General features: G+C 36.6%; 1 long non-coding RNA gene and 1 other non-coding gene across 3 annotated transcripts; one reads left to right on the top strand and one right to left on the bottom strand.

Annotated features, from left to right (window-relative positions):
• Nucleotides 1–5736: 5736 nt before the first annotated feature.
• On the bottom strand, nt 5737–110578 carry LOC141278953 (uncharacterized). Of its 2 annotated transcripts, none has more exons than XR_012332449.1 (3): nt 110370–110578; nt 107195–107269; nt 5737–5849 (listed from the first exon to the last, which is right to left on the bottom strand). It is a non-coding gene; the product is annotated as an uncharacterized lncRNA (long non-coding RNA). The 2 variants fall into 2 exon arrangements; XR_012332460.1 differs by lacking the exon at nt 5737–5849 and adding an exon at nt 61756–61794.
• TRNAW-CCA (transfer RNA tryptophan (anticodon CCA)) lies at nt 85092–85164 on the top strand. The gene has a single exon. It is a non-coding gene; the product is annotated as a tRNA-Trp (tRNA).
• Nucleotides 110579–144179: the final 33601 nt, after the last annotated feature.

Genomic DNA, 144179 nt, shown 5'->3' on the forward strand with positions numbered 1-144179 from the left:
CGCTCCGTGGCATGTGGGATCTTCCCGGACTGGGGCACGAACCCGTGTCCCCTGCATTGGCAGGCAGACTCTCAACCATTGTGCCACCAGGGAAGCCCAGGACTTTATTTGATATATTCATAATCAATATGTAGGAGTAACAGAGTCAAAAACTTAAAGCCAGTAATATTGAATGATACACTAATACAATTGATACAATAATAAATACAATTGATTTTTAATGACTAGTTGAAAATATGATAAGTAAGATAAACAGAATATTATCCTTCTGTGTTCTAGTAAGACTTCTAATTTTAGGATGAGAGCCAATAGGTTTTATAATAAAAAGAAATTATGTCATAAGCAGAATAAAAAGCATCAAGGTAAATTTATTAATATGTACCTTTATTACATGACACATGGTAAGCTAAGAAAATTCAACATAAATCCTTTACAAAATTGGCCTTAAATTAAAAGACACATGAAAAGGAGCCCATCTAAGTAAAAATCAATGTGATAAATTGAGTTGCTCCTTCCAGTCTGTTATATATAAAAGTCAAGTATCTCCCTCAGTTGAAATATCTCAACATAACACCAGCTGAAAAAAGGTCTACATGGGGAAAAATAGAATCCATTGAGGAAAAAAAAACCCACATTTTTTAAAATTTTGGTTATACTACATTTACAGTTATTACAAAATATTGGCTATATTCCCCGGGATATACAATACAACTTTGAGCCTAATTAAACCCAATAGTTTGTACCTCCCACTCCCCCATCCCTCTATTGCCCCTCCCCCACCTTCCCCCACTGGTAACCACTACTAGTTCGTTCTCTATATCTGGGAGTCTATTTCTTTTTTGTTATATTCACTAATTTGTGGTAGTTTTTAGATTCCACATGTTACATCGTACCATATTTGTCTTTCTCTTTCTGACTTATTTCACTTAGCATAATCTTCTTTAGCCATTTATCTGTTGATGGACACTTAATGTTGCTTCTGTATCTTGACAATTGTAAATAATGCTGCTATGAACATTGGGGTGCCTGTATTTTTTCTAGTTAGTGATTTGGGTTTTTCGGGATATATATCCAGGAGTGGAATTGCTGGGTCTTACAGTAGTTCTATTTTTAGTGTTTTGAGAAACCTCCAAATTATTTTCCACTGTAGCTGCACCAATTTACATTCCCACTAACAATGTAGGAGTGTCCCCTTTCCTCCATATCCTCACCAACATTTGTTATTTGTGATCTTTTTCATAATAGCCACTCTGACAGGTGTGAGGTGATATCTTATCTTGGTTTCAATTTGCATTTCCCTGATGATTAGCAATGTTGAGCATCTTTTCATGTGCCTGTTGGCCATCCACATTTCCTCTTTGGAAAAATGTCTCTTCAGTTCTTCTGTCCATTTTTTAATCACATTGCTTGTTTTCTTGATGTCGACTTCTATGAATTGTTTATATATGTTGGATATTAATCCCTTACCAGTCATATAATTTGCAAATATTTTCTCCCATTCAGTAGTTTGTCTTTAAATTTTGTCCAATGGTTTGCTTTGATGTGCAAAAGCTTTTAAGTTTAATTAGGTCCCATTTGTTTATTTTTGCTTTTCTTTCCTTTAGGAGATGGATCCAAAAAAAATTGCTGTGATTTATGTTGAAGCGTGTTCTGCCTATGTTTTACTCTACGAGTTTTATGGTTTCTGGTCTTACATTTAGGTTTTTAATCCATTTTGAGTTTATTTTTGTATATGATGTTAGAGAATGTTCTAATTTCATTGTTTTACATGTAGCTGTTCAGTTTTCCCAGCACCATTTATTGAAGAGACTATATTCTTTTCTCCTTTGTCATAGATTAATTGACCATAGGTGTGTGGGTTTATTTCTGGGCTCTTTATCCTGTTCCATTGATCTATGTGTGTGTTTTTGTGCCAACACCATACTGTTTTGATTACTGTAGCTTTGCAGTATAGTCTGAAGTCAGGAAGCATGATATCTCCAGCTCTATTCTTCTTTCTCAAGATTGTTTTTGCTATTTGGGGTCCTTTGTATTTCCATATAAATTTTAAAATAATTTGTACTAGTTCTGTGAAAAATGCCATTTTAAAATTGAGTACAACAAACAATAAATGTTGGTTGATATAGATGAAGATAAAGACATATAGGTAGGTATAGAGGTACAGAAAAAGATATATGCTTAGTTAACAAATATTGAGTTTAACTGAACAATTTAATAATAATTTCTTTTTTTAAAAAAGGCAATGGGGTCATGATTAGCAAAGTGTACACTCAGTTCACCAATTGACAAGTCACTTTTAAAATTTTTCTTCCTTGTTTTCTATCTTTAATTCCTAACAATTAATATCTCCAAAATGCAGACAATTCTGAAATTTAAACCTGTCCATTTTACTGCTTATCAGCACTTCTTGCACTGGATGAGTAGGAGGAGATGCATAAGCTCATGATTAAAGGGATATTCTCCATTAGCTCCATGCTGAATCATTATGAGTATGTCTTATGCCTCCCTTTCACTAACATGAAAGTGAACAATTATTAGAACTTTCTAATAAATATATCTCTGCATTAAGTGTATAAATATCCATTAAAAACAGGTATTTCACGTTTATTCTTGTTTCGAAAGAAGTATCATTATCCCTGACTTCATTGTTCTCTTAAATTTCAGGAATTCCACCCAACTCTAAGCATGTTTTAAAACAATGTAAACAGGCATGCACTATATGTATCAGCCAGCCTAATTCAATAGAAATGATTTAAAACAACAGAGGAGCATGACCTAGATAAAGTTTTGCACCACCTGTTTTATTTTGCATTTATGTAACACTGTAAATCCAAGATTAAATAACTTGAAACTGTCTTACTCCCACAGAATCTAATTCACTGTTTTTCTCTAGACACTGCCTATATTTTCCAGATATATTTTTCCAAAGCAAATAAAATAAATTAATAAAATGAAAGTTGTTTTAATTCTTAAAGTATGCTGCAGATATCATCCCTTCTTGCTTTCTCTATGACCTAAATCAGTTAAATTCCATTCAGGCCTTGAAGCAGTAATTTTTCCACATCACGGTTTCTTTCTTGCTTGCCTATAATTAAGGCATACCTTCCCTAAACTTAAGGATACCCCCCCCCTTATCCATACCTTTTCCTTACTTTTGCACTAATTCCTGAAATTGTAGACTCTACTTGACACATTTATTTCTTTGTTATCAATGCAGTTCATTTTAATGTTCAACTTCATCTATGGAATTAACTTTTATAAATATTCTGCAATAAAGTAGGACTTACTTAACATTTAGCACATGAGTATCCTGAGCCTTGAGATGGTTGTGAACTATCTAGAGCCACACTGGCAACAAAATGCATGACAAAGTCAAGCGAGACTATAGCTCCTAACTTCTGTGCACATCGTTCAAGCATTTTTTTTGAAGTCTCAGATTAGTGAATACTCTCAAAAGTTTATAATATTTCTGCTGAACCATAAATCATAAGATATTATAAACACAAAAAATTGATGACAAAATTTAAAGACAATTTTTTACTTGCTTATTTCACCGGCAAACTTTTAAACTGAGTAATCCATACCAGCTACCTCCGTTTCTCACCGTCCCTGTCCCTTCATGCTCTGTCATTTGACTCTCAATAGTCTACTCTAACCCCAGTGATGAAGGCCGCATTGAGCTGCTATTTGAACACGTTTAGGCTTTTTGAAAATTTCTCATCCTTTGGCTTCCGTGAGAAGAGACTGCTACACTACACTAACTTTCCTTCTGTATCATCAATCACCTCTTCTCTTATTCCATTTGTCTATCACACTCCTCAAATATGAATATGTTTCAAGGCGGTCTTCAGCACTCTGTGCCTTAGTCTACATTTCTTTTTCAGATTACAACAAATCTTGTAGCTTCATTTTTATTTGTATTCATGTGACCTGCTAAACATGCAAACATACACATATCCATAGACTTAAGTCTACATGCACATTCTTGGATGTTCATATATGCATACACATATATTCTCATATATACATGGATATGTCATTTATGTTATTTGTGTGTATGTGAGGATACATGTGAAAATAAAAGGATACAGACAGGTGAATATATAGATATAAACCTCATGTCTCCCCTGAGCCCAATTATCTAACAATCTACTATATATATATATATATATATATATATATCTACCTCAATGCCCTATCATGCCAAATACTATATATTTAAAATGAAATGTTAGAATTGTCCTCTCGTGGAACTGCCTTAGCTCTGTTGTCTTTTAGTTGTACATATGAGCCTATCTTTTTTTTTTCATAATACAACTGATGACTTTATAAATCACTCCTTTTTTTTACCCTTTGTTTTTCTTAGTCTAAGTTTTTATAAACTTACGCCAACTGTATTCTAACAATATTTGTCTATAATCTTCTTTGTGGACATTTTAATTTATTCCCATTTCTAATGAAATATGATTCTAAAAATAACTTAATTGTAAAAATAAAACAAATATTAACTAGGCAAATGGAATTTATAGGCTTTTTTTTTTGGGGGGGGGCTACTCAAACCTCAAACTTCTGTAAAGTCTTCACCTCTTTCATTGAAGCTGAAGTAGTAAGACAATTTTTGTTTGTTTATTTTTTCCCACTGAATTCTGTAGTTCCCTTACCTGCCACATTGCCTGAGTTGTGGACCTAAAATGTAGGCCTAAGAAATCCTACAAGCATTTCTGCAAAATCTAAAATATATATGTGGCTATAACTTTGGATATTATGAAATTATCTGCTCAGACATAATGGATCTATTGAAAAAATAAATAAAACATTTGCATGGAAACTCTTCTCTAAAGACCTAACATTTTTTTTTTTCTCCTTCATTTCTCTAACTTACAAAGAGTCATTCACTCATCCTGCCTCAAAGATGATTTACATTAATTTCTGGGTCATAATTACAGTATCTGTGACTAATACATTTACCTCATTAATTTGGGAATGGATTATCTACAAATATATCACAAATGTTTTTCCCATTTTGACTGATATTCAAAATCATGTAAAAGTTAAAACAAACATACTGCTCATCCTCAAAGCTCTAATTTCTTACATTAGATAAAATTAAACTCTGCAGGGTTGACTTAAACTATCAATATTCTGTAGATTGTGCAGTACAAAAGTAAAATAATAGTAATAATAACATGATAGCTAAAGAAATATGGTAAATATGATTAATTACTCTGTCTCACATTTCATTTAGACTGCCACACAGTTAAGACTGTTGTAATGACTGATACTAACCACATTGAAAAAAGTAATAAAACACAGATAACTCCTTTAAAGATGGCATTAAGTTATATCTAGTTAAGAAAAGTAAAATCAGAATTGGATGGAAAAATTCTATCAGTATGAACTGCCTGGCTTGAGCAAGTTCAGGGAAGGTAAATCTCTACTCTCTTCTTTTAATTTTTGTAATTGTGTTTCCTCCAGATTAAGCTGATTTTATTTATTTATTTTTTACTTGTATCATCCATTTTATTCATTAGGTTTTATTTGAAAAATAGAATTCTTTTAAAAAAAAAGTGTAAATAACTGCAAGTCTATGCCAATCCATCAAGAATCTATTCCACTTATATTTTGGAGGCATTTATATCCCCTTTTCCATAGACTGAAGAACATTTTTCATTGTGTGATAATCCCTACAGGAGATACCCACCTTTCATTATCATAATTATTGTATGTTCTTTTCCCCTGCAAATCTCTTTTTCTCCCATCTTTTCTTTCCTTTCTTCACATATATCAGAATGAAGAGTGTACAATATACAATAAGGATTATCACTGTCAGAGGCAGCATCGGGAAGATTCTGGAAGAAATTTAAAAATTCAATTTCTTCCTTTACATAGGTTAAAAAATTGAGCCAAATTCATTTTTGAAGATGAATCATGTTTGCCTGGGATCATCACCCAGCCTCAACTCCATAAACAAAGAAACTATTTTAGCAATTATTGAATGGAATATCAAGAATTATCCATCAAGAATGATCTGTATAATAATTTTACAAATGTTGACTGAATTTGGCAAATGATATATAAACCTTTATCTAAAACAGCAACCTACTTAGTCCAAGATTTATTAATATAATGTTTTAAAGAAGACATAGTTCTTATCCAATTGAAATTCAGTTAAGATGAATATATAAAGCTTATTTTATATGTACAATAAATATTTCACATCTTCCAGCAGCTCTCTATATAATTTTTCAGTACATGCAGCATTATTACAATATGGGTTAGCATTAAATGAGAAAAAGTAATTATAATTGAATGTAGATTACAAGAAATGAAGGGTAAAAGGCAATGATGTTCAGTGTATAAACAGATACTAACAGGAGATGCTTATTTAATTTTATCTAGGCAATATTGCTTGAAATTAAAACTTTAATGAATGTAATTACTAGTGCAGAAGCAAAAGAATATTAAATCCAGGTATAATTTTTCATTAAAGGTTTTAAATCACTTCCTTTTTTTATTCTGTGGTATAGTCAAGAAAAATATCAACTCATACATTATTGTTATTAAAATAATTATTACCTCTTTTTATGTAGTTAAGAACTTAATCTATATGCAGAAAATATTACAGAATAATTAAAGGAGGAAGTTATAAATGTTTAAATGTGCTAAATATCAGATGTACTGAAGAAATTTAATAATAATTCATTGCTTACTTACTATTCTATTATAAATGGAAAAAGAAGTTGCTTATAAAATATTAAGATCCCATTTTCAACTACTACAAAGCCATGAATTTCCATATTTAAAATAAAGTCTATTTATAAAATCATATGTCAGCAGTTATTCAGCATCAAAAGCAGAAGATATTTCAAGTTATTTGAAGTTGTTATTCTTGACCCATTTTAGAAATAATACAGAGGGCTCAAAAAAAGATTGCTTTCAAATAAAAGAATATAATCTGACACATGTGAGAACAAATATTTTCATATGACATGAGAGTAGTGCAACAAAACATAAATTAAATATTCACTGGTGTTCAAAGGCACATAATCATAGAGTATATCATAATTTCTTGTAGAACTGAAACTAATTATAGGATGGAAAGTCTTCCACTGGACGTTTAAATATGGATTCATAATTTGTATCTATTATACAATTAGTTTCTATTTCTATGTTAATGTCTATAGGAAGCAGCATTATTGCCTCAAGACCTTGTGAAATTTATCTACAAACTATTCTCATGTAGGTTTATTTTAAAAAATACTTTATGTCCCAACCTACTGATATTCAGTCTTTGGGAATTTTTAATAATGTAGATTCCCAGGCCTTATCTATAAAGGCAAAATATCTGGGAAACAATATGACGAAACTGCTCGATTCCCTTTTACAGGCATCAGAATGTCCTTAAAGTCCATGTGCCATGAAGCAAACTGAAAATCAGGAAGAATCCAATTAAAACTGTAGTCATTTGTTTAGGTATATATCATCAATTTTTCTACAACATGTAATCAATTAATCACAAATACATTATTTTGTAATATTGAAAACAATGCTATACATTCTATTATAGTGAATATTTTAAGTATTAATTGTAATAATATTAAGTATTATCTAATAATATTGATACTAATGTTGCTATTAAGATATATACATTTTCTTTTCAAGCTAGGCTTAAATAACATCTTTAAAGATTATAACAATAGGAGGCAGTACTTCATGATATTAAATCTTTATCTTCTATAAATAGCAACAGCAAACCTTCATCTAGCAGTTGTGTGTGTTCAGCATTGTTCCAAAAGCCATGTAAATATTAACTCTTATAACCCTTAAAACCTTATCAGTGTTGTTATTTTACAAATAAGGAAACAGGAACATAAAAATAAGTATTTTGCCAACATCATGTAACTAGTATGAGACAGAGCAGGGATTCACACTCAAGTAGTCTGACTCCAGAACCATACTCTGTGGTTATTATGCATCGTACTTTATACATGGTATTATTTCCCTGGTGATTTAGAGCACTTGACTTTAGATTGAGTGTGTTAGTGTATATAGAAATATCTAGCACCTGGCAGGCATTGTCAGTTTTGTTTTGTTTTTCATTTCTGTCCTGCGGTAGGATGCAAGTTTCCATTTTCATCTACAGCACTCTTCCATCATGAACCATGCATGGTTCCTTTTACATAGGTGGCTTCAATCCAAGACCTATCTCTGAATAAGTGTAACAGTAAAGGTCATTTATTTCTTGCTGGTAACTTGGCTCCAAGTCAGTTTCCTTTTATATGAAGAAGAATCACAAGCAAAGATTTATTGGAAACCATCTTTATTGCTAATTAATCAAACCTAGATAAGATTTCTCTCTCTACTTTTGAAATAGTAGATTTAAATTGAAAGGAAAGCCAGACCTATTTTTGCATTTTTAAAAATTAAAAATACTAACAGTACACCACATCAGTCGAAAATTTGATCACAACCTCAGGATTAAAACCAATGTATCATTTTCAAAAGAACAAGATTTCTGGCTCTTTGTGATATTTTAAAATTCACACAAGAGATGGAAAATGAGTGACAAAATGGGTAACAGTAGGTATTAGGGGATTATACACCAAGGTTACTTATTCTAGAAGATGTAGAAGTGCACCAGAGATTGATACTTTGGCAGGATGAAATATGGTATTTCATGGAGAATTTCCCCCAGTACTTCATAAGCAAATCTTCAATAATGCTGACAATTTTCATTTTCAATAACTACTGACAATTTATTTGCACAAAGGCAATTGTCCTTATTAAATATATAGAAAATTTGAGATAGGCTGTAAAGATTTACAAATGGCTTTCCTAATATTTAAAACACCAATGATTTACCAATTTATTTATTTTCCTTCCCTGTACTGGCCACCAGCTTTTCAGGGGGAATCAATTACCATTTCCATATATCTTCTCAATTGACTTTGACCTTCCATGCTTGGAGATCCTCTCCAACGCAAATGATCTTTCTGGATCCTTCAGCATCTTAGTCCCTGGATAGCCACAACTTTTATTTTTAAATCTTCCTTTCAGCAGTTCTACAGCACTAAAGTTAATGGCTTGCTAAACCCTGGAATACCATTAAAAGCAGGAGTCTGCACATTTGTCTCTTAACTTTGTGTCTGTTCTACTTTCCATTCTTCTTTAAACATTTGCTCCTCTGTAAAGGCTCAGTGGGGACCTGTTCCCTACAGACTCAACCAAGTGTTCACTTTCACTGGGCTTTCTAGCAGCAGATTTAATACATTTATTTGGACAAAATCAAGCCTTTGTGATATGTGGTAAGCTCTCAATTTACCTAACAGCAAAACAAAAAACAAACCAAAAAGACAAAACAGACCCTTGTATTACCAATCTTAAAGACATAACATCTGTCAAATATTTCTTAATAAATTATCTTTAAAGCATCAACATTTTATAACTCCATAAACAAGGAAGAAACTCCAATATATCTCCTAAATATAAAAAATAAGTAAAAATAAAAATGCTCTCTATAGTTTTTGTACCTCTGCCCTTTGTTTTGTAATATAAATTATAAGAAAACAACAAATGTTCTGTATTAAAATATTTAAAAGTAATAAGCTTACCTAAATTTCTGATAATATCATGCATCTAATCTAAAAGTCATTCAAACTCAAGAAAGAAGGGTATTTCCTACATCAGGTAAATAATAAGCTAATATTAAGTTAAGGCTTTTTTCATGAACTGTCAGCACAACTCATAACCAACCAATGATGGATGTAGTATTATATAGAAATTTTTCAAGCCTTTAGCTACTGGTATTTGAAGGAGTTTGTATAAACAAGCCATATCCAAACACACACACAAGACTGAATTGGTACTCCTTATATTGTAGGAAGAAATATTGAATGCACACACATATTCGAATCCAATACAAGAAATGAGTACACAACCACAGAATCTCAATTTCAATTAAAATTAGCAGATGAGAGAAGGTAATACACTGTAGTTTGTCATTAGCACAAAGAGGATCTGATTAGTATCAATGAAACTTATGGCAACACAGTCCTACCAGGCCTTACAACAGGTTTCATTTGGACCCAACATTAAGTTAATAAGAGTTTTTAAAGCAAACATCATCTTATTTTCCTGGATATCTCATCTTCTCTTGAATGCTGGATGCATAATTAATGAAACCAATTCAAGTACAGGATATGCAATACTAAGAATAAATTGTAGGAAAATATTCATCTCATTAGTCTTGATATAAAATCACTTAACATAGGAAAAGGGGAAAACAAAGCTGTTCTATGTGCTCTGTGAATGATCTAATCACTTTTAAAAATGGCAGGAGAGGGGTGGATGTGGATCCAAGGGGAAGAGAGAACATACAGTAAATCTCAAATGTCATTCATCAAAGGATTTAATTCTAGAGTCATTGCTTTATTAAAGTTTGTCTACTCTCTCCATACTTCTAAATAAAAAACAAACATGAGTTAATACCTGGGCCTGAGATTCCATCACAGCAACTCTCACTGAAAATGTCACCTTACAGTTAGGAATTTGATACAATTGTACTAATTACATCTGATTTAGATTCCTTGCTGAAATTTTATTTTAACAATATGTCCTTTTAGCCATGTTTCACCATCTAATAATTAAAATATACTCCCTAATGATGGTAGATATACTTTTTTAATTCATAAAAAGTAAAACTGAAAATTAAAACTAACTCCCAGTGTTTATAAAGAACAGGGAAGTTTTAACTGCATTATCACCAAATATTGCATGAGAGAGGAATACGTCGATGACACAGTTGTAACTCATGAGAAGTAGTATGTAGTAGAAGTAGAATGTAAGTAATGGTTAGTCATTCTGACCTAGCAAGATGTTTCTGTTTGTCATAATGGAAAATCCCTCTTGGTGAAGATGGAATGTGTGTCTTTAATAGTATTCAAATTCTCTTTTCGTAGTCACCCACAGGCAAACATTTCCAAACAACCAAGCAGTTGGTATTGTGTAAAAAAAATTCCATACACTTCTCAGTGTGTTAAATCTGTTTAGCTATCGTACCACACTTTAACTTGTACCAAAATGCATGATCCTCAACATAAAATCTATGTGAATCAAAAAACGGTAGCAAGTCAAATCAGACATGTCTTTCCAAAAATATATTTAAATGCTGCAGTTACTTAGAGAGGAAGCCTCGGCTTTAAAACAAACGAAAATACAGTTGTTGTTGTTGTTTTTTTACCTAGGAACAACTGATTCCTTTTTTAGAGTTCATGAAACACTGCCAAAGGAAGCAAGGGCAATGGTAAGCAGAGGATGACTTGGGCTCTCCTTTTGTTATAGTCTATATGGCATTTTGAGTAATACTTCATTTAGGGGACAAAAAAGGTGTCCATCGCTTGAACAAACATTAGAAATTTTCTGTATTACACCACAACTGCTATCATTGCCTTTGCAAAGACTTGAGGGAAGACAGAATAAGCAAAGACTAGCCAACTAGAACAAGAATTGAACCAAAAAAAATGGGGATACATATAGAGTTCAGGAGCATACAATGACTCAGAATTTCCTGAATAAATGGGAAATTTCACTCACCATTTCCTCGTTGTGTAATGTCACTCTCAATTCTACCATAATTCATCTTGTCTCATTAGAATATGAGATATTAACATTTACGATTATGTCTACCTGTTGGGAGGTAGTTTATTTCCCTGTCAATGAGAGGGCATTGGTGCTCCTCATCTTTTAAATATATCCTTAGCCATATCTGTTAAAAATGAATCAAGTATAGACCATTCAGGACACAATGTCACAATTGTGATCTGTTAATATTTTCTAGCCATCATTGTGATAATAGCCTACTTAATTCTCCAACATTAAAATATTTATTTTCAATTTGGAAAATCTTTCTTCTTCCAAAATAAAATAACTACATGTCTAAAATCTGTCATGAGCTAGTAGGAAAAAAGTGCCTCTGTACTCAGTGTTCTACTGAATCACATATTTGTACTCTAAGGACCATCAACATTATTTTAATTATCCCCACTAAAAAATATTTTAAAGTACCCATACTCTTTAGAATACAGCTGTGTATATATTCTAAAATATCCCATTAGCTTGTGGTAAATATGACTCCTTAAACCATAAAGTCATATTTCACCTGAAGAATTGCTTTGGAAACTGAAAAATGATACCACGAAATGATACCATGTGCCTCCAATATGTGCACTGGATTTCTGTAGCAAATGCTTTGTGGGAATGAAAAATATTTTCACCCTAAATTATTCTGAACTTCATATTATGACACACAGAACTGAATAAGCAAGTGTTAAACAGAGCAAACTAAACACCTAACCAATTGAGTTTATTCCTGATCACAGGGACTTCTAAGGATTACAGGCATCAGTGCTGCCAGGATGGAGGTCGCCCAAAATGGGTAATAGTGTTCAGCCTATCTAAATTCCCCATGTGGGTTCATTTAACTATGGTAGACTTCCTTTCATGTTCTAAACTACTATGTTGTGATTATAGACAGCTGCTGAATTTACCGATGGGAAAATTAAAAACTGAGTAAATAACCTATATCAGTGTATCAAATATTATGGAATCATTTCAAAGAAAAGAAAAGGCTCTTAGTGCACACCGATATTTAAAATAATTCGTTATATCTCAAAGGAAATTTTTAGATATACTTTTCAGATGTCAGCAATCACGGAAAACAGATAGAGCAATACTTTAAAAAAATTATTTTTTCATTCACAGCATGTCTTCTCTTACATGTTATACAGATTCTTATGATTAAGGATAAAATAAACTTCTAAAAATATAATTAAGAAAATATTAAAATAAGCAAAATTAGAAAAAAAAGTGTAATTTAACAACCAGCAGATAAGACAGAATATATAAAGTAATGAAAAATTCTGCATAATTATTGTGTTTATAAATAAAAAAACTGAATTAATTTTAATAATTTACATTTAATCGGGGCTTCCCTGGTGGCACAGTGGTTGAGAGTTCTCCTGCCGATCAGGGGACACGGGTTCGTGCCCCGGTCCAGGAAGATCCCACATGCCGCGGAGCGGCTGGGCCCGTGAGGCATGGCCGCTGAGCCTGCGCGTCCGGAGCCTGTGCTCCACAACAGTGAGAGGCCCGCGTACCGCAAAAAAAAAAAAAAAAAAAAATTAATCAATAATCCAATATAATAGCTTAAAAAGTGAAAAATGCAGAAGACTGAGTTTAGGAAAGTAATAAGATAACTAAGGAATATTCTCTCTCTACACAGTGTCCAACCCTTTACCCTCAACACACACACACACACACACACACACACACACACACACACACATTAGCATCTATTCAAAAATGACCAGCACTAGACATATTTAGTAGTATATTAGGTCAGACTTGGAAAATAATTATAGCAATTCCATCATTACATAAAAATTTCCAAAATTTTAGAAAGTAATTAGAAGTTACATATGAATTTTTTAAAACCAAAACTAATCAAGCTGATATAAATATAAAAAACATACTTCTAACTAAATCTTCATCAACATAAAACAATACCCTAACCTACTGAGTATAACAAAGCATTAAAAAATAAAAGCCATGGCCATACTTTTTATCAAAAAATAGAGAGGAAATAACTTTATTTCTCTACACCTTCCACATATTTTCTCTTTGTTTTAATCTAGGTCTTTCATGTTAAAAGCTCTTCTCAGATGTCTAGGGACCCATTTATGTCTTCCCATATTTAAGGCAGCAGTTAAAAACTATAAGGAAACGCCATGGTGCAGAACCAGGATGTTTTGATTTGTTGGCTTTACTATAGAGTAATCCTGCTGGGTCACTTGGGTGAGGAGAACACTAAACAATAGTACATTTATATTGTTTCTTTGGAGCTAGTTAGGTTTCCCAGAAGAAAAGCCTATCAATTTCCTACCTGGAAACCACTACCACTATGGAAGCCTAGAAGAATAAGTGACTCACTCTACAGTACAGAGAATTTACTTAATTTTTCTTTAGTGTATGGTACAAACGACTTCATAGTTCAGTAGTTCAAATTCAGTTGAGGTCAGCTTCTCCAGAAGATAAACCTCTAGACTTCTCCTAGCATTTGTCTTTATGTGAGTGTGTGTGTGTGTGTGTGTGTGTGCGTGTGTGTGTGTGTGTGCGTGTGTGTGTGTGTGTCTATGAGAAGGATAATCTCAGTTTCTGGCAACTTACTAAACAAAGCTTCAACTGATATTACTGTTTGCATACCCACATCCAGCCTCATTTTCAGAGGGACCTCATGCCATCACACCTGAGTATTTGATAGATTTTTTTAGAGCAAACATGTTAGGCTTCTTGTATTGCTAGCTTTATTTCAGCTTTCTCTAGTCATCTTAGTCAGTCACAATGTATGAAAATATATTGAAAATCTGAGGGAACTGGTCAAATTCTATGCATTCTAAACTTTTTAAATTGTTTATTAGATAACTGCAAATAAATGAGTAACCTTCCCATAAACAATAATACACTTATTAGGGTGCTCCCAAGGAAAATGGAAGTGTAGGGAGAACTTAAGTTCCATTCCTCCACTGAAACAGTGATTGATCTGGCAAAAACTGTCAGAATCAACTTTTTCAGAATATTGGAATCTAATTAAAATCTTACAAAAAAACAAGGGCGTGCTTAATAAATAAATAAGCTCCTCAACTTTTGTAAGAGAATGTTGTGGAATTTTGCTTACCTGCCTACCACCCACCCCTCATTACCTAGATCAGAGGTGACCATAGGGATGTAAGACCATGTTTCTTATGAAACTTCCTGGTATCATTGAGGTGCAAGAACAAGAGTACAGATCTTGTTCTCAAAGAATTATTATTATACATCAAGTCCTGTCTTGTAGCCCCCTATGGAATCTTCTCAAGGATTTGTTTTTGTTTCCCCTCCTTTGGAATTCTTTCAGGGCTAGAATGACCACTCTGTGGCAATTATTGAAAGAATTTAAAGGTATATACTACCTGCTACCATCTGGGGTAAGATAAAACAGATGGGGCAAGCAGCAGACAGACCAAAAAGCCTAGGAAGTAAGAGGCTGGGGTAGGAGGAGATACCTTTGAAATAAAGCTGTTAAAGAACTCCTGTATGGGGATTCCAGAAGTCTGTTGCACATGCCCAAAGCTAGATGAGTTCTCAGAAAAGAACTGAGAAGAGGATAAGCTTCCACCTCTGGCTATCTTTAAACTGTAAGTGAAGGCTAAGGCAGAAATTCAAATAGTCTGACTAAGCAATGAAGGAGAAATAATATTTGAAATAATAATGTCTGAAAAGCTTCCAAAATTGATGAAAGACGTGATCTACACATTCAAGAAGGTTACCTAACTCCAAATAAAATCAATGTCAAAATATTCACAGCAAGACACAATCAAACTGTTGAAAGATAAAGAGAGGAACTTGAAAGCAGCAAGAGAAAAAATGACTTGCCATTTACAAGGAAGCCACAATAAGATTAACAGCCAATTTCTCATCAGAAACTGTGGAAGTAAGAAGGCAGCGGAATAACATATTTAAAGTGCTGGGAAAAAATGTCAACCAAAAATTTCATATCCTGCAAAAGTAACCTTCAAAGGTTACTTTGAAGACATTACCAGAAAAAAATAAAAGCAGAGGGAAATACTGGCACTTGACCTGGCCTCAAAGAAATGCCAAACAGATCAGTAAACCCAAGCCATATGAAGAAATAAAGGACACCAGTGAAAGAAACTACATAGGTAAATGTAAAAAAGTTGTATTACTGTATATTTGGTTTGTAATCATTTTTGTTCTCTATAATATTTAAAAGACAAATGAATGCATAATAATTATAAATCTATGTTAATGAGTACACAGCATATGAAAGATATAATTTCTGACAATAACACAAAGAGGGAGAGATGAAGTAGTATAGGAGCAAAGATTTTGTATACCATCAAACTTAAGTAGGTATTCAAACTATTTTTTAATAAATTTATCCCCATGGTAATCATTAAGAAAAAAATCTTTAAAAATATACAGAAAAAGAAATGAGAAGGAAATTAAAATCATGCCCTACAAAAAAGTTAAACACAAAAGAAGGCAGTATTGAAGGAAAAGAAAGAAAGAATACAAATTGTATAAGACATATAGAAAAAAGGCAAAATGGCAGAAGTACTTCCTTACCAGTAATTACTTCATATGTAAATTTTTAAGCTCTCCAATCAAAGGGCAGAGTTGGCAGATTAGAATTTAATAAAAATGACCCAACCATATGCTGTCTACAAGATACTCAATTTAGATCCAAAGATACAAATAGGATGAAAGTGAAAGGATGTAAAATCTGATACTATGTAAATAGTAACCAAAAGAGAGCTTGGGTAGTTATAATAACATCAGATGCAATAGACTTTAAGTCAAAAATTGTTACAAGAGACAAAGAAAGACATCATATATTCAAGAAAGCATCACTCCATCCAGAAGATATAACAAATATAATCAGAGCCTCAAAACAGAGGCCCAAAATATATGAAACAAAAATGGACAGAAATGAAGAGAAATAGTTCTACAATAATGGAGTATTCAATGTCCCACTTTCAATAATGGATAGAATAACCATACAGAAGTTCAGTAAGGAAAAAGAGGAACTGAACAACATTGTAAACCAACTAGACATAACAGAAAAATATAGAACATTCCACCCAAAAACGTCAAAATAGACACTCTCTTCAATGCATATGAAACATTTCCCCAGGACAGATCACAAATATTAGGCCACAAAACAAATCTAAGTAAAATTTAACAAACTAAAAATCATACAATCTCTCTTCTCCAAATACAGTGGAATGAAGTCAATAACAGAAATCAATTACAAGTGGGAAACTGGAAAAATTGCATATATGTGGAAATTAAACAACAAATGGTTCAAAGAAAAAAATCACAAGGAAAATGAGAAAATACTTTTGAGATAAATTAAAAGCACAGCATAACAAAACTTATGGGATGAGGCAAAAGCAGTGCTCAAAGGTAAATGTATAGCTGTAAATGCCCATTGAAAAGGAAGGAAGTTCTCAAGTCAATAATACAGGCTGTCACCTTAAGAAACCAGGAAAAGAAGAGAAAACTGAGCTCAAAGCTAGCAGAAGGAAGAATATAATAAAGATTAATGCATAAACAAAATTAAGAATAGAAAATAACAGAGGGAACCTATAAAACCAAAAGTTGATTCTTAGAAAAGTTTTTTTTTTTAATTGGCAAACCTACAGCTAGATTAACTAAGAAGAATAAGAGAAAATGAAAATTACTAAAATCAAAAGTGACAGTAGAGCCATTACTATTAAACTTATAGAAATAAAGGTGATTATAGGATAATACTATAAACAACTGTATACCAACAAAACAGCTAATCTTGATTAAATGGACAAATTCCTAGAAAGACATAAACTTCCAAAATTGAGTCAAAAAGAAATATAAAATCTGAACAGGTCTGTAACACATAAGGAGATTGAAATATTAGTTAAAAACCCTCCCAATAAAGAAAGGTACAGTACCAGATGGCTTTGCTGCTGAATTCTACCAAACATTAAAAGCAGAATTAGCACCAATCTTTCTCAAGCTTTTCCAAAAAATAGAAGAGGAGGGAACATGTCCTAATTCATTCCACGAGATCAGCATTACCCTGCTACCAAAGCCAGAAAAAGACATTAAAGGGGAAAAGAAGTTACAGGCCAATAAGACTTATGAATATAAATGCAAAAAATTCTCAACAAAATACTAGCAACCTGAATTCAACAGTATATAAAAAGGAGTATACACCATGACCAAGTGATATTTATCTCAGGAATGTAAGTATATTTTAACATAAGAAAAATTAACATAATACACCACATTAAGAGAACTAGGGGAAAAACACATGATTATCTCAATTTATGGAGAGAAAGCATTTGACATATTTGAACATTTCATGATTAAAAAAATTCAGCAAAACAGGAGTAGAGGAGAATTTCTTCAACATGATGAAGGATATTTATAAGAAAATCCCCAAATACCATCATACTCAATGGTGAAAGACTGACTTTTTTCACCCTAAGATCAGAAACAAGACAAGAATGCCCACTTTTGGCCCTGCTATTCAACATTTTACTGGAAGTTGTAGACAGGCAATTAGGCAAGTAAAATAAATAAAAGGCATTCAAATTGGAAAGGAATAAGTAAAACCATCTCTAATCACAGATAGCATGATTCTATACATAGAAAATTCTAAAGTTTACACACACACAACTATTAAAGTTAATGAACAAATTCAACATTGTTGCAGAGTACAATATCAACACACAAAAATCAGCAATCAATTGTATTTCGTTACATTAACAATGAATACTCTGGAAAGAAAACTAAGAAAATAATTTGATTTTTAATAGCAACAAAAAAAAATTATTTAGGAATAAATTTAACCAAAGAGGTACAGGACCTGTATAGCAAAAACTAAAGTCCTGCTGATGGAATTAAAGAAGATCTAAATAAGAAATATATCCCATGTACATGGATTGGAACATTATATTATTTTTAAGAAGGAAATAATACCCAAAGAAATCTGCAAATACAATGCAATCCTTACCAAATCTTGACAGCCTTTCTTGCAGAAATATAAAAGCTGATCCTAGAATTCATATGAAATTGCAAGGGACTCCACATAGAGAAAATAATCTTGAAAAAGAAAAACAAAGTTGGAGGACTCACACATCCTGATTTCAACACTTAGTACAAAGCTACAGTAACAGAAGCATTGTGGTACAGACATAAGAATAGACATACAGATAAACGGAATAAAAGTGAGAATCCAGAAGTAAAACCACACACCTACGGTCATTAATCTTCAACAAAGGAGGCAAGAATATACAATGGAGAAAAGACAGTCTCTTCAGCAAGTGGTGCTGGGAAACCCAAACAGCCGCATGTAACTCAATGAAGTTATAACTCTCCCCAAAATAAACTCAAAATGGCTTAAAGACTTAAATATAAGACATGACATCATAAAACTCCTAGAAGAGATCATAGGCAAAACATCCTCTGACATAAATTGTACCAATGTTTTCCTAGGTCAGCCTCCCAAGGCAATAGAAATACAAGCAAGAATAATCAAATGGGACCGAATCAAACTTATAATCTTTTGTACAGTGAAGGAAACCATAAACAAAATGAAAAGACAACCTGTGCACTGGGAGAAAATATTTCCAAACGATGCCACCACCAAGTGCTTGATTTCCCAAACATACAAACAGCTTATACAACTGAACAACAAAAAAGAAAGCGACCCAATTGAAAAATGGGCAGAAGACCTAAATAGACGTTGCTCCAAAGAAGACATACAGATGGCCAACAGGCACATGAAAAGATGCTCAACATCACTAATTATTAGTGAAATGCAAATGAAAACTACAATGAGGTACCATTTCACACCGGTCAAAATGGCCATCACTAAGAAGTCTACAAATAAGAAATGCTGCAGAGGGTGTGGAGAAAAGGGAACCCTCTTGTACTGTTGTTGGAAATGTAAATTGGTGCAGCCACTATGGAGAACTGTATGGAGGTTCCTTAAAAAACTAATAATTAGTGATGTTGAACATCTTTTCACATGCCTGTTGGCCATCTGTATGTCTTCTTTGAAGAAATGTCTATTTAGATTTTCCGCCCATTTTTTGATTGGGTTGTTTGTTTTTTTGATATTAAGCTGCATGAGCTGTTTGTATATTTTGGAGATTAATCCCTTGTTGGTTGTTTCATTTAAAAATAGAATTACCATATGATCCAGCAATCCCACTACTGGGCATATATCCAGACAAAACTAATTCAAAAAGATACATGCAACCCTATGTTCATAGCAGCAGTATTCACAATAGCCAAGACATGGAAATAACTTAAATGTCCATCAACAAATGAATGGATAAAGAAAATGTGGTACATATATACAATGCAATACTACTCAGCCATAAAATGAACAAAATAATGCCATTTTCAGCAACATGGATGGATCTAGAGATTATCATACTAAGTCAGAAGGAGAAAGATAAACACCATATGATATCACTTACATGTGGAATCTAAAATATGGCGCAAATGAACCTATCTACGAAACAGAAACAGACCCACAGACATAGAGAACAGACTTGTGGTTTCCAACGGCGGGGAGGGTGGTGGTGGGGTAGGAAAGGAGTGGGAGTTTGGGATTAGTAGATGCAAACTATAATATATAGGATGGATAAACAACAAGGTCCTACTGTATAGCATAGGGAACTATATTCAATATCCTGTGATAAACCAAAATGGAAAAGAATATGAAAAGTATATATATAATATATAAATATACAGATATGTATAACTGAATCACTTTGCTGTACAGGAGAAATTAACAACATTGTAAATCAACTATACTTCAATAAAATAAATTTAAAAATAAAAAACACTGATGATGGAAAAAAGTAATATTGTCCACAGACTATACTCACACACGTGCTTCACACATTTATACATATATATGTGAAAGCTTTTTGAAAACAGGAAATGGAAGAATATTTAGTAAAATTAACATCAATAATTGCAATTCACCTCATGAGATAACACAAAGACTGGATCATCAAATGACACTCAGATGTATCAGTGATTAGGTGATACCTACACTTACTAAGCAATTTTAATAATACCAGTAATTTCAAGGCTCAGGCAAAACAGTGGCCTGGGACTGCTGATTAGCCCATCTCAAGTCAACATTGAAATCTCTACGTAATAAATACAGTCCTATCAATTACACAAGAGGGAGTTGTTTCAGACTTGAAATACCTCCATTTTACACTTAGAGCTACAAAGCTTACATGACTTTTTCTAAGGAGCACTGCTCCACAAGTTAATACATTTCTGTATTTCTGTTTCTTGATCATAAGAAATACTAGATTAACCAGGTATATTTTGCTAAATGAATTTCACAGATAAGGATTCTCCCAATAGTAAATACTATTAACATATCTGACAAGAATTCTGTCAGTGTGTTTACAAGGGCATTTGACCAAGACATCTTTTTTTCTTTACCAGGGACATCATTTTAGCAAGGAAAGAGAACAGAAGGTAAGCCTGCTGTTAACCATTTCTGTCGGGCTTTACTATAAACAGCAAAAGAATTTGTTCAAATACTTCGTTCAAAGAATTCAATGTTCAAATAAAGAATAAAATAACAATTTTATCTTTAAGCAATAACAACAAATAAAATATTGACATAAAACATATAGAATTTAAAACTCTGCGGATTATAATTTAAATCACAATAAAGATATTCTAGAAATAAATTTTTTCACATGTGATACAGAGTCCACATGTGTTTTATAAAAAGAATTCATTCAAGTTTACAAGAAAAATGACAGGTCACAATAATAAACTTGGAAACATATAAACAGTGAACACAAGAGAAAATAAAAAGAGTGAGTAAATAATTGGGAAAATGTTTATCTTCGATAATATGAAGAAAAGTTAAATGATGACTTTTACATTCTAGGCTAGCAAAACATTGTTTTCAATAATGATACAAATCTTAAGGCTAAAAAGAAGTTTATTTTCTAAATTTATAGTTTATTTTCTAAATTGGTTCGATTTTGAAGAAAAATATGAGTATATGTATAATTTAGATATAAAATCATTACATTAGTAAAAGAATTAAGTTTATGATTCACAGAATTCAAAGATCATTGCATAACAATATCTTTGTGGAATTATATTTGAACAAAAATTTGGGGGGCTTCCCTGGTGGCGCAGTGGTTGAGGGTCCGCCTGCCGATGCAGGGGACACGGGTTTGTGCCCCGGTCTGGGAAGATCCCACATGCCGCGGAGCGTTTGGGCCCATGCGCCATGGCCGCTGAGCCTGCGCGTCCGCAACGGGAGAGGCCACAACAGTGAGAGGCCCGCGTAAAGAAAAAAAAAAAAAAAAAAAAAAAAAAAATTGGTAAAAACAGGTGAATAATAGTGGAAAAATTATTAATATTTTATTTAAAATTAATTCAATTATAGTAAATAGAACAATCATAAAATGTTTATAAAATGTATTTTACATATAAAATTACTAAATATCTATGCTATAAAGTTAAAATACACAAAACAGACTCCATTTTATTATGGTCATTTTCAGTGCAAATATGTAAAGAATGTAAGCAGTCCAAAGATGGAAAGATTCGCAAGTAAAAACAATTTTTTTAATATTATAAAAAATTTGAATGTTTTTGTTGCCTTTTTCTAAATGGTATCTGCAATTGTTATATGTCCAGTTGAAAATTTAGGAGAAAGAAACTAATCCAAAGAAGTTAATGGTTACATATAAAGGTATTTAACCTGGATTAATTCATTCATTCAACAAATAGTTATTGAATATCTTCTAAGTGCCAGGTGCTTGAAATATATAGGTGAATAGGTAAAACTGTTAGTATCTTATTCCTTTTTATCTAACAAAAAATAGTGTATTTTTCCCATTCATACACTTCTTTAAAATATTAAATGTCCCCTCATGTCTTTAAGACATTAAATTTTGTCTAAAATAGCACAGAAACTAGATAATCTTTCAATTTTTTACATTTTCAAAAAATGTAAAAAAAAGGTCATAAACAAGGGAAAGCAACTGAGAAAAATCAAACCAATTTTGAGAAAAATTTGGTCATGATACATATGTATATTTACAAACAGAAAAAGCTGGCAACTTCAGATTTGACATAGTCAAAATAGATTTTAAAATATCCATAGTATAATCTATAGCTTGGTTCCAAATATACTTCTCGCTACATATTCTCTTTGAATTCGAATTCAATTAATTATTTTCATTGCTTAAATACCTATGCTTTCTCTCTCACCTGGGAACCTGGCACCTGCTGTAGCCTTGGCTAGGACACTGCCTACCCTTAGATCACATTCTTGGTTTAATCAGCTTATATTCAATCTTCAAGACATTTCTTCATTAGGCTTCCCTCAGTGTTGGTTTGCAAACTCAGGAGCTTTCTGTGTGAAATCTGAAATTGGTCCCCATACAGAAGAAGAAGGAGAGACCAAAGAAAGAGGCAGACCATTCCAGATTTGTACACAGCAGTTTTCATAAGCAAGGGAACCTACCAGGTTTGTCTTGGGCAGCTGCATGATGAGTAGATCTCTGCACCGACCCTCCAGAACCTTAAGAGTATTAGGAGGTCTGAAGGGTTCAGTCACATCTTCTGTCCAGATGGCCTCAAGGACACATTGCTCTCTGGAGTCTGTGTCCTTGAAAAGGTCACAGCTGTGGGAACCCTGGGCAGAATATACATTCTAAGAATGGGGTAAGGATGCGGTGCCTCTGACTGCCTGCATCCAGTTTGTGGGTCAACTTGCATCACATCTGGATGACTTCCTCTAATACTCAGGGAGAATTTACCTGACTTCATAAAGATGTTGATTTTCCTTATTATGTTTTCCATTGTATTTTATTTCTCTATCTGACAGTTTTTGGTTATTCTCTTTACACCAAATTGTTAGGTCCTTGGAGTCAGGAACCATTAATATCACTGTGCTCCTCCACAAGTGTGCCTGGCTTACCATACATGCCATCCAATGAGTGCATAAGACACAACCACGATTCCCAAGAAGCTCATCATCTTTAGTCGATGGTCACATGGATAATGGCATAACAATACATTACAATAAGTGTAGTCAATGGAGAAAGTTTTATAAGGATAACAAAAAAAACTCTAGAGAAAATTATATTCTAATTTAAAATATTTAATCTGGGGGCTTCAAAGATGATTTTCCGTAGTCAAGATCAATAACGTTTCAAGGAGAGAGGTTTTTGGTGCAAAAACTGTACAACAGGATGTTGTTTGAGAACCTATAGATATTTACACATGGTACAGATACTTACATACAGCTGAAGCATCAAATGGAAAGGAAGGTGGATAAGGGATGAATTCAAAGAAACAGATAGAACTTACTGTGCCTGATGTAGAATGAGAAACAGGCAAAATACTATGAAACCTCACAAGGAAAAGGAAAAAGATTCCGTAAGGAAAACTTAGAAGGGATGCTCACAAAGATGGGATAAAATAAGAATATCTTAAATATAGTTCACAACAGGCATTTCAAAATAAACAGACCCAAAGCAGAATTCGGAATAACCCACAACCCACTTCCACCTATTCCTCCCAAGTCTATCCCATCGGAGAAAATGGCAGTACGTTCATTTGCTGTGAGCAAAAACCTGGGAGTCATCACTGGGGACTCTTCTTCAGCCCCTACATCAAATCCGTGACAAGTCTCATTGACTCTGCTTCTACATCAAACTATAAATCTGTCTGCTCTCTTCGTGTCCAGTGTTACTCCCCTATTCAAACCACTTCCCTCTATCACCTAGTCCACTGCAATAGCTCCCCATGTGATCTCCTTACTTCCATTTCCATTTCTGGCTTCCTAAAATATCTCCACACAATAAAAAGAATGATCTTTTTTTTTTAACAACTTTATTGGAGTATAATTGCTTTACAATGGTGTGTTAGTTTCTGCTTTATAACAGAGTGAATCAGTTATACATATACATATGTTCCCATATCTCTTCCTTCTTGCATCTCCCCCCCTCCCACCCTCCCTATCCCACCCCTCTAGGTGGTCACAACCAACCGAGCTGACCTCCCTGTGCCATGCGGCTGCTTCCCACTAGCTATCTATTTTACGTTTGGTAGCGTATATATGTCCATGCCACTCTCTCACTTTGTCACAGCTTACCCTTCCCCCTCCCCATATCCTCAAGTCCATTCTCTAGTAGGTCTCTGTCTTTATTCCCATCTTATCCCAGGTTCTTTTTTTTTTTTTCCTTAGATTCCATATATATGTGTTAGCATACGGTATTTGTTTTTCTTTCTGACTTACTTCACTCTGTATGACAGACTCTAGGTCCATCCACCTCACTACAAATAACTCAATTTCGTTTCAAAATGAAGTCACATTACGCCATTCCTCTACTAAAAAACTCTAACTGCTCCCTATTTCATATAGAATAAAATCCATCTTTTTGTAAAAACTCATGAGGTCCTTCATTACATAGTCCTATCAATTTCTGAAACAAGGATAAACCAGGAAAGGAGACACACGATAGAGGATATACTGGGGTTATAGAAGAAATGGAAATAGAAGGTGTTGGCAAAAGTGTGCTAAATCCTCATCTTCCACAGAAATGACAGTAGATGATATTTAACCTCATTAAGCAAAAAAGGAGCAGTAAAATTACATTATTTAGAAATGCTGAGGTGTTTACTAAAAAAAAAATATTTGAAAGTTTCAGTAAGAGGTCACTCTTTTATTATAAATTATTTATTTAATGAATGCAAGGTGATTGAAATTTAATTTTCAAGTGGTAGATAATTCCTTGGATATGAAAATAGATCAGCGTATAGAGCAGACTGCCTGCCAACTTATTTTGCAATGCTAGTATGCAAACCTCTTATCACAAACTAATAAAGGAAAAAATCTCAATTGTATTTATAAAAACAAATGATAAATTACAAATACATGATTAACAAAAAAGCCCAGCAGCATTTTAAAAGAATAATGCAGCACGACAAGTTAGGACTTATCCCATGAATAAAAAGATGATTCAATCATTAGAATACCTGTCAACAAAATTCCTTTTACTAAAATACTTAAGGATCAATTTTATGAAGAACCATTAGAAAGAACTTGATAAATTTTGCAGCCATACCAGAGCTATCTCTAAGCATGGTAGAGTAGAAAGTTTCCAAGTTCAATAAGTACTGAGGTAGAAACCAAAAGTAAAGGTCTACTTTTAATAAAGATTACTAAAATCAGTTTCAATAAAACCAGAAAGAAGACAGGGCTGACCCTTATTGCTTCTGACACTGAATAGTGATGAGAAGTTTCTAACTAATGCAATGAGAGAAGGCACTGAAACTGAATTACAAAATCCTATACAAAAGGTGGAAAGTGACATTATCATTTTGATAAATTATGAGATTATATCATTAGAAACCTAAAAGGCTCTACTAAAAATATCAGAACAATAAGAATTCAACTATAAATCATTTTTTGCTACCATTAACCAAAGAGATATGGAATTAACAAAAATCAGCAAAATTATAAAATATGTCAAAGTAAATAAAAAAGAATGCCAAAAGACCCTCTTGCAGAATCACTACTTAATTATATTAAATGACAAAACAGGACAACAATAAATGGAGAAATGGGTCATCTTCCATTATGTAAAAACCTAACATTATTAAAAATAAGTTCCTCCCTAATTAATACATGAATTAAATTGATTGCTGCCTCAGTGTTTTAAGATGTTTTAGTATTCTTGTACGTGGCGACAGGAATTGACAAACTGATTTCTCTAATTATGAGTCTAAATTATGGGACTCTCATTTCCCTGGCTGGTGACTGGTTTAATAATGGGCTTATGAGCATTTTTGGTCTGTTAGACATGTTAGGAAGTATGTAGGGTTAAGACTCCTGGGAAAGTATCCACTGTTCCTAAGGTATAGATAGAGGAAAACAGTCCCAGCCCCACTTTCCTAGGGATGCTGCTGTATCCAAATAGGAAATCTGGACCTGGAATTGGTGTTACCAAGTCAACAGAGGATGGGAACACACAGATGACACTCGAACTATTTCTGATGAGAAACAATGACTTTCCTTATCATTTAAGCCAGTTTGAGTCAAGATTATTTGCTGCTTAAAGGAGTCCAAATGATATAACTGAGTTGCACATTTGAAAAAGCAGTACGAACAAGTCTAAACAGTGGGCCTGAAACATGCTAAGAGGTTATTAGGCAGGAAGTTCTGTACTAGACAAGGTAAATGATAAAAGAGGCAGAAAATGTTGACGTATACCTTTGAAAGTAGCTGCGAACAATGTAATATAAGTGAGGTCAATATAAGTGTAAGAAGGATACCCAGTGTAAGAAGGATATTTTTGTGTCACCATATAATTTTATTTTTTTCTAATATCCCACACTTCCTGTTTTTTTAGATAAAGTCACTCATATGCACATTTGAATGTCATGAAATACCAACAGCCCACAAAAAAGAAATAAGCTATACTGAAACATGGAAAATAAATACAGGATCTCCAGATGGGGCTTGTTCTTCCCATCTCCGCTGATAACCCCTCCTGAGAATGCTTTAATGGAATACGTGTTTCAGATGCGGAAGGAGCTGAACTGGCAGGGGATTTACAACGTGAACCAGTGAATGTGAATATATGGAAATTATATGAACCTTCATGAAAGTTCACACATGGGATCTGGACTGAGAATTTGCAAGGGCTGTCCTGAAAATGTTTATCAGTGTAGCATGTAAAGCTATTTTCTGAAGAAACCATGAGTCAGAATGGTTTCTGTTTTCATAAGATTAACATGAAATTACTGGGATGCTGTTTCTACTGCAGAATGGTAATATGCAGAAATCAGTTTGTAGAAAATTATTTTTCCAAAACAATTAAGCCACTGTTGCCTTCAGTCACTGGCACTGATGAATCTTTGCGAATGCATGACTCTGTTTCAGTGGAAATGCAACCCTAGTCATAAATTATCTGCCTGACAATGATAGATTCTAGAGAATTAATTATTAGTTGATTCTATCTTTAAATGAAAATTGATTAGGCATCTTTGGGAAAAGATACTATATGCTTAGCCAAAATCAATTGGACTTATAATAAAAGTGCCCCTTCAGGTTTAAATAGCATTATAAATTGGTATGTATTCAAAAATATTAAGAATAAAAGGTATACAAATAGCAGTGGTCAAAGAACTGGAAAAGGGCTCTTGTATTATTACCTTTCATCTCTGTCTATTTTTATAATAAATGATAACAAGTTTTTTATTGAAGTTTAGTTTTAATTCTAAAAGAGAAAGAATATCTTAATATGACACATGTGCATTTTTATATAGGTGTATTTGCCAGATTTTATAATGACTTTGAAGTTTTATTGCTTTGCTTGTATAATGATTGGAACAAAATTAAATTTCAGCTGTGAGTCCAATTTCATTGTCTTTACTCAAGTATAGATTACCATGACTGCATGATTAGGTCCAATACATTAAATGAGTATTAAAGAATAGCTTTAAAACAAACAAAAAATGTGGAAATCTAAAGCTGAAGCTAATGCAACATGGGAACAGAAAAGTACACATCATAAGTGTAGAAAATCCTTTCACTGCTCTGCTCCAATGAAGCCTAAAATGCCAAGAACTGAATGACTTAAATATAAAGTTCTACTGACATTCCAAACTGCTCTAGTTTGTTCACTAAATAATAATTTATTTAAGGAAGTGTGCTAATAAGAATAGTTGTTAAAACTTTTTTTTTCTTTTTTTTTTTTTAGTGTGCTCGGGGCACATTATCACCTATTCTGCCTTTTATTAATTTTATTTATTTATTTTTGCTGTGTTGGGTCTTCGCTTCTGTGCGAGGGCTTTCTCTAGTTGTGGCAAGCGGGGGCCACTCTTCATCGCGGTGTGCGGGCCTCTCACTATCGTGGCCTCTCTTGTTGCGGAGCACAGGCTCCAAACACGCAGGCTCAGTAGTTGTGGCTCACGGGCCTAGCTGCTCTGTGGCATGTGGGATCCTCCCAGACCAGGGCTCGAACCTGTGTCCCCTGCATTAGCAGGCAGATTCTCAACCACTGCGCCACCAGGGAAGCCCCTGTTAAAACTTTTACAGTTATTCCACCCTGCTGATCCCCACAGAATTAATAACAGTCTATGCCAGAAAGCTTTTTAATGCACATTTTTTTGTAGTAGCATTTTCATTATTAGCTAGTTTGGAAAGGTTATCTCTCTTAACTCTTATGAAAAATGAAGTCTGGCTTTGGTGTCACGTGCCCTGTCCAGTCACCACGTTTGTGATTCTGTGAGCTTTATTTAACATGTTAAATATTTGGAATCTCATACATTAGTCCATGGATCAATTTTGAAGTGTCATTGAAAATTACTAAAGTTTCTAATGAATGAGAAGACTGTGTTTGCAAGAGGAATTAACTTTATTTTCAATAAAAACTTAATCAAATATTGCATGCACCTCAAATTATGAAGAATGAGAAACATCAGAGTAATATTTGATTGTAGGGTAGCTATTATTTGTTCATAATTTTGGGCATCCCACAAAGTCAACACAAAAACAGTCCTTGTCATTTCACTTCAACCCAATTCAAACTCTTTGTTCCTTTAGTGCTAGCAAATAAACACTGTACTTCACATTACACCCTTTTACTACTTTAGTTAATGATGCTATGTCAGTGCTGGATAAATTATTTCAAGAAGTCAAACCAAACAAGAACATTCGGTCATTTTCACTCTATCTGTGTAGAAGCAACACCTAGCAGTAAGTAGGAGAAAAAATGTAGACATATGACGCAGGTTCAATGAATGAAGTGAACTAAAACACCCATGTGCACTAGGGTGTTTTCAGATCATGTTAGGGCAATCTATCTGAGACATAGTACAATTTAGTAAGGAAAGCCACTGTAAGTATATTGTGTATCCCAGTAAGACTTGAATGAGAGTGTGTGAACACACCATCACAAATGGAGTTCTTTCATTAGGAAAGAAAACTCAAAGTCCTTGCATTAATATGAAGGTCAATAACAGCATTTTTTTACTCATAACAATTTTAGCTAAAATTATGATCCATCTGCCACTGAGCTAAGCACTGGACGTGTATTGCCTCATTTAATGCTCACAGCATTTTTCTGAACCTGTTCCATTACCATCTTACATACAAAGAAAATGAGATTGAGAGAAATTAAATAATTGCTGAAGGTTGTGCAGCTATGAGAATACAGAGAAGAAATGTAAAATTGAAATGAAATGTCATTAAAAAATAATGTCAAAAATATGATGCTATTAAATTTCAGTAAAGCATAAAGAGATCAGCTGAATCCAATCAAGCCTTACAAATTTAAATAGTAACCAGGAAACACTGAAAAACTTATTTCGACTGAAGAAAATGGATTAGGGTTCACAGCAGTTATTAAGAAAATAAGAATCATCATATATATCACTAGCTATGTAAAATCTTCCTGAAATCATAGGATCTTCATATCCCATGTCCTCACATAAAATCTGTGCCTGAAACACAATCATATACCAACCCAGACCTTTGACCCCATCCTCCATCCTAGATGATAAAACTAGTCCTACTAGCTGAGTTAGTAACTAAGACTAAAAATTAAATCAGTTCAATTTTAATCAAAATAATCAAAGATCAAGAAAAAACGATTGCTAAAAAAAGGGACTGCTGTACTGTTATATAAAGATTATTAGATTTGTAAACAATATAATAACAATGATTGAGAAACCACTAAAAAACAAAAAGGGTAAAGTGGTATAGCTAAAAGCCATAAATAAGTAAATATGGAACTCCTCAAATATTTAAATAAGTCAAAATAAGAAGGGAAGGAGGGACAGGGAAATGCAGGCAACAAGTACAATAGAGAAAAGAGTAAAATTACAGTTGACAATTGAAACATAGCAATAATTAAATTATCAATGGTATAAATACTCCAATTGAAAGCAAAGACTGTCAAAATAGATAAGTAGCCCAATCATATGCTATTTACAGAAGACACGATATTAAATATAAATAAAAAAGATAGGATGAAAGTAAATTATGGGGAAATGTATATATTATATATATATACACATATATATGTGTGTGTGTGTATATATATATATATATATATAGAACATGCCAGCAGTGAGTATAAGAAGACTGGAGTATGGATTTTTCTACTTCTGACCAAGATGGAGTAAAAGGCACAGGTTTTACCCTCCCACCTTAAAATACAATAACACCAAACAAAATGGATGAAAAATAGACTTCAAACCTTAAACAGCAGCACATTACACTGATTCTTGGGAGAAGTGAGCAAATGAGGTGACTACAATTGCCCCAGATAATGCCTAAAGTGAGTTTCCAGAGTCATAGAAAGGGGAAGCTCAGATGTTGCCCACCAATCTCCCTCAGTTCTGGGGAAAGTGTCACAGCCTTCAGGGCAGAGTGCTAGAGAAGAGAAAACTACACTAAGAGACAACTCTGATGATCTTCAGTGGGTCCCCCTCCAGTCCTCAGCTGAGTCCTGATTAGCACACATGTGTGAGAAAACTGACTCACAAGGGAAGAAACCCTAAAGGAAAAAGCAGAGCAACCACCAGATCTCATTAAGTACTAGGAATACGTATTATTCCCACCAACCATAGTGAAGAATCGTTGTAATAAATAGGGCACTGGTTAGAGAACTCAGATGGGCCCTGCCTCAGGAGCGGGGCAAAATTAGCCCTAGACAAAAGGTTGATCTGATCTGGTCTAACAAAACTTAAAACAAGCTTCAAAAGAATAAACTATTTACAAGTAACTGCATCCCAGGAAAAGCTCAAAACAACTTAAAAATATTTTAGCACCCACCATGGTAAAATTTGCATTGTCTGGCATACAATAAAACATGAACACGAATTCAAAGAAACAGAAAGCTATGAGCCAAAATAAACAGGAAAAACAATCAATTAAAACTGACCTCAAAACAATACAGATGACAAGACTGGTAAAATACCTATTTATAGGTATTTTATTAACTTAAATTAAATATTAAAATACCTATTTTTTTTTTTTTTTGCGGTACGCAGGCCTCTCACTGTTGTGGCCTCTCCCGTTGCGGAGCACAGGCTCCGGACGCGCAGGCTCAGCGGCCATGGCTCACGGGCCCAGCCGCTTCGCGGCATGTGGGATCCTCCCGGACCGGGGCACGAACCCGTGTCCCCTGCATCAGCAGGCGGACTCTCAACCGCTGCGCCACCAGGGAAGCCCTAAAATACCTATTTTAACTATATTCCATATGTTCAAGTAGGTAGCAGGAACTATAAACATGTAAATGAGAGATACATACAGAAGATGTAAAAAAAAAGTTGCAAATCAGAATCCAAGGGATGGAAAAGGGCATCTACAAACAAGCTATAATTAACTATAATTAACATCATACTTTATGGTGAAAGACCAAATGTTCTCCTTAGAAATGAAAACTCCCTGGAAGCAATATTTTTGTCCTTGGGCATACTTGTATGTCTGATACCATCCCTTGGCCAACATAGGAAAGAGATGGACTGTCTGGTGACTTAATGTACTCTTTAAATTTTGAAACTCCCTGGAGGTATTCAGGGCTGTTTGTCTACACTTTTTAGAGATGAATGGATTGATGGCTTATACCTAGTATAACTGATATAATTGGTCACACAGTCTAGCTTAACTATTTGACCAGTGAAGCATTAAAGAATGTGCTGGAAACCTTTTCCGAGCTTCTCTAACACCAATTTTCTCCCACATATCTTGATTTATAATCCAGTGATGAAATGCATTCTGTTAAACTGAGAATGAACCCTAAGAAGTTTTGCCTGGATATGCCAACAATCACATTAAATGTAAGTAGAACAAACATTCCAATGAAAAGGTGGAGATTGCCATCTACATGCCACCTATATGAAACACATATTAAATGAAAATAAATACGTTAAAAGTGAAAGGAGAGAAAAAAAGCATACCATGCTAACAACAGTAAAATAAAAGCTGTAGTTGCTGTATTAATAAAAGACATTGTAGATTTCAGAACAAAGATGTTTAACAGGAGGTAAAAAGGAGCATTTCAGAATGATAAATTATGTCACCAAGAAGAAATAATAATTCTAATTTTTCCCACTAATAACAGAATTCAAAATACATGAAGAAAAATGTGATAGAGCTACAAGGAGAATTAAATAAATCCACCATTCCGGTTACAAATTTCAATAATCAAAAGAACAAGTAGACAGACTACAAACACAGATGTGGAAGACTTGAATCACATGAATCTAAATGACATATGGAGAACACAACACCAAACATCAGCAGAGTAGACATGCTTTTCAGGCGTCAGGGAACATCTGCCAAGGTAGTCCATGTTTGGGGCCCTAAAAACGTTTCCAAAAATTTGCACAGATTCAAGTCATAAAAAGAATGTTCTCTCACTACAGTGAAATTTAATTAGAAGTAAATAATATAATGCCATCTGGAAGATCCCCAGATATTTGAAAATTAAATCACATACTACAAAATATTGCTTATATCAAAAAAATCACAAGGGAAATTATAAAGCATTTTCACTGAATGAAAATGAAAACAGAACATAGCAAAATTTGTTAGTTGCCCATAAAGGAGTATTTAGAGAACATTTTAAAGCTTCAAATGCCTATATTAGAAAAGGACACAGAATGCCATTTGCAGCAACATGGATGGACCTAGAGATTCTCATACTGAGTGAAGTCAGACAGGGAAAGACAAATATCATATGATATCGCTTATATGTAGAATCTAAAAAAAAGGCTACAAATGAACTTATCTACAAACCAAAATAGAGTTACAGATGTAGAAAATAAACTTATGGTTACCATGGGTTAAAAGAGAGGGAGGGATACATTGGAAGATTGGGATTGACACACTACTACATATAAAATAGATAACTAATAAGGACCTACTGTATAGCACAGGGAACTCTACTCAATACTCTATAATGGCCTATATGGGAAAGGAATTTAAAAACTAGTGGATATGTGTGTCTGTATAATAGATTCACTTTGCTTTGCACCTGAAACTAACGTAACATTGCAAATCAATTATACCCCAATAAAAATTTTATAAAAAGTAAAGCACACAAAACTCAAATCAATAATCTTAGCTTTCACCTTAAAAAGCTTGGGAAAAAATAGAACTTATTTCCAAAGTAAGCAAAAGAAATGAAATGAGATTAAAGCAGAAATCAAGGACATAGAAACAGACAACAGAAAAAAAAAGAAAAATCAATGAACCAAATCAATGAATCAAAAAAGCTACTAGTTCTTTGATAAAAATCAATGAACCAAATCAATGAATTAAAAAAGCTAGTTCTTTGAGAAAAAGCAATAAAATTGAGACTCACCCAGTCAGACTGATCAGGAAAAAAGAAACAACTATTAATACCAGGAATGACAGAAGTGACACCACTACAGCTTGCAATTCCACAGATACTATAAAGACTATAAGGGAAAAGTATCAACAAGTTCTGCCAAAATCTTCAACCAGTTACATTAAACAGACAAATTCCTTGAGAAACACAAACACCAAAGAACTTCCAGGAAGAAAAAGGTAACATGAATACACACATGTCTGTGATTAAAAGCTTCCCACAAATAAAACTCAAGACCTATATAGATTTACTGGTGAATTCAATCAAACTTATAAAGAATTAATAATACAAATTCTATAAAGACTCTTGTAAAAACTGAAGAGTAAATATTCCCCAACTCATTCTATGAGGACATCATAACCATGATGCCAAACCCACCCAAAGGCATTATAAGAAAATAGTCCAAAGCTAAAGCCCAATGCTTAACAGAATGTAGCAAATAAAGTATAAAAATATATGAAAAAAAGCTAATATCATGATCAAGTAGTATTTATTTCAAGAATGAAAGTTTGCTTTAACAAAAAAATCAATTGACAAATACATCAGATTCAGAAAAAGTATTTGATAATCAAATATTCATTCTCAATAAAAAGTCTCAGCAAACTAGGAAATAGCAGGGAATGCATTCAATGCAAGTAAATGACATCTTCCATAAACCTTCAGTTTACATTACACTTAATGGTGAAAGACTGAATGCTTTGCCCCTATGATCAGAAACAAGACTCCTCTCACCACTTCTTTTCACCATGAAACTGGAGGTGCTAGCCAGTGCCAAAAGGCAAGGAAAATAAGTAAGAGCCATCCACACAGGAAAGAAGTAAAGCTGTTATTACTTGCAGATGAAATGATCATACAGGCAGAACTAATGAAATATTCAAAAAGTTAATAAAACTAATGTTTGTTTAGTTATCAGGATTACAGGATACAAGATCAACATATTAAAAATCAACTTCAATTTTATATACTAACAGCAAGCAACTGAAATTTATATTTGAACAGTATAATTTGCATAACATCAAAAATATGAAATCCATTGGAGTAAATCTGAAAAAAAGGTGTGTGAGACACACACACTGACAACCAGAAAACATTGCTGAGAGGGATTAAAGAAGGCCTACCTAAAGATAGAGATACATCTCTTTTTCACGGGTTGGAAGGCTCGATATTGATAAGATGTCAATTTTTCCCTTATTGATTTCTTGATTCAGTGTAATCCCAATCCAAATTTCAGGAGACTTTTGTTGTAGAAACTGACAAACTGATACTAAAATTCATAAAGAAATGCAAAGGACCTAGAATAGTCAAATAGCCAAGAATAAGCCAAAAAAAAATTTTTTTAAAGAGCAAAGACAATGTTGTGTTTCCATACAGATTAGTCAAATAGATCAAGAGACTAACACAAATGGATAACTGATTTTTGACAATGTTGCAAATATAATTCAGAGAATAAAGGATAGTCTTTTCAACAAATGGTGCTAGAACAACTGGATTTCCCTAGTCAAAAGAAAAAAAAAAGGGATTCTGAGCCATATCTCATACCAAATACAAAAATTATTTGAAAACAAGTGTTATACCTAAATATAAACCTAAAATTCTAGAAGAAAAAAAATGGAAGAAATACTTGTTTACTTAGATTAGGAAAAATGTTTTAGATATGACACCAAAACACAATCTATGAAGGAATAAATTTATAAATTAGACTCCATCAAAACTGAAAACGTTTGCTTTTCAACATATATTGTTAAGAATATGAAAAGCAAAGCAAAGGCAGTGATAAAATATTTGAAAGTTACATATTTGGTAAAGGGCTAGAATATATAAAGAACTGTTGAAACTCAAAAATAAGAAAACAAGCAAGCCAATGGAGAAGAAACTGGACAAAAGATTTGAACAGACACTTCATGAAAGAAGATATACAGAAGACACATAACAACATAGAAAAGATCGTCAATATCAGTAGACATCAGAGAAATGCAAATTAAAACCACAATGAGCTACCACTCTACATCTATTAGGACGTTTAAGATGAAGAACATAGACAATTTCAAGTATTGGTGAGGTTATGGAGGAACTGGAACTCTCATACACTGCTGGAAGGAATGTAAGATTGTATAACCGTTTTGGAAAAGAGTCTGGCAATTTGCTTAAAAGTTAAACCACACAGCTACTATATGATCTCTCCATTCCACTCTCAGGTAATTACCTTAGAGAACTGTAATACCTCTAAACTGGAAACAACCCAGTGTCCACCAAGCAATAATTGGAAAAACAAATTTCAGTATATCAATATAATGGAATACTACTTAGCCACAGAAAGGAATAAACTGTTCATACACACAACAACATGGATGAATCTTAAAATACATATTTTGAGAGAAGATAGACACCGAAAAAAAGGTCATAACATATAGTCCCACTTATTTAAAATTCTAGAGAAAGTAATTAATCTAGTGTGACAGAAAGGAGATTGTGGTTAACTAGGGGTAGAGAAAGTATGGGATGAGAGGGATTACAAAATAGTTTAAGGAAGCTTTGAGGTGATGTATATATTCACCATTTTGAGGGTGGTAATCGTTTCACGGGTGTATGCAAATGTTCAAACGCATCAAATTGTATATTTAAAAATGTACAGTCTATTTATTGCTGCATATTTCAGTAAGAGAAAGAGACTCAATACAGGGATATGATTCTTCTGGCAAGAGGAATTTGATTTAATTTTCTTCTTATTTATTTGTTAAAAAAAGAATGAAATCCAAAATTTGAATATAATGAGGAAATCATTTAAACTGAATAAATAAAAATAATATATTATTATAAACTACAGGTACACATATTTTATATTCTCTTTTTTATAAAATGTATTTTAGTACTATGAATATTAATTCATTTTCTTTTTTTTTTTTTTTTTTCTTTTTTTTGCGGTACGCAGGTCTCTCACTGCTGTGGCCTCTCCCATTGCGGAGCACAGGCTCCGGACGCGCAGGCTCAGCGGCCATGGCTCACGGGCCCAAACGCTCCGCGGCATGTGGGATCTTCCCGGACCAGGACACGAACCTGTGTCCCCTGCATCGGCAGGTGGACTCTCAACCACTGCGCCACCAGGGAAGCCCTAATTCATTTTCTTTAAATGTATGTTGCATCTATTTTCCCATAATATGCTTTCTTTCAATTTTATGATTTCATTTTAAAAATTTTATTATACTATTCACAAGGAAGAAATAAACATTTTTTAAAACTATAAAAATACCAAAAAAAAAGGAATAACATACCATAATTTGGAATAAAGAAAGCCTTTTACATCTTATACAAACATTTCAACATTTTAAAAGAAAAATTTAACTAAATAACTAAAAGCTCAGAAGTAGAACTCTTAGCAATTTATTCTTATGTAGTATGAAATAGGAATCTAAAATCTTTTTCTAGAATTCTAATTGTCATGAAATGACATACATGATTGGCTGTACTTCCATACTCTTCATCTTGGTCTATCAGGTTTGTATATATCTACAACTGTTACCAAAATGGTTCTATTTTTATACATATAAAATTTCATATTAATGAAATTAGTTCCCAATCATTGTTTTCTTTTTCAAATATTCCTTGGCAATTTATTCACCCAGATAAATTTTGTTGTATAATTTTTAAGCTTAAAACGAGCACTGTCTCAAATTTTATTAACTTTATATTAATTAATAAATTAACTGATTAAGAAGGATTGACACATTTAACATGTTTTGTTTCCTAGCCTAGAGCATCAATCATTGAGGTTGTCCCTTATGCATTTAATGAAGTAAAGTCAGTTTCTTCACTTTGCTGTCACTTCACATATAACTATAAATAGTACTAACAAAGGTGTGTGCATATTATATTTAGTAAACTTGAAAAGAATGGTTTTGGCAATTTACCAATATTAAATCCACTGCCGATAACAATAAAAGAAGGATAAGTTATCTTTGGAAAATATATTCTTCTAATGAGAAACCTGATCCTCAAAAGTTCTAAAATGTTATTTTTAAAATGATAGTACTATTGGAATTACCTGTACTGAATTCTCCATAGGAAATTACTTCATAGATTGAATTTTGTCTGCATAATATGCCTACATAATGGTGACACATCTCTTTGTCACCATTCAAATACTGGCATGACTGTGAAGAAAGTGAAAATTAGTCCGTTTACTTTATTGCTGCAATTTATATATCTTTGTATGTCCCGAAGCGTTTGGCACAGTAAGGTAATCATATCATAAAACTGAAGGCTATTTCTCTAAACACACCCCCAAAAAAATTTTGTGATTTTTTTTTTGTTTGTTTCAAAATACGTAGCCCTGTTTCATGTATATTGATAAGGCAAACACAGTCTCCACTCTATATACCCCCTCCTGGGAAAAAAAATTACTAACTATAGCTGAAACAGTTTCATACCAAAATGTGTAACTCTGAAAAGCCTCACTGCAATAAATGTCCTCTAAACACTGAGAAAATAACTGAATGACTGAATGTGTGTGGTGTGAGACACACAGTGTGTGTCAGTTTCTATTTATTTATTTATTATTTATTTATTTTGGCTGCGTTGGGTCTTTGTTCCTGCGTGTGGCTTTCTCTAGTTGCGGTGAGCTGGGGCTACTCTTCGTTGTGGTGCCCGGGCTTCTCACTGCGGTGGCTTCTCTTGTTGTGGAGCATGGGCTCTAGGCGCATGGGCTCAGTAGTTGTGGCGCACGAGCTTAGTTGCTCCGCAGCATGTGGGATCTTCCTGGACCAGGGCTCAAACCCATGTCCCCTGCATTGGCAGGCAGATTCTTAACCACTGTGCCACCAGGGAAGCCCAATTCTCCAGTGTCTGAGTACTAAGTTATGAAGTTTTTATCCTGTTCTCATTTTCCCCAGTGATTCCAATAATGTGTTTTCATCTCCAGCAGAAAGGAGGCTAAATTTTTTTCCTTCCAACCAATATCTCTAGTCATTTTGTATAGTGTCATTTTGCTGTCATTCAATACACAAAAGCAGATGCCCCTTTGCTCCCATTTCCCAGCTTCCATTGTCCCTGCTGCACATTTTTCAATGATTCTTTGAATGGGCTGAAGACAATTTCATTCTATCAGCCCTTCCTTTTTATGAACATTCAGGGGCTACAATAAGACAGGGGCTGGTATAAGGCGGCAGAAAGCAAGGCATTATATTCTGAGATGTGAAGTCAACAGTAAGTCAAGAAAGAGATTGGCAGAGCTTAGGGAAACATTTACTCTAGTGCTTCCAAGAAACGTGGGTTGACAACTGATATGTATTACCTAGAAAAACGTTCTTCTTATAGAAAAAAATATAAAAACAAGAACTGTAAACAGAATCATTAAAGGTTGGGGCCATTTTCCATCCAATTACGTTTCTCCTTTTTCCATAGTAATAGGGTTTTAACTGAACATATAGTTACCTAGCTAAAGATTTCATTAACCAACTTCTGTTTCAGCTAGTGGTCATGAGGTAATAAAGTTCTCAATGAAGATGTGTGAGTGGAAACAATGCTTATAACTTCTGAGTAACTAGCTTAAAAGAAAATTACCTGGCCTTTACTTTCTCTCTTTCCCTTTCTCTCAGACTGAAACATGATATAGTACTGGTCCAGCTTTGACTTGACAAATAAGAAAAACATTCTTTGAGAAGAAAGGATGGAAGGAACTTGGGTTCCTGATGGTCTTGTCAGGTTGAGCCCCTGTCTGTCTGAATAACCTCCAGACTCTTACGTGAGAACTAAGTTTTATCTTATATCTTTATCTTACTTAAGCAACTGTATTTTGGGGTCTCTGTTTTAATACACGAGTCTTAATTCTAACTAAAATAGGGGTTTACGTATAAACCTGACGTTCAGCTAAATTTCTGAAGAAATATTGTGTTAACACTCAAATAGACAGTGAGGAATTTATAAGTGACTAAAGGAAAATCAAAAGAGGGAGCATGAAGAAAAATTTCTGCAATCCTATATATATATATATATATATATATATATATATATATATATATATATATAATATATATATAATATATATATGAAAATAATAATTTTTAAAGATTTAATACCAAAAACTATAGGAAAAATTTAAATCATTTGTACCTGTTATCAGAAATATATAAAATATATAAAATAAAAATTTGGCCTGTAAGAAACAAAATAAAATATGAAATGGAAAATAACAGACTATATATAAACTGAGATGAAAAGAAAGCTGACTGAAATAAGCTGTGATTGTAAAGAAATTAAAATTTTAAATTAGTAAATTCAATCTGCCTATTGGAAGATTTAAAGAGTTAGAATCTCACCACAGAAAATACAATTAGTTATGAAGAGTAAAATGAACAATGAGACTAAAATGATGGGACAATAGGCATTTTATCAGAAAAAAATTTAAAAAGTGAATAAAAATAATCATAAATATTTAAGATAAAACTATGAATTGAAAGAAAAACATATGATATTTTTTGTTACATGTTTAAAGAATACATTTCTACAAAGATCCAGGGAGAGAAAAAAAATGGGCTATTTATAAGGAAATGGAAACTAGGCTTTAAGCATCTAATACTGCATCTAAAAAATATTTTAAAACACCAGCTGAGTGATGCTTAACAGACAGAGAAGAGTATGGCAAAAAATATACTCAATGAAGTTATCGTTTTTCTGTGAAGTTACTGCAATGATATTCACTGATACGTAAAGACTCCATGAAAATATGCTATGCACAGACTCCATGAAAATTACATGAAGACATACTCCATCAATCTGCAAATGAATCAAATAATAGATTTTAAAAGAATGGAGTAATCATTTATACCACGTAAGTATTAAAATTTTTTAGTTAGGAAAGAAATAAAAAGAATGAGATAAGGGTGTCTACTTTTAGAGCCAAATACTAGCTAATAATTGGGAGACAGGAGGAACTTGAGAAGATGACTGAACCCGAAAGTTCTAAAAATGAGACATCCAAACACATGCTGAAACTTTTGTTTTAGTCCTGTAAGACTCATTCTGGAGTTCTGACCTTCAGAACAGAACGGTTAAGAGAATGAATTTATGTTATTTCAACCACTAAGTTTGTGGTAATTTGTTGATTTTGCCAACATGGGGTTTTTTGTTGATTCTTTCAGTGAAAGGTCAGGAAAGGTGCTGCAGACAAAGCCAGATGGAGAGGGGTTGTAATAGAATTTGAGGGCGTGGAGATAAATACAAAAACTCTTTCATAAAAAGTGGGGAATAGATAAAAAAAAGGTATATGGTTATGAAAATGAATTTTAAAATGGTGACAGAGGAACCTGAGAAAATAACTGAACCCCAAAGTTCTAAAAATGGGACATCCAAAGGCATATTTCCTCACAAAAGAAAGCTGTCATCATTGTACACGCCTTATAGAAGGAAGTGTATGTATTCTAATGTTAGGAATGTTTTATGTACATGGGTGGGACCTGGGGACACGACATTGTGCACAGAGGCTCCAGACAGACTGAGTAGTTGGGTAGCTCATGTGGCTCTGCACACATAAGTGATGAATAACAAACCAAAATCATGCAAACAAAAATGTAGTGTTTTCTACGTTTTTGCAAAACTTGCTGGGAGCTGCCAACAAGCTAAAAAGGATATTCTGTTAACTCTGAAGTTAAAATATGAGTTATCTCTAAGTAGATATTAGGAACATGTTTTTAATAAATGCAAAAATAAAAAAGGATTTCTAAATTTATCTAATAATCTACATAATTTTTAAAATAACTAAATTTATTCATTTATTTATTTTTGGCTGCGTTGGGTCTTCGTTGCTGCACGCGGGCTTTCTCTAGTTGTGTTGAGCGGGGGCTACTTTTCATTGCAGTGTGCAGGCTTCTCATTGTGGTGGCTTCACGGGCTCTAGGCGCACAGGCTTCATTAGTTGTGGCACGCTGGCTCAGTAGTTATGGCTTGCGGGCTCTAAAGTGCAGGCTCAGTAGTGGTGTACAGGCTTAGTTGCCCTGCAGTGTGTGGGATCTTCCTGTACCAGGACTCGAACCCGTGTTCCCTGCATTGGCAGGCATTTTCCTAACCACTGCGCCACCAGGGAAGTCCCATAATCTACATAAATTAACAAGTTTTACAAAATGGAAATTTAGAGATAATTAAGTTTCCAATTTTGCGTAAAGGACAAAGTTGTTGATTTATTCTTGGATGTCGTATAATTAGTTTAAGGTCCACATTGGGCAAAGAATGTCAGATTGGTCTTGAAGTCTTCCACCTTCAGTCATCATATTTAAAATTCAGACTCCTCCTCCTCTTGAAGCACCCTTTTCCCTTGCTCACACTCTCTTGGGGTTTCTTTATTTTCTAGGTCTACTGTTTCTTTCCCATCCTCTTGAGCAGGGGCTCAAAAACTATGCTCCGTGAGCTAAATCTGGACTGGTTGTTTTTTTTTTTTTGGTATATAAATTGTTATTTTTAAAAATGAACAGCCCTGCTTATGTGTTAACATGTTGTCTACGGCTGCATTCACGCTACAGTGGCAGGGTTGAGTAGTTACAACAGAGATCATACGGCCTTCAAAATTTTAAAATACTTACCATCTGGCCCTATACAGAAAAAGTATACCAGTCCTTCTCTTGGGTACTGTCATTATTCAGTCTTGTCCCAAGCCTTCCTCTCTTCTTATTCTACATAGTGTTTCTGATACCAAAATCTACTCATACAACTTCATTGTGTTCACAACTCTCAGGCCCACAGCTACAGGCCAGACCTCGCCCCTGACCTTCAGACTTCCGTGTCCATCACTGTTGGGGTGTATCTACTTGGATGTTTTCCTCATTCTCAATGTATCCAAACATAAACTCACCATCCTATTAGGATTTTACCAAATCCTAATATTCTTATTTCTCAGCAAATGTAACCACTATTCACCTGATTTTTATAAATAAGTAACAGAACTGCTAACTCCTTCTTCTCTCCCAGATTAAACACTCACTCTAGTGTGCCACCCGTACCATCTCAAATCCTTCTCATCTTCCTCCATACACCACTCTCGCCCAAGATACCATCATCTCTTCTCCGAATTATGGAAACATTCTTTAGTTGTCATGTCTGCAGAACGTCTTCACACTAAACCAACATTATCTTTAGACATAAACGTCACAGCAATACATATGTTCTACTCTAATCTCTGATATCTAGTAAGTGATGGGTATTTTTGAGTGAATAAATAAATGAACGAATAAATAATACCCACAAGATATTAAGGAATAGAAGAAACACTCAGTGAATAGATCTGAATCCATTATCAGGATGGAGGGTGGTATGAATTCAAAATTCTCATTTTAGATTATAAAAAAATATTAATAAGAATAGTATAGCAGAGATTCTAAGCCAATCACCAAACATGCCTATCTGGATACACAAGTTGACTATGTTTCCCATATTTGTTTTTGATTTTTATTTTGCACTTATATTTGGATATATGAAAGGTTTCTCTTCAATATAATGTAAGAGGAAGTGGTAATTCACTTCTAGGACTCACCCTGAAACACTTTCCATTTGTGATCCTCTATGCACTTTCTGTTTTGTATTCAATGAAAGAAAGGATGGCAAATTTGATTTACTTGTGTTTGAGATGGCAGAGGCAGAAAAAAAGAAGAGAGAGAGAGAGAGAGAGAGAGAGAGAGAAAGGAAGGAAGGACGGAAAGAAGGAAGGAAGGAAGGAAGGAAGGAAGGAAGGAAGGAAGGAAGGAAGGAAGGAAGAAAGAAAGAAGAAAGGAAAAGAAAGAGAAAGGATGGAAGGAAGGAAGGAAGGGAGGAAGGAGGAAGAGAAAAGAAAAGACCCTGAGATTCTGATCACCACTTAAAGGAAAAGTACCTTCTTATCAAGAACACTGTTATGATTCCCCAAATGTGTCATGTACTAATCTCGTGAACTTGTGAATGTTAATTTATGTGGCAAAAGAGGCTTTGCAGATAAATTAATGATGCTGACTGTTACATTAGCCTGGATTACCCAGGTGGGCCCGAGGTAATCACAATGATTCGCATAAGAGGGACACAAGAAGAACAGAGTTAGAATTGAAGAAAGGGGGCAAGGGGTTAATGGAAGCAGGAGGAGGAAAGAGAATGTGATGTGGGACCAGGATCAGGAAATGAGACAGACCCTATAAGATGGAAAAGGCAAGGAATGGATTCTCCCCAGAACCTCCAGAAGGAGTCAGAACTGCTGAAACTTTAGTTTATTCCTGTAAGACTAATTCTGGACTTCTGACCTTCAGAACTGTAAGAGAATGAATTTCTGTCATTTCAGCCACTAAGTTTGTGGTAATTTGTTGATGTTGGCAACAAGGTGTTTTTGTTGATTCCATCAGTGAAAAAGGTGTTTTTGTTGATTCCATCAGTGAAAAATCAGAAAGGGGTTTGGAGACAAAGCCAGATGGAGAGAGGATGTAACAGAATTGTGGAGATAAATACAAAACCTCTTTCATAAAACGTGGGGTATAGATGAAGAAAGGGGATATGGTTAAGAAAATGAATTTTAAATTGGTGGATACTGGACAGTGTATGGACTCTGAGAATAACCACTCATTTGCGAGGGAGAAACAGACAACACGGGGAGAATGCAGATAATTGCAGGAGAAAAGTCCTGCGAAGGAGAAAGGGATTTGGTGAGAATCAAGTGAGGATATACTGACCTTTGATGAGGGGTCTCTTCTTTAAGATTATAGGAGAAGATGGGCACAGGTGCTTACACATATAAAGACTTGGTGATGGCAAGGTGAGAGCCTTTACACATGAGGGTCTACTTTCCCCAGGAAGGAAAGGGCAACCGCTGAAGTTACAGAAACATATAGAATAAGAAGTTTGGCAGGTTATGAAAGGATATGATTTGGCAGGAAAGTGATTTTATAAAGTTTATAGTTCTTAGAGTTTACAGTCTTGTTTTAAAATTGATGATTATGCATGTATAGTGACATCAACACTGGTGAGCATGTATGTTTTCTCCAACAATATTCAGCTACAGGAGTGCAAGCATAGAGAAGGTGGAGGTTTGCAGGAAGAAAGTGGAAAGACATTGGAGAATATTCGCAAAGGAGTAATAAGTAGTAGGAATCGTCACAAATCATGGACTCTAAACTAGAAGAGTAGACACGAGGAGGTGGATATAGAGTGCAAATGGTATCAATGAATTCAAGATGTCCTCAGGATCGCTCAAACAAATGAACCTCATTGTCAAGTATCGCCAAAGAGGGCCTGGGCTGGAGTTAAAGATGCAAACAGAAAACTACAGGCAAAATACGCTGGCCGATAGGATGTACTTGAAGCTTACGTACACCCAGTGGGAACTTTGAAATCATGTGGGGTGTAGCACTCTGTGAGAAGATTCTGCACTTCCAATCTTAGAACCTAGAAAGAGCAAGTAAGAGCAAGAGCCACAGAAATACGGCGTAATACTATTACTTGACTTCACTTTGAATTTCTCCAAATATTGTAAAGCCTTATACATGAACCCACATGCCCGTTTGGGGATGGTTACAAATGTAATAAATGGCCATCTGACCTCTCACACTAGCACTCAAGAACCTAGTAAACATGCCATGTTACCATGTCAGTTCTTAACCTTTTAATTTGAGAAAACTTACTTGTTAACATACCCAGAGAAGATCCACTAACCAAGTTCACACCATGTAAATATAAAATCAGAATGAAAATATAAAATTGAAAGAACTAGAAAAGTATTAGAATACTGATGATAAAAACATGCCCTCCCTAAAGGAACACCAACCCTGGACAACTAATTTTTTAAAAATAAATAAATAAATAAGCTTTTATGATCATACAATTAGGACAAGTGTAAACAGTTAAAAGAAATATTTAAGAGCACCTTATTTTTTTTTTATTTTGAAATGGATACAATAGGTGTTTAACAGCACTCATTTCATTTATATCATAATAGGGATGCTCTTGCCCCCAAAATTTTAAAGTCGAATTATTCACTGATTTCAACTCCCTGATCCTAACTAACTACCTGATCTTCAGGCAAGTAGAGTATTAAAAAGGGTATTTGCTCCTGAGTTATGTTTTGTGCATCATTTAGCGACAAAAGTTTATACTTATTACACTTGTGAGAAAGTAAATGCACATCATGGAGCCCTGTAATAACTGTAAGTTCTTCCTATGACTCTCCTGAAAAAACTGGCCAAGAGGTAGCTACAGAACAGGAATGAAGGAGGACAAGGAGGGGAGAAGGGTGTTCATATTTAAAATACAATGAGTGATGAAGGTGTCCTACCTCAGAAAATATAGGTGATATGGATGAAAATGGGAAAAAAAAAGCTATAGTTCTGGGCCATTGAGAAATATTATGTTTCCATGAAATTAAGGGAGCTTTGTTTATTGTTATTCTCTTCCCTTAATTCTAAGCTTTACCAACTTTTTACTCAATGTTACCACCAGAAATAATCAAATAAAAAATGGTTTACGACGTGAAAACCATTTATCTAATACTGAAAACCTAAAGTAAGGAATACAGGGAAGGAAATAGTCAAGGAAAAACACAAGAATGGTTAGAAAGGGTAGATAGGTCACTGAGCACATCTTATATCATGGTAAAGACAAAGTGAGTACAGACAGATATTATAATTTTATATTATAATATATTTATATATTTATATTATTTTATATTATAATATAAAATTTTATAATATAAAATTATATACTATATATATAATTTTATGAATTTATAAAAATATATACTATATAGATATAATAAATTCCTCCTTCCCCTCCACTTGCATTAAAAAATTATGTCTATGTATTACTTATCATAGGTTTCCATTTAACTCAATATTTAGGAGAGTATTGAAGTTGTTTAAATATATTCATAAACCTAAACGAAATAAACGGAACTCTGTGGCCATACATCACTATGGTGATACACCTGATTAGGGTAAAGATTTCAAGTTCTTTGAGATACACCCTCTGCTATCCTCACAGGGTTTATTCCCTGTCTTCTCCTAACTATCCTTGAGCTGTTGGCTGCACACCTCAACCTAACCCTCTCAGTCACCAAGACAGTGGTAATAGCTCCAAGGTACTCGTTTTATATGACAATCCAAGTCAGCCATCACCCTCACTGGTCCAAGTTCAGGTCTGCCTCAGGTATCTCCCTGAACTGTGCCTTAAAAATCCACCTAAGATTAGTTAAATGTACAGACTTCTGAAAAATCACATTTAGGTAGAAGATAGATGGTATGGATTATTTAATAGGACTCTTGAAGAATTTTAAAAGTGAGTCAAGGCTGAACAGTGTATTTCAATTTTAGCCATGTATCCAAAGCTTAAGGGAGAAATGGATTACAAGAAAAAGAAATCTTAAAGAATGATGTATGGATAAATACAAAAACAAAGAAAATGCATTGTATAAGGAAAAAATATGCATTATGTATAAAATTCAGCTCTAGAAGGAAGTAGTATGGAAAAATAAGTCAAATAAAACAATTGGACTCTAGCTTTATTCAATGTTAACTATTAAAGGTTGGAATTAAAAAAACAGTAGCAATGTGGTAAATGAAGGTCTCTTACAAATGGAAGTTTTATACTATAATTTGAAAAAGAGCCTAAGGTTATCTTTAAAGCTGTGATCAGAAACAGAAGTTCTGACAGATCAAAGTAACATCTTCTATTTCATGTCTCTCTGCAGAACAATTAAGGATTCTGTTATTAACCATCAGCTAGGTTGGGGTTTTATTTTCAATGAGCTAAAAAGAACAGGATACACCATCTCAGGACTGTATTTGAGTCACCATATGCAGGAATGTTTGTTTACATTAGAATGATATTTTTTTGCCATAGAGTCTTAGTAAAGGACACTTTCACACAAACTGATGAATTATATGCTATGGTCAGACAAGGTAATGGAGTCAACCAGAAAATCTCTCATTAGATAAGGTTATGAAAATTGTGACATTATAATAGTTGTGAATAAGATGGGTACCAACTAAAATGTCCAAAAAGCTAAAACTAAGAGTTCCTCTTTCACAGCAGTGCATTATACAAGAATTTTTCCTCTCCTTAATTTTCAATAAAATTGGATAAAATGAAGGGTCAAGCGTTTAAGCTTTAAAAACTAGTCTCATTCTGTCATAATTGGAAAACGCACTGGGCAGGAGAAGATTGTTCATAAAATTTTGGAAATGAAAGCTATTTTTTTCAGTGACAACGTTTACAACATTTTCTGTGGAAATCTCTTCTTGCTGTCATTAAAATATTTTTAATCATACATAATATGTCTCAGGGGATAGGAGAAAGACAAAACTAATGGGAAAAGAAATCCATCATTTGCATTTTATTAGAGTATTCAGAGAAACATTTAAATATCCAGAAAAGAAAAAAAAATGCTTTTAACAAAAACATATAGCCATATTTGGTCAAATACAAAAATATTTTTTGAATCTTATATTCTCTTGTCATCAGCACTTTGAAATCAGGGGTAGCTGTTAAGTTTCATTCTAGTCCATGGGTCATGATGGGTCTTCTAAACTTTGAATGGGGGGGGCGTTCTATAAAGAAACAAGACACCTTCATCTTCAAAATTATTTCTTTGAAGATGTTTCTCTGTTCCATATCTGAAGGTAAATGCCTGGAATAAAAATTGACTCTCAAATTGTAGTCTAATTGGTAACTGGTTGTTGAGGAAAAATACAGAACTGTTTCATTTATGCTTAAATTCAATTGATTTTTTATGCACAATGTTTTTGTATGATCACTGTTTATTCAGAAAACTTAGAGTTGTAAAATGTGAGATCTGGAAGGTATCATACAGAATATGCAAAACGAAGTCATCGTTAGGAAGATTAAATGTAGCACTGACTGGAAGGAGACCTCACCCTGATTCCTACTCTCCTAAACAGACAGTGAGCAGCCCTGAAGCACTGGGAACCACAGGTCTTTTCTTTGGGCAATGATGATTCATCAGAGAAGAAGCAGGTAATCTCCCTGAGAAAGGGGAGACAACTTTATAGCTGGTCACCTTCCCTCTGAGAAGCAAAAACAGGAAAGGCTGAGGATCCCAGAGTCCAGCTTGTAGATTCCCACTTATTTCTCCTATTTTCACTGCCTGTGTCACCCCTGCCTTATACTAGCCTTACTATGTCCAGGGCCCATAAGATGAGAACACCTCTGCTCCAATTTCTCCAAAGAATGAAGCTCCTCTCACTTCCTTCCTGAGAAGCTGGAGGGGGTAGTCGCTTGGCGTCATGAAGGGAGGGTGCTGCGGATCTAAGTTTTCTGTTTACAGACTTCGAGCAGTCACCTCTGCTCAGGGCTGTTCCTGCCCTGCGCCTTCTGCACTACCTGGTACTGCCAACCACATAATTTTTTTAGGAATTCTGCAGGAACATTTCCCAGCACCTGCAGGGTCCATAACCCTTAATATGGAAAACACTTATGATTTTACTTCACCACCCCTCTATCCTTTAGAAAAACGTGGCTAAGATTTAAACTCCTTTGCTGTCTTTCCTGTTGTTTTTATCCCTGTTGGTTAATACCATTTTTGTTCCCTTATCATTCTCACTGTATGAGGTTTTCATAAGGTACAAAATATACTCATATGATAAATTACCAAATTTAATATTATTTCTCTTAAATTGATGTGTATATTTTAAAGTCTAGGCATGTAATTATATGCGAGCTAGGATAAAAGCTCCATGAAGATTTTGTCTGTTCTGATCTCCACTGTTTCTTCATCATCTAGAACAGGGCTTGATCGATAATTACTTTTGCATGAACGCACACACACATTTATCACACTGGAGTCTTTTTATGTGAAATATTTTCATAATGCAATTCTAAATCATGTTCTATTCATTGATATTTCATTGCTATTTCAGGTTGCCACTGAAACGTACCTCTGCATTATTCCACTGCATGGGATGTCTGTAAATGCAGACTCACATTATTGCTAAGAGCAAATCTACGTTCTATAGAAGGAATTAGGAATAACTGAGAAAATCTGTGTGTGTGTATGTGTGTGTGTGCAGCCTCTGATTTAAATGAACAACAGCTTCTCCTTAGGTTTATCGTTAGCAGTTAAGCTGAAGTATCTTTGAGCCATATATAAAATCATTCCCAGAGATAGAAAACTTGAGCAACACTTGTGTTTTGACATAAAAATGTAGGCCTAACCTTGAGTTATATAGTGTACCTTCACTCTGTGACAGATAACCACCTCAGGTAATTTAGAAAGGACCTTCCTACACTTTGATTGCACGGAACCCAGTCTATTACATAAAATACACCCAACGTAAAGTTCAACAGGGAAAAATTGGAAAGTATGTCTCTTTCCACATTTGAGGAACTCAACAACTTTCATTTTTGGTTAAAAAATCCTCAAATCATTGCATTTATTTTCAAATTTTTAATTTACTAGAGCTATACAGTATAGTCCAAACTGAAGACCAATTCTCTTTTATTTTTTTTGTATTTTCTTCCTGACTTTCCTTGTCTTTTATTTTTATTATGTCTTCTTTCCTTACCCCCCTGGCTGTTTTAATATTTCTCATTTTTCTTTTCCTTCTGTGCTTTTTCTATGTCCTCTTGCATTATCTTTCAATGATGAAAGTTTTTTGAAAAACCAGATTAAATGCGCAAGCCTGAGATTCAGGCTCCAAAATATTATATCCCTCTTGTCTTTTGTATATAATGCCTAATTTGCTGAAGGTTTATTACTATGAATTGAAAAGGGTACTATTCAAGTAAAGTTGGGGTGGGCTTCCCTGGTGGCGCAGTGGTTGGGAGTCTGCCTGCCGATGTAGGGGATGCAGGTTCGTGCCCCGGTCCGGGAGGATCCCGCGTGCCGCGGAGTGGCTGGGCCTGTGGGCCATGGCCGCTGAGCCTGCGCATCCGGAGCCTGTGCTCCGCAGCGGGAGAGACCGCAGCAGTAGTGGGCCCGCATACCGCAAAAAAATATAAAATAAAAAATAAAGCTGGGGTAATCTGAGACTAAACAACATGAGAAAATGGCGAGAGGGAAAGTGGGGAGACAAAGACAGAGAGAGAGAAGGAGAGAGGCATTTAGGAAGTTAGAATTGTGTTGAGGAAGAACTGAGGGAAAACTATAATAAAATATATGGGATTAATTATAATGCCATTCATATTGTACCTTATGGCCATCTGTTATGGGAAAAAACAATGGAAAATTTCACTTTCTCTCTCAATCTCTCTTTCTCTCTCTGAGTGAGTGTGTGTGTGTGTGTGTGTGTGTGGCATAAAGGTAAAGACTGTACACTATTTAGGCATAAATATTTAATTTGAATTTTTATTCAGCTCTTGATTACATGAGCAAAGTACTAACTTCTCTAAGTCTCAACCCTCCTTTCCACAATGAGGACACTAATACTTGCTTCTCAGGTTTTTTTCATAGTATTTAAATAATATATATCTAGGTATTTATTCGGCATAGATCCTGGTGAACACTCAGTTGTGGCAAAAACTGTCAGCAAAATCCATGTTCTCAATTCTCTCAGATCACAGCAAGATCACAATTGCTAGCTGCCTCTGAAGATAAAAGAGCCATGTAGTGGAACTACTGTGAATAGATGTGAGCAAAAGTGATGTACACTATTCTGGCCAATAAATACCTTACAAGTATCATTCTTCCTGCTCTTCCTCCTTCAGCTGGTGATAAAGCTTCACCTTGGAAGCCTGTGTCAATTCTTTCTCTACCCCTCTGAAATGTATGTAAATCTTCTCCCAGCCTCCTTCCAACTTTATGCCTCAGAACATATCTTTCTCAAGGACCTAAGAACCATCTCTTTGAAATATGACGATGGAAAGAGATAACACGCCCATCTCTCAGTCCCTGTGGGAGGGTGGAAGTGTTACTTCCATGGGAGGCCAAGGAGCAAACACAGATGGCCTAATCTCAGAGAAAAACATTCGTAAACTCAGGAATAACTCAAAGTGCTCAGCACATCCCACTGATCAACCTCCCCTCTCCACAAAATCCTCCAATACTTTTTTACTAGCTCACTTCAGTGCTTAAAAACTCTCCAGCCATTTGCCTCAGCAAAGTTGAGTTCAGTCTCTCTCCTTTATGGCAATAGTCTTGAATAAAGTCTTCCTTATGGGTGAACTTTGGTGCAATTTCTACTTTGCCAACCGCAACCATCCACTTTTCATTATTATGTGATAAACAGCATCGATTGGAGTTATTAGAAATATGATTTTTTAAATTTATAAATGTTTAATATTATTTTATCTTGTTTTTAAAATGATGGGAGCCTATGTGTAACTCAGAAACTGGCAACTTGGATTGGGTGATGTAATGAGAAAAGCCTGAAAGCTGCCGCGTGGGTTGAGAGGCAACCGTTGAGAGGCTGAGGCTTTTATAAGAAAATAGATTCCAAGGCTGGAAGGCTGGATAGCCCTGATAAGCTGTGTCAAAACATTAGGTAAAACTCTGGTAACTCTGAATACAGACCAATTGCTTTGGGAGGTAGCAAGAGCTACAATATTATGTGTTTAGTTTGTTTCTTACTCCTTATATTCGGGTATTACAATAAAGATATGAGCTCAGGAAAGAGCTTCTAGTTTGAAAGCAGAAATACAAGTGAATAAAGTCCAAGATTTTGGGATCCTTAAGGGTCAAAAAGTAAATTGCTTCTGTAACTCAAGAATAGGAAATAAAACTGAAACAGCATTTGGTTGAGAAAAATTCCTGTGATTTTATGGTTTATCAGAGGAATGCACTCCTCAGGCAGAGCCTATGATTCAAATGGCCTCAACCACAATTTAGCTGAGAAAAAGAAATAAAATGAGAAGAAGAAAAGGAAGGAAAGTAGGAAAGGAGGGAGGGATGGAAGGAAGAGGGAAAAAATCCAAGTGTACCTAAGCTACTGTACCTTATTGGAGTTTGGGTACCAGACATTCTATACCAACATTGGGTGAATCATATGGGCATGCAGATAGGAGCATCAGAAAAGGTTTTCACGTTCTTAAATGCAGTATGGTCTAGGGAAGGGTCCTGGGCTTTTGATCTCAATTCATGGCCTTGCTATGCTTTGTATCCTTCAGTAATTCACTTTATTGTCTTTGACTCAATTTCACATTTATAATGAACGTTGGAATTGATCCCTTATGCTCCTTTTACCTGATTTTTGTACTTTCAAATACACTCTGATGATAATCACAAGGAATATAACTAAACTCTTAGATAGGAACCCAAATCTTAGGGTCAATTATTTTAATTCAGTTCACTTGAAAATTAAAGGCCCTCTGCTCCCTGGCAGGGCACTTGGGCCAACTGAGAAAGCACACCAACCTACACACCACCTCCAGCTCCTTGAAGAGCTAAGGGGATAAGAATTGCACAGATATGCAGGCATCTAAATAAGCATATTCTACATTATTAAAAAACCTTTAGACTATTTTTAGAGCAGAATGGTAGAGTAAAATATTTTTTCTTTGTTGAAGAAGCCAGTCAGAATAGTATTTCTTTGTTCATTATAGCTTGATACTTGTATACAGACCTCTGCAATTGATTGGAGCAGTGCAGAATTTTAAAGAGCATCAATCTAGTTCTACTATAGTCGAGTGGCCTAGATATTATTAAGGATATACATACTAATGATGATGAACCAGCTGTCCATGGAAAAGCTGATTTAACAGCATATTCAGTTTTATCATTCTGACAGCTCACATGGGAAAACACACTGTATGCATTCCCTTTCCTTGTGCTACAGTCAAATTAGAATTCCACTTAAAGATAAGGAGCCAATATCATAGCATTTTACTTTCTCATCTTTATGACCTACTTATTTTTAATACTTGCTGTTAAGAGGTGGGCATTCTTCACTGTCAGATGGCAGTGGTTTTATTTCTGTCTATATTTTCTGTTTTAGTGATTTTTTGAAATAAAGATTTCTTCCATCCCAACACACTTTCTTTAACGTATCTGAGACCATCTTGATTTTTTTTTTCCATGTAAACATTCTTTCGTGAGGAGGACCTCTTGTGGCATTTTCTTATTTCTTACTTAGTATGACTTCATTATATTTAAGCCCTAATTTAATAGTGTGTCATTCATTTCTAATTAGTGGTAGATAACTAACTTCTAATTTGAAACAAATAATAGTAATATATGCCTCTGTGTGTCGTATTTTAAATGACAATAATCAAGAATAACATTTTGATCAAAAGAACTAATCATTAATCCAACTTTCTCATGTCCTCTTTGGCAACTGAACTAAAAGGGGACAGAAATTAGCAGACTGCATCAGCGCACAGAGATCGGGGAAAAAGAGAAGTAAACGAAGTTAAGATTTCATGCATCAATTTTCTTTGGAAAATACTATAGCATTAGCACTAGTGTTGCTTATAACAAGGGCCAGATACAGTGAATGTTACGCTGAGCTAGTAATTTCTGAATCATTTGCACTGTTGACTCTTTTTTGTCTACAGGGTACAATGGTCTCAAGTTACCCAGGAGCCTGTATTCCTTTCTCCCGTTCTACAAAGCAGCCATGAATCCACACTCTTAACGTCATACGGTACAGATACTGGGTTTACTGGGACAAAACTCCCAGGCAGAGAAGGAGTGGAATACATGTGGTCCCCTAAGTTCTCATTTTACAGCCCAGGCTGGGCATACAAACATCATAGCCAACAATCCTGTACCGGGAGGTCCCTACCCTATAATGGGCTATGTATTTATAGGAACAGATATGGGGGTAGGAAGTGGCAGGGAGTGGGGAAACATTGATAATCCAAGGTAACAATAGAAAATGGCCTTGTTCAAAGGTGGAGTCACGGAACCAATACCTGTTCCAGTAGCTGGAATTAGCCTAGGGTTTTTGTTGAGCTAATTCATCTGCTGAGCCAGCTCTTGGCTCACCTAGCACAGTGGTGAGGAAACCAGCCTCCAAAGCCATCCACATTGTTCTTCCCAAACCCCCATGAAAAATTTCCTATCTTGTCACCTATTTCTCAGGGTCCTGATGTCCGCTAAAGAAGTCACAAGTCAAGGTTGCCATTGTATTAAAAGGCTGTGAGGTTGTTACCTGACACAGGTAAATGTAATAATCATAATTATAGCACTCATAATGATAATAAAATAAGGTTTATTATATCTTTCCTCTGTGCCAGGCTCTATGCTAAGCACTTTATAGGCTTTAAGTCATTCAATGTAATCCTTACAAGAATTCCATGAGATAAATATTATTATTAGCCATAAAATACCTGGATATTAAAAGGTTACATTAGAAAATTGTACCTTCATCAAAAGAATTGAATTTAAAAAACAGAATTTAAACACCATCACATTCTGGATGGGAAAGACATATGAGAGAGATCTATACCTTTTAGTTTTACTCAAATCATAACCAATTTTGATTGGTTTTTACTCCTATGAAAAGGCACAGATCAGCTTGCTTTCCAGAAATATCCTAAAATATCTAGAAATAAAGGTGTGAAGAACAAATTTCTGTGCACTGGAGATTAAACGGAGACAGCAGCCCTCATAAATTAACCGCAGACAATTTAAGCAGATACCCTCTGTAGGGAAAGCACAAAACAATATAAATTAAGCATTCTCTTCAATTTCTAGAAGCTCTATCTTCTGAAAATATATACTTCATGCATCTATCAGGTCACTCTGGGAAATGGGGAGGAAGGGCCATTTTTATACTAATCCGTCAAAGAATATTTACATTGCAGCCAACTGCTGTTCCTTAAATGTGCACAATTGCTGCAAAAGCCTAAATGTCTTATGAGTTATTAAAGCAACCAGACTGAGTTGGAACATTGGCATTTTTTAAAGTAGACTGTAAAAAATTATCATTCAATTCCCTTTACCCTTTTCTGCCTACCATTAGTTCCTCATTTAACAACCTGAGGTCTCTCTAATAGGCCTTTGATTCCTGTATTCTTTTGCCACTTTTGCAGTAACTGCTTTGGAATCTTGAAGCTGAGAGCAGTCACCCCCATTTGCCCTTCTCTTATCCAGCAACAGATCACTACTTAATCCCCATCTATTTTTAAAGGAGTTCTCAAAGATGTTTTAGGCGGAAGAAAAGAATACTAAACACTCTAATTGCCCTAAAAGTGCTGTTTCTATTGTCAGTTTCACCTTAGAAGTAGAGGAGAGACCTTAAAGGCTTGGGTTGAGATAGATACCGCCTCGTGAACGGCTGTTCAGCAAATGCCCTGGTTTTCCTAAGTACACAAAACAGTAAGGTCGTGCACAGCAGATAGCATGAGTTAAGAACTGAAACCCTGGTACTTTATGCTCCTCTCTAAACCCCCAATTCAAAGAAACACATAAAATCTGTGATACAGACCTATGCAGGCTGCAAAGCATCTTTTTGTTTTGTTTTGTTCTGTTGGCACTAGGAGGTGTTCTTTTCGCTGCCTAGTTTCATTTATTCTCTGTGCTTCAGGGAACAGGACTCCTCCCAGATGCTTTGGAAAACGATGCCCTAGTTTAATAGATGTCACAAACACAGAGGAACTTTCATGATGTTGTGACTAAATTTTTCTTAATTGCATACCATTATTCCTAATTATGTTTACGGGTATGGTGCTAAGTAATTATGCTCCTTTCTTCCTGTTAACACCCTTCAGATATTAGCAGCAGTTATGTCCCTCATTAATTTTAACTGAGAAGGCTATGTATATTTAATTTTGTATTATTTTCCAGATTTGTGTCCAATGTTCTTCTTCTTCCAAGATGTCTTGCTCCCCTACACACAGAGTGCTTCTGTATCTCTGAGAGAAGATAGTTTTCTCACCTTCTGATCCCTTTCGCCCCCAATCTGAAGAGCAACTGACATTTAATTTGTCACTTTTTTACACGCTCTCTAGCAAAATCCTACCTTCGTCTTCACAATCTTGCTAGAATCCATCCTCGCCTCCCCTCCCCTGCAACTAGACCGTCTGAACAACCTGCCTTAGTCTGTCTGGGATGCTGTAACAAAACACCATAGACTGGGCGGCTTATGAACAACAGAAATTCCTTTCTCACGGTTCTGGAGGCTGGAAGTCCAAGACCGAAGGCCTCGAGCAGATTGGTGTCCAGTGAGAAGCTGCTTTTTGATTCACAGATGGCTCTTCTCACTGTGCCCACCTAGCAGATGAACGCGGGAGCTATCAGGGGTCTCTTGTATAAGGGCACTAATCCCATTCATGACCCAATCGCCTCCCAAAGACCCCACCCACCTCCTCATACCATCATACTGGCGATGAGGCTCCAACCTATGAACTGGGGGTGGGGGGTGACACAAAGTGAGCCTATAGCACATCCTTTTCAGAAAACTGCCCTCCTAAACTCTTGACCTCTCTCTACCTGCGTATCATGATGCTCCAGGTCCTCTCAGCTCTCCTACCTTTAGTTCCAACTCAAAGTGCAGATGCAGCCACCTCTTAGGGCGTGGCTTCCGACCACCTCGAGGCAAGTGTAGTCTAAGAGTGCTGGTCTCATGCCCAAGCTTCTCGCCTCTCACCTCCAGCTCAAGGCTTCTTTGTTGGTGCCCAAGCGAAGAGGCTACAGGAACCCTGCTCTTTGTACATGATGCAGAGGTGGAGGGTACATGAATCGGTGCTTCACAGGGTAACACCTAGCCCTGAGGGGCCAGAGCCTGCAAATAACTCCTCTCCCTTCCTTGCTCCAAGCAAGTCCCCAGCCTCTTGGGCTGAAAAGCAAGTTGTCTCACTCAGGGCAGTCCCTCTCAGTAACACACCTTTGCCTGGCTCCCCTGTCACTCACCCTGGCTTCCCTGATCGAACCCCTTAGGAAATATCAGCATAGAAGCCTTTGCTTCAGGCTCCACTTTCAGGTGAGCCCAGGCTAAGGCAAGTAATCTGCCATCCTTCACAAAATTACTCCAGTAAAAAAGAATCAGTTATTCAATTGCCCCCCTCCCTGTATTTTATATCTTTCTTTAGTCAATTCATTCAAAAATATTGAAAAATATGGAATGTCAAAGGGAAACATCAATTGAAAATGGCAAAGAGAACACTAAGAAGAAAAAGGAGACAGGGAGGGAGATGAAATTCATGGCGCAACTTTGTACTAGGTACAGTTCATTTGTTATCTTGTTTAGTTCTCACAGCAATTCTATGAAATAGATATGGATATTGGTCTTTTGGCCACATGCTTAGAAAGTTTAAATATTGAGTGTGTGGCAGACTCACTCCCTTCTCTTTGTGAAGATAGGTTTTTAATACAAAAGACTTACAATTTGTGTTAGTTATCTTTGCTGCATAAGAAAAACATCCCAAAACTTAGTGGGTTAAAACACACATTTATAATCTCACAGCTTTTATGGGTCAGGATCTTAGCATAGCACAGCTGTGCTGTTGCAGAATCACTCAGTAAAGATATCAACTAGGCTGCAGTCATCTTAAGGCTCCATCAGTGAAGGATTTGCTTCTACATCCTGGTCATTGGCACAATTCGATTCAGTTCGCAATGTGCTGTTGAATTGAGGGCCTCAGTTCCTCACTGACCGCTGGCCAGTAGCTGCGATTAGGTCCTTGCTATGTCAGCCCCTCCAACACATCAGCTTGTTTACCAATGTATGCGAGCTGAGGAGGCAATAGGAGAGCATGCTTGCAAGATGGAAGTGACCGTCTTCTGCAGTTTAAACATGGAAGTGACATCCAGCAGTGCCACTGCATTCTACTGGCTAGAAGCAAGTTATTCAAGAGGAGGGATTACACAAGGTCATGAATACCTAGGAAGGCAGGAGACATTGGAGCCATCTCCAGTACATCTCCAGAAAGGTAGAAGCTTTCCTACCATGCAATTCAATTTGGTAAACAAGACATAAGCTAAAATCTGAGATTGTTCTAAGGTGCAGATTATAGGCTGTAATGCCGCACATGCCTAGTAAGTTATAGCCAATTTTTCTGGGTCCGTAACTTCTTCTCTTCCCACCAAACCATGTCACTTTTCTAGAGGCAGAGCATTCCCATTGCTGACAGCTGTTAGAAAAGCTACACAGGAAGGATTAGGTCCTTGACTCCAGCTTGGAAAGTTTGGATTTGATTCAATTTAGGCATTTGGCAATCTCTGTGTATTCTTTGGCTTAAAATTGGTGTATTCTCAAGAAACCTATATGGTAGATTGCTTGTAAAAATGGCTGTAAGTCTCCACATCCTTGTTGAAACTATACTCTTTGCAATGTGACTTTGCTGCTCTACCTGTCCAGAGGTGGAGCCTTGAATATGGGCTGGTTTTTGTCTGTTATAGCCAATAAAATGCAAAGGAAGTGACAGCATGCTTGTTCTGAACTAAACCTCAAGCAGCAGATTTCCACACTTCTACTGTCTTTCTTGAAACCCTGACACCTCGATGAGAATAAACCCAAGAAAACCTACTGAAAAGTGGGAGGCCACATTGAGCAGAGCCAAGTCAGCCAAGCTCCCCAGGCGAACGAAGTATGTTATATGTGATCAAGCCCGGCAAAGATCGACAAGGCGACCTAGCCGACCCTCATCTCAGAGACCTCAGGCCAGTCCAGGTCGCTAGAACAATCTGACCGACTGGTAGAGTCGTAAGAAACAGTAGGTAGTTTTTATTTGAAGCCACTCAACTTGGAGTGATTTATTCTGTAGCAGTATTTAAATGACAGTCAGTAGTTAGTTATAGAGAAGGTCAATTAGGGAAGGAAAAACTGAAGTCAAACCATTATTAGAAAACTAACACTGTGAGGTAATAAGGCCCTGAGTCACAGTAGTAGCAGTCAGGAGGCCATTCCAACGTTCCAAAGTTCAAGAGGCCAGGTTTAATAATATCCCTTGAAATTCTGATCAGATGTCACTGTTTGGCATCTGGTGCCCCTCCCCATACCAGATGTTTGGGGGGACCAGAGCCTTATAACCTAACAGAAAATTTTCCTGAAGACAATTCAGAGAGATTATCCGATGCTTAGTCTCACTTTACATTTTTAAAGAGATAATTATAAATACTGAAAACAATAGAATTTTAGAAAAGACATAGAAGCAATTTCAAAGTAAAACCACAAAATTAGACACATTTCTCTCATAATCTGTAGGGAGCCTCCATGATTCAAAGGAAGGACACCCTCACTAGGTATGGGACTGGTTTTCTGTGTTTTCATACTGTAAGACTCGCAAATGAAAAAAGAGATACATGTATAATATGTATAACTGAACCACTTTGCTGTATACCTGAAACTAACACAGCATTGGTAATTAAGGATACTCCAATATAAAATAAAAATTTTAAAGAAAGAAAGATGATACTGCCCAACACGCATCTGAAAACCAAAGTGGTCCTAAGACTAGTGCCAAATGTGGAAGCATCATTTAATCCAACAGGTTTTTGTTAAACAGATGATATTCCTCAGTGAATATAACAAGTTTCATTGGCTAGCTCATCTGATCTTGGCTCTAAAGGTTAGTTCTTCCTTATATTTAACCAAAATCCATCTCCTCATGGCTTCCATTCATTGGTTATGGCTCTGCCCCCCAGAATTGGAGCACAATGAATATTCTCTGTGCCAATTTTTCAAATATTTGAAGGCAGCTGGTGCAGGCCTGCAAAGTATTCTCCTTTTAAAGATTAATAACCCACAGCCTCACGTCCTTCCTTATCTCCCATTTGACCCGTTTTCAATCCCCAAAATATACCCGTGGATTCCCCATAAATAAATTCAAATTAAAACTAAGCCAAATAATAAATTCAAATCAACACAAAAGTAAATCAAAAAAGTTTTTAACGTCGTACGTATAACTCAAGGCGATCGTCCAGTTCCTATGGAACTTTAGCCAACTAAAACTCCACATCATTTTAATATGTAGCTTCATCATACCCTCCATTCTCTCATTCTCCCACCTATGTCTGTTCAACTTGTATGATATATAAATATCAGATTTGTATTATGTATTATATACGTATATATATTATTTGTACTGGGGAACTAGATTAGAGGCAGGGCTGGCTTTATACAAATGTACTATGTCTGTGCCTCTGTCTGTGCAATTATACACACACATACACACAAACACACACACACACACACACACACACACACACACACAAGCACACGTATAATCAGGCCCCAAGTGCCAGTTGGCCCACGTTATCAATCTCTCCTTGCTTCTGAGTAATCACAAACTTTCAGGATGCTGAAGTCACTGAATAAATGTTAACAAGTACAAAGACTAAGAAGGAGACTTTATAGAAGGTCTCCAGCATCCTCCAGCCAGGCTGACACCGATTCATGGGTAAGCACTTGCGGGACATTTTAACACCTATTATGAAACCACCTGAGGGGGCTGTCATTCTCCCCATTTATCTCAAACTCGTACTTGACCATGTTACGTTAGAGTTGATATATACCAAGTGTACAACACTTCTGTGACCGATCATCTCTTGTTCAATATGAAAAAGCATTATAATGACAGGTCTTGGTTTTATTCTTTATCTGTAATATAAAAGATAAAACTCCATAAGCTGTTACAGCCATTGCATAACTTTGAATATTAAACAATTTTATTAATAATTGATACCTTAAATTTCTGTTAGATGCTTTACACATATATTTTTAAATGAATTTTTATTAAATTACTAGTCGTATGACTACATAATGATCGTCTTACCTCTCGTTACCCCGTTACATGATTCCATCTACACTGAGAAACTCTGCTGTTGTTAGTATTCCAACCCTGTGTTCACTGGTGTCACTATTTTCAGAATCACACTATCTGTAGATGGGATAGATTTGAGCAGAGAGAGTTCTCTGAGGGACCAGATTAATCACCCACAATCCTGAAGTAAAATAAAAAGCAGAAATGCAAAATGATGGGATGACTTTGTACAAGTTTTAACGTAATGGAAATCAACTCAGATCAGTAGATAGTCACTAAATGCGTACATCTCAAAGCTGTGAGCCAGGAACTGTGGAGAATATAAAATATATAAGTGCTGTTTTGTGAGGAAAGAGAATACATAATCAAGTGAAGAGAGAAAAGAAAGACCAAAATATTTAAATAACAGCACCAGACAATTATAAAAGAGATGTCACAAGGCAGAACATGATTCATTGCCCGATGAATTATTCAGACAATAAATTTTACAAGAGTTTGGGAGAAGGAGGGACCCCTTCAGGCTGGGGAGGGCAGGTCTGGGAAGACAGATGGAAGCTGGGACGGAGGTTAGTGAAATGGGTAGGCTTCAGACAGGGAGAGGGCAAAGGAGAGAGCGCTCTGGGAATGTGGCACAGCCTCTGCAGAAGTATCTGCTGGAATGAATGGAGTGTTAGTCAAACTTTTTTGGAAAGGTTTTTAGAAACTGTCAGAAAGAAAGAGGAACAGTCAGTAAGTTCTTGGAGGAGAGAGTGGCATATTTTTGGAAAGAAGATTGAGAAAGCTATCTGGAGAGAGGTGATGATTTGTGAAATGGCTTGGAATGGGAGCAGGCAGAAAACATGAGCCGTGGTTAAGTAGGTAGTCTTGTCAGCAGTAGAGTTTTCAGTAGCAGAAAATGAGAGCATAGAAAAGAAAACAGAGGCCAAGGATACCTCTGGAATGGCACTGGAAAATGGCAAAGGATTCTTCTATGTTCCACCCTTTGTTCTTTTTTTTTTTTAATAGATCTTTATTGGAGTATAATTGCTTCAGAATACTGTGTTAGCTTCCGTTGTACAACAAAGTGCATCAGCCCTAGGCATACATATAGCCCCATATCCCCTCCCTCTTGAGCCTCCCAAACCTAGTGGCAGGGCAGGAATAAAGACACAAGACATAGAGAATGGACTTGAGGACACGGTGGGGCGGGGGGAGGGGGAAGCTGGGGCAAAGTCAAAGTAGCATCCTCTGTCTTTTAAAAATCAATGCAGAAATAAAGATGGAACAGGGGTTTCATAATTCCTTCCTCATCTGGTTATTTAGGTTATAGTTATAGACACATAAGACTGCAGAGACGAACACTTGTGTGTCTAATATTATGGATTCACCACATAGGAAACCAGTTAGTAAAAAGTCTGTGAACCCAGGCCAGCAAGATTTCCCCTACCCCGATCATGCAGGAAGCAGACATGGGTATGACAGAAGGATTTAAAATCAGTCACTGAAAGTGGCAGGGCCAGAATAGGATGCCAAACCTACAGCAAAGCCAAGAAGGACACTAAAGCTGGGGAAACTATTGAACAACAAAAGCGCACAGGTGTTCCAAAGAAAAACCTGGCCGAGGTGCTGTGGTCAACAGCTGCCTTTTATGTTGCCACAGTGGAGGACAGGGTTGCCAACATGGTGATCTGACTCTCTGACATTTGAATTCAGGTGATGCTATACTGCACAGGGTACGTCCACAGCTCACCTCAGCAACCTATGTGACCTCTAACTCTAGCCACATAGCTTCACTCATGTTGCCTGGGCCATCCTGCCATGCTTACCCCAGCGCTTACTCTGAGGCCATGTTGCTTCTTCCTTTTTCTGATTTTTCCATGTGCTGTGAATCCTTTCAGATCTAATCCAGACTTTCTTCTAACTGCTTTACCCTACAGTGAATTCCACTTTCTTAGCACAACTTGTGTCCATACCACAAATGCAGCATATATCCTAGGGCACCTTATATTCTCATTAACCATTTGGTTATATGTGTGTGTGTGTATATATATATATACACACACACACATTTATATGTAACATGCATATATATATATATATATATATATATATATATATAAAACCTGTTATTTAGGTTTTAAACCTCCTATAAGTATTATATTTTAACTCTTTGCATATATGTATAGCATCTAACAAAATGTCTTTTCTCATACATATACACACAGTAGTCTACATGTAATAATGCATTATATACATATATATATATATATGCACAGGCACACACACACACACACAAAAACATATCACTTTTCATATGTAGTCACTGCAAAAATCTCTGTGAAAATGTCTTGTGCAGGAGAATCTGTTTTAAAGCTAATGTGTATATTTAAGAAGATTTTTTCCTTCCCCTCATTTCAGCAGTTCAATCACGAACAATTATTTATATAGTGAGGCAGGTCATCCACAATTAAGTGTCCATGGCAGCCCTTCCTTTTACCAAATGTCTTCTAAAATGGCACTCTTGTTGGTCTTTGCTAAGATACTCCACAAACACATTTTAGCTGCTAGTTTCCAGCTAGGAAAATAGGCAGGCTTTCAATCAGGATTCTTAAAAGAATGTCTCCCACTGATGTGTAAATTACTGGAGAAGACAATAACAATTAAATTCCCCAGAGTGTACAGAAGTTACTAGTAGAAGAATGACTTCAAATTCCTGGTAAAATAATTTGTTTGAAAAACTCCATAGACCAAAAGCATAGATGACATGGATGGTCCATTTCTAATAATGAGGTCTGTATTACATATTTTTCACAATATGTGCATATACACATTTTCCCAGGATGCTTCTTTTTCTAAATCAACAGAAAACAAGCATGAAAATTAAAACAAATGAAGGGCCTCGTGTTAAAGTTGATATGACAAAAAAGAGGCATAGCAATGTTCTGACGTAGAGTAGGCTTGAGATTTCTGTCATCTTTGATATAAAATAGATGAAATACTTTCAACCACAATGCCAGAAAAACTATCACTTATTTAAAAGAATATGTTTCTTCATCCATAAAACACTAAAGGAAGCTGATTATTTAAATGGTAGAACTAATGTAACTATTATGTAAATGTTACATCTAAGCATCTAAATTATAACCAAACTAGTAAAATTAGATTTTTTTTTTATATTTGTGGAAAATTGAAGCAGTATAGTACCTGGAGAAATCCTAAGTGTGATGATAACAAAAATAAATGTCTATTGTTGAAAACTTATTTTATGATAAAACTTATTTTATGGTAACGGACAATATAGTTTTCAAAATATGTAACAACTGCATTTTTAGGTACAAAAGACAATTTTTAATTAAAAATTAGGCTACTTTTCACTATATAGAGTATGTTAAAACAAAAGATGATTACTGTAATTGTTCAAAATATAATTACATAGAGAGGTATTAAATCAAAGAGATTTAAATTGACAATCATAGATTCTGACAGACAAATGACTATCCCACAGTAGTTCTTCATTTTCCTATTTGTAAAGTTATGATAAAATGTTCGCTTTTCCTTCCTGTTGGGAGTTTTGTAAGAATCAGATGAAATAATTTAGAAAGAGCATTTTTATACATGCAATGTATTTATTTTTATAATTAATAATTTGACTACATTTCAGTCAGTTTGTTGACATATGATAAAGCAAAAGTCTTCCCACCCCTGTTCCTCTCTATCTTTTTCTCTTTTCCCTGGAAATAATATTTTTTTCTTTCAGTGATCAATATCCTTGGCCCTGGGGGTATGATGGTAAGTGATACAGAGGCTCTATTTTAAAGACCTCCCAAACTGTTAGGAAATACAGAGACAGCAAGCGAGTCAACAAAGTGTATGCCCTCCTTTGCATAGTGGGGCTCTGTCACTCGGAGGGAGCTGCATAGTAGGAAACTGCATGTCCCCACCCCTCGTACCTTCAGACTTGGCCCAGTGCAGGGACTAGCTAGTGGTCAAATTTAAGGATGCTTGCAAGTGCTGACCCTACACTGCTGAAATCCAGGCATCAAGCACTGCCTTAAATTTTGTGCCTTAGGTGGCTTGCTTGCCTCACATGTGGTCAGTTCCCACAAACAGAAAGTGAGCAGAAGTCTCCTGTGTTTCTTCCTGACTGGGGTATGTAAGACGTTGGTGCGTCTTCACCACTGTCTATATAGTAAGCGTATGCTTAACTCCTAAGAAATTGCCAAGCGGTTTTCCACAGTGGCTGGACCACTTTACATCCCCCCCAGCAGTGTAATAAAGTGCCAGGATCTCCACATCTTCATCAACACTTGCTATGGTCATTGTAATTTAGCCACGCTGATGGGCGTGCAGTGGTATCGAATGTGACTTTAATTTGCATTTCCCTAAGGACTAATGATGTTGACACTCCTTTCACATGATTTTCAAAGCCATCGATTTGGCCGTCATTAGTGACTTGTTTGTTATCAGTAGTTTGAAAATTATCTTTGCTACTTCTAGGAAGCCTTTTTTGTGTTTTAATTTTTTTTTAATTCTTCATTTTTAGGTTTGATTCCCATATCCCTTCCAGGAGGACTGCTTTGCTAAGGGCTTTCTCTATCTTGAATACTCTGCTCTTTTTTTTTTTTTTTTTGTCTCTCTAATTACTGGGCTCCTTGTGATTTTATTTTGTCTGATCATTAGGTTTTAAGTCTGGCTTCTGGAGGCCTCTAGGCAGTAGCATCCAGGTGAGAAGGGTGCAGTGGGGGCTCCATCCTTGGGGCCTGCAGATATAGCAGCAGGCAAAATGCCACTCTCCTGGCAAAGCACCAAAAGGAAGACACTTTTGTCCACAAGTCACTTTGAACTTTCCTAAACCTTATGGCAGAGAGACTCTGCATCCATTTAGTGCCACCTCACATTCTAAAGCAAGAGAGAGCAGACACACTGTCCCATTTAGACCACCTGTGAGTCCATCTTTTCTTTCATCACTAATATTGTACACTTTTCATCACTCTCTTGTTCTCTAAGTCACGATTTCAAGGATTTTTTAGGTTAAAAATTAACCAGTTCTGGGCTTCCCTGGTGGCGCAGTGGTTGGGGCCCTGCGCCACCAGGGAAGCCCAGAACTGGCAGATAACTCTCCAGAATGACTCCGCCTGCTGATGCGGGAGGCGCGGGTTTGTGCCCCGGTCCGGGAAGATCCCACATGTCACAGAGTGGCTGGGCCCGTGGGCCATGGCCGCTGGGCCTGCGCGCCCAGAGCCTGTGCTCAGCGGCGGGAGAGGCCGTGGCAGTGAGAGGCCAGCGTACCGCAAAAACAAACAAACAAACAAAAACTCCTAGTGAAATGAAGTTCAATCTAAAAAAAAATGCACTAGCCAGTCAGTTCATCAAGCAAGAGTATAAAAAAAAAAAACAACTTCAGGTGTGCAAAATGTCAAAAACAAAAAATTAACCAGTTCTTTGTTTTATTTAGCTAATTTTCAATTTTTTTCCTTTTTTTTTCCCCCCTGTGTTTTTGTTTCAATTTTCATTAGGCAGGAGTACTTCTTTGAGTATTTTTCACCAAATAGATCCTTGGTAAAGATTCTAGCCTGTGCATTTCTAAAGTGTCTTACATTTGCTTCTCTCAAAAATTCAAAAAGAGTCATGTACCAAAATGTTCATTGCAGCTCTATTTACAATAGCCTGGAGATGGAAACAACCTAAGTGTCCATCATCGGATGAATGGATAAAGAAGATGTGGCACATATATACAATGGAATATTACTCAGCCATAAAAAGAAACGAAATTGAGCTATTTGTCATGAGGTGGATAGACCTAGAGTCTGTCATACAGAGTGAAGTAAGTCAGAAAGAGAGAGACAAATACCGTATGCTAACACATATATATGGAATTTAAGGAAACAAAAACTGTCATTAAGAACCTAGGGGTAAGACGGGAATAAAGACTGTGTCCTACTAGACCTACTAGAGAATGGACTTCAGGATATGGGGAGGGGGAAGGGTAAGGTGTGACAAAGCGAGAGAGAGGCATGGACATATATACACTACCAAACTTAAGGCAGATAGCTAGTGGGAAGCAGCCGCATAGCACAGGGAGATCAGCTCGGTGCTTTGTGACCACCTAGAGGGGTGAGATAGGGAGGGTGGGAGGGAGGGAGACGCAAGAGAGAAGAGATATGGGAACATATGTATATGTATAACTGATTCACTTTGTTATAAAGCAGAAACTAGTACACCATTGTAAAGCAATTACACTCCAATAAAGATGTTAAAAAAAAAACTGTGAGGAATATAATATTTCCTCCTTTACCTCTGTCAAGTTTTGAAAATGATCTTCTGGTTTCCAATACTGCAGAAGAAAAGCCCACACAGCTACATAGCTGATATGATTCTATTTTCTATTTTAATATGTTCCTTTATTCTTCTGATGTTCTTAGAATTCAAAACATTTATAGGAATATATTTGTGTCTGTTTCTGCATTAATCCTTTTGTTCGACTAATAAGAACTTTTATTCTGATAGGTTACCTCAGAAATATTTTCTCTCATAATTTTTGATTAATGAATTCTTCTGTCTTTTATTTCTTGCCTTATTATTTAGGTAAATTTTCCAGGGTATATAGTCTCCAGAATATATCTTTGTATTTAATAATAAAAGATTATTTGCTTATTATTAAATATGTATGTATGTATGCATGTATGAGTGAGTGAGGGTAGGAGGTAATTCTTGAAGTTGATCTTCTAAATCTCATTTAGTTTGTTGTCATTTTTTAAACCTAATTTACAGGTTCAGTTAATTATTTTCCTTTGTTCATGACACACTGTAATCTTTGTGCTAGATAGAACCTCTTTCCTTAAATTTATTTGTCCTACTTTTTGTCCTAATTCCCCACGCTTATTCCTTTACCTTATATAACTAGTCTAGAGGCTTTCATGTATATCTTTTTATTAGTCTATGTCCTTCCAAATCACTGTATTGTTTTGTGTGTACTGTTTTTGTGTATATATAACCTGCATAAATGGTATTTGTGCCATAGATCTATCTTTCCTCCTTCCCAAAGCACTATATTTTTAAGATATATCCATGTTATTTTGTGTGCTTCTAGTCAACTGCTTCCAACGTGCACATCCACAACATTATACTTATCAACACCACCGGAGTTAGACACCAAGGTTGCCTGCAACTTCCAGCTTCTAGGGATAATGTTGTGATGAAAATCTTCTAGTGAGTTTCCTATGTGGATCTGTGTGAGAATTTCCCTGGACTGTATGTCCAGGAGGCCAATCAGTTGTCAAAGAGTATGCAAACACTTAATCTGACTAACTCCTGGCAGATAACTCTCCAGAATGGCTTTTCTAGTCTATTATCTCCAACAGGATACATGAGGATTCCTATATGCTAACATCTCTTCCAACATTTAGTATTGTTCTGCTTTATAATGTTTGCCAGTCTGATGGATCTAAAATAATATGTCATTATTGTTTTAATTTATAATTCTTTTAGTGAGTATGAATTTGAGCACCCCTTCACCACTGCTAGAAATTTGGTTTTTTTCTCTATGAATTGCCTGTTTGTATCATTTGTTCATTTTTCTATTCTGTTTCCTCTTTCTGTTGTTTTTGCTACAAAATACCAAGAAATGGCTGTGAGTGAAAGGAAAATACCTACATGAAGTAAAACGCACAACTAAAATGTATATACAAAGTGAAAGATTCAAGAGAGCAGTTGTATAATACCTCACGGCAACCACCCTGAGGAAAAAGAAGGACATGATATTGTGGTGGGGGGCAGGGGGAGAGTTTCATTTTGAAAGGGAAATTCCAAATCAGAAGGAAAATCTTGTTCTAACTCCAATATTTAGGATAATGAATAGTGCCAGTTTCTGCTATCTGGATGAATGACCTCAGATCATCAGAAAATTATTTGCTACAGGGAAAACAATCAAATTAAAAAAGGTTATTTGCATATAACACCTAAGGTTATGGTATGCAATACTTTACTGGTATATTTTAGGTTTAAATTTCCTTCTAACCAAATACCCAACATTGTTCTTTTGAATATTCAAGAACTGAATTTTACGTGGTATGTTCAAATGTTATTAAGCTTACCCCTTAAAAAAAAAAAGAAGAGTATTTTCCAGAATTAAACTCAACAAAAGAAAAACCAGCTCTCTCGGAGTTCTTTCACTTTTCTGTACCTTCTCATTTCCTTTTAGTTTTATTTTTTGCCTCTTCTTTAGGAGAAATTAGATTTTTAAAAAAGCATCTTAATGATCTTTCCTTTATCTTTAATTAAATAACTTCCTTCTAATCAAATATTCAAATATTATGAAAGAGCATTTGGGCAAAAGGTGTAACATATTGGAAAAAAATAATGCCCATTTACAAATTAGCACTTATTTGTCGTACGGCAGTCCAGGTTTCACTAAATATGGGGTATGTGCATGTTGCTTAACTTCCCAGCTTCTTTACTTGTAAAATGTGGGTTAAAAATAATACTAGAGTATTTAAGCATTAAATGAAATGATACTTCATACTGCCTCCCTTCTCAGATATTTAAATCCTTACTTTTCTCCTCACTTCAGACAAATGACCTCACATTTTACAGAGATTATTTACAATAGCCAAGACATGGACACAATCAAAGTGTCTATCAATGGATGAATGATTTAAAAAATGTGACATATCTACACTACCAAATGTAAAATAGATAGCTAGTGGGAAGCAGCCGCATAGCACAGGGAGATCAGCTTGGTGCTTTGTGACCACCTAGAGGGGTGGGATAGGGAGGCCGGGAGGGAGACACAGAGGGAGGGGATATGGGGATGTATGTATACATATAGCTGATTTACTTTGTTATACAGCAGAAACTAACACAACATTGTAAAGCAATTATACTCCAATAAGGATATTAAAGGAAAAAATGTGATATATATAATGCACACACACACACACACACACACACACACACACACACACACACATAAAAAGAAGGAAATCCTGCCATTTGCAGCAACATGGGTAGACCTTGAGGGCATAATGTTAAGTGAAAAAAGTCTGACAGAAAAAGACAAGCACCATGTGATCTCACTTATATGTGGAATCTACAAAAATCAAACAAACAAATTCATAGATACAGAGAACAGATTTCTGGTTACCAGAGGCAGGGCTGTAGGGTGGATGAAAGAGATGAAGAGGGTCAAAATATACTAAATTCCAGTTATTAAATAATGAAGTCCTAGGGATGTAATGTACAGCATGGTGACAATAGTTAATGATGCTGTAATGCATATTTGAAAGTGACTAAGAGAGTAGATCTTAAAAGTTCTCAAAACAAGAAAAAAATTATTAACTGTGTCGTTATGGACATTTACTAAACTTACTGTGGTGATAAATTCATGATATTTACAAATTGTACATTGCATCGTTGTACACCTGAGACTAATACAATGTTATATGTCAATTATATTTCAACCAAAAAAAACAAAGTTTCTATTTAAAACTGTCATGGATATTGAATCTGAAAAAAAGGATTCTTCTGAAATCAAAAGAAAGAAGTAGTCAGCAAATTATTTCAACCACCACCAAACTACTGCACACGATCACTATGGATTTAACCAGCAATGACCTGTCAAACTGTGGAAAGGAACCCCTATGTGTTCACATCACCCTTATCTGGGTTTTGTGCCCTGCCTCCTGCTGGTAAGCACCCACCTTTTTTGTTTTGTTTTCTTTCCCCCCTTACAGGTTTGCATTTACCAAATAAATAAAACCATAGAATATATAACATTTTGATTCCAATTTATTTCAGTACACTTAATAAATCCAACCATGTTTTTGTTTGTATCAATAACATGTTCCTTTTCCCCTCTGATTCATATTCCATTGTATATATACAACTCAGTTTGTTCATCCATTCCCCAATTCAGGGACGTTTGGGTTGCTTATAGTTTTTGGCAGTTACAAATAAAACCAAATACAAAGTAAAATAAATCTGTGTACAGGTTTTATGTAAACATAGTTTTCATTTTAATTGGATACAGTTGTAAATAAGTATGCAATTTCATTAAAAATATCAAACTGTTTTCTCAAACTGTTTTCTCAATGTTTTGCATTCTTTCCACTAATTTGTGACTATTCCAAACACTCTGTATCCTTGCCAGTACTTAGTATTGTCAAGTTTTTGTTTATGTGTTTATTTTGGCTGCTCTTGTGGGTATGTAGAAGTATCCCAGGGTAATTTTAATTGTTTTCCTAATGACTAGTAATGTTGAGAATTTTCCATGTGCTTACTTACCATCCATATATCTTCTTTGATAAAATGTGTATTCAAAATTTTTGCCCATTTTTAATGTGATTTTTTTGGTTTTCTTATAATGTTTTTTTTTTAAGTTCTTTATATAACTGTGCACAAGTCTTTTATCAGATGTGTGATTGTAAATATTTTCTCTCATTCTTTACCTTGTGTTTTTCTTCTCTTAAGTCTTTCAAAGAGTAGTTCTTAGTATTGATAAAGTTTAATTTATTCATCTTTTTCTTTTATAAATCATGCTCTCAGTGTTATGTCTAAGAAATATATCCCTAACTCATGGTCATAAGGATCTTATCCAATGTTTTCTCCTAGAAATTTCATAGCTTTAGGATTATATTTACATCATCTGTGATGAATTAATCTACACTAGGGTGCAAGATACAGGTCAAGGTTCTTTTTTTTAATTCATCCCCAATTGATTTAACACAATTTATTAAAAACTATTATTTCTTCTTTGTGTTATCATTGCACCTGTGTTGAAAATAAACTGATCACATAAGTATAGGTCTACTTCAGGAATCTATTTGGTTGCATTGATCTACACATTTCTGCTTTCTCCAAAACCACAATATCTCTATTATTGTAGCTTTAGTAGATTTAAAAATCCGATCCTTTGAGTGTCAAACTTTGTTCTGTTTCAAAATTGTTTGGACTGTTAAGTTTCTTTACCTCTGCATATAAATTTTAGATTCAGCTTGTAGGTTTCTACTAAAATTTTTGCAAGAATTTTAATTGTAATTATGTTCGGGTCTTGCTATTTTGGTTTACATTTTCTACCAATTACTGCAAAAGGAGGTTTAAAGCCTACAATGGTAATTCTGGATTTGTCTTTTTCTCCTTTACATTCTATCACTTTTTATTAATGTATGTGAACCTCTTTTTTTAGGTTCCTATATACTTATGATTTTTATATTTTCTTGTAAATTGTTCCTTTCATCATCATGTAAGATCCTTCATTATTCCTGCCAGTAATACCTGATTTGAAATCCACATTGTTGAATTTTAATGTATCTTCTCCAGCTTTTTCTTGCTTAGTATTTGCATGGACTAGCTTTTCCATCCTTTACCTTGAGCCTGTCTATGCCTTTACATTTACAGTGTTTCTCTTAGTTGGCTTTTACTTATTTATACGTTTGTGTACATATTTAATATATATATATTAAACTGTTTGATATGTGCTACACTCTTAAATATTCCATTTTCTATCTTTTTTTCTCTTTGCCCTTCAGCTTGGGTAATTCCTTTCTAATATTTTTAAGTTCACTTATTCTTTCCTTGACAGTGTCAAGTCTACAAACAAGCCCCTTCAAGCCATGCTTTCTCTCTATTACTGTGTTTCTGGTTTTCCGGGATTTTCTTTTATATTTTCTTATATTTTTTATCTCTCTGATGAAATTACCCATCTGATCATGTGCATTGTTCACTTTCCACTAGATAATATAACATATTAATAATAGTTATTTTAACTTCTCTGTCTGGCAATTGCATCATCTATGCTTTATCTAATCCAGTTCTATTCATTGTTTTCTCTAGCACTTTATCCTTGATTGTTTTTATGCCTTACTTTTGTTGTTATTGAAAGCAAGACATTTTAAATAGGGGATAAGAGACTAAAGGTAATTATTTTTAATCAATATCTACAAATGGTCATTCTTTCCTTCTACTAGGTCTTTAGTGTAGTGGATGAATCCATCAAGTCAGGAGTTGAACTGGGCTTGAGATGTGTTTCTGTGGTTACTTTCAATGAACTAAGAAAGCATTTCTTTGATGCTATGGCTCCTCTCCTGTTTCTTCTTCAGCAGTAGACCAGTGTTCCTTGTTAGGTGAATCTTGTAGCCTTTTACTGGAGTGCAGGGAGGAGGGTTGTTCTCTCTTTTCTACTTAAGCTTCAGTCTTAGGACCACATCAATGGGTCTCGGGAATAGGGCTTCTCAGTTGTCCTGCCTCACCTCCAGCTGTAGGTTTAGATCCATCACAAATTCCTGCCACTGTTTCAGTGGTAGATGACTTTATACTCTTTCCTTTCCTTAGCCAGAATTGGTTGTCAGTAGTACCCTAGGGGTAATAACATTTTTGGACCTTCCCTCAGCAGTTTAAAGCTTTATCTCTTTGGGAGAGATAGGTGTGGAGGATCTAGGTGAGATTCCCTGCCTCTATCACAGTGACTGCTGTTCCAGTACCCTAGTCTGCACCCTGAGGGAGGATTACTCCAAACTTTGGTCGATCCTTTTTGTAAATATTTCATGATGTCTGAGAAGAATCTGTTAGTGCATACAAATTCACCTTGTGTCTGTGGCCCTAGGGATTTTATATTCTCTTGTAAGCCTACATTTGGCCTTTAATATTTGTTAAAAAGCTTAGCTGAATTCTTCTGACCAGTATCTATCAGTATCTATTCCAGTTAAACAAGTGGTCATGTCCCATTTCTTCCTAGAGATGCATGTCTTCCTTAGATTCTGTGTTAGCCGGCTGTGCTGCCACCTCAGTTCTTGAATAGATTCAAGAAAAATTGAGACTTTTATGATGTCATGTACTTCTCATTATTTTAACATTATGATGTACTTTCCAGCTTTCTGCACCTTGAAGGGAAGCCAGGAGTCCAATGCATTTATTCTCCATCAGAGCCAGAGAATACTTTCTGAAACATATCTAACTCCTCTTCCTGATGAACAACATTCTAAGATTTCTTATTGCCTTTAGGATTAGAAGGAAACTTCTTAACATGATTTATAATTCCCTACAGCCCCATATTTCACAAATTTTCCTCTTACGTATTACAGTCCAACATATTAATGTTAGTATATTAATGCTGTCCTCCCTCCCTCCCTCTCTCTCTCTCCCCCACCCCCACCCCACCACCCCACCACCCCACCTCTCTTTCTCTCCCTTCCTCTCTGTAGTGTAACGCCTGACATTAGGCTTTTGGTTGCCAAGGCATCCATTCAAAGACATCCATCTGAAAAAAACATATTGCCACCTATATGACACAACTACTCACAAAACAACTAAATAAGGAACCAGGTCACCCCCACCCATGAAGTTCCCCTTTTAGAAAGACCTAGATAACTAATGGTTTCAGTGATCCTGTTTCTCCCTTTCCTGCACCTTAATTCTCACACTTAAGCTTTAAATTAGCCAATAGGAGTGAACCCTTAAAACCCTAGGCATGCCACTCTCAGACCCTAATAAAGACAACACCTCAGGTACACACTTCATTCCTCCTTCTCTTTCTCTCTCTCTCTCTCTCTCTCTCTCTCTCTCTTCCCATGGGGCCCCAATTGTGTTGTGTACACGCCAGAGACTATGAGTAACAAATCTTCTTCTTCAAAGTTCCCTGATGATTTTGCTGAGGTGCATCCTGCAATCGTAATAAGAACCACAAGGGCTGGTCCAGCCACAACACTGGCCCCAGTGGCAGTGGGGGGCAAAATCTTTGGGGATCATTATGGGTAAATATAGGCCCAGGTGAGTGCCTTAGGCATTCCTAGATGAGAACATCACTGTCAATAGCTGAGACTCACACAGTACTCACTCCTTTTCTTTCTCTCCCCACACCCCAAATTATCCATTCTTTCCTATATCTCATCTTTTGCATTTACTGTTCCATCTGCTTCAGAACTGCCCTACTGTTACCAAGAGTCCCTTCTCTGAATGATTATTATGTGATGGACCCTTTCAATAATTTTACTAAGTAAGATATGCATTACTGTAATCTAAAAACTTACATCACCTACGACAGATCCCTCTTCCCACCTTATCACTGTTATTTCTTAATTTTGTGCTTACTCTGTTTGTACTATTATTTTCTCTCATAAGCTGAGAATTAGTCTTTACCAGGACATTTATCTTTATCTCATACACCAGAAATAGTGTCTTGTTTTCTCTCTACTTATATTTGTGGATGGCTTTCAATACAATTTTATTTTAAAGACACATCATGACATAGAGAAAAATAAATACCTTAGTTACTCAGTATACTTCAGTGTATATAATGACATTATGAAACTACAAATATAAATTGTATTTTATATATATACATACATACAACTTTATATATTTTGTATATATATATATATATATACAATTTTAATGTAGATTCCATTAAACTAGAGATTATGCCTTGAAACATGTCTCAAGAATTGTCTAAAAGCTTAATTTCAAAACCACATTACTAATATCCTAGTATATACTGTATTAGTATTCTTTGATTCACAGAGAAAATGCCTATGTTCAGTGTATTTTTTAGGCTTTAATTCATTGTAGGAGGAAAGTACTTCCAAATAAGAGACAATACGTAACACCCATCTGAATAAAAATCTATTTAAATAATTGGTTTTACTTATACACACTTTAAAACATTTGAATTTACTGTATATTTCTCTCATATGTAAAATGTTCATTTATAGGTATATATACCCCCATGTGGGCTGACTGAAATTACTGAAATTTCAAAAAATCATTTCGGATTACTAGCTCAGCCTGGAGTCAAATGACGTATTTGTCCCAAGGTTTTAAAAAAATGCCTTTCTCTGCCTTTCCCTTAGTTTTATATTTTTAGTAGTTTCCAACGTATCTTTAGCTTTCCTTCTCCTAACTGATCACAACCCGAAGAAAACACATTTGCACATGTCACATCTCTCTTCCCAAATATGTCAGGGAAGGCGCTAAACAATCCCCAGAATATACATAAGGTTGTCCAGGCACTGTTAATAATGAGCACTCTGCAAGCAACAGACCAGAGCTGGAAAATCCTTATGGATAAACTGTGACCTGAAGGAATATATTAAACCTCACTGAACCTCATTTTATCTATTTATAATGCTAACCGTACCAAAATATTGTTTAGATTAAAATGGTTTAAGCCAGGCAATGGAAACGCACCTAATATACATTTGTAATAGACTTTACCTACTACTGCCTTTATTAACTATTTTTATTGTTACATGAAAGGGATTATTTGTCACAGTGTGGATAGCACGTGTATTGCAAAATGAACGCTCTCTGTAAAGCACTGGAGCCAACTTTTAAATTAGTTATGACCATACACATTTTCCTAAGTGTTTCCCTAGAAGACAATTTCTATGTGTACTATCAAAGGAAAATTGCACCAAGTGGAGTTAAAGAACCAAGGATGACTTTATTCAAGACTATAGCAAGAGGGGGTCCAGTCTGAGATGGCGCCATAGGAAGACCCTGAACTCACCTCCTCTCAAGACCTACATATAGAGCCATTCCTCCTGAAGAAGAACTGAAGGCTGACTGAACAGCTGCCTCTCAACAAACAATAAAGGGATCACACTGAGATAGGCAGGAAACACAGAGCCATGGCGTCAATGGGAACCCCATCCCAGACACAGAGACTTGCAGTAGGGAGAGAAATCACTGAAGGGCCTGCACTAAGACTCACCTACCTTGGGACACAGTGAAGAAACAGCAGTGTAAAGGGCATATAGACTATATATAAAAGACACACATTCACTAACCCTAGAGTATATGCCAAATGGGCAGGGGACTACTAAAACTCTCTCAAGGGTCAGAGGCACCAGAGGGCACCATTTTTTTGTGCCCTCTCCCTTGATAGCCCAGACAAAAACATGGTACAGGCACTCTAGCCAGTCTTCCAAGGCTGCACCAGCATACCCGAGGCCCCTAGCTAACACCAGCTCCAGCTGGCACCCAAGGCGGCCACAGTACAGCATCCTTTGGACCCCTGCCCACACCAAACCCAACTCTAGCTGCTCCAACAAGGAGCCCTGGCATGGTGCACCCCAGGATCCCTCCAGCCCACACCCACCCCAGATCCAGCCATCCTGCCAATTCAGCCCCAGTGCAACATGCTCTGGGACCCTCCCAGGCAATGCTCATTCCAGATCCAGGTGGTCTGCCAAAGCCATCCACATACACAATCACACAGACAATGTGCTGACAGATGGCCATACATTCAAGACCAGGAGAAGTAACTGTCTCACCTAATTCATTAAACAAACAAGCAATGAAAAAAAAACAAACATAAAGACCCACACACATAGTAAGTCAAACAAAGTGAGGACACAGAGGAATATATTCCAAATGAAGGAACAAATAAAGCCCCAGAAAAAAACACCCAAATGAAACAGAGATAAGTGATTATCTGAGGAAGAGTTCAAATAATGTTCACAAATATGCTCCCCAAACTCAAAAGAAGAATGGAGGAACACAGTGAAAATACCAACAAATAGCTAGAAAATAGAAGTAAGAACAAATCAGAGATGAAGAAGACCATAACTAAAATGAAAAATACACTAGAGATAATCAAAAGCAGATTAGATGATATGGAAGAATGGATCAGGGATGTGGAAGACAAAATAGGGGAAATCACCCAATCAGAAGAGCAAAGAGAAAAAAAGAATTTTAAAAAAACGTGGGTAGTTTAAGGGATCTCTGGGACATCAAATGTACTCTTTCACATTGTATGAGTCCCAGAAAGAGAAGAGAGAAAGTAAAGGGCAGAAAACTTATTTGAAGAAAAAATGGATGAAAATATATAGATATACATGAATCTCATGGTAAGCACAAACCAAAACCCTATAAAAGATACAAAAATACTAAAGAGAAAGAAGCTCAAACATAAAATTAAGGAAAATCCTCAAGCCGCAAGAGATGAGACCAAGAGAAGAAAGAACAGAGAACTACAAAAGCAAGGAGAAAGTGATGAACAAAATGTCATTAAGTACATACCTAACAATAACCAAGTTAAATATAAATGGAATAAATGATCCAGTCAGAAGACACAGGGTGGCTGAATAGATAAAAAAAAACAGCACCTGTAGATTGTTTTGGTTAGTACAGTCATTTTCACAATATTGATTCTTCCAATCCAGGAGCATGGTATATCTCTCCATCTGTTTGTGTCATCTTTGATTTCTTTCATCAGTGTTTTATAATTTTCTGAGTAGTGGCCTTTTGCCACTAGGTGGGTTTATTCCTAAGTATTTTATACTTTTTGCTGCAATGGTAAATGGAACTGTTTGCTTAATTTCTCTTTCTGACCTTTTGTTGTTAGTGTAGAGGAAAGCAAGAGATTTCTGTGCATTAATTTTGTATCCTGCAACCTTACCAAATTCACTGATTTCTTCTAGTAGTTTTCTGGTGGCATCTTTAGGATTCTCTATATATAGTATCATGTCATCTGCAAACAATGACAGTTTTACTTCCTGTTTTCCAATTTGTATTCCTCTTATTTCTTTTTCTTCTCTGACAGCCGTGGCTAGGACTTCCAATACTATGTTGAATAATAGTGGCGAAAGTAGACACCCTTCTTTTATTCCTGATCTTAGAGGAAATGCTTTCAGTTTTCCACCATTGAGAATACTACCCAAAGCAATCTACAGGTTCAATGCAATCCCTATCAAATTACCAATAAAATTTTTCATAGAATTAGAACAAAAAATTATACAATTTGTATGGAAACAAAAAAGAACCCGAATAGCCAAAGCAATCTTGAGAAAGAAAAACACTACTGGAGGAATCAGGCTCCCCAACTTCAGACTATACTACAAAGCTACAGTAATCAAGAAAATATGGTACTGGCACAAAAACAGAAATATAGATCAATGGTACAGGATAGAAAGCCCAGAGATAAATCCACGCACCTATGGTCACTTAATCTATGACAAAGGAGGCAAGAATATAAAATGGAGACAAGACAGCCTCTTCAATAAATGGTGCTAGGAAAACTGGACAACTACATGTAAAAGAATGAAATTAGAATACTACCTAATACCATACACAAAAATAAACTCAAAAGGGATTAAAGACCTAAATGTAAGACCAGACAGTGTAAAACTCTTAGACAAAAGCATAGGAAAAACACTCTTTGACATAAACCACAGCAAGGTATTTTATGACCCACCTCCTAGAGTAGTGAAAATAAAAACAAAAATAAGCGAATGGGACCTAATGAAACTTAAAAGCTTTTGCACAGCAAAGGAAACCATAAACAAGACAAAAAGACAACCCACAGAATGAAAGACAATGTTTGCAAATTAAGCAACAAAGGATTAATCACCAAAATATATAAACATCTCATGCAGCTCAATATCAAAAAAACAAACAACCCAATCAAACAATGGTCTGAAGACCTAAATAGACATTTCAGCAAAGAAGACATACAGATGGCCAAGAGGCACATGAAAAGATGCTCAACAGTGCTAATTATTAGAGAAATGCAAATCAAAACTAGAATGAAGTATCACCTCACACTGGTCAGAATGGCCAACATCACGAAATCTACAAACAATAAATGCTGGAGAGGGTGTGGAGAAAAGGGAACCCTCTTGCACTGTTGGTGGGAATGTAAATTGATACAGCCACTATGGAGCACAGTATGGAGGTTCCTCAAAAAATTACAGATAAAATTACCATATGACCCAGCAATCCCACTACTGGGCATATACCCTGAGAAAACCATAATTCAAAAAGAGTCATGTAACAAAATGTTCATTGCAGCTCTATTTACCACAGCCAGGACATGGAAGCAACCTAAGTGTCCATCAACAGATGAATGGATAAAGAAGATGTGGCACATATATAAAATGGAATATTACTCAACCATAAAAAGAAACGAAATTGAGTTATTTGTAGTGAGGTGGATGGACCTAGAGTCTGTCATACAGAGTGAAGTAAGTCAGAAAGAGAAAAAAAAATACCATATGCTAACACATATATATGAAATCTAAGGGAAAAAAACCTAGGGGTAAGATGGGAATAAAGACACAGACCTACTAGACAATGGACTTGAGGATGTGGGGAGGGGGAAGGGTAAGCCGTGACAAAGTGAGAGAGTGGCATGGACATATATACACTACCAAGCTTAAAATAGATAGCTAGTGGGAAGCAGCCGCATAGCACAGGGAGATCAGCTCGGTGCTTTGTGACCACCTAGAGGGGTGGGATAGGGAGGGTGGGAGGGAGGGAGACGCAAGAGGGAAGAGATACGGGAACATATGTATAGGTATAGCTGATTCACTGTTATAAAGCAGAAACTAACACACCATTGTAAAGCAATTATACTCTAATAAAGATGTTAAAAAAAACAGGTGGAATGTAAACATATCTAGAATTAAAATTGAGAGAGAAATATGCATAATAGCTAAAAAACAGAGATGTAGCATTATTACTGTGTTTCACAAATACACTCATGTTTTCATTTTGAATTAAGTAGCCTAACAACAAAGAGCATATAACAAGTAATCACTAAAAAAAAGAAAAAAATGATGTTAATACTTGAATGGCTCAAAAGAGGGTTAAGGAATTCTAAGAAACTGGTCTTGTCACCTTTAAGGATACTTGGCTTCTCTGAGGGTTCACAGTGTCTGTCTGTTCACCTGTCCATCAGTTTGGTGGGTTTCATTTAAGTCTCTATACCAATTTGAATGATCAAGAGATACTAATTTAAAGAAATTTCTGTATGCAACTAGTCTTGCTTTCCTCCCCTAATATGCTATTTTTAATTGTCTTAATTCTGAAATAATTCATCACATAAATTTTAAGTTAGACACTGAACATTAATCTCTGAACACATGTTCCCTGCACTCAAAGAACTATCTCACAGAAGCAACCACAGAACTACCTAAAAATAACAGGAAAGTTAAAAGTTAATGAAATCAGAAAGAATATGTTCAAAGGTTAGACAGGATTTAGGAGTTGAGAAAGAGAAAGCATAGGTGAATAGCAATGAATTATTTAGCTAGCATTTTTCTTTGACAAATATAATTTGGTCTCAGCATCCTTATGAATTTAGAATGAATTCATTAAAAGTTACTATAAAAACAGAAGCCAAGCTGTAGTTTAGATTTTTTTAGAATATATCAATGAGTCAGAAGTTTTTCTTAAAATGCCTCAAGGAGTCAAAAGTTCTTAGCTATACTGATTATTTCCTTTTTTACTGGCTCCTGAAGTTTTGAAAGTACCAGTATTGTAAGGAATAAAAAGGACTGAATAAAATACTTGACTGCTTATCTGGAAAAGGTTTCTTCTTATTACTATGACATTTTCCACCTTAATTCTATTTTTATATGCTTTTACAACTTCCTCTGATGGTCAATAAATAAGCTAATGAGCTTTGCTAATTAGATTTTTTTAGTAGACTCCACTTAATTTGCTTATTTTCCTGCATGTTCCCCTTTTCATTTATTTTTTTCTTTTCTCTATTTTTTATAGTTCTCATAGTCTTGTTTTGCTAAGCAATGGGAGTCTAAATATTGTTTGAAATACATGTATTAGGTGGGATGTTCTCAGTTACCCTACAGTAAAAACTCAGACATTCTTCCCCCACCCCTAGACAGCGCTAGGCAGACTTGTGAATCATTTCTTTGTCACCTACAATGTTTCCTCTTCATTTCTTTCTTCCTTAACCCCAAATCCTTCACACTGGTATTTCCAGGAACATTTGTCCCCATCTCAGAAATAATCCTCCTGCATCACATCATCTCATAAGAACCTAATACCCTCATGAAAGTGTAGGTAAAACAGCTTAATAGAGAAAATGTGAAAATTTACCAATAATACCCACTTAGTAAGAAAAGACCAAGCTTTTACCCAAAGAAACTAAACATGCATTTAGTTATTAATTTTTAGACATCAGTGAACCATGTAAGAGATGTGGATGGGTTTTAGGTATGTAATAGGATGAGGAAGAGGGGAACAGGGAAGTTCAGCATTTATGAGGATCCTGAGAACGTAAATAGAGTTCTACCCCAATTCATCGACCTAAAAGATAACCACCCCTCCAAATGGATTTGTTTATTAGTTTGTTCTATATGATTAATCAATCACCCGCATTATCACCCCCATGCCAGAGTATCATGTCGTGAGCCAGTGAACATTATTTTGTTTGTCTGTCTGTTTGCTTTGGTATTGTTCTTCTCTAAAGAATTAATCTAATGAAGAGTATGATATTTCAATAAGACACAGTGATAAAAGACTGCTCCATGATAAAATGGCCAACATAGTTACAGCAACATAGTTACAGTGGGAAATAAATTCAGGTTTTTTTTGAGACTTTATGAACAAATAAGATTTAAAAATCATTTTTCTTATGCTATTAAGTAAGATAGTCTAAATAAAAAGTTACATATTTTTAATTTTCAAGGAATATACGGAAAACTTAATAGATTTTGAGTCATTCTGGCAGGTCATAATCTCTGCTCTGGAATCCAGTTCCAGCAGACCGCAATCACTCCCCCGGCTTCCAGTTCTACATTTTAACAATTTTTAAGCAGGAAATTACTTAATACAGGGTTTTACCTAAAACTGTAGGAAGAAGAGGGAAAACAGGCTCTAGGCAAATTTCTAGTTTCTTTTTCTGGTTTGAACTTATCTAAAAATAGGAATTGAGATCCCTTTCCCCCAGGGCCCCTTATCCTCAGCACACACATAGTATAACTGAAGATATATAAACCATGAACATTTGAGACTTACTGACATCAGTCAAGTCTCCAGGTAGAGGTCCAAGGAATTGGCCCTGAAGAGTCCAGAATAAAAGGATTCTTCCATCAGAGAATGCTATTTAAAGTAATAATTCCTCTGTAACCATTGAAAATGCATGTATTTACTTGACAATATTATGCAATAAGCAGTAGGAATACAAAGACCAAAGGCACAGTCCATGTACTCAAGAAATCCATTGCCTCTTGAAAGAGACAAGTCATCCAGTAGTTATACTGAAGTGTAGTCAAGTGCTATAAAGAATGTAATCATAGGATATTAAAATGGTACAGAAAATACTTTTTTATTCCTATGAAGGTCCCTGCTTATGTACCTCTTGCCTTTCAACAAGCTGATACTGAATTATCTGAACTTCACTATCATTCTCACAGGCATAATTGTCATTTCCACGATAACTATTTCTTACCAGTCACTAAATCTCACCCAGCCCTGCTCTCCTGCCTTGATCTGCATGGATTTGATTGCATGACCTCATGACAGGCTCTGTCTGCTGGACAGCAACCAGACCATGAACTTGAGGGAAGCAGGGTGGCCAAGGACAAAAGAAAGTCTACATGGGGCAGCCCGGAATAACCGGGTTTGATCAGGGAACAGTACTGAGTGTGTTGACTATGAAAGAGGATTGAGTATGTAAATAGAGTGTGGTCAGGAGCAGTTACCTAAAAGGAGGGGAAAGTTTGTCAAAGTATGACTTTGAAATCTGTCCCCATAATATGCTATTATTTATATGTTTATTAATATGTTAAAATTTTAATATGCAAGTCCGCCTATATGAAATCCTTATTTTCCTGCAGCATGTTTGAAAAGACAAGGAGAAAATCTACAGCCTGAATTTGTTACTAACAGCTTATTGTTGCAAGAACTTCATACTAAAAATTACTATTAAATTGGAAATATGTTATCTGATATAACAATACCTTAACATGTAATTATCTTTATTAGACTAGTCACCTCCAATGATCATAAGGGAATGGGAAAAAGAGCCAACACATGGAGATGGTCCTTAACAGAGATTAGAGATTGAGAGGGGGAAGAGGGGTCATTGGAGGGTGGGGCTCAAGCATTTGAAGTTTAAAAGCTTTGGAAGGATAAGAAAAATAGTGAGAGGGAGGGTATTTTGGGCCACAAAATAGTCTGATATTCAGTTTCCACATGCCACAGTACTATCACTGCATAAAGAGATTTGGGATGAAAGCCAGATCAAGAAGTGCTTAGCGCTATGATTTTGCCTAGTGAGCACTTCTCTAAAAAGTCTCACTAATTAATTAACACGTAGGTTTTTCTCCCATTGTTTCTTTCTTCCCTTGCCCCTTCCACTGCTAGAAAGAAATCCCAAGAAAATGGCCTTCTGGCCACCAATATAATTTTGAAGATGAAGGTCAGAGCCCAAAATTCTTTCTAATTTTTATTTAAACTAGATTTCAGGCCTTAACTAGAAACTCTTATCGTTCTCCTATCATTCTTTCAGTGAAAACACAGCTTAGATTTCAAGTTCCGAATACTTACAAGATACTTTTAACATATGAAAAATACTTGTGTAAGAATGATCAATTTGTTTATTGCTTCAAATTTAATTTTAGCTTCTATGGTAATGTTAGCGATTAGCTATGTGAAATGCTATTAAGTACAACGAGCTTGTTACAAATATTTCCTAAAGAATAGAAGCAGAAATACCAAAATAAATGCTTCAAGTTAAGAATTACAAGAATAGGGACGTCCCTGGTGGTCCAGCGGTTAAGACTCCGTGCTTCCAATGCAGGGGACCCAGGTTTGATCCCTGGTCAGGGAACTAGATCCCGCATGCTGCAACTAAAGATCCCACATGCCACAACTAGAACGCGGCGCAGCTAAATAAATAAGTAAATAAATGTTTTCTTTAAAAAAAGGAGCTATTAAAAAAAAAAGAATTACAAGAATAGGGCCTCCTCTTACTGATTACCAGTGTGTATGTATGTGAATGTATGTATATGTATGACCAGTATGTATGTATGTATGTATGTGTGTGTGTATATATATATATATACATATATAAAATATACACACACACACATATGTATCACCCGTAATATTGGCTTCAGAACTGTTCTAAATGTTAAAAGAATAAAATTAAGAAAATAACTTGATGCAAATGCAGCCTTAAATCTCTGTAGGAAATTGAACTCAAAATCAAGATATAAAATCATTTAGGGGATATTTTTGGCAAAGATAATCTTTCAGGACCAGAATTCTTTGACAGAAAGAAGCACCAATTTCAATTTGCAAAAAGCCACTCAGGTGTGAAATGTGCCTTTCTCCCCAAAGCCTCCGTTCCATTGGTGCAGAGTTCAGTCAGTACCATGTATCCTGCATCACCTCAGCTACAACAATAAAATGTGGGCATATTCTCAACTTTAAGTATATCCAGCCATGACTACAGTAATTGCGAAGCTTCAGTGACTTTATTTTCACTTTGAATATTTCCTTTAATTGTCAACTCAGGTGTTTTTATTTGCCAATTTCTTATCAGTGATACACTTAACCATAAATCAACCAGAAATGCTACTTTCAGAGAGAAAATGGCACAAATATCTCGCACATTTACTCAGCATGCAGTTGACAGGTTTATTAATTCCATCAGTATTTACTGTATATTCTTCTGCAAGAGACAAAATAAATTTGTTTGCCTCAGTATAACTTAGTTTTGTAAGAATGCAGTCTTATGAAATGTCACAGAAAGGTTCACGGCAAAAAGTACAGAGGAAAGTAAACCCTTCCTTTCTTGGCATATTCACTCTCACACAAGAGGTAAAGAATAGATAAGAGCTTATATTCCAGAAGAGGGTGAAAGAGGAAAATATACAGATTCACAAATAGTCCCAACTTACTGGGTGAATAACAGAAAAAAAACAATCAACCTATTAGGTCTCCCCATCATATAATAAAATATCATGCAACAAAATGAAAGTAGTCTTGCAAATCAGAAACCCTAGGTTTGGATAACAGTCCCGACACCAGCTAGGGGGCCTTGGGAAAGTCATATAATGTCAATGGGATTTAGTTTCATTATTTGCAAAATATTAAAGTATCTGTATTTTAAAGACAGCATAAAGCTTAAATAATTATCTAGCACCACAGCCTGGAACACAGTAGTCTCTCAATTAAATATACATAAATGAATAGTTTTCCTCTAACCTTTTCTGATTTCTTTTCACTTTTTTTCCTTTCTATTTAAGTAATATATTTCTGTACCCATACATTTAATGTTAACAGCTCTGTGTATGGGAAGCAACTACAAACAAATGGAATCTTACTTATGTTTTTGTGTCATCTCTAATTATTTTTTCTTAAGTGCATTACAGTCACTCATTTCTGTCAGTTAGCTTAGGTCTGAAAAGTCCTGTGGAGCATTTACATTTCTGTAAACCGTGGCAATTGACTAGACTCACAGAATGACCTTTGACTGTAGAAAGTACAGATCTTCATTTAAGCAAAAAAGTAGTAATTCAATAAGTATTCTAATAGTTGCCTCCTGTAAATGGATATTTGCCAAGCTTTTAAGTCACATTAGTTAATATATCTAAGGAAGGAGAAGGAAACACAGGGAAGGAGATCAAAGAAGGAGTGAGGAATCATGCATACGATTGTCCTAGGAGACTATTTTCAGGATAAGAACACTTCATTAATAGATAACCTACAATTAACAGTTACTTTTTAATGACTATAATTACCTTATCATGGAAAGAACACTGGATTTAGAGCTAGATGATTAGTTTGAGTCTAGTAACTACTCTCAACATATAAACTTGGTCAACTCTCTTAATATTCTGCAATCTAATTTACTGCACATATCAAATGGTAATAATCACCTCTCGTGAACCTCACTGAGTTGTTATATAATTTAAGGTATATTAAATATATATGAAAATGATTTCTAAGTAGTAAGCAGCATTATAACTATATTATCGGTATCAGTGACGTTGAAGATCTTTCCCAAGGGAAAGATAGAGAGGTATCTTGTCACTTAGTGAGTTAACTGCCACAAATGGAAATACTCCATAATGAAAAAAGAATGAACACAGTCTGAAAGACCCTTCCACCACCTCTACTATGTGCAAGTCTCATAATTTCATTTTCTTATTTGTAAATTAGGGATTGTCATGATTACTTAATAAGGTCATAGGTTGTAAATGAAATACCGCACATAAATAGTCTAGCCGAGTACACACTTTCATTCAATGCTCCAATTTTACTGTCCATTTCTAAAAACCAGGGCTGACCTCAAACAAAATAGTGAAGTACTTTGCCTTCAGGGACCCAAATCTCTCTCCACTCTGGGTAAACAAGCTATCACAGCACTCCTAGATCCTGACCCTACGGTACTCACTCTGCTTCCCTGTATTCAAGAGTCTGTTGAGTCATCGCTCAACGTTTATGGCACACCTCTGATGAGCCAAGCACAAAAATTAACAAAATACCCCTACCCTTGATGTGTTCCCACTGACAGCAGAGAGGTACCTAAATGTTCTACGCAGGGAGAGTGAAGTCAGAAGTGGAAGATTTCTCCAGCAGAACATTAGAGAATGACAGCACTCATGCAGAATCAAGCCTTTTCTGATCCGCTTTAGAATCCCTTCACAGCAAACAGCTCTCCAGCCTGTATGTCTTAACACTTCTGATGAATGTTCGTATGTATTCGGTCATATTTTTAACTACAGGAACATACATTTCTGCTATGAGAAAAATCTATTTGGATACCACTGAGTAAAAGATTAACACAGGGAGAGAAATTTAAACGTTAATAAAATGTTAATAAAATGAGGATGACAATCAATATAGATTCTCTTCTCAGTCATCAGAAAGAAGGAAAAATACGTTATGGGTGGGAAAAAACCATTAACATTGATCATGTGCTTTAGGGACAGATTTTGATTATTTAGATTTTGTAAATTTAAATTTTGCAAATTTAAATTTTGTAAATGAACTTGTTAAAGATAGAAAGATATACTGATTACAATAATTTTCTACACATAGGACTCAGGAAAGAAGAATTTTGGATATATGTATCTTTTTTTTAGTCATCATCAGCATGTCAACACAACTTGACTTTTATTTGCCTACCTATTTAAATGGTAAATTTCAGAAAACTTTTATATTAAGACAGAAAAGGAGATACTTGAGTGTGAATTTCCCAAGGACTTCTATTAGAAAGACTGCACATTAATGGATACATTTGAGAAATTACGTTTGGATCCCAGGTGACAATGATTTGAAAGAATACTAAGCTGTTTTCAAGCTTCAGGAACTGAATGATTGCAAAACATAGGAGCTGTGAATCTTAAGGGAACTAATCCAGAGTCATGTGAAGAAAATTTTAGCAGAAAAGGAAAAAAAATTAGCTAGTTTCTCAACATTATTTTTTTAACATCTTTATTGGAGTATAATTGCTTTACAATGGTGTGTTAGTTTCTGCTTTATAACAAAGTGAAATCAGCTATGTGTATACATATATCCCCATATCTCCTCCCTCTTGCGTCTCCCCCCCACCCTCCGTATCCCACTCCTCTAGGTGGTCACAAAGCACCGAGCTGATCTCCCTCTGCTACGCGGCTGCTTCCCACTAGCTATCTATTTTACATTTGGTAGTGTATATATGTCCATGCCACTCTCTCACTTCATCCCAGCTTACACTTCCTATTTGCCATGTCCTCAAGTCCATTATCTACATCTGCATCTTTATTTCTGTCCTGCCCCTACGTTCTTCAGAACCTTTTTTTTTTAGATTCCATATATATGTGTAAGCTTACAGTATTTGTTTTTCTCTTTCTGACTTACTTCACTCACTATGACAGACTCTAGGTCCATCCACCTCACTACAAATAACTAAATTTCATTTCTTTTTACGGCTAAGTAATATTCCATTGTATATATGTGCCACATTTTCTTTATCCATTCATCTGTAGATGGACACTTAGGTAGCTTCCGCTTCCTGGCTATTTTAAATAATGCTGCAATGAACATTATGGTACATGACTCTTTTGAATTATGGTTTTCCCAGGGTATATACTCAGTAGTGGGATCGCTGGGTCGTATGGTAGTTCTATCTTTAGTTTTTTAAGGAACCTCCATATTGTTCTCCATAGTGGCTACATCAATTTACATTCCCACCAACATTAGCATTCTCAACTTTCAACTGCGTGCATCTTACCCTTTGGGCAAATAATCCTCAATTAAAACATTATCTAAAATAAATTGGACAACTGAATTCGTGTATTCTCAGTGTAATCACAGCACGTCTATGTGTTATCTCCTATAAAAAATTTGTTTAAAGGAGAAAATCTACTCAATACTTTTATGATCAAAAGATAATGATAGCCAATTGATTCAACATGTTTCTTCTGTATAGAATTATTTCACAACTAATTCCAATAAGGTCAAGTACAAGTTCTTCAAGTCTATGATTGAGATCATTCATGTTTGCCTTTGTTCCCTTTCTGGATCCATTATGATCAAGTTCTCAGAAAATTAATCCAGTCTTATAAACAAGATAGATAAAGCTCAAATAGCTTAAGTATGTTGCTTGGTTTGCAAGTGGCTAGGCCAGAATTTAAACCCAGACCTACCAGGTAGTCATAGCCCTGTTACTGGTCATGCTCTGCGTCACCCTTCAGACCCTTTATTATCTACTTCATGGAAGAAAAAGTCAAAGTCCATTAACCTATTATGAATTTGAACACAAAAACAGAGAACTCTCCAAATCTGTGCTTTTACTTAAGAGATTATTTTCAGATGGCAAAGTATGAGGGTGATTCTCTCTAGTTTTCAGTGTTTACTTAAATGATATCTGTTGACTATTCTTTTCCTACCCTGCACACCATCTCATCTACCAAAATTCAGTTTAATTGCAACGCTGGTGGACATGCCTTAAAGCACAACACGCTTCACATTTGAAGCACACAGGCACCAGGTCTCACTGACAGAATGACCTTTTCCTCCTGTGAGCAGTGACATGAACGATGCAGACAGTGCTACTGGGAACACTCATGAAAGACAGTTAGCATATTTTACTCTTTGGAATTGAAGGTCTGTAACGTGAGGGATTATTGTGAAGGGAATCATAACATTCCTGGAGCATTTCATTTTTCAGATAAATTTAATAATGAAAACTTTCATACTGGAAAGCACTTCTATTGTCTTTCCTAATACACAAAGCATTAGTTCCTTCAAACGTATGCAAGAGAAATGAATTTTTCTTCTATTTACTTAATACTGCTAAGATCAAAAAAAGGAAACACCAGATAACAGAGACTTTGCAAAAGAGAGGATTGCCATAAGCCAGCTTCTCTCATAGCAGAGTAACAAAAAGGAAGGTCTTTACTCCTCCAGAATGTATAGGAGCAAAAAAAGGCATGTTTTTGTATAAGCCATGAGAAAGTGAGGGTCAAAAAGAGAGAGAGAGAAAGTGCTTATCTGGCCTTACCTTACATCATACTCAACAGGGCTGGCTTCTGGGGAAAACACACCTCAAAAGACCAAAGCTGGAGAAGTCCTACCAGATGTCCCAAGGCTGAGGGACATATCTTAAGAGAGCAGAAAAGGAACCTACCCCAAGTAAGGGGAGGAGGGAAAAGAAAAAGAATCAATATTTGGCAGAGCCAGGGAAAACCAACCAATGACAGATCGATTCAAGTTCAAGGAGCCCATTCCTTGCCTCTCCTCACTGGAGATCCTGGAGGAGACTTGGGCAGCCTAAGGCCCTGGGACAGAGCAGTAGAAATCGTTGATAGGAAAATGATAGGAAATGTATTGTGCTGCCTTTTCCCACTACAGTCTTCCAGCCTAAAGCAGCAGCGGACAGAGGGAGGAAGCTTTAACTTTAGTGAAGTAAGGTGTTTATCCTTACACTGGACTACATATGATAATTACTAAACTGGGAAATTTTTATAGAACTACAAGTAATCAGAGAATGGTTGATTACCTGTGACTGAACTCCTCCCCGACACCCCACATCCCCCACACACATACACAAGCACTGGGTTTGCCCAAGGGCAGAAAAAGTATTAGGCACAGAATGGGTTGAAATGGACCAAAACGAAGTGAATGCAAGTATTTTCCGTCTGTACACCACAGATCTTGCTTATTTATACTTGCAATTCTTGAAATCCCTTTAGGACACTTGTAAAGCACTTTACATTCTACCTTTTCATGAATCCTCTGTCATGTGCCAGTCATCTTTACATTTGAAGACATTTCTGCCTAGAGTGAGATGCTTATTTTTAACTGGGACAGTACCGGTTTTGTCCATAACTTTGCCATTTCCAATTTTATATGTCTCAGGTGCTCTATCTGCTGTATAGAAGAGTAGCTACAAAACAGGTAACACAAATTAACTTACTGATTGTGTTCTTCTAATTAGTGATCTGCTGAACTTCTACGTTACATTGAAGGAACTGGCAAAGAATGGAAGTAAACCTCTGCCCTGCAAGCAAACAAGAGATTAAAAAGAATCTGTGTTTTATGGGCTTCACTTTAATCTTGTCGTTTCATATGGAAATTAGCACCAAATCCTTGCCTGTGTACCATGAAGTCATGTTCTAAGGACACGGGAAACATACTAAGATATGGTTTGTCACTAAAAATTATGGTTCACATTAAGAAGAACTGACTCAGTTCCTTTACGTGAATACATTAACAACTTCAAGGAAAAATATGTTATAGGTAAGTTGGGAATATGATCTTGACTAATTTACAGCCAATCAGGAAAGTTTTATGGTTTTTTCCCCTTCACCTAAAAGACAATCATTAATACTAATTAAGGAGCTTTGGTACAAAAATATTTTTCAAGTACTTATTGGGATCAAAGAATGAAAATGAGAATTTTTGTCACAAATGTTTATCAAAATTCAATTACAGGGCTTCCCTGGTGGCACAGTGGTTGAGAGTCCGCCTGCCGATGCAGGGGTCACGGGTTCGTGCCCCAGTCCGGGAAGATCCCACATTCCGTGGAGTGGCTGGGCCCGTGAACCATGGCCGCTGAGCCTGCGCGTCCGGAGCCTGTGCTCCGCAACGGTAGAGGCCACAACAGTGAGAGGCTCGCGTACCGAAAAAAAAAAAAAAAAATTCAATTACAGTTATACAACTTTTCTTATGGTTTTAGCATAAACCCCAGTTACCTCCATTAAGATTCATCCATGGGGTGGAGTCAAAAGTTAGACTGAAACTCAAAGCACCTGAGGCCTTGCCTTAGGTTTCTCACTAATTCTGTAACCTTGAAAATCATGTAATGTTTCTATTAGTCTTGTTTTATTGAATTTATAAGATTACTCGTATCATCTAGAAATAAAGAAATCTAAATGTTCTTATACCATCAGATTAGGACAAGTATATTCAATCTTGTTCACTTCATAAAGCTACTAAGAAGATCAAAAATATATATGAACAAATTTATAAATGCATAAAGTGTAATACAAATGCTAGTAAGGGCCAAATTCTTGATAACGTACTGAATACATTTTGCAGATGCACTTTACATAAATTATTTTACTAATCCTCACAATAACCCAGGTCAAAGAAGTACTTTCACAATCCCAATTTCACAGAGGGATATTACAATTATACCTAGGCTACATGAACAGTAAATAGTGGTCAAGTAATCAACAGCAGAAAACCCCTTACCTAGTCTCAAAAAAAAATTTATGAAAAAAATAGTACAGTATATTTAAAATTTGAGATTAGATAACTGTGAATTTAAAATGCATCAAAAGTTACTATTCTTGAAATTTAGATTTGTACCCTTTTTATAGTCGGCTACATTTCCTTGGAAGTACCACTAAAATTATACAAATGAAAATAATTATTTGATTCATTAAGGGGACAAGCCAGTAAATACACTGTTTCCAAATCTGTAATTTAAAATATAAAATGCTGACGTATCTTCAAAAGGAGAACTAATGATTAATACTCAATAGATTTGATGTGGAGAAATGTAGAAGAAGGGTACATCTACCATTTTTATAATTTTGGATCTGACGTGAGTATAGATTGTGATTTGGAGGCTTCCAAAATAAACCACATGGAAATAGGAACTGAAAATAAATTCAGGAAGACACATTTTGCTGTTTTTGTCCATAAGTGTTACCTTGATATAAATAGATTTCCCTGAAGTTTTTTTTTCAAATGCCAAAATCAAAGTGATTTTCCATAATGGAAACAGGAATAGGGTAAAAAACGTTCTCTTGTTACACAGAAGTTCTTTTTAGAATTGTGTGATTTGCCCAATGGGTTACTGCTTACTTCCTCAAGCTAACTTTGTTCAGTTTTATCAAATCTTCTAATAGTTCTCCTAAAGTCCCATGAACTAGTAAATCAATCCTGCAGATAACTCTTTACATAATCTTTTGCAAACAGCTTGACTGAATTCCTTATTTCTCTTTCTTGCCATTTGCACTGACTACAAGAAAACAGCTTCAAAGGATTCTCACATTTTCAGAAAAAGCACAAAGACTGTACTTCCCATCATGATGAAGAGCTCACAGGCCTGTGAGAACTGAAGAGCTGAGAACAAATGCCAGCTGCTTTAAAAAACTGTTTAGGGACCCCGAACAAGGAGAGTCATCTGATCTTGTCTGCTGTACAGAGTGCTGTCTGCATAGCTCTGGTGCAATCCTGGAGTTCCTCTTGTAAACCTTTCTTTCACGTTACTCAACAGAACTAATTTTATTACCATGCATTCCTACCCAATCCATCTAGGCACCACTGGAGGAACTGAGTAAATACTTGTTGAGTTGAACACAGGCTATCACAAACTTTCAGTAGAAATCCCAAGGAGTCTTGGTACCAGGCCCATGAGGATAATGGAATTATCTATTTGCAGGTCAATATCTCTGAATAAGATCTGAATGAGATGAACATGGTGATCCTACTGATCTTAATTCACTTGTAAGACAAAATGAACAGAGAGCACAGCAATTGGATTGACTTTTTCTAAGTCAACTTAGCATTTCCTAACTAAAATGTCAAATACACTGTCTGAAAGTTCTAAGAATCCTGTTATTTTTTGTAGATTTCATGTCAACAATTTTACTAGTCTTAGGCTCAGAATAATACTGTAACAGTGGGAGATGGGATATTATCACCCAATACACATTTCAAAAAAACCCTCTACAAAATAGCATTAATTGCTGGAGGCTCATTACCTGGTTCTTACTGATTTTATGTCACTCTGAAAAGTAATATGTTTTATAAGTATATCAAACTTTCAATTTCAAAAGAGAGTTTTCAGAATATACAGACCTAAATTAACAAACCTGTTCAAATTAGCACTTAAGAAAAGTTTTTGGCTGTCTCTGCTCCGATATTGAATATACGTGTATAGCAAGTAATGTGGACCCAGAATACTAGGAAAGCCCCAGAGCAACTCTGCTATTAATCTAAAGTGCTGAGCCACAGAATCACAGTAAATATTATGAAAGTTATTACAAGACTATTTGGATGAGTAAATTAGCACAATCTCTCTTTGCATCTGTGCATCCACTAGGAAGGGGGATAGCAGGACGTAGGTACACGCACATACGGCACACTTATTCAGAAGACACGAGCTTCTCCTTCACTTCCTCGTGTAGAGAGTGGACACCGTTCTCTGAAATCTCTGAGTGGACCCGAGGAGGTGAATTTACTCCACTGGCTGGATAATACCTATTCTGATCCCAGCCCCTTATCCTGATTTCTGGTCCTCACACAACGGACAGCAAGGTGTTAAAGTCAGCATGAAATTGGTGAAAAATGTGGGAAAGCATACCAAAAAGATTCTTACCCCCTCCCCTTCAGTGACAACTTCCCTGAGAGAAATAAAGACATCCCAGTTGGAGCTACAGGAAACTGCTTTTGCAAAATCACTTATGAACAGTGCGTTGTACTAAGCTAAGGTATATTGAATTTTTTTTAAGGCAGGATTATTATGGAATGGAGGTGGAGTGTGAGGGAAATAAAATGGAGGTGAGAAAGGAAACAAAGGAGTCAAGGGTAACTGCTGGGTTTGGGGAAGCTAAATAGGCCCAATCTCTGGAGATTATTCATGTTTTTGTTTTTGTTTTTACCATGATGAAGTAATGAAATCTCTTCTTCCTTCCTTTCTTCCCTTTTTTATTTACATCATCCATTTTTGTTATGAAAAATAAAGATATATTATTACTTCTGGAAACTGTGCAGAATCATTGATCACCTAAACAGGATCAATGTATATATATGATCTGACATGTAACAGACACAGAACTACAACAAGCCCATCTCCTAGGCACTTGTCATACTGTTGCATTAGGAGCATTTAGTATACCTAGAAATACTGAGAAATATTTTCTTCTAAAGCTTGGCGATAATAGTACTTTTTATGAGCACTTTCAGATATATCATATGAAATCATATCACATATGTCATATATACAGTATCGTACTTATTCTTCACAATAACCTTGTAAAAACTGCTATTATTTAGAGTTTTTATTAGTAAACAAATTGAAACTACAGATTGTATATTCATTCCATAAAACAGTTGATGGTTTGCTGAAATGAAATTCCCTCAAGTGAGAAAAAAGAATTTTCTATTTTTTAAATAAATAACATAGTCAGACACACTCATCCCTTTCATCTCTCCTACATCTATTGCTATTCGAACTGTTCCTTTCATCTTTGACTCATCTCTCTACCTCGACAAATAATATTTAACTCCCATTAGTTAGGCATAAGTCCCTCTGTTCAGAACATTCACATTCCCTGTTATGTTAGTTCAGTTATGAAGGAGGTAAATTAGTCATTTTTATTGTAGTTGTTATGTTTGTTTGCAGAGATATTTTGCCACTTCATATATAAAATAATCTCAGCGTACATATAAAACCAAATGAAAACATTTCCGTGTGTCTGTGTGTGTAAGAATGTATATGCATTTGTTACAATAAAAATTTGGACATGTTCCAATTTTTGGCACAGCTTAGCAGAAATAGCAACATTTCTCTGCAAGAACCTCTCTCCTCTCAACACTATCTCCCAACAACCATATCAAACTTCCTCTTAAGCATCTTTTTGTTGTTATTGTGCTATTTTTCCTTGTAAAAGCAATCTTTGTGTCAAGACTTACGGCTCCTATATTAAAGATTATCCCACATCCATAATTCTATTACAAAAATACACTCGTGTTTCTAATGCCATGTTTCTAACACAGACTTATCAGCATAGCAACCCATTCCACAAAATAGAAAAGAGGCAGTATTTACATCAATGGTGCTTTGAAACTAACATTTTCCTTCAGGGATACATTGTCACAACCTCTCCAGTCCTTTCTCTTGACAGGTTATAAATATGCTCAGAAGTAACTGTTTTGATGTTGCCTTAAAAGCCAGGGGGAAAAGAAATAGAGAATACTGGGGCTACAAGCATTTTCACATAAATTTCTCTATCACATTTGACAGTTTAATTACATTGTTGTTATTTGTATTTCTCATGTTACTTCATACTTTAGAGTCCTAGCTAATGGCTTTCCAGAAAGTGATCCTTCATAGCGTTCTTTGCTGAATCAAATCTTATCTTAGTTTCTTGTTCTGCAAGATAAATTCAGTCAACAACAACCATATGTTAAGAACTTTGAAGTTAGTTTGTGAGAATCAACAATTTCTGAAAGCCTCTATTCTTGGCTTTACATAATACATGCCTGAAAATCAAAGAGCATTCCGTGACAGAAAGGGAATTTAGAGAAATGACTATGGAAACTTACTGAGGAAAAAAAGAAATTGTGTTCATATTTCAACACAATTTGGAAATGTTTGTATACACTTTCCCCTCTAGCATCATTTACCTAAGGATTAGAAAAATTTCCGCCATATCTAACCCCTTCTCAAACTTTGCCACACTAAAATCCAAAGATAACTTTACAGAAGCATAAATTATTTTATTGTTTTGTGCTCTTTAATAAATGTTGACTGCCGTCAGACTCTAATTAGTATGAAAACATCTTATTTTTAGTCTTAAGGGAGGAGTAGAATCACCCTTAAGTGTCTGTGAGACAAAATAGAAGAATCTAATCTGAATCGCGGAAATCGCAGTTAGGTTTCCCCTCTGTGATTAGCCATGCTTATTGCCTTTTACCTTACTTGGCAATTTTTTTTTTTTTGAGGTTGAGAAAAATACTACAAATCTTAGAATATGCCCTTCCAGTTTCTTTATTCTGCCAAAAAACAATTACTAGGTTCAAAAACTTGAGCATGCATTTAGCCCCACGTGGAAGACTTGTGAAAACACAGACTCCTGGGTTCCTTTCACTGAGTTTCTGAATCCGCAGCTCTGGGTTGGGGCCCCCAAAATTTGTATTTCTAGCAATTTCCCAGGTGCTGCTGCTGCTGGTTTGGGGACCCCACTTTGAGATGACTGAATGAGAGGAATCCTGCAAGAATTGGACTCTTCCCAAAAGCATTCTGGCTAATTCTGTGATTCCAGACGGCTAAGTAGATAATTGTGAGCGACACCTGTATTCTCCCTTCCCTTAAAATGTCTTCAAAGAAAACTGAAAAATAACACATTTGGTCCTACTAATATAAGAGCTGAGGATGAGTAAAGAAATAGTTCTCTACTCCTGGATAGAGGATCAGATTAATTTGAGGAAGGAAGGAAGAGGGGATGCAAAGAAGGAAGGGAGGGAGGGAGGGAGGAATAGATCAGGTAATTACCAATTAGCCCAGGGGAGCCACACCACTTTATCAACAACAGTTAGGACCATGCTTTGCTTTTCTCACTCTAGCACCTCACTGCGACGTGGAATATTATTCAGAACTTTAGATTGTTCAGGCTACAAGATGTAAAGGAAGGAAGGAAAGAAAGAAAGTAGGGAGGAAAGAAGGAAAGGAGGTAGGGATGGGAGAATGAAGTAAATTAAAAAATTAGTTTCAAGGGTTTTAGAAAGAAAGGTGTCTTCAATAATAATGATAGTAAAATAAATGCAACTTTGCCTAAAGAGAAGACTTAGGGAGAAGCCTCAGAATCTGTCAGTCCTAGTGATTTTACAAATCATATCTATTGTCCTTAAACAATTTTTCTTTTAAATCTCAGCTACCACAGATAAGTGGCCAATCAGGACAATATACTGAAAGGCTCATTAATAATTTTATTTGGGGGCCCTTGGTTGGGTTTCTTACTCTGATTAAATTAAGAAATTCCTACAAACTTTGTTACTTCATATGAATGCTCCAATCAGTGAACAATTCTGAGGCTAACCAATTTTAAATAGAGTACTTTTGTAAGTTTAAAACATTTTACATGAACACTTTTCCTAATTACTAATCTTGTTTCCTTTATGGCAGAACAATTGAAACAAAGGTATTCTAACTACAGCAAATAATAGTTGCCTGTTGCAAAGATTTAGTCATCTCACCTTAAAATTTTATTCCAGACATTATTAAAGATATAGAGACAGTTGAACCAGATCCTCACAGAATGCAGACACTTTCTCCTAGTGAGCTGACTCTTTTTCCAAGCCACAGCCAATTTCCACACCACAGTACTAAAATGGAATGTTGTCTCACCCACCTGTTGGCTGTTTATTACATGCCCAGAATCTCCTAGGTCTGGCACAGTGCAAAGAATGTAGGATGAGGTCTGGAGCCTAGGAAGCTGACAATCTAAACAGGGAGATGATGGGATGACCACTTGAAGTCTGAGAGATAAATGAGTCTACACGTCATAGAAAATAGAAGAGGAAGCATTGGTATGGGTATTAAGAAAAAAACCTGACCTTAACTGGAAAGAACTAGCCTCAATGACACAGGTGGCCGGGATTGAGGGGGGGTCTTAGGTGGGACAGTATCCTGCAGGTTCACGGACTCAGATGCAGATGGCTGGGCTGGGAGCTAGTCTACTTTATTGTTACAACAGTTTGGGCTAGGCTTTCCCCACCCTACTCCCTCATTGTAGATAGAATACTATTCTAAGTTTGGTAGCGTTCAGGCTACCAGGTATTAATGGTCAGAAATGATTTTTTAACCTCCAGATAGAATGGAACTTAAACCAGAAACACTGTTAAGTCTTAAAATTCAACGTTTCTTTGTGGTTGAGAATATTAACTACTCAATATTAAAAATGACCCCTACCTAGTTCAAATTAAATATGTCTATCCTGTTAAAGTTATTCTGCTACCTCCTTCCCAAAAGTGTGTGCTTACAGAGTTTGCAAGCCTTTGGTTGGGGTCTTTGTTTTCTAGCTGAGTGTGTTGTTGTTTTGACATTGCCGTTTCTGTTTGGGGCAAGGTAATATCTATTCATTTATGTTATAAATATTAAAAGAGATCTTGTATAAAATGTATAGCTAGCTCAAACTTTATTTCCAGAAATATTTCTTGAGGGTCATCAAAATGTAAATACCTTTCTGGATCCACAATTGTGTGTGTGTGTGTGTGTGTGTGTAAGTATGCACTAATGTGACTTACTTCTGATGATGTTAAAGAAGCAGCTGTCTGTCAGTCTGCCTGAGTTCCTGGCAGCTTCTAAACAGATGAAGAAGTCTGAATAACCACTGGATATTTTTCATTAAAGTGTTCTGCAGATGTTGGCAAACAGATAGTGTCCCTTGAAAGGGACAAATGCACATTTTAAAGTGTACATAGAAAGATGAAGCTTCAGGCAGGCATAGCAATGAAACAGTCTTTCAAAGGAATAACACTTCTATTTGTTCTGCCAAATCCAAAGAAAAAGGGAAAAGCACCAAGTAAATAAAAATTTAGATCCTGAACTGATGGTCTTTGAATATCTCTTCTTTCTGAAACACATACTTTGAATGTTTAGGAGAAAATATATAATAGTTTGAAAGAAAACAATCTGTACCTACCTATTGGTATTTCAAAAACAGAGTCTATATGTTTTAAATAAATTAGGCAATCCTTATACCTCCAATCAATTTATCACAAACGACATTATTTTAGAAGTTGGACATCTTCCAAATAAACATATTTTCAGGACATAGGAAGATTTTACATAATTTAATTTATTCTAATAGTACAGAGTCTGAAATTAGGACTAAAAGATTTACTCCAAATATTTTTGCAAATTTTAGTCATGTAAAGAGTTCTAATACTATGTCACCCCACTGAATTTTAGAATGTAGTTAATACAAAATTGTGTGCTATAAAAGTTTGTTTAAAAAATACCTAAAGTATGAAACACTTTCATTCTGGCTGATTAGAACAACTTGGAAAAACAGGGACTTTACAGTTGGGTATCTTAATTAATTTCTATTCTTTTTTTATTTGTTACATGGCCACGCAAAAGTCACTTCAGTTGTCTGACCTTAAATTTCTTCATGATTACACAATAACCGTCCTTGTCAGCCCTGTTCTTTCAAGCATCATTTGAGATAATAGATACAAAAGTAATTTCTAAAGTTTAACATACTAGTCTTGTAAAAAAAAAAAAACCACTGGACTTAAAATTAGAATGCCAGTTTCAAGTCCTAACTCGTCTAGGTGTGTGAACTTGGAAAGATCCTTATTTCCATTCAAGTTTACGAGCTTCTTTGATCCTCCAGGAACGTAGTTCTCAAAGTGTGGTCTCCAATCCACAACCTTAGCATCACCTGGGAACTCAAAACATGCAAACTCCCATGCCCTTCCTCAGATCTGAATCAGAAACTCGGGGGTGGGCCCAACAATCTGTGTTTTAAAATGCACCCCAAAGTTTGAAATTCTCTGAGAAAGAAAACAATAATACGCATCTCAAAAGCTGTTGTGAGTACCATCATCAGACTCACCTTGAACGTATATGTATGTGTGTGTATATATATATTTTTGTGTGTGTGTGTATACACACACATTTTCCTGCACAGACATAATCTGCCCACCCAGGCTGATTAAATCAGGATCTCTGGGGTGGCAAGCCAAGCACCAAGATTTTTTTAAAGTTCACAGTAATGTTGTTACTGTGCATTGAGGTAGTACTAATTATTTCCAGAGATGCTACTGGTAACTGAACACCTGGGAGTCCCCTCTAGTTACCTTCAACCAGTTACTGCATGTGTGCCCGTTGTCCAAGATCACAGGTTCCTGGAATTTCTGTGACTTCAGAATTTCTCCGCCAAACTGGCCAGAGAAATGCCTGTGGGCCTTGGCGTGAGAGGAAGTGTAAGGACCGTGGAACCCAGAGTATAGTAGCCTGATGTGCACTGCACAGGTTCCTCCTGTACCCCCTCCCCGCAACCCATCAAACCAGCTGTTGACCCAGAACCACAGGAAGAAAGAAACTGTGGGCTCCTTTCCTCACCATAGCTGCTTCAGCCCTTTTCCTTAGGAGTTCAGTCTTTGGGAACTCAAAATCCACACAAGCTGTGGCTGTCTTCAAGGAGTGTCTACTTTCTGTTATGGATAAAATTCCTCTTAGACAAAGTGCAAAGCAGCCTGGGAAGAGCACACGCTCATTATCATCATAACAAACGACCTTGGAATGCTAGTATAGAGTAACTGGTTTAAGACAAATAACTAGGGAAATTGGTTATTTCGTTTTGTTCTTCATTTAAATGTGCCAAGTTTGGCCCAAAGCATAACTTAACAGGCTAAATGTCATAGTGGGTTTCAAATGTACAGGCATATCTCATTTTATCACATTTCACTTTACTGCGTTTCACAGATACTGTGTTTTTTTTTTTTTTACAAAATGAAGGTTTGTGGCAACCCTGGGTCAAGCAAGGCTAATGGCACCATTTCCAACAGCATTTGCCCACTTCACATCCCTGTGTCACATTTTGGTAATTCTCACAATATTTCAAACATTTTCATTGTTATTATAGTTGCTACAATAATCTGTGATCAGTGATCTTTGACGCTACTATCATCATTGTTTTGGGGCACCACAAATCCCACGCATATAAGACAGTGAACTTATCAACTGTTGAAATGACACAAAGGATGTAGAATATTACATAAAATTAGTTGATAAAGCAGCTGCAGGGTTTGAGAGTGTTGACTCCAATTTTGAAAGAAGTTCTACTGCGGGTAAAATGCTATCAAATGGCATTGCATGGTCCAGAGAAATTGTTCACGAAAGGAAGAGTCAGTCCCTGCTGTCTGTCTTACTTTTAAAAATTGCCCTCACCACCGCAATCTTCAGCAAACACCACCCTGAACAGTCAAGTCAGCAGCCATCAACATCGAGGCAAGAACCCCACCGGCAAAAGGATTAGAACTTGCTGAAGGTTCAGACGATGGTTAGAATGTTTTAGCAATAAAACATTTTTAAATTAGGGTACGTACATTGTTCTTTTAGACATAATACTATTGCACACCTAATAGACTACAGTAGAGTGTAAACATAACTTTGATATGCACTGGGAAACCAAACAATGTGTGTAAACTTGCTTTACTGTGATACTCGCTTTTTGAGGTGGTCTGGAACCAAACCCACAATATCTCCAAGGCATGCCTGTATTTTTAAATAAAATCAACTGTGTTTGATTTAATTATTTAGTAGGAAAAATGTTAGCTCTATACCCGAAAGACTTTGATTAAATCAGTTAAATTATCCAGTGAATTGTCCATTTAATTCACTTAACACACACCAGTACTTCTCAAACTGTGTATAGGGCTTATTTGTGGCAAGGATAGGAAAAGTCCCCCAACAAATGTGCCACATAATACTGAAACATCAACTGTGTGCGGTGACGTGAGTGGAAACACATTTAAAGCCAGGAGATAATACAGAATATAATGCAAGGTGTAAATGAACTAGACAAACCTCATACTTGTGTGGGTCACCAATTCCTTCTGCACGTGCCATCCCCACCTCTGTGTGCTCATATTAAGTTTCTTTTGTCAACAGAGCTCCAAACACAGAAAAATTTGAGCTCTCTACTCCATGAAAAAAAGGAAGATGAAGTAGCACAGTGATTCAATTATGGAGCTTATCCTGGTTATACAGAATACTATGTTTGAACATCAGCATGATCGAGGTCAAAGAATGATAGTAATAATTGCTTAAAACGTTCATCTCATACGCATGTGAAATAAACATAAATTTCATAAATGTCAACTCCAATCTGTTAGTAGAATAGCTCTGTTAAATTAAAATTCTCTCTCATGAAAACATAGATTACATTCGTGGACATCTTTTCTATTTCATTTAGAAAACCAAGAATATAATAATGCAGCAGCTCAACAACAAAAAAACAAACAACCCAATCCAAAAATGGGCAGAAGACCTAAATAGACATTTCTCCAAAGAAGATATACAGACTGCCAACAAACACATGAAAGAATGCTCAACATCATTAATCATTAGAGAAATGCAAATCAAAACTACAATGAGATATCATCTCACACCAGTCAGAATGGCCATCATCAATAAATCTAGAAACAATAAATGCTGGAGAGGGTGTGGAGAAAAGGGAACCCTCTTGCACTGCTGGTGGGAATGTGAATTGGTTCAGCCACTATGGAGAACAGTATGGAGGTTCCTTAAAAAACTACAAATAGAACTACCATATGACCCAGCAATCCCACTACTGGGCATATACCCTGAGAAAACCGAAATTCAAAAAGAGTCATGTACCAAAATGTTCATCGCAGCTCTATTTACAATAGCCCGGAGATGGAAACAACCTAAGTGTCCATCATCGGATGAATGGATAAAGAAGATGTGGCACATATATACAATGGAATATTACTCAGCCATAAAAAGAAACGAAATTGAGCTATTTGTAATGAGGTGGATAGACCTAGAGTCTGTCATACACAGTGAAGTAAGTCAGAAAGAAAAAGACAAATACAGTATGCTAACACATATATATGGAATTTAAGAAAAAAAAATGTCATGAAGAACCTAGGGGTAAGGCAGGAATAAAGACGCAGACCTCCTAGAGAACGGACTTGAGGTTATGGGGAGGGGGAAGGGTGAGCTGTGACGGGGCGAGAGAGAGTCATGGACATATACACACTAACAAACGTAGTAAGGTAGATAGCTAGTGGGAAGCAGCCGCATGGCACAGGGATATTGGCTCAGTGCTCTGTGACAGCCTGGAGGGGTGGGATAGGGAGGGTGGGAGGGAGGGAGACGCAAGAGGGAAGAGATATGGGAACATATGTATATGTATAACTGATTCACTTTGTTATAAAGCAGAAACTAACACACCATTGTAAAGTAATTATACCCCAATAAAGATGTTAAAAAAAAAAAAAAAAAAAAAAAAAAAAAAATAATGCAAACAGTGCTCACAACACACACACACACACACACACACACACACACACACACACACACACACACACACACGCTGTGCTCCAACTGCATTTGTAACAGAGTGAAAAAAACTGCTTTTCAACCAACAGACAAATACAAATGAACATACAAATCACGGGAACCAAACTTTCATTCCTACCAAATTTCAACAGAGTATTCAAAAATTTTGCACCAAATCTTTCAAATATTTATCCTAAAGCCTAGGGTTGAGAAATGATAAGTTAATCTGATATTATAAAAACACCACTTAAAACTTCAGAAAAAAACATATCATTTAAAAATCGATACTGTTTTTAGAATGAAGCGTGAGAATTATATTTACCGAGACAATATAAACCAACATGGCTTCAAATTCATGAATGATACTGGGCAGGTGGTATATTTAAATTATTGAGGATTACACACAAAATATCAGTCAAAATTAAGCATCAACAGAAGTTATTCTTTTTGATGTTGGTTATGTAATCTATGTGTCTTTTAAGTTTTTATATGCATTCTAATAATGAAATATTTATACCTATAAGATTGGCAAAGTAAAAAAAATAGATAGTGTTCAGTATTGGCAGGGACAAGGATATACAGATGGGACTGTCAAGTTTATAACACAATTCAGCAATATCTGTCAAAGTTAAAAATACACACAGTTTGACATAGTAATTTTACTACTGGTATTTATTCTACTGTTTTATATATACTTGCATATGTATAACATGAAATATATACAAGGATATTCATTCCAAACTAGTCATGATAGGATAGGACTGGGGAAAAAAAATTTAGTGTCCATCAATATAGCACTGGTTAATGAATTATTCATTAAAAAAATTAATATGCAGCTCAAAAAAGGAAGAGTTCTAGGGCTTCCCTGGTGGCGCAATGGTTGAGAGTCCGCCTGCCGATGCAGGGAACACGGGTTCGTGCCCTGGTCCGGGAAGATACCACGTGCTGTGGAGCGGCTGGGCCCGTGAGCCATGACTGCTGAGCCTGCGCGTCCGGAGCCTGTGCTCCGCAACGGGAGAGGCCACAACAGTGAGAGGCCTGCGTACCACAAAAAAAAAAAAAAAAAAAAGGAATAGTTCTAAACATACTAATAGGAAATGATTTCTAATATATTAAGCGAGAATCAAATTTTAGGAAAATATGTATTAGACATAATTTTGTTTGCATTAGCAAATGCACAAATAAAATGTCTATAAATTCACAGCTAAGTTTGGAAATCTACTTTTTTTTTAGTATATTTATTTATTTATTTTTGGCCATGTTGGGTCTTTGTTGCTGTGCACAGGCTTTCTTCTTAGTTGCAGTGAGCGGGGGCTACTCTTCGTTGCAGTGGTCAGGCCTCTCATTAAGGTGGCTTCTCTTGTTGTGGAGCACAGGCTCTAGGCACGTGGGCTTCAGTAGTTGTGGCACGTGGGCTCAGTGGTTGTGGCTCACAGGCTCTAGAGCTCAGGCTCAGTAGCTGTGGCGCACGGGCTTAGTTGCTCCGCGGCATGTGGGATCTTCCCAGACCAGGGCTCGAACCTGTGTCCCCTGCACTGGCAGGCGGATTCTTAACCACTGAGCCACCAAGGAAGCCCTACTTAAGAAATTCTGACATTGCTTTTGGAGACCATCTAGGTGGCTTGGGAACAAACAAAACAGGTACTTTTCAATTTTATATTCTTTGTAAATTTTAAATGTTATATAATTTATGTGGATTATATAGTTTTAAAAATTAAATTTACAGAGGCAAAAAACTCCAGTTGATTTTTCCAAATACACCATTCAGAGAAATGGAATACATTTATGATAAGAACCTGGCATTCTTCTTAATGTGTACATCTGTATAGGTGATTAGGAATGTTTTAATGGAGTTAGATTCTGTCTTTACTTTTACAGATGAAGAAACTGACGATCAGATGGATTCAGTAATTTCTGCAAGCCTCACAGCAATTATACGGCTGTACTTCAGGTTATATTCAATTCTATTCAACTCCAAAGCCTACTGTCTTAACCACCATACTGCACGTGGTCTTTCGTTACAACTAGATATCTCTAAATGTGACTTTTAAATCAATATTCAACGCCAAATTGCCGAATTTAACTTTTCCCTCTCCCAACAAAGCACTGTTTTCAAGTAGTGTCTTTTACAGTAAACACTCCCATTTTTAAAATTCAACTATTTTTTACATCAGGTAGCAATTTACAGCCATTATCAGACCTATTTCAAAAGCCTTTCTGAAGCACTGACCTTTCTACTTTCTGAATTATGCTACTTTTGCTTTGAAAACGTGAAAAACAACATGTCAGTTAGTTTGGTTATTGACTCACAGTAAGAGGAAATGAGTTCTGTTTGATAGTGCTAGAAATTGATAGTTTCATATTCCTAACTCATCATAGCTTCACAGCTGCTTCTGAAGTATGACTTTTATGAAGCCTCTTAACCCTTGGAAATTTCCTCTCTAAAAGGAGAGCTGCAAAATGCACCATCCTCCATGGGATATTATGAGCTGTCATTAATTAATGTTTTGTAAAGCACTCTGAGATGTGGTTTGAATGGTGCTACATCAATGCAAAGTATCAGTAAGCCACTTAAAAATCAAATTGTCACCTGCTCCGGGGACTCAAGCAAAGCCTGCAGCTTGCTGATAATGAAGCCGGCTCTCAGGATGTTTTTTTTTGAGGCCTGTCAGGGTGAAGTTTATTAAAGCAACATTTTATTAAAATAAGGCTATTTGTGAGCCTAACAGAATAATAAAGGTTCGTAAATACTATTAAATCTCAATTATTTGAGCAGATTAATTGATTTTATTAATAAACTGTGGTTAAATGGGCCTGAGCCTCTGTAGCTTCCCTGTGCGGCTCAGTGTTCAGCAGGTGGCTGATTGATGATGCTTGAAGCACCTGGTCAGGAAGCAGAAAAGAGGCAGAGCCCTGCAAGGAGCCCTCTGGGTGAAGCTGGGAGGTCTGGAACCTAAATCCCCTATTCTCAGGTACGCCCCATCTCTCCTGGAGAAGGGCAAGGCCAGAGACTTGGCTTTAGTACCCATTAAATGTCGAAGAGGAAAGGAAAATAAGCGACTAACTTGATTTCAGATTTAGTCCCTCACTACTAGTTCTGAAAGTCTCCAAAAAAGATAAAACTCCCATTTTTCCACTGTGCCTCATCCAAAGTAAATCCACAGATCTGTAAATCCACTCAACCACACCCTCAGAAAATAAAGTGTTGATTTTATTTTAGCCATTTTTCCATGGCATGTGATCTTCTCCTGTCCACCCATTAAATAAGAATTCACAGCTGTTATTACTAATATCTAACAAAAGAATGTGTTCAAGTGTATTTCAAGAAAAAATTCAAGGACATTTTTTTCAATCATGCTCAAGAGAAAATACCGAATTACGACCTCCTGTCTGCTCTTCTTGCCCTGTACTTTGTTAGTGCCTATGACACAACTGCTATACACTTAATTTCCCTGCTAAATGAGATGACTTTATCATAGTTCATATGCTCACAGATTCAGATTTGCTACCATAATTGTTTACTTTAGTGTACTCATTGTTTATCAAGTTTAAAAGATGGGTTTCATTTAAGAAAATTAAGACAAAAACATTCAAAAATAGAACTGATTGTAAAAATAACACATTGTCCAGTATCTTATAAATAATTAAGAAAATAGTTTGCTTAAAAATCTTGGCAAAATTTAAAATGTAGCAGAAAATAAGGGCAAAAATATGTTCAACCGCAAAAGTAAGACGTTAAGTTAGTCAAATAAATATTGAAGAGGCATTTCTGGTAAAAATTACTTTAAAGAAATCAGAGAAATTAATTTTTAAATAAGGATATTTTGTATTATTTAAAACTGCTTTGGTAAAAGAAAATTTTATACTAGTAATAAAATTAAATTAAATTAACTTAGAAATTCAGAAATTTCTTTTGAGAATAGTATTTTCTATTGAAGATAGCATTGAGGATAGTATTAAAATAGTATGAGTCTTTCTGGAAATAAATAACTGCAAATCATCATCAAACAAAAAATTTTAGTTGTACTATTTTCTAGATAAAAGAGAAAATCTGTAATACTGCCTGAGAATATGTTTATCTACATTTTCCTGTACTTTCTACTAGAAAGGATGTTGGCTGAATCCCAAAAGAAAATTGACATTTATCCTGCAATTCTGTCCAATCCAGTGACAGATTAGAAGTACCAGCAAATCTAAGCAACAGAGATTGTAATACATCACATAACATGAGAATAAAATTAATGTTCCAACATTCAAACTATAAAATAATAGAATTTTTATTTTATTTTTTTAAGATGTAACAAAGGCAAAAGCAAATATATTTTGGATAGATTTTAAGAGCGAAACCATAAGCTCTTTAAAGCAGATGGAAAGAGATTGAAATTTAAATGATCAAAACAAGACCAGGCAAATATAAACTATTGTTTTTGTAAAGCTGATGTACTTTACTAATATCGGAAGAAGACTTTAAAGCAAAAAAACCTTACAAGCTATGGTAGATTGAAAATATCTCCACGATACGTTGCAACTCCTCACATCAATAAAAGCTTATTCATCCATGCCTTAAAACCGGGCTGGACTTGTGTCTTGCTTTGACCAATAATCTTTTTTGAAAGTGGTGTTGGGTGGACTGCAGAGCTTAGGCTGTTATAGTCTTTGTGAATTCTGCCCTCACTTTCTTGCACTCCTGAGACTACACTGGTGTGAAGGATCCTAATCCAGTTTACTGAAGGATGAAGTGCTACTCAGAGGAGACCCACACTGCCCCAGCCAACGGCCAGCTCCACTGCCAGACAGATTCTGAGACCTTCACGGATCCTCCAGGTCTACTCAAGCCACCAGATGACTTCAGCCTCATAAACACTCCCAAGGTAGAAAAGCACAAACACTGAGCAGGTTGCCACCCACAAGATCACAGAAAACAGTAAGTCATTGTTATGTCATTAAGTTTGAGGTGGTTTAATATGTAGCAATAGGTAACTCAAGCAACACTTTGGTTAGAGATTAGACTGTGCTGAGTTGTAAACGTGGCTATGAGAGGTGAAATCTATGTCCCCTCTTCTTCAATCCAGACATATCTCGTGCCTTACTTTGACCAATAGCATGGGTGAGAATGACAAGAGTCTAGAACTTGAGACCTTGCATCTCTTGCTCTCACTTTCTGAGAATCTTGAGACCATCCTGCTGTGCAAAAACCCAATTCAGCCAACTGGAAGAAGAGAAGCCAGATAGAGGATAACAGATTTGCCTTAGCCAAAAACCAGCATCAGACTAAGCGAGGCCACTGTGGACCCTGCACACCCAGTCGAGCTGTTAAACGTCTGCAGCCACCAGAGTTTTCCCCAGCTAGGCCAGAAGAAGAATCCCCTAAAGAAAACTTTGTACACGACCACTAGAGGACGCACAAGAGAATATTCATAGCTGTATTGTTCGTAAAAGCAAAAGCTAAATAAATACATAAAGGGAGGTGTCTGTCACCATACAATGGATAAATAATTGTGGTTATCATAAAATGCCGGCATATCCCATAGCAGTGAAAATGAATGAGCTACAAAAGTTCTACCGGGTGATGTCAGCTAGATGGCACAGGAGGAAATCTCACCCTCAACTCTCCACAAAGAGACAGTAATTGGACAACTACCCACAAACAAAAATAGCTCTAGGAGAGCTCTGGCATCCAGTCAAGAAGCTACAGCAACGCAATAAAGAAAAAAAAAAAGAAGAAGAACCACAACGAAAAGGTAGGAAGAAAAGTTTCATCTCACCTGCATCATCCTGTCCCCCAGGCCAGCATAGCTCAGTGCCAAAAGGGATCCCCTCCACTGGTGGGTTCCACTGGGCAGGCAGGAAGGAAAGTAAAGCAGGGTCAACATCCAACTCTCCCAGACTCTCCAGGTGCTGCCTGAAGGACCTGCTGCAGTTTCATCCCATCAACACCACTGGGGTGATGGGCATAGCAGAGGCATCTGGAGACAACTAGGAACAAAGAAGAAAGGCAGGGATATAAGAAGGGCAGGGCGACACCATGGGACCCTGTGGTCTGCTCTCAGGAGACCACAATAGCCTTTTCCCTGTGGCCTGAACAGCCCTCGCAGTCACCACAGACCCCCTGCAACTTTCACCAACCAGGACCTGGGAGTGGACACAGCAGCCTGTTCTCAGAGGACCCTATAGCAGCTTTCACCACTGAGGAGGCTGCTGGTTAACAGCCATTGCATCTGCTGCAGATCCCCTGAAGCCTTCGTCACCGAGGGAGCTGCAGTTTTTGTCCTCAGAGATCCCAGCTGCCTGAGCCGGTAGAACACCCCTCCCTGGACCAGAAAAGCCCCAGCAAGTATCACCACAGGCATCCTGGCACTAAGATCCAACACAGGTGGAGCTGGCCCTGCTGCCACCACTGGTTCTGGTTCTCTAAACATACTCTTTTTTTTTTTTTTTTTTTTTTGCGGTACCCGGGCCTCTCACTGCTGTGGCCTCTCCCGTTGTGGAGCACAGGCTCCGGACGTGCAGGCCCAGCGGCCATGGCTCACGGGCCCAGCCGCTCCGCGGCACGTGGGATCTTCCCGGACCGGGGCACGAACCCGTGTCCTCTGCATCAGCAGGCGGACTCTCAACCACTGCACCACCAGGGAAGCCCTCTAAACATACTCTTACCATATGATCCAGCAACCATGCTCCTTGGTATTTACCCCCAAAGAGCTGGAAACATGTCCACACAAAAACATGCACACACGTGTTTATAGCAATTTTGTTCATAATCCCCCAAATCTGGAAGCAACAAAGACTTCTACTTCAGTAGAAGAATGGATGAATAAACTGTGGTACATCCAGACAATGGAATATTATTCAGCACTAAAAAGAAATGAGCTATCCAGCCTTGAAAAGTCATGAAGGAAACATAAATGCATATTACTAAGTAAAAGAAGTCAATCACTACATACTGTATGATTCCAACTATACAAAAGTCTGGAAAAGACAAAACTGTGGAGACAGTAAAAAGATCAGCATTTGCCAGGGGTTGGGTAAGGGCAGGATGGATGAATAGGCAGAGCCCAGAAAATTCTTAAGACAGTGAAAATACTCTGTATGATACCATAATGATGGATATATGTGATTACCATTTGCCCAAACCCACAGAAGGTACAGCACCATGAGTGAACCATAATGTGTACTATGGACTTTGAATGATTCTGATGTGTGAATATAGTTCATCAACTGCAATACATGTACCACTCTGGTGAAGGATGTTGATAATGGGAGACGCTACACATGTGTGGAGGCAAGGGTATATAAGAAACTTCTATACCTTTCCCTCCATTATGCTGTAAACCAAAAGCTGCTCTAAAAAAAAAATTGTATTTAAAAAAACCCAAAAAACAAGTGGGCAAAGGACCTAAACAGACACTTCTCAAAAGAAGAAATTCAAATGGCTAACAAGTTATGCAAAGGTGCTCAAAATCTCTGCTCATCAGGGAAATGCAAATCAAATCACAACGAGGTATCACCTCACCAGTCAGCATGGCTAGCATCAAAAATACAAAAGATAAATATTGATGAGCATGTGGAGAAAAGGGAAAACTTGTACACTGCTGGTGGGGATGTAAATTGGTACAACCATTATGGAAAATAATACGGCGATTTCTCAAAAGCTTAAAACTAGAACTACCATATGATCCAGCAACTCCACTTCTGTGTATATATCCAAAATAATTGAAATCAGTATCTTGAAGAGATTATCTGTACCCCTATGTTTGTTGAAGCAGCTGGAGAACATTATGCTAAGTGAAATAGGCTAGACACAGGAAGGAAAATACTGCATGATCTCACTTTGTGGAATGTAAAATAGTCAAACTCATAGAAGCAGAGTAGAATGGTGGTTGCCAGACGCTGGGCAAGGGAGAAATGGGATGATCTTGGTGAAAGGTTATCAATTTTCAGTTAGGTCAACTGAACAGGTTATAAAGATGTAATGTACAGCAGGGTGGGTATAGATAATGATATGCTATTGTATTCTTGAAATTTTCCAAGATGATACATTTTCAATTCAATCTTCAATTCAATCTTCTGGACACATGAACACATGAACACATGAACACATGAACACAAAGCAGTAACCACAAAGCAGTAACCACGTAGAGGTGATGGATATGTTCATTAGCTTGATTGTGGTGATCTTCTCACAATGCATGCATATATCAAAAAATAATACCAGGTCCTGGTATTGTATTTATAATTTTTATATGTCAAAGATGTTTCAGTAAAGCTTTTTGTAAAAAAAGTTTCTGCTAAGTAGTTTCAGTCATTAAAAGGAACCCTCAGCAACCAAACAATATGTAAAAATTACATGTATTAATGTCACCTTTCTTTTGGGATACTCACATTCCAAAAGAAGAAAGGCAAAAAAAATGACATTACAGATAATACACAGAAAATATTTTTAAACTGCATCATAATGTCTTTCTCTTAACATCTTTGTTGTAGTGTAATTGCTTTACAATGTTGTGTTAATTTCTGCTGTGTAACAAAGTGAATCAGCTATATGTATACATATATCCCCATAATCCCTCCCTCGTGCGTCTCCCTCCCTCCCACCCCTCTAGGTGGTCACAAAGCACTGAGCTGACCTCCCCATGCATGCATCATCATTTCTTAAAAAGAACTTTGACTATTTTTATTAATAATTTTTGTTTCTTGGGGCTTCCCTGGTGGCGCAGTGGTTGAGAGTCCGCCTGTCGATGCAGGGGACACGGGTTCGTGCCCCGGTCCGGGAAGATCCCACATGCCGCGGAGCAGCTGGGCCCGTGAGCCATGGCCGCTGAGCCTGCGCGTCCGGAGCCTGTGCTCCGCAATGGGAGAGGCCACAACAGTGAGAGGACCGCGTACTGAAAAAAAAAATAATAATAATAATAATTTTTGTTTCTTAACATATGTTCATTATGAAGATGTTAAAGCTAGAATTAAATAAAAGAAAAATAAACAATTACCTATAATCCCCACCTAGAGATAACTATTAACATTTAGTATTAAAATGTGTTCTACTAAAAGAAAAAAAAAAAGAGAGAGAGAAAGAAAATGAATAAACTATGGTTATATAGATAACTGTAGGTGAATATCAACAATTGTTAGCAAGCAAATTACAGAATAAATATATGACCAAAAGTTCCAAAAACTTGCAAATCTAAATAATATATTGTGTTTGATGTGGGTAAATTACTATTCACTTATTATTTACCCTCTACATATAAAGTATATATATCCTTATGTACATATTTCACAGTAAAAACTAATGAAAAATTTTAAAAAGAAAGAATAATTAAAAACAAAACAGTCTCCTAAGACCTTATTACTTACCAATAAATAGCAGTTCTGCCTAATAAAGTTTCTACTTGGGGGAATAAAAGAGCTCCATCAATGGGTTAAATTCCATAATAATATTAATAATTTTAATAAGTTTCTTACTAATAAAATAATTTATTAAATTCAAAAAATATATGAAAAAAATTTAGTCAAACAAGCCATTTCATTGAACTGAACAACCAAAATTAATATGATCTATTCAGTTTCTCCATTTAAAATTTTTCTAAAGTCTTATTGGTTTGTAGAGTTTATTGTATATTCTGAATAGAGCCCTTTGCCAGTTACTTTTATATAATGGCTGTGATGAATGGAAGTTTTAACTTAATGTACTCAAACATCTTTATTTTGGGGGGGGTCCTTTTTGCTTGTTTACTTCTTTAAGTATTACACCACTTCCCTGAAGTCATAATATTTTTCCTTATTTTTTCCTAAGAGCATTAAAGATTTGCCTTTATATCTTAATATTTAATTCACTTGGGGCATGCTTTTTATATGTGGTAGTATTGAGGTGAAGTCCAATTTTTTTGTCCATATACAGGCATACATCAGTGATATTGCTGGTTCAATTCCAGACCACCACAATAAATACCACAATAAAGCAAGTCACACAAATTTTCAGTTTCCCAGTGCATGTAAAAGTTATGTTTACACCATGCTGTAGCCTATTAAGTATGCAATAGCATTATATCTAAAAAAATGCACAGACCTTAATTTAAAAAATGCTAATTGCTAAAAAATGGTAAATATTGTCTGGGCCTCCAGAGAGTAGTTGTAATAATATCAAAGATAACCAATCACAGATCACCATAGCTAATATAATGATAAAGAAAAGGCTTGAAATATTGCGAGAATTATCAAAATGTGACACAGAGACATGAAGTAAGCAAATGCTGTTGGAAAAGTGACGCCAAAACACTTGCTCGATGCAGGACTGCCACAAACCTTCCATTTGTTAAGCAATGCAATATCTGTAAAGCACAATAAAGTGAGCACAATAAAACGTGGTATGTCAACGGATTCTTAACTGGGGCAGCACCATTTATTCAGGTGTCCATCCGAAACCCCAAGGACCTGTGCCTCATCTTTGTCACATATGAACATGTCCACGTATTAGTGGATCTGATTTTGAGCTTTGTATTTTGCTTGTAGTTTGTGCCAACATCACACTGTCTTAATTATAATAAATTTATAGTAATCCTTGACACGTGCTAGAGAAAGTTTTTCCTCTATTGTTTTGCTTTAGACTGTCTTGATGACTATCAACCTTTCCATTTATATATACATAAATATGAGCTTGTCAAGTTATATGATTCTGCTGGGATTTTGAAAGCAGTTGCATTACTCTAAGAATCAGAGGGGAATTTACATATTTTTAAAATTGGTCTTGAATCTATAATCAAGATGGACTTCTCTATTTAGGTCTTCTTTACTGTCTCTCAATGTATTTTTATATTTTGCTCAGGAAAGAACTGATGGATGTTCATTTAGATTTACTTTAAGGAATTTTGTATTTCTAATGTCACTTTAAATTATTGATTTTTATAATTATTTTCCTAAATGTGAGTTGCTGGAATGTAGGGAAATGTTTATTTATTTTTATTTTAATGTTGTTAATTCAGTCTTGTAACTTAATCATCATGTAAATTCTAATATTTATCTGTGTATGTGTGTATAATTTTCCTACATTATTATATCATTTGTGAGAAATATTATTTTCTTCCAATCTTTGTGCCCTTTCTTATTTTTGCTTTACTGAATTACTTATGCTGTTTCATCCATTTATTCTACACATATTTACTGAATGCCTATTATATGCCAGAAGCTGTTCTAGGCACTTGGAATATATCAGAGAAAATAAAATGATAAACTATCCCTTTCCTCATAGAGTTTAAAATCTAGATAGCAATAAACACAAAACATATCACATACTAAATTATGCAGTGCATTAGAAGATGAAAATAATATAGAAAAAAGGAAAGTGTTATAGAGAAGTAGGAGTACCTGGGTTTGGAAGAGGGGAGGGGAGAGAGAACAGGGAGCATTTTAAAATAAAGTGGCAAAGTCAAGGCTCACTGAGAAAGCAGCAAGCAATCAAGCAAACAATTGAAGGCAGTGAGGTATGAACCACAAGGATTCAGGAGGAAGAGCACGGCAGGCAGAGGGAAGAGTCAGTGCAAAGGCCCAGTTGGAGCAAAGTGACCACAAGAAAGAACAGTGCACCAGAAAGGCACAGAGGGGAGACAGGAGGCACACAGATCACGTGAGGCTTTGTAGGTCATTGCAAGTATTGAACTTTAAAGAAATGGAGAATCACTGAGGGATGTGAGCAGAAAGGAGAGGTAAATTAACATATACAAGAAGGACTTCTCTAGATCCTTTGCTGAAATTAGCTCAGGGGGACAAATGTAGAAGCAGAGAGAGCAGTTAAGAGATGCCCCAGTGATGCAAGTAAAGATGCTAGTGGCCTCGACCAAAATCCTAACAGTGGAAGTGGCAGGAAGTACCTGGATTTTGCACTGCATATAAAATTAAAGCCAACAAGAACTCATTACTGATTGTAAGAGAGGAGTCAAAGATGACACCAAGGTTTATGACTAGATCTATTAGAAGGGTTAAATTGCCAATAATGAGAAATTCTAAGGTAGGAAATGCTAAGGAAAGTCCAAATGTAACTTCAGAATATTTAAGTTTTTCTATAACATCTTTAAAAATAGCTAACTTTTAAATAACTATCAAAAATCAAAATATAAATATATTTTATAAAGCATGATAGAAGAAACCAAAAAGGAACCATAAAATATCAATTAATAACTCTTATGATAGAATTAACGCCAAAAGATTCTTATTTATTTATTCTAGCTTTATTGAGATCTATTTGACATACAAAATTGTGTAAGTTTAAGGACTACAATGTGATGATTCAATATATACCATATTTCCCTTGTGAAATGATTACAATAAGGTTACTTCTGAGGTTAATCCGTTATTTCTGTTAAAAAACAAAACAACTGGCCCAAAATGGAGCTACATATGCTACGTCCAACGTCACAAGAGACTTAATTAGTTTTGGCTCTCCTAGAAATGGAATCTTAGACCAGTCACTTAGGATAGCCTGATCAGCACTAGTTAGGTAATCTGCCTGATAGACACCTGCCATCCACTATAGAGAAAGTAACTTAGCAATAACCAGCCTGCATTTTTACCTAGATTGGATGCTGCCCAATTCATAAATCATTGAATAAAACCAGTAAGATCTTTAATATTTACTCAATTGAGTTTTGTTTTTTAATATCTCACATGGTTCCATTTTTTGTGCATGTGATGAGAACATCTAAGATCTACTCTCTTGGCAACTTTCAAGCATACAATACAGTATTGTTAACTATATTAACTATAATTTACATTAAAGCCCCAGAACTTAATCATCTTATAACTGCAAATTTGTACCTTTTGACCAATATCTTCCCATTTCCCCTACTTCTCAGTCCCTGGCAACCACCCATCTATTCTTTGTATGAGTTCAACTTTTTGAGATTCCACATATTAAGTGAGAGCATACCGTATTTGTCTTTCTCTAACTTATCTCATTTAGCACAATGCCCTCCACGTCCATCTATGTTGTCTCAAATGGCAGGAGTTCTTTCTCATAGCTGAAAAATATTCCATTGTATATATAAACCAGATTTTCTTTATACATTCATTCATCAAGGGACACTTAGGGTGTTTCCATGCCTTGGTTATTGTAAATAATGCTGCAATAAACATAGGAATATAGATACCGCTGTCAGATAAATGTTCCACCTCATTCAAATATATACCCAGAAGTGGTATTGCCAAATGATACAGTAGTTCTATTTTTAAATTTTGAGAATCTTCATAATGTTTTCCACAATGTCTGTAACAATTTACATCTCCACCAACAGTGCACAAGGGTTTCTTTTTTACCACATCCTCACCAACACTTGTTATCTCTTGTCTTTTTGATGCTAGCCATTCTAACAGCTGTGAGGTGATATCTCCTTGTCATTTTGATTTTCATTTTCCTGATAAGGTGAGTAACTTCTCATGCACCTGTTGGCCATCTGTATATCATCTTTAGAAAAATATCTATTTGGGTACTTTGCCCATTTTTTAAATCAGATTATTGGGGCTTTATTGCTATTGAGTTGTATGAATTCCTATTATATTTTGGATATTAAACCCTTATAAGATATATGGTTTGCAAATATTTTCCCTCATTCTGTAGATTTCCTTTTCATTTTGTTGATTATTTCCTTCGCTGTGTAGAAGCTTTCTAGTTTGATGTAGTGCCACTGTGGATTTCTGCTTTTATTGCCTTTGTTTTTGGTATCATATCCAAGAAATCATTTGCAAAACCAACGTTAATTTGTTTTTTCTCTATGTTTTCTTCTAGAAGTTTTATGATTTCAGATCTTATATTTAAGTCTTTAAATCATTTTGAGTTAATTCTTGTGAGTGCTGTAAGCTTCTGTCAATCATGCTTTTGCGTGTGAATATCCATTTATTCCAACATCCTATATTGAAGAGACTATCCTGTCCCCATGGAATGTTCTTGGCTCTCTTGTAAATATTAGATGACCATGTAGGCGTGGGTTATTTCTGGGTCCTTGATTCTGTTCCATTGCTTTATGTGTCTGTTTTTTACTCCAGTAACATACTTTGATTACAATCATTTTGTAGTATAGTTTGAAATTGAAGTGTGATGCCTCCAGCTTTGTTTCTTCATCAAGATTGCTTTGGCCATTCAGGATCTTTTGTGATTTCATACTAAGTTTAGGATAGATTTTTTTTTTACTTCTGTGAGAATGCCGTTGGAATTTTGATAGGGATTGCAATGAATCTATGCATTGCTTTGAGAAGTATGGATATTTTAACAATATTAATTCTTTCAATCTATGAACAAAGAATAGTCTTTCATTTTTTTGCATCTGCTGCAATTTCTATCATCAAAGTCTTATAGTTTTCAGTGTACAGATCTTTCACCTTTTGTTAATCTTATTTCTAAGTATTTTATTGTTTTTAATGCTACTGTCAATATGGTTGTGGGGTTTTTTTCTTCCAAATAGTTTGCTGTTAGTGCATACAAATGCAACTGACCTTTTGATGGTGATTTTGCATCCTGACAAATGAGACTATAGCCTAGTCCTCAGGGGTACAGAGCTGTTTCCTTGTCTACAGCAGAGACCTTGTTCTGTCAGCTGCCTGGTGTGGGCCTGCCTTCTCAAAATGGCTCTCCTCAGTCTCGGTCTCCACTGGGGTTCTACTACCAGCAAAGCCCATGAACAATTTCCGGGGAATAAAAATAAATATGGGTAATAAAATAAAGTCTAATCTTTTCTTTTCCTTCGTGCTTAGTCTCGTCTCACTGGCTCACAGGGTCCCGCGTGCAGAGGCCTGGCACCTGGCCCTTCAGGCCAGAACTCCTGGTGCGAAAAGGCTGCTCCAGGACCTCAGCTCAGGGTCCTGGGTAGATGCTGCACACGACTTTGCAATCTGGGGTGCGAGCAGCACTGCTGCCCCCCTACCCTTGACTCCCAAGAACTCTGTCCCCTCCCCACTGATGATAATATAGTAAAGCAGCACCGCCCACAGCCTGTCGGGGAAGCCTGTCTTCTAGAGCACAAGCTCGTACCTCTCCATGCTCTGACTAAAGAATAAAGCTTTACTCTCTGTTTCTGAACCAAATCCAGTCTTCTTCTACTGGCTCGAACAACACTGGGCAAAAGGACCCTTATTGGGGCCCAACTTGAAAGGGTCAGTAACAAAATTTTGGTGACTCAGATGGGATGGATGGACCACGGCCTTTTCACCTGCATTTATCCAGGAGGCTCCCAGCTCACCCTGGCTCACACCAGCTCCAGTGGAAGGATGGCAGAGGCTTTGGGAGTTTCATGTGAGGATGATTGCCTCTGATCTTTGAGTTCACTCTGATGGATCAGAATGTGACAGGCTTTGACCGAATTCAGAGCACCTCTGCCTAGCAACCCGATACCTGGGTGTGGGGCACACACACAGCATAGCCCCCAGAGTCACCTGGACTGCGCCACCTTGAGGGGATCACAGCGGATTCATAGGGGATTGGAGACTGAAACTCATGCATGTCTCCTCACTGCCTTTGACTGGCCTTCCCATGGTGCCAGACACCCAGGGATGGTGGGGCCCTGTGGATGAGAAGGAGTCACGGCCATTTTGCTCACTGTCTCACCAGTAATGCTGTCCTCTCAGCCTCTGGATAAGCCAGTAGCAGCCACACCAGGGTTTTTTTTTTGCCTCCTCACTAAACTCCAGGGGTCAACCATAGCATTCTCCACCATCACTTCCAGTTTGAAAAAGGACATCGGGCAGCCCCATGAGCCAAGACGCAAGACTGGGAAAAGGCCCAGGTAGTGAGGACCACCTGACAAAATGGAACAAGGATGCCCAATTCAGGGAAAGGCACTGGAGATGCCTGAGTGTGAAAGGGTACCAAGGTAGGTACGTGACCATGACTTGAGCTCTTCTGGTCAGTGCTGGTTTCTCTGAAGTGGGCTGAGAAGCCCTATGAGCCACTCAAAAGACCAGGAACAGCCACTGACCTACCTCTCCTTCCCCTCTGCTTGTGAGGCGAAACTTGGGTAATTCTTTATCAACCAAAGTTCCCCGAGCTCTCCTCCCAGTATCAGCACAGAATACCAGCTGTCCCAGTGATCTGGTGAGTAACTTGTAGGAATCCCTCATGCGTTCAGCTCTCACCCGGTAGGGAGTCGAAAAACTCCTCCTTTCACCCGAAAGGAGGAAAGAGAAGAACCCCAGCTGAGACAGCTGTGCCACTCCATACAAGTTCACATTGGTCAGGAACTAACAGGGCTAAGCTCCTCTGGCCTGGAGGAAGTCCTGTCTAACCTCCTGTGGGACATTCTGACTGAGAAGGGACTAACTATCTCAAGCACAAGCCATTACAAATTCAAGGGAAACCCCCAGTTATATCAAAGTCCATGCCATTTGGATTTCTCCTATTTTGGTCTTTTGAGGAATCCACTAATAGTTTGGGGCTGGTTGCAAATATCCTGAACTGGAAATCTTACTTGGGTTAAATCTTGTGGCATTTGTGTGCCAAGAAGTCACTCCAACCACCTCCCTCAGCATCTGGGAACAAATTCAAAACAGAACATCTGAGGTAGGGGGAAGCAAATGTCCACCATACTGAAGGGTGCACCATGCAGAACTGGAAGTTTTGTAGCTATCACCCCCGACCCCAAAATATTTAATCTTCCAATGTAATACAGCCTGGCCCCAATAGCTGCTGAGAGATGGGGACATCTGGCCCAGCAGTGGGTCTGTAAATTACAACACCATTTTACAATTGGACCTGCTATGCCAGAGACAAAAGAAACGGGATGAAATTCCCTATGTCCAGTTCTGTATGGCCTTATATCAGAACAAAGGCCTTCGAAAGGGATGCAGGCTCTCCTCCACTGAGGTAATACCAGTCCTTGACCCTCCTCCTGAGGACCTTCTAGATCTCTCTAACCCTCCTCTTGCTGCTCCCTCCCTTCCCCCTTCCCTCATATGTCCCAATTTGGGCCCCCACCATACCAGCTCCATCCCCCAGAACCCAGTCCTGAAGTGCACAAAGTAGGACTAATTACCAGCCAGGGTCCACCAACCCACCAGGAAAAGTATTCCCTTTGAGGAAAGTCCCTGATGGAGAAGGAGGGCCCATCCAGGTACACCTCCCATTTACCACTTCTGATCTGAAAGTCATAGTAAGGGGTTGAGAGAAGATTCAGAGAGGTTCCTGAATCTGATTAGGGGAATCTTTCAGACCCATGACCCCACCTGGGCTGACATGCAGAGCCTCCTCAATGTACTCCAAATGGGGAAGAAAAGGCCATGGCCTTTTCAAATGCCCAAGAGGAAGCAGACAAAGAGAACAGAAGCAATGTAGGTCCTACTATTTTCAGACCTGGGAACCAAGCAGTCCCAGATAACGAACCCAACTGGGACCTCCAAGACACTGGAGAAGCGGGTGGAACACAGAGGCTGAGCCATTATAAAAATATGATCCTAAACAGAATCCAGGCAGCTGGAAAGAAACCTGTCAACTGGAATAAGAGAAGGGAAATCAATCAGGAGGCAACAGAAAACCCCTTGGCATTCCTAGAGCACCTCAGGGAATACGTCCGAATCTATAGTACCACTGACCCCGGAGTCTTTGGGAGGGAATGTAATCCTGAAGTCGTACTTCATTTCCCAAAGTGCTCCTGAAATTAGGTGTAAATGTCAGAAACTGGAAATAGAATCAGATACCCGCACTTCTTGCCTCTTAGAGGTTGCCTACTGGGTGTTTCATAACTGAGAAATAGAAGAGAATTCAGAGGATAAAAAGGCCTAGAGACAAGCCCACCTACTGGCTGTTGCCCTCCAATGGCAACGGGTCAGCATGGGAATCTGGACTAACCACCCACAGAGACCCTCGAATTCGGTGAGTGACCCCCAGCTCTCACTGAGGGACAGCAAGCCAAAGAAATAGGACCCAATCAACGTGCCATATAAAAACAAGAGGGGCACAGGAAGGGATAATGCCCACACCACCCCTGAAGGCGGATGGAGACGGCAGATGTCCGCCACTACCCTCAAAGGCAGATGGTCCAAAGAGATGAAAAATGATGGGGCCAGGGGCTCCTAAGCTTGCATTCCAGCTGAAACCCAAGGAGCCCTGGCAGACATTAGACATAGAGGGAAAGCCTGTCGAATTCTTAGTTGACACTGGTGCCACTACTCAGTTCTGACACCAGATGAGGCAAACCTGGTCACAAGAGTTGTAAAATTATGGCGAAAGCTCAAGAACAGGTATTCACAGAACCATGAGAATGTAAACTGGATGACCACATGCTCACCCATTCCTTCCTACATGTCCCCGAATGCCCTATACCCCTGCTAGGAAGAGATATCTTACATAAATTTGGGGCTACTACCCACCCAATGGGAGAAGAACTGGAAACTGGCATCCCCTTAGACAAAGGGCACGTGATTATTATGTTAATGGCTGAGGACAAACCTCTATGGACAGAACAAGTTGACCTCCCTGGAATAAATCCCATGGTCTGGGCCCAGGGACGGGTGGTCCAAGAGAAAACAGTACCCTCTCCATCGGGAGGCCTTGTTGGGCATCTCACCTGTCATATAGGGCCCAACTGACAAGGGCCTTATCAGACCATCCAATCAGCCTGAAGTACCCCCATTCTCCCTGTAAAGAAACCTAATGGGGAATACCTGATGGTATAGGACTGCAGGGTAGCCAATGAAGCCACCAAGGATATACATCCAGTAGTTCCTAATTCCTACACCCTGCTGGCCACTCCACTAGTGCCTTGGGCATAAAAATTGGACCTTGCATTCAGCCTGGAGACCCCAGTCATCATTGGGGAAAGTAGAGAGATCCAACCATTCAAACCTTGAAATGGGCCTTGGCCAAGCTATGTCAGAAAATTCAAAAAAATTGGATTAAGTTGCTTCCCATTGCCCTGCTCCACATGTAGTTAGCCCGAAAGTATAAGTTAAAGTTAAGTGCATTTGAACTCATGTAGGGTAGACCCATTCCCAAGCTCAGAAGAAGGGACATCTTATCCACCTTGAAATACAACAACTCACGTATGTCCTCCATGTAAGAGAAGACATGAAAGCTCTCATGGAATATGGTGACCAGGTGCAGCCCGCATCCACTAACCTGTCCCTATACCCCTTCTGGCCAGAAGCCTGAGTGCACCCAAAAACCTGGAAAACTGGCAGCCCCCAAGATCAGCTCAGTCCTAAGTGGAACGGGCCTCTCTCAATGACCTTACCACTTACTCTGCCCTGGAGTCACAGAGGTCACTCCTCGGGAACAACACACTAAAGAGGCCCCAGAGCCCCAACCTCTGGAAAGACAACCTGGGGCAATGGATCCCCCTGACTACACATGCAAACCACAGCAGTGAGCCTTGACATCAGCGCACACTTGCCTACAGACCAAAGACCGAGATACCTGCATTCTTGGTAAAAAGTTGAGATGTGACCACTGTTCTCTTGTTAATATTTAGGCCGCATATCTTAAATTGCCTGGTGTCCTTTGTCTCCAAAAGGATAGACAAATGGTAGTCACTCAAGGAGACAAACAGTCAGGGCCGAGGCAAACACATCTAAACACAGCTAAAGGCCACTGGCAGAAGTTCCACTCCTCCACCAGGGTTATAATGACACCCACACTCAGCAGGAAGCAGTCACAGAAGATGGACCTGCGCCTTCAGCGCCCCTCAAGAATTAGGAGCAGGACAAATGGTAGAGGAGGAATTTGTCACCAGCAAAGTCCATTAACAATTCCCAGGAAATAAAAATAGAATCTGGGTAATAAAGTCTAACCTTTTTTTTTTTTTTCTTTTCCTTTGTGCTTAGTCTAGTTTCACTGGCTCACAGGGTTCGCATGCAGAGGCCTCAGACCCGTCCCTTCAGCCTGGAGTTCCTGGCGCTAAATGGCTACACCGGCACCTCAGCTCAGGGCCGTGGGCAGATGCCGCGCACGACACTCCATCCAAGATGGTGTTGGCAGCGGGCTGTGCGCAGACGCTGCACTGGCACTGTGGTCTGGAGCCTGAGCAGCACAGCTGCGCCCCTTCCCCCTACAGCCCCGGAAGAACCCTGCCCCTCCCTGTGATAAGACCCTACCTAGTAGCCCCGACCCCTGCCTGTCAGGAGAGCCTGTGCTCTAGAGCCTGAGCTAGCCCCTCTCCACTCTCTGATCAAAGAGTCAAACCCTCCTTTGCTTCTGAACCCAACTTGGTCTTGTTCTATTGGCTCCAGCGACACTAGGCGGAAGGACACTTGCTGGGGTCCAACGCAGGAGGGTCAATAACAGTTTCACAGTCTCCTGCCAGAATCCCAAAGCTCGCACAAAAGGGCTTTTCTCCATGGATGGTTGCCAAATTATTTTTCTTGAAAAGAGGTGTGGCGGGGGCGGGGGCGGGGGCGGGGGCGGGGGGGGGGTGTGTGCGGAGAATCTTATTCAGCCATCTTGCTGAATCACTCTCATTTAAATGAGCATAAATTGCTTAAAATTCCTTTCTAAAAGACCAAGGTTCTCAAGTAAGGTTAAAAATATATGCTATCAACAAGAAAAATCAATGATAAAAATTTATAGGAAGATCAAAAATGTGTCCAAAACATATAAATACAAAGAAAGCAGGATATAAATATAATAGCTAAAGTAGGATTCCAGGTTAAAACGATTAAATTCTTTAAATATTAAATTTAAAGGAGTCATTTTCTGTTGATACAAAGTTCAATCTATAGTGATTATATAAAATGAGCATTTTATATAGCAAAAATGTATAAAAATTGTATCTGGTTTTCAGATGTTGGGCTTTCATAAAACTCAAACTTACTTTCGCACTCTCACATCCTAAGTCCCTTTTGTACTTTCATCTTTCACACAGCAGCTCTCTAATGATGATTTCAAGCTCCCCCAAAGTGGCACTGCCTGCCAGCCAGTGCTGAAGGGATTCCAGGCTCTGCCAAGAGAACGCGAGTGTTGCTAGGCGAGCACTTTTAGTGGCACCAGTTTCTGGCAGAGATGAGACAGCCCCCTTTAACACTGGTAGCATTTTCTAATTACCCATCAGTATCCCCCGTGAACTATAACACAGCCAGAGAATAAACAGTAGCAGCACAAAAATTACTTATGAACAAAACTATATTTTAGTCCCTAGATTGTTGGAATGCTGGGTTTTTTCTTAACTTAGTAACTGAAAAATCTGCTAAATGCTGAGTAAATTTGGGACTTGGGGAAAACATCATTATGCTTAAGTAAAAAATATTCTATTTACAGAAGTAGTCATTTGGAATGTGCGTAATATATCTGCACTGTTAACAGTCAAATGTGTTGAACATATTAGGTTCCATTGGTTTCCCCCTGCCGGCAGGAGGCTTAAGCTTCTTGCGCTGTATGTCTCAGACATGGCTGTGTGCATTGCTACGGGCCGAGAGGAGGGCAGAAAGATGGCGGCAGTGCCCCTGCTTTGACAACTAGGTACTTTTCTCCCTCACAGTTACCACCAGTGTTCACACTGCAGCTGATACATTATTCGGGATCCCAGATTGAGGGCTCTGATGAAACTGCGCAGCACCTCCAGGCCAGCTCATCTATGCATGTGGCGTGGGCAGGAAATAAATTGTGGTCGCCATCTTAAATTGGTCAGGACAGCATACCTTCTATTTTGAATAATAAATTAAAAAATTGGCCCCCAGTTCAGACTAAATTAATAAATAATAAATTAAAAAATTGGCCCCCAGTTCAGACTACTGAAGGTGACGGACCCTTTCAGGCCTTCGACATTACTCAGAGTCACTGAACAGCAGCCACAATGCACTCCAATCCGTAGACAGTTTTAATCGACACGGCACTGCTTAGAGTGGTTTTGACCTTTGAGAGAGCTCTAGAATGCATTCATGAGGCACTAGGGGAAATACACACTTTCACATCTCATGCTTCACTTAGTCTGTAGTTTAAAAAAATTACAATTTGCTGTGCCCAGAATGTAAATTCGCTTTAAAGGAAAACATTTTCTATTGAGCTCTCCTTAGATTTTTATCTTCAAAGCAGAACCTCCAACTTTTAAAATTTTACTTTTATTCTTAATTACTTAGGTGACCTGCCACAATTAAGATTTAATATAATCTGGAAAGACAATGGTCACTTGTTCTATCAACCTTAGGTGTTAAAAACCATTCCATCTGGAAGCTGTCTTTTGAGAAAAAGACACGTTTTCTTGTTTAAATGTTCAGTATCTAAATTGTAAAATAATCAGGTGCACATATCTTACAGGCTCAAAACAAAGTGGCTATTCTAAACAAATCCTGGCAATTAGGTGATGGTGGAGGCTGCATTACCTATTGGCTTAATATAGATAACTATATTAACTATATTAACTATATTAATATCAGACCTCTGATTTCCTGTGTGACTCAAGTTCTTCTTTACACCACTCTGTAACATTTTCAAAGAACGTTCCCTTCCATTATATTCTCAAAACAAAATTCTGAAATGGTTACCTGATGTATTATCACTACAGTTTTGCCATTAAAGAGCAATGTGACACAGAAAGATAAGATTTCTTGGCCAAGAATCCGGAACTATATGATGGGGCATAAAGGCAACACTACATATTTCTAGTCTAGTTCTTATATCTTAACAACATCCATATATTTTACATCTCTTCTTATTTTATTACCTAATTTCATAACTTTCTTTTGAAAATTCTCAGACTCACTGAGTAACAGCCAAACTTGAACTCCACTTTATTATATACCCCAACTAAGCATCTGTGACAGAATTTCATGTAAAGTAATTTGGAATGTTTTCAAGGATGTGTAAGAAATACTTGGGGGGGCTGGTCCAAGCATCACTTGAAATCTTAGTCACAGACTCCCAGTTCTTTCTGGAAGTACATCTCTTTCAAACATTTAACAGGCTTCATATATAACTAATACCAATCTTTTTCATGTGCCTATAACCCTACTCAGAATTCTGGCTTTTTGACAGAGGTACCAAAACGGCTATATTGCTTTGCTTTCTTGCCTTCTCGTCTCTCTTGTAAATTAATGGCCAGGAGCTTTGAACTTTCAGGCTTGAGTAGAAGAACCAATATGTTGTGCTTCTGCCCTGAAGTCATTTTATCTAATTAAGAACCTTTATTTGGCCCCATTGTCTTAACTTGAACTTTGCCTTGAGGCACAATAATCCATTGAGGATAATTTACAGTAAGTGTGGAATCTAGATTCTTAACTTGGTCTTGGACAAAACGTTGATCTTCAATAAGCAGTGGTGGCTCCAAGTTTTCTAAAGTGTTTCTCATACTCTCTTACTGTTTGGATTTAGAAAGCAGTTGCCTTTGTCAAGACCCATTTCTGAATATTCTCTTTTTATTTTCATTCTTGCTTGCAAATTGGCCAATTCTTTCTAACTTCACCTCTTTTGATGCTATGTTAAATGCAGTCAGCGGCACACAAGGCACATTCCTTGGCTGTAGCCGTCACTCCAATCTCTGACTCCATCTTCACACTGCCTTCTCTTTGTGTGTGTAATCTCCCTCTGCCCCTCTTTTTTCCAGTTTTACTGAAATTTTGGTAGAGGTTGCATAAATCTGTAGATGGACATTTTAACAATATTAATTCTTCTGGTCCATAAACATGAGATATCTTCCCATTCGTTTCTGTCTCCTACAATTTTTTCATCAATGTTTCAAAGCTTTCCTTGTATAGATCAATCACATCTTGATTAAATTTATTCCTAATTAGAGTATTTTTTGATGCTGTTATAAATGGGATTGTTTTAATTTATTTATTGGACAGTTTGTTGTTAATGTATAGGAACACAACAGATCCTGTATGTTGATTTATATCATGCAACTTTACGAAATTCATTTATCCCAATAGCTTTCAATGGAGTCTTTAGGATTTTCTGTATGTTAGATTATGTCATATGCAAGCAGAGACAATTTTATTTCTCCCTTTTTGTTTGACTGACTTTTCTTTCTTTTCCTTGCCAAATTGCTCTGGCTAGGACTCCCAGTACTAAGTTCAATATAAGTGACAAGAGTAGGCAGCCATGTCTCGTTCCTCATCTTAGAGAAAGAATCTTCCATTTTTTATAATTGAGTATGATGTAAACTATAGGTTTGTCGTGTACAGCCTTCATTATGTTGAGGTACATTTCTCCTATACTTAATGTGTTTTGAGTTTTTATCATAAAAGGATGTTGGATTTTGTCAAATGCTTTTTCAGTGGCTACTGAGATGATCAAATCATTTTTATTTCATTCTATTAAGGTGATGCTCACATTTATTGACTTGCATACGTTGAATCATCCTTGTATCCCAAGGATAAATCCCACTTGATCATGGTATATGATCCTTTTAATGTGATATTGAATTTGGTTTGCCAGTAATTTGTTGTGGATTTTTGTATCCATGTTCAAAGGGCTACTGGCCTATAATTTTCTTTTATTGTAGTCTCCTTATCTGGCATTAATATCAGGGTAATGCTGGCCTTCTAAAATGAATTTGGAAGTGATCCCACCACTTCAATGTTTTGAAAGAATTTAAGAAGGTGTGGTATTAATTTTTCTTTAAATGTTTGGAAGTATTCTCCAGTGAAACCATCTGGTCTTGGACTTTTCTTTCTTGGGAGATAATTGATTAATGATTCAATCTCCTCACTCACTATTGGTCTGTTCAGTTTTCTATTTCTTTATGATTCAGTCTTGGTAGATTATATGTTTCTAATAATTTAACCATTTCTTCTAGGTTATTGAATTTGTTGGCGTATAATTGTTCCTAGTAGTCTCATGATACACTGTATTTCTGTGCTATCCGTGTAATGCCTCCTCTTTCATTTATATTTATTGAGTACCCTCTCTTTTTTTCTTGGCTAGTCAAGGATTTGTCAATTTTATTTTTTTAAAAAAACAACTCTAGGGGCTTCCCAGGTGGTGCAGTGGTTGAGAGTCCGCCTGCCGATGCAGGGGACCGTGCTCCGGTCCGGGAAGATCCCACACGCCGTGGAGCAGCTGGGCCCGTGAGCTATGGCCGCTGAGCCTGCGCATCCGGAGCCTGTGCTCCGCAACGGGAGAGGCCACAACAGTGAGAGGCCCGCGTACCCCAAAAAAAAAAAAAAAAAAAAAAAAAAAACTTCGTTTCATTAATCTTTTGTATTATTTTTCTGATCTCTATTTCATTTATTTCTGCTCTGAGTTTTTTTCTTTCCTTCAGCTAACTTGGGGCTAGGTTTGTTCCTTTTCTACTTCCTTGAGTTATAAAGTTAAGTTGTTTAAGATCTTTCTCTTTGCTTAATGTAGGCATTTATTGCTATAAATTTCCCTCTTAGAACTGCTTTTCTGTACCCCATGAGTTTTGGTATGTTGTGTTTCTATTTTCCTTTGTTTCAAGACATTTTAGAGTCCCTTTTTGATTTCTTCTTTGACCCACTGGTTATTCAGGAGTGTACTGTTTAATTTCCACATATCTGTGAATTTTCCATGATTCTTCTTGTTATTGATTTCTAGTTTTATGTCATTATAGTCAGAAAAAAATAGTTTGTTTCTCTCTTCATACCTAGTAAAATTTATTTCTATAATTACGCGCTCTGATGTTGGGTACACATATATTTAAAATTGTTACATCCTCTTGATGAGTTGACCCCTTTCTCACTATATAACACCCTTCTTTATCTTTTGTTATAGACTTTGTTAAAATCTATTTTGTCCAATATATACAGAGCTACCCATGATCTTTTGTTTGTTTCTTGCATGAAATAATCTTTTTCCCTCCATTTACTTTCAGCTTATGTGTGTCTTGAAGCTGAAGTGAGTCTCCTATAGGCAGCATATAGTTGGGTCTTGTTTTTTGTTTATTTGTTTATGTATTTAGCTGCTCTATAAATATTGATTGAGAGTTTGATCCTTTTACATGTACAGTAATTATTGATAGGTAAGGACTTACTACTGACATTTTTTTCATTGTTTTCTGGCTGTTTTATATTTCTTTCTCGCTTTCTTCTTCTCTTTCTGTCTTGCTTTTGAGTTGATGATTTTCTTTAATGGTATTCTGTTTTCTTTCCCTTTCTCTTTTATGTACCCACTATAGGTTTGTGCTTTGTGGTTACCATGAGGTTTATAAAATACATCTTATAAGTTAATTTTAAGTTGGTAACAACTTAACTTTGGTCACATTCAAAAACTCTACCCTTTTACCTCCTCCCTTATTTTATATTTTGATATAAAAATTTGTAACTTTTTATATGGTGTATTTATTAACAAGTTATTATAGTTATTTGTAATACTTTATTCTTTTAATCTTTATACTACAGTTAAGAGGGATTTACATACCACAACTACAGTATTAGAGTTCTGAATGTGACAGTATACTTACCTTTACCAGTTAGCTTTACACTTTTATTAGTTTTTATGCTGTCACATACATTCACTGTATTCTTCAGCTCCAGAATTTCTGGTTTTCCATCTCCTTGTTGAACCTCTCATTTTGTTCATATATTGTTTTTCTCATTTTGTTGAGGTGTCTATGTTCTCTCATAGCTCTCCAGCTTCCTTAAAACAATTATTTTGAGATCTTTGTCAGGCAATTCATAGACGTCCGTTTCTTTGGGAGTGGTTACTGAAAATCATTGTGTTCCTTTGGGGATATCATGTTTCCTTGATTTGCAGTGTTCCTCAAACCTTGCATTGCTGTCTTCATATTTGGAGAAGCAGTCACCTCCTCTAGTCTTTACTGACTGGCTTTAGGAGAAAATTAACTTCACCAGTCAGCTCAGCTAATGATTCTGAGGCTCTCTCAGACCTCTTCTACGGATGTGCCTGCGCTACACCTCTTGTTTCCTCTTGCAGGGGGGAATTTTTAAGAGTGTATGCCTCCTCTAAATCCTGCAAAGCCAGGCCAAGTGTTGAGAGCCTTCCATGTGGGTCCCCTGGAGCAGTTCCCTGAAATGCTCAAGCTTGTGTATATGCTCCCAGTTCTGAGCGCTGGCCAGGCTTTCTGTGTGTTCTCACACTCCACCTGCAAAGGCTTGCTCCGACCATCTGTCGGGGTGCATGGGGGTCAGCCACGAGGCAGGAGGGGGTGAGGCACGTGGAGCATTAGGATTGCCCCTGGGCCAGCTGGGGGCTCCATGGGAGAGGTATCCCAAAAAGCTCATTGATGGTCTTCTTGATGGAGTCCGTGACACGTCCACAGTCCTCTGATGAGTTCTGAGTCCTGACTGCTGTGCTCCCAGCCTCTCCCAATCTCTCAGCCGTGCCCATCACCTCAATTTTCTTGGTGAGGTGAGAAAGAAGTGGGCATCTTGGGCTGTGTCCTGCACACCTGGAGAGGCCAGGTGCTCACTCACAATGCACTCACTTTCCTCCGTGGGAGGAATTGGGGTCTGAGGGGGTTTCCCTCATCATTGAGCTGTGCTGCCTTGGCAGAGGGGTGATGCATGTAAAGTGAAATTATTCTTACCCTCTTCAACTGTCTTTTCTTGTGTTTTTTTTCTCCAATAGCATGCTATAACTTCTCCACTGGACTCCTGGACACCCACAAAAGTACTTTTCTACACAAGTGGTTGTCAAAAATTAATGTTCTAGGAGGGATAACAGTGGAAAACTCCTATTTTGTCAGCTTGCTGAAATCACTAAAAAATATCCCATTGGAAAGTATAGAATGCTCAGATGCACATACATTATGGGTATAACAGCAATGGTTTTACAATTCAACACCATTAATAATATGACTATAATTTTCTTAAGTTCTCATTTTTAATATTACATGTAAATATACTGAATTATGTTTCAAAATTAAATGCACTCTTTTCATCTGCCAGTTCCTAACTCCTTATTTCTTTAAACTGAATTAAACAGAAGTACTCCAAAAGCTGTGACAGACATCACAATCAATATTTAGACATTATCCCATTTCTAATAGGCACTGTTGTCACATTAACAGGCAACTTCGTTAGAGGCTTTGGAAATAAAATATCTGGGTTCAAATTTCCAAGGAACCTGCTCTACATCTCAGAAATAATAATTGGAGGAGAGGTAACAAACAAATTAAGTGGTTGCTCAATAATAAAAGCATATGACATCTATCTGTATAAAATCTGACATCAAGTTGAATAAGAGGGCAGAATTAAATAGTTAAATTCATAACAAATAATTGAAATTCACATAATCTTTCAAAAGTAACATCTTAGTTTCCCTGCTTTAACATTCACCTTCGCCAACCTTGAAGATTTCCATTCCACACTTCCCATTAGATCCTCACTCAGTACTTGGGATAGTCTTTACGCCTATTTGATTTAATTCTAACGGACTCTTAACATTTCTCGTAAACCATTTAGTGGAATAACTTATTCAAAAAGCATTTAACAGGGCTTCCCTGGTGGCGCAGTGGTTGAGAGTCCGCCTGCCGATGCAGGGGACACGGGTTCGTGCCCCGGTCCGGGAGGATCCTGCATGCCACGGAGCGGCTGGGCCCGTGAGCTGTGGCCGCTGAGCCTGCGTGTCCGGAGCCTGTGCTCCGCAACGGGAGAGGCCACAACAGTGAGAAGCCCGCATAGCGCATTAAAAAAAAAAAAAAAAAGCATATAACAGGACTTCACTGGTGGTGCAGTGGTTAAGAATCCGCCTGCCAATGCAGGAGGCACAGGTTCCAGCCCTGGTCCAGGAATATCCCACATGCCACGGAGCAACTAAGCCCGTGCGCCACGACTACTGAGCCTGCGTGCCACAACTACTGAAGCCTGCACACCTAGAGCCCGTGCTCCACAAGAGAAGTCACCACAATGAGAAGCCCGTGCACCGCAACGAGGAGTGGCCCCCACTCGCTGCAGCTGGAGAAAGACCGTGTGCAGTGGTGAAGACGCAATGCAGCCAAGAAAAAATAAATTGAATTAATTTTTTAAAAAAGCATATAAGTACCTGTGGAAACTTTGTACAACACAGAAAAGTCATTCATTTCAAGTACATTTCTTTTTTTTTTTTTTTTTTTTTGCGGTACGCGGGTCTCTCACTGCTGTGGCCTCTCCCGTTGCGGAGCACAGTCTCCGGATGCGCAGGCTCAGCGGCCACGGCTCACGGGGCCAGCCGCTCCGCGGCACGTGGGATCTTCCTGTACCGGGGCACGAACCCGCGTCCCCTGCATCGGCAGGCGGACTCCCAACCACTGCGCCACCAGGGAAGCCCTCAAGTACATTTCTTCATAGTCTATAAAATATTTAGTGAACCATTAAATGTAAAGGTTAGTACATGTAAAGGTTTGAATCTTAAAGAACCATCAGAAAGAAAATGTTTAGCAACAAAATAAGCATTCATCAAGAAAGCATGCTAGGACTTCCCTGGTGGCGCAGTGGTTGAGAGTCCGCCTGCCGATGAAGGGGACGCGGGTTCGTGCCCCAGTCCGCGAGGATCCCACATGCCGCGGAGCAGCTGGGCCCGTGAGCCATGGCCGCTGAGCCTGCGTGTCCAGGGCCTGTGTTCCGCAACGGGAGAGGCCACAACAGTGAGAGGCCCGCGTACCGCAAAGAAAAAAAAAAAAAAAGCATGCTAAAAAATAAGAAAACAGCATGTATTCTATTTCTATTTGAAGTTTTTTTAAAGCCATTTGCATAAAGTCAGGGGGGAAATAACTCTTGAATAAAATAATATTCCATTCTTATTTCCATATTTTCAAATGATTGGTTTAGATGAATGACTTGCTTTCCATTCTCTTTTGGTTACAGAATTTGTATCTTACAGTGGATAAATAACTAGTTTTTATTTTAAACTTTATAGGTTCAAAAATACTTGAAACTGTCAAACAAATTCAAAAGCTACATTGGCATGATGTTAATGTTTAAAATATTTCAAAATGTTGGATTTTATAGAAAAATATCAAAGCAATATAAATTAATCCATTGAGACAGGAGAAAATTAGGAGGATAGGGAGGAGGAAAGAGAGAAAGTAAAGAAGGGAATAGGTCAGGACAGTAGGTGAAAAGGAAGACAGGAGAGGAGGAAAAGGAGAGCAAGTAAATAGGATGGGAAGCAGGGCTGACAAAAGGAAGGAAAGAAACTAGGTAGCTCACCGGGATGACCTAAACACTTACTCAAGAGACTGTTATACTTTAAAAATGTGTCACTGACTCTGATGTATATCAAATAAAAATTTTAATCCTCTTAGCATAAAATTAAAAGTCGTGTCTTGACTGACTCCTGCCCATTTTCTAGACTCAGCTCTGAGCACTTGCCAATATAAACCCTCAACTCTAATGACAGCAAATTAGCTACAATTGATGACTACAGCAACCTTTCTCAGACCACTGGACACATGCCTTTTGGTCTTGCCTTTTTCTCCCTCCCTCTTCCCTTTTCACCTTCCTTCTCTAGTCTTCTAGTCCTACAAGCATTTCTCAGTGTCAGTTCCAACCTTGACTTCTCGCTTAAGTGTTCCCTGATCTGTCCTGCTCTTCATCAGGAAATACTGTGTCCCCTCCTCAGTGCTCATGAGCAACCTGTGAAAACCTCTGTTCTAGCACCTAACATGTGTATCGTGCTGTACACAGATATGAATTGCATGACTATAGAACTAACCATCACCATACCCTCAGTGATGAGTTCATTACTAAATTCTTAGAAAGTAATAAATGTTTACGATTATGAGAATTAGGAGATGTTAATTACTATGAGACTGAGTGACTGAGCAAGTTTCATTATGAATTAAATTCCCTTTAAAGAAAGTCATATAAATTAATTATGCTACTCACTTATACTGGTCAAATTTGCTTGATAATTTCCAACACTTTCCACAGTTTGTTGACTATAGTCCTAGACTAACATTTAATTATTGCAAAATGAACTTTTCATGAATTAGCCAGAATCCTGTGTATAAGAAGTCTACATAGAGTTCACAAAGTTCAAAAACATGCCAATTCTGTACAAAATAAGGTCTGTGCAGCTCAGGGTGCTGCTGCTGCAGAGGCTGCAGGAGCATTTGGTAATTAAACTGAGCTTTGGGGAATTTTAAATGTCGGCAAACACATTTTAAATTTTAAATCTGTTGTTTGAAGGGGCGTTGCTGGGTAGAGGTTATACTATAGGAAATAAAAGATGTTTCAGCTTAACTTGTACTTTTTATATGGTTAAATGAGCACAACAAATATTTGTGGAGATATAGTGTGATTTCAGTGAAATCGTGTTGAGAACTCCAGTGAATATAATATAAAACATTTCTGTATAATGATTTGATTATGCATGAGTTAGCTAGTAGCTATGAATTTGTTTTTAAATTTCTTATATTGGCTATTACTTAGTTTTGTCATTTTAACCTGGGATTCAATATGAGTAAAGTATAATAGTTATTTGGCACCATCTGTCTTAGAAATGCCTGTTCATCTGTGCATATTGACTTGGAAGCTACGACAAAATAGAAGCAAATTAAGCAACTACAAGACAGGAAGCAATATGCAAAATACACAGTAAATGTAAATGAGATGCAATATATTCAACTAGGCATCTCAAAACCAGGAAGTTGGAAAAGACCTGAAGGAATTTGAGAGGGCACAGCACAACAGACTTGGGAAGAATGAGTAATTCATAAATTAGATTAAGTCCTTAAATATGTATGGCTTGGGTGAAAGGCATCTGAAATTGTGATCACTGACAACAAATATTTGAGAAGCATAAACATCAACAAGAAAAGGAAAAACTGGCATGGTCATAAAATTAAGCAGAAAACATTTAAAAACAAAACAACAATTTTAGCAAAGCTGGGTCAAATAACAATTGTTCAGTCTAACAAAAATCTTGGAGAATAGTACGAATCAGAAGCTAAAAAGTTTAATATGTAATCAAAGAAGTATAGTTGCGGGCTTCCCTGGTGGCGCAGTGGTTGAGAGTCCGCCTGCTGATGCAGGGGACACAGGTTCGTGCCCCGGTCCGGGAAGATCCCACATGCCGCGGAGCGGCTGGGCCCGTGAGCCATGGCCGCTGAGCCTGCGCGTCCGGAGCCTGTTGCTCCGCAACGGGAGAGGCCACAACAGTGAGAGGCCCGCGTACCGCAAAAAAATACACACAAAAAAAAAAAAAAAAAAAAAAAAAGTATAGTTGCTTATTTTTGGAAGGGACTTTGAAGGTTTTCTTTTTAATGTTATATCCAGTGCTTAATATGTTTGCAAACATAGCTTGAAGGCCTCCAGAGATATAAAGATAACCTACCAGTTGAACTCATATGGGGGGGGGAGTTTCTAATTACTACTACCACTAATATACTGCTAGCAATAATGTATTAAAATAGACTTATAAATTAATGGTTACAATATAATGAGAACTTGCATAGCACTTCAGGACACAAGACTTCTTCCCTGGCACCATGACACTAGATCACTCCATATCTGCCAGAAACACACGCCGAGAAAACTGAGTGCCCTTTGACTCTTCACAAAAACAGCCCCACGCTTATTTCTGTCATAGCATTTCCACGCTATTTTGTAATTTTTGATTGCCTCCTTCCTCCCCTCTAAATTTCAGCTGTGTGAACACTGCATTTTCATCATTTTATTTGTAGTACCTGATACAAAGCTTGGCAAACCATTAATTATTCAATAAATGTTTTTAAACTACAAATATGGGACTTTGAGAAGCTGAGCTCATTGGAAATTATAATATTCAGGAAAAGTATTAAGGAAATATTAGGGCTCACACAGATTCACAGGCATAGTTAGACGTGGAACAGTTAGAAGTAAATGAGGAGGGCGTTTCACATGAAGAAATCATAATAAAAAATGGTCAGATGTCTCTGGATTTTGTATGGCATCTTCTAACTTTAGCTACCATTAGCAAGGATAGCTATCTAAACTTTAGATGTTCTATTAATCTTTTTTCAAACTCTACTTATGTATTTATATTGAAGTATAGTTGATTTATAATGTGTTAGTTTCAGGTGTACAGCAAAGTGATTCAGTTATACATACATATATATCTATTTTTTTCAGATTTTTCCTTATAGCTTATTACAAAATACTGAGTATAGTTCCCTGTGCTATATAGTAGGTCCTTACTATTTCATATATAGGTGTGTATTATATTAATCCCCAACTCCTAATTTATCCCTCCCCACCCCTTCCCATTTGGTAACCATAAGTTCGTTTTCTGTGTCTGTGGGTCTCTTTCTGTTTTGTATATAAGTTCATTTGTATCATTTTTTAAAGATTTATATCACACATAAGTCATATCATATGATAGTTGTCTTTCTTGGGCTAACTTCACTTAGTGTGGTAATCTCTAGGTCTCTCCATGTTGCTGCAAATGGCATTATTTCAATTTTTTCAGCTGAGTAATATTCCTTTGTATAACTATACCTCTTTATCCATTCAGCTGTAGATGGACATTTAGGTTGCTTCCATGTCTTGGCTATTGTAAATAGTGCTGCTATGAACACTGGGGTGTAATCTTTTCAGGTTATGGTTTTCTCCAGATATATGTGCAGGAGTGGGATCATAGGGTATCTGTATTTTTAGTTTTTTAAGGAACCTCCATACTGTTCTCCATAGTGGCTGTACCAATTTACATTACCACCAACAGCGTAGGAGGGTTCCCTTTCCTCAACACCCTCTCCAGCATTTATTATTTGTAGACTTTTTGATGATGGCCATTCCAACCAGTGTGAGGTGATACCTCATTGTAGTTTTGATTTGCATTTCTCTAATAATTAGCAATGCTGAGCATCTTTTCATGTGCCTTTTGGCCACCTGTATGTCTTCACTAATCTTTAAATTACAACGTAAGCAAAAAATTTTTTTCTGAGGATTCAGAAAGCTTCACTTTTTCTTAAACTGTTTAAAATATAGCAAGCACAATTACAAATGAAAGTTAGACAAGATATTTTTCATGTCCTTTGCTACTTCCCCCCCCATTAAAAATATGAATAAGAAAGATTAACATGGGTAGCTGATAACCTATGCTAATACTAAGCATTCAGTTAATAACTTATTATTTAACTATTGTATGTAATAGACTCCTTCCCCTTACACACACACAAGGAAGAAGAAAAGGAGGAGGAGGAGGACAGAGGGGAAAAGAAAAATCATAAGATTAGTCTGAAAGGAATCCTACTCAAAGGATCTCAGCTAGGAACCTCTCATGGATTCCAGGTATCAGATGTTTTGGATCACGAGTGTCTAAGAAACATTCTTATGGGATGGCCTTTACAGTAGTCTACCTGCACATTGATTCCTCGTGTACATTTGTTGAAGTCAATGCATTCTCCACAATTCCCCACTGAGAGTAAAAAAATAAATGCTGTGATAGTAGAATGCACGCGGAGGAATATAAGTATATGAAGAAGAAAGATATAAAAATCAGGTCAAGTAGGGAGGAGATGAGGAAATTGGGTGAATAATTTTTATCAACTATTGGAAATCACCATGATGCATGTTTGAGATCAGTAAAGAAAGAAATTTCTAATAAATAGAGCTAGTCAAGATGAAACAGTTTCAGAAAGTAATGAACTCCGACAGCGGGAAATGCTCAAGCAGAAGCTAAGTGACCATCTGTCAGGGATGTTGTAGAAGGGAGACTCTCACTTAGTGGGAGGTTATGCTAAATTATCTCTAAGGCTATTTCCAACCCCTGAGATTCTATAATTCAATGAAGGTGAGCTTGAAGAAAACCCCAAAGAACTATTAAATAACTCTGTGTATTCAAACATATGTATCAGCAGTTAATTTCAAACCAACCATTAACTTCATCTAAGAATTTAATTTGTCTCAGAAATTTGAAGAAAATGGTCATAAAAAGGAAATAGAAAAATCCCTTACCTGCATGGATGATCTATTTAATGGTTTTCAAATTATGCTCTTTATATATCTTGGGAACAGAGAAAAACCTTGCAGCTATTTCAGAGGCATCCTCAAGGCAGAAAGTATTGGAGGGCAGAAAAAGGAAGATAAGCAAGTGAGGTTTCAGATCCCCCAGATCCACTATAACCAGGACAGTTCAACCTTTATCTCTATTTTATATATTGAATTTCTGAGTAACATATATTATTTGAATAAGATAATTCATGGCTTAGGAATTTTGATCACAACTAACCTAGTTCATGCAAGAATAATACAATTTCTGGTTAAATCAGCATTAAAAAATAACATCAAATTACAGAATATTACAGATCCATTGTCAAAGTTATAGGAAAATAGTTTTTCCTCAGGGAAAAACTATGTAAATATGCTATTAAGTAACTATTTCAAATAATCAACATTTTGGTCCACTAGAATGTATGGATCATGGGTATTTGAGGATATCAACAATTACATATTTTATTGATAAGTTCCCCAAATCAAGAAAAATACTTGGTATAGAGACAGTGATCATTAAAGTTTATTGGACTAATTAATTAATAGAAATGTCAGTGTTTTTCCAATTTAGATTAATTTCAAAAATACTACATTGAGAGTTCTGCTTTTAGCTAGGATGTTCACCAAAAAAAAAGAAAAAATCACTTCTGCCTTAATTCTGAGAAAAGCCTAGATAAAATGAAATACTATATATTTCTTTAAAGCCACTGAAGAACAGTGGGTACAAAAATTCCAGAGATGGATAAACTCTCCCTTAAAAGTAGCCACTTATAAGCATGAAATATTAGCTAATTCTGAAGGCCACTGAGCAAGAGTTAGCTTTCTTCAATCAGAAAAATTTTGCTGATAAAAGAACTAAGATAATTGTAATAGTGATGAATCTGCTGGTATGATGGATAGGAATCTGAAGGTATCTCCAATACAGAGTTGTCCTTCCTGTCCACTGATATTACCCCAAAGAACATTTGTAGAAGAAGGCTGGACAGAAGGAGATCTGATCATCTAGTAGTACAGGTGGAAGCAGTCTGCTCTCACAAGACACTTGAAAGCAGAGGTAAAATGATGGTCACTAACCCAATCTGGACTTGGTCCAAAACTTCAGTAGATCATAAAGATGAACCCCTCACTCTGGACACTTGGCAAAGGAAAGTGCACGAACTTTCTGAAAGAAAATATTATCTGCTTCAGTCTCTACCGTTCTTTCATATACGATAAATAACACACAATAAAAATATATGGCTCTTAGATAGCCTCATCCACCAGAGGGCAGACAGCAGAAGCAAGAAGAACTACAACCCTGCAGCCTGTGGAAAACCACATTCACAGAAAGATAGACAAGATGAAAAGGCAGAGGGCTATGTACCAGATGAAGGAACAAGATAAAACCCCAGAAAAACAACTAAATGAAGTGGAGATAGACAACCTTCCAGAAAAAGAATTCAGAATAATGACAGTGAAGATGATCCAGGACCTCGGAAAAAGAATGGAGGCAAAGATCGAGATGATGCAAGAAATGTTTAACAAAGATCTAGAAGAATTAAAGAACAAACAGAGATGAACAATACAATAAGTGAAATGAAAAACACACTAGAAGGAATCAATAGCAGAATAACTGAGGCAGAAGAAGGGATAAATGACCGGGAAGACAGAATGGTGGAATTCACTGCTGTGGAACAGAATAAAGGAAAAAGAATGAAAAGAAATGAAGACAGCCTAAGAGACCTCTGGGACAACATTAAATGCAACAACATTCACATTAACAGGGTCCCAGAAGGAGAAGAGAAAGAGAAAGGACCTGAGAAAATATTTGAAGAGATTATAGTCGAAAACTTCCCTAACATGGGAAAGGAAATAGCCACCCAAGTCCAGGAAGTGCAGAGAGTCCCATACAAGATAAACCCAACGAGAAATACAAGACACATAGTAATCAAATTGGCAAAAATTAAAGACAAAGAAAAATTATTGAAAGCAGCAAGGGAAAAAAGACAAATAACATACAAGGGAACTCCCATAAGGTTAACAGAGGATTTCTCAGCAGAAACTCAACAAGCCAGAAGGGGGTGGCATGATATACTTAAAGTACTCAAAGGGAAGAACCTACACCAAAGATTACTCTACCTGGCAAGGATCTAATTCAGATTCGATGGAGAAATCAAAAGCTTAACAGACAAGCAAAAGCTAAGAGAATTCAACACCACTAAACCAGCTCTACAACAAATGCTAAAGGAACTTCTCTAAATGGGAAACACAAGAGAAGAAGAGGAGCTACAAAACCAAACCCAGAACAATTAAGAAAATGGTAATAGGAACATACATATCAATAATTACCTTCAGCAGGAATGGATTAAATGCTCCCACCAAAAGACACAGGCTTGCCGAATGGATACAAAAACAAGACCCATATACATGCTGTCTAAAAGAGACCCACTTCAGACCTAGGGACACATTCAGACTGAAAGTGAGGGGATGGAAAAAGATATTCCATGCATATGGAAATCAAAAGTAAGCTGGAATAGCAATACTCATATCAGATAAAATAGACTTTAAAATAAAGAACGTTACAAGAAACAAGAAAGGACATTACATAATGATCAAGGGATCAATTCAAGAATAAGAAATAACAACTATAGATATAAATGCACCCAACATAGGAGCACCTCAATACATAAGGCAACTGTTAACAGTTATAAAAGAGGAAATCAACAGTAACACAAAAAGAGTGGGGAACCATTATTGGGCAGATCATCGAAACAGAAAATTAATAAGGAAAGACAAGCTTTAAATTATACAATAGACCAAATAGATTTAATTGACATTTATAGGATATTCCATCCAAAAACAGCAGATTACACTTTGTTCTCAACTTCACATGGAACATTCTCCAGGATAGATCACACCTTCAGTCACAAATCAAGCCTCAGTAAATTTAAGAAAATATAAATCATATCAAGCATCTTTTCTGACCACAGTGCTATGAGATTAGAAATTAATTACAGGGAAATAAACGTAAAAAACACAAACATATGGAGGCTAAACAACACGCTACTAAATAACCAAGAAATCACTGAAGAAGTCAAAGAGGAAATCAAAAAATACCTAGAGACAAATGATAATGAAAACACGATGATCCAAAACCTATGGGATGCAGCAAAAGCAGTTCTGAGAGGGAAGTTTACAGCTATACAAGCCTACCTGAAGAAACAAGAAAAATCTCAAATAAACAATCTAACCTTAAACCTAAAGAAACTAGAGAAAGAAGAACAAACAAAACCCAAAGTTAGCAGAAGGTAAGAAATCGTAAAGATCAGAGCAGAAATAAATGAAATAGAAACAAAGAAAACAATAGCAAAGATCAATAAAACTAAAAGCTGGTTCTTTGAGAAGATAAACAAAATTGATAAAGCATTAGCCAGACTCATCAAGAAAAAGAGAGAGAGGACTCAAATCAATAAAATTAGAAATGCAAAAGGAGTAGTTACAACAGACACCGCAGAAATACAAAGCATCCTAAGAGACTACTACAAGCAACTCTATGTCGATAAAATGGACAACCTGGAAGAAATGGACAAATTCTTAGAAAGGTATAACCTTCCAAGACTGAACCAGGAAGAAACAGAATATATGAACAGACCAATCACAAGGAATGAAATTGAAACTGTGATTAAGAATCTTCCAACAAACAAAAGTCCAGAACCAGATGGCTTCACAGGTGAATTCTATCAAACATTTAGAGAAGAGCTAACATCCATCCTTCTCAAACTCTTCCAAAAAATTGCAGAGGAAGGAACACTCCCAAACTCATTCTATGAGGCCACCATCACCCTGATACGAAAACCACACAAAGATACTACAAAAAAAGAAAACTGCAGACCAATATCACTGATGAATATAGGTGAAAAAATCCTCAACAAAATACTAGCAAACAGAATCCAACAACACATTAAAAGGATCATACACCATGATCAAGTGGGATTTATCCCAGGGATGCAAGGATTCTTCAATATATGCAAATCAGTCAGTGTGATACACCATATTAACAAACTGAAGAAGAAAAACCATACGATCATCTCAATAGATGTATAAAAAGCTTTTGACAAAATTCAACACCCATTTATGATAAAAACTCTCCAGAAAGTGGGCATAAAGGGAACCTACCTCAACATAATAAAGGCCATAAACAACAAACCCACAGCAAACATCATTCTCAATGGTGAAAAACTGAAAGTATTTCCTCTAAGGCCAGGAACAAGACGAGGATGTCCACTCTCGCCACTATTATTCAACATAGTTTTGGAAGTCCTAGCCACGGCAATCAGAGAAGAAAAAGAAATAAAAGGAATACAAACTGGAAAAGAAGAAGTAAAACTGTCACTGTTGGCAGATGATATGATACTATACATAGAGAATCCTAAAGATGCCATCAGAAAACTACTAGAGCTAATCAATGAATCTGGTAAAGTTGCAGGATACAAAATTAATGCACAGAAATCTCTTGCATTCCTATACACTAATGATGAAAAATCTGAAAGAGAAATTAAGGAAACACTCCCATTTACCATTGCAACAATAAGAATAAAATACCTAGGAATAAACCTACCTAGGGAGACAAAAGAACTGTATGCAGAAAACTATAAGACACTGTTGAAAGAAACTAAAGATGATACCAACAGATGGAGAGATATACCCTGTTCTTGGATTGGAAGAATCAATATTGTGAAAATGACTATACTACCCAAAGCAATCTACAGATTCAATGCAATCCCTATCAAATTACCAATGGCATTTTTTACAGAACTAGAACAAAA

This window comes from Tursiops truncatus, chromosome 1, assembly GCF_011762595.2.
Source record: "Tursiops truncatus isolate mTurTru1 chromosome 1, mTurTru1.mat.Y, whole genome shotgun sequence".
Classification (NCBI taxonomy): Eukaryota; Metazoa; Chordata; class Mammalia; order Artiodactyla; family Delphinidae; genus Tursiops; species Tursiops truncatus.